The following is a 123,469-nucleotide window of genomic DNA, read 5'->3' on the forward strand; positions in this document are numbered from 1 at the left end:
ATAACTCCCCAGTTTCCAGTTTGGATGACTAGGAAGTCAGGCAATACTGTAGAATGCTCAAAGGTTTGTCACCCACACACACTCATAAATATTTTTATTTCTTCCAAATTTCCTACTCCCTCTTCAGCCCTCTAGACCGACACTGCTATCAATGTCACTTAAGTTAAATTCCCCTTTCTGCCCCACCCACCCAACGACCAGAAAAATCCTCTATAGCTCTGCCTTTCCCTTTAAGAAGAACAGGGTCACAGGGAAATTGCACGCCTAAACCCGCCCTCCGGGGGAGGGGGGGGGGAATTGGTCCCGTCACCACAGCAACGGGAGCAAAAGGGGGCGGACTTTGTCGTCCAGCTTCCTGCCCGCGGCGTGCGCCAGCCGCGATGGTGCGGCAGCGCGGGCTTTGTGGGTATTGCGTGTTCTTCAGCTCCGGGTTGGAGCCGGAGCCGGAGCCGGATTCCGCGCAAACGGCCACGTCAACCTAAACCTGCACCGCCCTCCCCACCCTGCTGCGCCCGCAGATCCTGAGGCGAGTCCTCCCAAGCAGCGTCCTCCACGCCTTTCCCACAATGCCCCGCGCCAGGCCCCGCCCCGCCTCGCCTAGGAGACGGCCGCGCGAGGAGCCGAGCCGAGCCGGCCGCGCTCGTCGCTGCCGGTGCGGCTGCTCGTACCACATAGCGGGCGCCGCGGGCCAGCGGTCAGAGAGTGCGTGCTTCCTTACCGCACGCACAGCTTGTGTTTGGCCGAGTGGGGTCTGCCGCCGGGGATTGAGGATGGGGAAGTAGCTGCAGGAGACGACCTCGCAGCACCGAGGTGGGCATGGGTGGGGAGCCGGGGCTCTGCTGGAGCTGGCGGCGGCCTGGGCCCTCCGGGAAGGGAGGGGCTAAATGCCTGTGCACTGGAATCTCCCCTCCTTTTCGCTCTTGAGGCTGGTTTATTGTGTTCTCGCTTCCAGTCTTCCTCCGTTCTACCTACACCGCCATTCCTCCGCCCAGCAATTCCCCGCTTTTTGCTCCAGTTTCTCACTTTACCCTCAGTTATCCAGGTTCCTTTCTCCCTAATCCGACCTGAGATTTCACACACCAGCAACACTTGACAGTCTCTTTCACCTAGTGTCTCCCTTTCCTCTTTTCCCGCAACGCATCCTGGAGTGGTGGCACCGAGGAGTTAGTGTTGCATTTACCTGCAGCTTCCACCTGTTCTCGCAGCTCGGCGCACAGCCTCAGGCACGCCCACGCTGTCTGAGAACCACCACTAGGCAGGGAACAAACACCGCTTGTCTCAAAGTGGTGTTTGAGAATATATTCTCTACTTTATTCTAAACGTTGTTTTTTAGTCTGGATGTTTATTAATCTCCATCACTCTATTTTACAAAGGGTTTTCTGGTGGCGTGAAAAGGATTAGAAATGAACCAAAACCATTCACAGGTAAGGAAAAAAAATTTTAAATAGGCATTTAGGATTAAATGAAGAAAGGAGGAACTGAGGATGATAGGAAGGTTAGATTTTTCGAAGCATTATGATATGTTTGGAACTATTGATAAAGTATACAAGTTTACATGTGATCTGATTTTATTTTTACCCTACACAGGTGAGCATGTCTAAATAACTGATTCCTTTTCTCCTTTTGTTTCTTTTTCTATTTTTATTATTGCCAAATGTAAACTTTGCAATAAAATTACAGTTAACTTGCAGTTATTAGTCTTCTAGTTTATAAAATAGTAACTACTTAGGTATAAGTAAGCACCTTCTGAGAAAATTCAGGGGAAAAAACGTCCGACTATGTAAGTTGTTACAGCGATATAAATTCACTGCTACTCTTGGACGGTTTATATGAAAAATACAGACCCTTTGGAAGGATCTGGTGCTTCTTTCTAGTACTCCCAAAGGATATTTCCTACAAGTGAAATTTGATTGAAATGAAAACTGAATAGCCTTAAAGGGGTGAAGAAATAACCAAAAAGGAAGCAGATCAAAAGAGGCAAGCTTAAGCTGGGTAGAAGATGGAAGGAAATAGCTCTCCCCCCACCCTCCCGCCTTGTGTTCTGGTGCTGATAGAGCAAGTTGCTGCACTTGTTTGTTTGTAAAGAGTTCTAGGTAGCTGCAACCTCACTAGCTACTTTTTACCTTTATCTGCTACCTTGAGTGATCTCACGAATCTGTCTACCTAGATAACGGAAGCAGTGAAGGGGGCCCCCAAAGAACAGAGCCTGAGGCACTCACCATGATTTGTCATTTACTGGAGATTGTATTGCTGGCCATGTTATTTAGTAAATAGTGTTATTGATGTGTTTGGTTTTTTATTAATGTATTTCAACTACCTGATTTTCTCTCTTTAGATTAACATTTTGGGAAAAAATTCATGATACCTGTTTCACCTTTGGAGTAATGTGGACAGAAGTTCTCAGATTTGCATATTACATCAACCGGAACCAGTGGCATTATCTTAATGTTCACTTGAGTCAGAACTTGTACAAGAAAAACAATGGGAGTCTGGTTAAATAAAGATGACTATCTCAGAGACTTGAAAAGGGTCATGCTCTGTTTTCTAATAGTGTATATGGCCATTTTAGTGGGTACAGATCAGGATTTTTACAGTTTACTTGGTGTATCCAAAACTGCAAGCAGTAGAGAAATAAGACAGGCTTTCAAGAAATTGGCATTGAAGCTACATCCTGATAAAAACCCGGTAGGTAAAAACTTCTTTTTAAACATATCTAATTAATGTGTTTCAGTAAGTTTGGGTATGTATTTAAATTATTTTTAAAATTATTTTAAATAAGTGCTCAAAATGGTTAAGAACAATCACATGTCAAAAATCATAATGCAACTTCTGTACTAAAAACAGAAGAAGCAAAATGTTCTAAGTTCAGAAGAGTGTAAAGGAATGTCTGTACCAAAAATGCAGTTCTCTCTTAATTTGAAAACTAATTTCCAACAGTTACGTTACAGATGTTAATCACAAAGCAGTAGATTTCCTAGTAAAGCAGTTTAAAATCAAGTATTTTAGAACAGTAACAGAAAAATTATTTCCTTAGAACTTAGAGGGTATGTCTTGCTAAAAATGGCAGTAATAGCTAATAATAGTATGCTTCAACTTTAACTATTTTCTCCCATGTGCAAGTCTAAGAACAGAGTCAGAAAGTATTATAAATTAAAACTTGGGAGCAGCCAAATCCAGTTAATTCCAATCATAAATATTGATTATTTATCCTATGATGTAATCCTTCAAAACTGTATTAGTTTTAATTCTTAAGGTATTTTTATAATTTATCTCATTCATTTTTTTCTTACTGAGATTTGATACTCATCAAGGAGAAAGATTTAATTATATCTAGATAGAATTTTTTTTACTGTTCAGTAACTGCAGTTTTTTGGGTTTTTTTTGTTTTTTTTACTATTTTTATTTATTTTTTATTTTTTATGTTTTACTTTTGGCCTCACCACGGATTCAATCACTGACCAGGGATTGAACCCCGGCCACTGCAGTGAAAGCCTAGAATCCTAACCACTAGGTCACCAGGGAAGTCCCTAGATAGAATTTTAAATAGGATTATTTTATTTCGATTACATAAAGCTGAGCAATAGAATCAGTATTTCTCTGAAACACTTGTTAATTGGTAATATTTTCTTGAGATCTACATTGTATTGTGTTTAGGGTTTTCATTATTTCAGATTTTTCTTTAAAATTTCAGAATGTTATTTCTTTTAAGTTTCTACATGAAAGATGGTAGACCACTTACAACTAAGTATTATTTAGATGAAAACATTCTTCAAAAAACAATTCTATGAAACAGTAACAAATGAAACGTATTAATCCAGTTTTGAGTTGTTACTCTGATATTAGTCCTTATGTCATTATCTGATAGATTGGAGTACATAACTTTTTTTTACTTAAAGTACTGGGTTTTGCCTCAAATAGAAAAATAACCTACAAATTTCTTCGTGATTGTTTTAAGGGTAACACATAATATTTACAATATTAAGTGTTTCCAAGGGTTCATTTGTCAGTTTTTTCTGTTGCATCTCTTAGAAGTAATGACTTATATTTGATGACCACCTCTATCAACCTTTTGAAGCATCAATTCTCATTTCTATTACTTTTCGTATTTTTTAAGATTGTAGTTCTTTAAAAATACTTTTTGACTTTTTATTTCAATGCATGAGCACCCATTTCATATTGTACTACTCCTCCTTATCTTGGTATCTGTTCACACAGAAGTCTCAGGATTAAGTTAAATCAATTGATCGTGTATCTGAAACAAATATTATATCTAATATTTTTTAATAGAATAACCCAGATGCACATAGTGATTTTTTGAAAATAAACAGAGCATATGAAGTACTAAAAGATGAAGATCTGCGGAAAAAGTATGACAAATATGGAGAAAAGGGACTTGCAGATAATCAAGGAGGCCAGTATGAAAGCTGGAATTATTATCGTTATGATTTTGGTAAGATGATATGATATTCCTTATGAAATTATTGTTTATTCGAGTAAATTTAGAAAATTTTGTTTCACCACTTAGCTAATGTATAAACTATTACGTAGTTAACATGTGTCCCCTTGACCTTTTTTTTTTAAATTTATTTAATTTATTTTATTTTTGGCTGCATTGGGTCTTTGTTGCTGCACGCGGGCTCTTCTCTGGTTGCGGCGAGCAGAGGCTACTCTTCGTTGTGGTGTGCAGGCTTCTCATTGTGGTGGCTTCTCTTGTTGGGAGCACGGGCTCTAGGTGCGCGGGCTTCAGTAGTTGTGGCACACGGGCTCAGTAGTTGTGGCTCGCGGGCTCTAGAGCACAGACTCAGTAGTTGTGGCGCGTGGGCTTAGTTGTTCCACGGCATGTGGGATCTTCCCGGACCAGGGCTCGAACCCGTGTCTCCTGCATTGGCAGGCAGATTTTTAACCACTGAGCCACCAGGGAAGTCCCCCCTTGACCTTCTTTTTAATATAACATGAGAGTGGAATTCAAAAGGAAAGTCAAGTAGTATGTAGATATCTGTATAAATATGAAGGTGTTTTGGTCATAATCTTGTTAAATACTTTTAAAATAAGGATTGCTATTTAATTTTTTAAAATATGTGTATTAGAAGTTAAATATTGAAGCCTTTCAGTATTTTTAGAGCATCATATTTTCCAAGGAAGACTAAAGTTTCCTTTAATAGTGGTCACTTCAGTAGAAATGCCATTCTTCTTAATTAGTAATGATTAATAATGGTTGAAGGTATTGACAGGAATGAGAAATGAGACAAGAGCAGAGAGAGTAAACAAGCTAAAGAGATTGAGGGAGGGGGAAAGTAAATACAGGTGTCAAGCAAAGAGGGAGCATTCCGATACCCAGTAGTTCTCTTGTGATTGTTATAAGGGTAACACATAATATTTACAATCTCAATTAGCCTCCAATGCAGGCAGAGAACTGAAGTATGCTTTTATCTTAGACTAAATAAAATATTTTCAGTTTGTATCTGGAGTATTTGTTTCTCAAGACTGACTTTTCAAAATAGTATTTTCAGGTATAATCACTATAGCTTAATAGTCTATAACAGGTGTCAGCAATCTATATTTCACAGGCTAAGTCCGGCCTGCCACCTGCTTTTGTAAATAAAGTTTTATTGGAATACAGTTTTGTTCATTTATCTACATATTTTTCACACTTCAGGGGCAGAGTTGAATAGCTGTGACAGAAACCATATGTCCCACAAAATCTAAAATATTTACTAACCCCTGGTATATATCCATCACTAATATTTAGATAATTTATGTAGTAATGAGAAACTTTCTCACATTGGTGTTAATTATTATTATAAATAAAATTTATATTTACTTAAGTTTGCTTCTACCTCTGCAAGTATTCTAATTATATAAGACTTTTAGCAATACAAAATATTTTTAAGCGATAACACATTAAAAAAAAAATGCAGTCTGAAAGTGAATGAGGTCTCTAATCTAGTTAACAGTAATGTACTAGTGCCAATTTCCTGGTTTGGATATTGTACTAAAATTACATAGTATGTCACCATTAGGGGAAGCTGGATGAAAGATAAGTAGGACTCTGAACTGTTTTTACAATTTCCTGCAAGTCTATAATTATTTCAAAATAAAAACTTTTTTTAAAAAACGTATAATAGACATTTTCTGTAGAGATGACATTGTGTGAATATTGGGAATCCCCACCCCCTGCCACACACAGACACACACCCTCATGACAGTCCATATCAGGAAACTAATGTCTTTTGATACTCTTTAAATGTATCACCAATGGTATTATTACTCTTTGCTTTTCTCTTAGTGTGTTGCATATTCTTCCACTTGGAGATTTAGTATAGCAATCTGATTTTTGATGATTGAAACAAAAGTAAGTAACATCTTTTATGTGGTAATTTATTTTTATGATGAAGTTTTAACTATAATTTTATGTATTTTTCTAAATAGGTATTTATGACGATGATCCTGAAATCATTACATTGGATAGAAGAGAGTTTGGTAAGTTTGGGGGTATATGATTTTCTAAAGCTAGTTCAAGACCAGTCTCTTAACTAAAACGCTCAAGGACAAATGCATTTAGAATTTAGAAATTTTAAAAATTTTAGCAAGGTAATATGGTATATACTGTATTTTAAATAATGTTCTATAACCATAGTTGAGGTTTTCACATAGTTTCTTTTATTATCATCATCAACTTTTCTTTCCATTATGTCAGTGAACTTTTATGACATTCTGTGTATTAGCAACAATAATTATTCCTCTCATTTGGCAGTTGAGGAAATGAAACCTTAGAAGTGCTAGCAACATCCTCAACATTCTGTACATGTGTGTTTGTGTATAATTGACACATTTGAAATAATGAACCAGTATTTATTCTTTTTTTCTATATTTTTTCACATTATTAAAAAGTGTTTATATTTAAGAGTAGTTATGTGAAAAAAAAGGCTAATACAAAATTGTATATGCAGTATAATACAAATCATACAAAAGGTATACACATATATGCATAGAGGATAAAAGCTGGATGAGAACAAAATAAAAATATCAGCACTGATAAAAAAGTTCTTAGCAGAATGTGGGGCAGTATACTATTTTTTTTTTTTTTAAAGAATATTTAGCTCCTGTATTTCTTTTTTTTTTTTTTAACTTTGGGTTTATTTATTTATTTATGGCTGTGTTGCGTCTTCGTTTCTGTGCGAGGGCTTTCTCTAATTGCGGCAAGTGGGGGCCACTCTTCATCGCGGTGCGCGGGCCTCTCACTATCGCGGCCTCTCTTGTTGCGGAGCACAGGCTCCAGACGCGCAGGCTCAGTAATTGTGGCTCACGGGCCTAGTTGCTCCGCGGCATGTGGGATCTTCCCAGACCAGGGCTCGAACCCGTGTCCCCTACATTAGCAGGCAGATTCTCAACCACTGCGCCACCAGGGAAGCCCCTACTATTTTTTAAAAAATAATATTTATACAGCAAAATGCATAAGTGTATACTAAATAAAAGAAGTAAAAATAACACATAGCCTCCATATCAGTTCAGGATAGGTTTGTATGCCAGGTGAGCTTCCTGCAAACTTGCAGAAATACTTCTGGTTTTAGAACTTTTATATTTCAGGGTTTTGAATAAGTATGTGGTTATTTTTGGAAGCAGATTTAATTTGATCTGTGATTTGTGTGAAAATGGATATAAAAATATATTTCTACTGTACTTTGCATTGCATTGTAGAAAACCTTAAAGATACTTACATTTTCAAATTTGTACACTTGTAATAAAATATTCTTTTCTACTTCAATATATTTTACCTCAAATCATATTTCAATTTTATTTTGCTGTGTTACAGTCTCATTTAATTTAGAAAACTAAAATAGCATACTAGCTGCAAAATAAATTTATATAATTTCTCATGTTATCATCATAAACAATGTGTTACAGTCACTTGTTTCTGTACAGTTCCTTCTAAGCAAGAATTGCATCGTATTCTTACTTGTATATCATGTTGGCGAGTTCAGGCCTACAAGGTAGCTGTTCAGTACATTATTTTGTTAAAAGTCTTGTAGTGAACACTTGAACAAGCTCTAAGGAAAATGGGTGTCTTTTCTACAGAGGAAATGGAGGAAAATTTGATTCATTTGTATTGTTGGTAGACAGAACTGACACCCATGTCACAAGCTTGCAGAATCATAACTTTTTAGACTGTAGTTATATGAACCTATTGATTTTTCTGTGGTGATTGTCTCTCATCTGCTAGTCAGTCAATAAGTATTTTGTGGTCCTGTGGGGCAGAAAACTTTGGAATTAGAGATAGAGTTAGAGGAACTGAACAAAACCTGCAAGCTGACTAATCCATGAATCCACCCAGAATGAAAGACTTTCCTGATGGTTGTATTGCACATGGGTTCAAACTTTTTCAGATTTGTTATTATAGAGAAAAGGTTAAGAACTGCTAATAATTCATATGGAACTCCAAATAGTAGTTAAGAATTAATAGTCACAAAACCTTAGAGACAGTTTTTCAGAAATAATTAACTGACATTGATAGGTTCGGTGCAAAGTTGCCACTATTCAGTCTGAACTCTAATACTACCCTGTGTATTACTAGGCTAAGACAAGCTGATCCCTAAGTTTTAGCTGAAGAAGCCAAGGGAGGACGATAAATAAGGATGGATAGTAGTATCAACTTGTGCCTATGTAAATATCACATTAGCATACTTGGTTGTGGGTCTCTTTCCATTACCAGTAGTTTCTATTGGTTTGGGTCACTTAATCTGGTCTTTTGTGTAACTAATTATATAAACAATTATGGAGTTATTTTTAAGTTATATATGTTCTCTTGCTCCAGAGAGAAGTTATATTTTCTTCTGACTAGGGTCACTAACAATCTCAGATCAGCTTTATCCAAACAGAGACTGAAATGATTCAAAAGCTGAGCTTTGTACTTGTACAGGACTGGTCTCCTTCCAGTTCATCTTTATTTACAGGACCCTTCTCTACATGTGCCCTGAACTCCATCTTTGTCCCTCTAGTCTCATGAATCTATTGAAAGCTCTGCTCAGTTTCTTGCCTATCAACTACCTCCTGGCAAACATTGGCCCCCTGATTTCTACCTCCTCCCATTCCTGGGCCCTGTAATTCTTCTCTGCATTGGTAACTCTCTGATGCTTTCAACAGTAGTCTTTTGTATTTTCTCCAGTTCTGAAGTTGTAGTGGAAGAGTTAATCCAGATTACATAGTTCACTTTTATCAGGAGTAGAACTCTGAAATGTTCAACTATAGTACAGAAGAAAAAATGTGATTAATAAACTTCACTTTGAAGTTCTTATCCTTCCCATTAAACATGATGCATATTATCTTTTTATATGTCATAGAAAAGTATTATGCAGTTATTAAAACAAGTTCTAGATAGTACCTGTGAAAGCAAAGAACATCTTGCACTTAACAGTAGTCATTTTGAGTAGTACCCACACAATACATTCATCCTTTTGAAGACACGCTCAAGAAATTAAAGAAGAACTCAAAGCACTTCTGCCTTTTTTTACATTTTTCTAGGCTAACAGAAGCTATTAGCTATAATCACATAAATATTAACAGACATTAGCTATAGTTGTATAGTTTAGAAGCTGAAAATCACATTTTGAAATATACTTGTTCTATTCTGAGTCACTGGGTTATGCAAAAACATCCCATTGAGCTTTGATAATACAGTATTAAAAATATTTTTAATAATAGTGGGAACTGGGCAAATAAGTTAGAAGTAGTCTATGAAAACAAAGTACCAAGATGGGAGACATTTTTTTTTCCCACTTTAAATAAGGTTTTGTGTCAAATTAAATGCCATTATTTTTTTCCCTTCCAGTTTTATTGAGATATAACTGACATACAGCACTGTATAAGTTTAAGGTGTACAGCATGATTTGACTTACATCCATCATGAAATGATGATCAAAATAAGCTTAGTAAATATTCATTATCTTATACAGATACAAAATTAAAGAAATAGGAAAAAATGTTTTCTTGTAATGGAACTCTCAGGATTTGCTCTTAACAACTTTTATATATGATATACAGCATTGTTGATTATATTTATGATGTTCTACATTCCATCCCTAGTACTTATTTGTCTCGTAACTAGAAGTTTGTACCTTTTGACCACCTTCATCCAACTCTCCCTCCCCCCGACCCCCGCCTCTGGTAACCACAAACCTGATCTCTTTTTCTGTGAGTTTGTTTCTGAAGTGTAATGATATACAACACTGTGTTAGTTCCTGTTACACAACATAGTGACTTGGTGTTTCTGTACATTTCAAAGTGATCACTACAGTAAGTCTGATTATGATATGTCACCATACAAAGATATTACATAGTCGTTGACTACTCCACACACTGTACGTAGCAGTCTCTGTGTGTGTGCTTATTAACTCATTTTAACAACCCTGCATTTTTACTCCCTCCACCACCACATTTACTGACTTTGACGTCATATTTTACATCTCTTTGTTTTATATATTCCTTAATTATTTATTGAGTATATATTTTACTACTTTTGTCTTTTAACCTTTTTACTAGCTTTATACATGGCTGATTTACTACCTTTATTGTATATTTGACTTTAACAATGAGATTTTTTTTTTTTTTTTGAGATTTTTTTTCCTTCCATAATTTTCATTTTTCTAGTTGTGGCCTTTTCTTTTTCACTTAGGTAAGTCCCTGTAACATTTCTTGTAAAGCTGGTTTCATGGTGATGAACTCTTTTAGCTTTTGCTTCTCTGTAAAACTTTTGATCTGTCCTTCAAATCTTAATGAAAGCCTTGCTGGGTAGAGTCTTCTTGGTTATAGGTTTTTCCCTTTCATCACTTTAAATATATTGTTAAGATGTTCAGAGAATTTGGGAGAAGATTGAATGAACAGAGTGAGAAGTTAGAAGTTTTTGAACAAAGAGTTAGAAAATATAAAGAACAACCAAACAGTTGAAGAATATGATAACTGAAATGAAAAAATACACTAGAAGGAATCAACAGTAGATTAGATGATGCAGAGGAATGGATCAGCAAGCTGGAAGACAGAGTAGTGGAAATCACTGAAGCTGAACAGGAAAATGAAAAAAGAATAGAAAGAAATGAGGACAGTTTAAGAGACCTCTGGGACAACGTCATGTGTACTAACATTTGCGTCATAGAGGTCCCAGAGGAAAGGGGCAGAGAACATAAAAGATTTTACCTAAATTCATACCAGTTGATCTAAGTCAGCATGGCAATTATTTTGGCAACCTAGATAGAGTGGTCTATTTGTCAGACTTTCTAACCTTTGCCAAAGAACAGCTGATAAAATCCTAATGTATACACTTTGCTTGTAATGTATGGCTTAACTGTTTTTCACATAGATCTGTGTGTCTTGTAACTGAAATGTAGGTGAACATTATTGCGCATGTTACTAATTAATCTCAATCAGTTACACATATTTAGAATAGTGTGCATGTTTTGATGTCTTGGTATAATTTATTATAACTTATGAAAATATTTTCTTTAAAAATTACTGACAACTGATTTTCATATGGAATTACATGGAGACTCTAACTAAAAGCAAATTTTCTTAACTTTTTTATCTTGAATGTTAGAGCACATCCTTACAATGATAAAATTTTTAAATGAATAAATTTTGTTTATATCAGGTCCTCTTATAGATTAGATTATAACCTATAAGGTATTGTTGGGTAGATATTATGTAGTGTTCAGATCTGTTAGCAAATATGTATTCATGTTTTGAATTGTTAAAAACTTTGATCTAATATTTCAAATAACACAGTTTTCCAAGGAAAATGTCTTTTTAAGAGCAAAGATTAGATTTAATCCCCACAGTCCTTACTATGTCATGTAGGTCTCTTCATTCTTTCAGAATCTGGAGTAGCTGTCAGAATTGATTGACTGTGTGCTTAACCAGTGCTGCAGATAGTAGAAGAGCTTAAATCTCAGTCTCTCTCATTGTTTCTCTTCATTTCTCTCAACCACACAGACTGTCATGAGGTTTGGCTGTTGCTTCCTTTTGTTGCTTCCTTTCTTTTTACAGCTTCTTGCTGACATTGATCATGCAGTTCAAGGTTGTTTCTTATTCAAGTAGGGCTTGGAAGAGTCAAAAAAAAAAGGTATTGTTAGTTTGACAGTTGAAATAGTATGTTTTCTTCTTATAGAAAAAATTATACAGAAAATGATAAAGGCAGTGTGAGAAATATATGACTTTTTTTCATTCTGATATCAAGGAAACTTCTTAACTAAAATAGGTACAAACCTTTAGTAAATTGGTTGTTTTGGTTGTTCTAAGTTGTTTTGGTTTTATGTACTTTCAGATGCTGCTGTTAATTCTGGAGAACTGTGGTTTGTGAACTTCTACTCCCCAGGGTGTTCACACTGCCATGATTTAGCTCCCACAGTACGTATTTTTTACATCCTGATTATTAAAGTCTTACTGTTTACAACTGACCTGTTATTTGAGTGTTTTTTTAAATTTGAGTGTTATTTGAGGGTTTTTTCTATTAGTAGTAACTATAACAGAAATGACTATAATATTTTTTCACATGTATATGGTTTTATTTCCTGAGCATAATCTCCTTTAAGAAAGTACAGCTTGGGGACTTCCCTGGTGGTGCAGTGGTTAAGAATCCGCCTGCCAATGCAGGGGACACGGGTTCAAGCCCTGGCCCAGTAAGATCCCACATGCCACAGAACAACTAAACCCGTATGCCACAACTACTGAGCCTGTGCTCTAGAGCACGTGAGCCACAACTACTGAAGCCCGCGCGCCTAGAGCCCGTGCTCCGCAACTAGAGAAGCCACTGCAATGAGAAGCCTGCGCACCACAACAAAGTGTAGCCCCCTGTCTCCGCAGCTAGAGAAAGCCTGCGTGCACCAACAAAGAACCAGTGCAGCCAAAAAGAAATAATTAATTAATTAAAAAAAAAAGGAAAGTACAGCTTGAAGAATGTTCAGGGAAAGATAAATGATTGTATAAGAAGAAACTTTTTTTTTCCTCATAGTGGAGAGACTTTGCTAAAGAAGTAGATGGATTGCTTCGAATTGGAGCTGTTAACTGTGGCGATGATAGAATGCTTTGCCGAATGAAAGGAGTGAACAGTTATCCCAGCCTCTTCATTTTTAGGTCTGGAATGGTAAGAGATAAAATTGGCATTTTTTTTTTAATTGGTAGAACATTATAGCAAAGGGAATACTAGAGAAAACACTATGTGAATTTGTAGAATCTTTTGATTTTTAAGTCTTATTTTAGATGCCATCTAACTATACTCTAGTCATAATAAACATTTTTTATTATACTGTGAATACTTTTAGATGCCATTATTTTGTCTTTGTTCTATTTCAAAATTAAATGTTTTCCAATTTCAGTTTCCATCTTAAAGAACATGTTAACCAATATGCATGTTGTACTTTATAATTTACAAAGTATTTTACAGGTGTTTTCTCTCATTGAATGTAAAGTTCTGATTTCCCTTCCTCTCCCCAGTGTTAAGTGATAAAAGTGAAACTAAAAACATAAATAGTGTTATTCAAATGTCTGACATGGAATGTGTGCAATCAAGATTCTTAGCATGTCAGTTAGAAATACACTGTACTATTGAGAGACAGATCTTACTTATTCAGAATAATGGAGAATCAAGGTATTTGGTATGAGTTTTAAAAAGAAAAAGTAAAAGACATTTCTCTTTTTATAAATGAAAAAATAGGCTGCAGTGAAATACCATGGTGACAGATCAAAGGAAAGTTTAGTGAATTTCGCCATGCAGCATGTTAGAAGCACAGTGACAGAATTGTGGACAGGTAATTTTGTTTTCATAATTTGCTTGATTTTCAAGGATACTTTGAATTGGTATTTTAAGCTTTTCAGTGGCAATGTTCTGGTCATAATACTGAAATTTTAAAATATCTTTTCCATGCTTCTTAGAAGGGAATTGTGTCATTTGTTCTGAGCCCTACTAAATAGTAGGCATTTAATAAATTAACTATATTTATACATAAACTAAAACAATTTTGATGTAGGACATGGGTATGAAGTGGGGCTAGGTGAAAAGGCAACTTTGAAAGTGCAACTAAATATTTAGTAAACCAAGTGTTTTATTGCTTTCATAAGTATACTACATCAGGCAGTAAATTCATGCCTGTATTCAGTTTAATTTTGAAGTTTAAAAACTCTTCTAATCTTAGGTTTTGAATTCATCAAGTGACTTTAGGTGGGTTATTTAATTATCTGTACTACCCATGAAATGATAGTATTTACTTCTAAAGGGATGCTGATATCATTCATTGAATACAGTTATGTCTCTGAAACTATGTTAAATACTAGGGCTGTAGTAATAAACTATATAATCCCTGCCTTCCAGGACCCCATTAGTAAACCATTAAAATGCAGTATAGTAACCATTATGATAGAGGTAAGCTTAGGGAAGCATGAAGGATATGAAAGAACTCAGGTGGGGAAAGGAGGAAGGGTTAGGAAACTTCTTGAATGAGGTCAGATATAACCTGTCTTGAAAGTGAAGAGGAAGCCTTAAAAGGTCACTGTATTTGGGAAACTGGTAGTATTTCATGAATCTAACAAAAAGATGGGTAATGGGTAGAGTGGCTTGGAGAAGAATATGGCTGGCTGTATGGGTAGACAAAGCTCAGATCACAAGGGGCCTTACTTGCCAATTTGTTTCTTAATGAAATAATGAATTTAGATTTTATGTGATTAAAAAAAATAAATAGTTGAAGGAATTTGATATGCTCAAGAGGATTTTTAGGAATCCTGAAAACTACTCAGAGTGGATTGGAAATGGGTGACATTAGAAGGGAAAACCCATTTAGAAAACAGTTTCCATTATGGAGTAGTAAATGATCAGAAATTTTCTTTATTTTCTCTTAAGGAAATTTTGTTAACTCCATACAAAATGCGTTTGCTGCTGGTATTGGCTGGCTGATCACTTTTTGTTCCAAAGGAAGAGGTAATATTTGTTATTTTGTTAATGATGAAGAGACCATGACATTTGATTTTTAGGTGACAGTCTTTTTTTTCCCCTAGGTTTATTGAGATATAGTTGACATAGAGCATTCTGTAACTTTAAGGTGTACAATTTGTTGATTTGAAACACATGTTGCAAAATGATGACCACCACCATAACATTAGCTAACACCTCCATCCTGTCACCTATTTACCATTTTTTTCTTGGGGCGAGAACATTTAAGATCTACTCTTTCAGTAGCTTTCAAGTATTTTATACAGTATTGTTAGCTATAATCACTGTATGCTGTACAGTAGATCCCCAGAAGTTATTAATCTTGTAACTGGAAGTATGTACCCTTAGATTAAGTGAAAGTCTTAAGTATGCTTCTATAATTGATTATTTTCAAAATACAATTTGTACCCAGTTATAATTTTTTTATTTAATGAATATTTCTTTTTGATTATATTACACATAGGTTATAAAATTATTAAGTTCCTTTTTTCTTTTGAAGTTGAAGTATATATTTACAATATTGTGTTAGTTTCAGGTGTACAGCATAGTGATTCAGTTTGGTTTTTTTGTGGAATATATTCCAATATATTCCAATAATGGAATATATTCCAATAATGGAATATATTCCATTATAGGTTATTATAAGATACTGGGTATAATTCCCTGTACTATACAGTAAATCCTTGTTGCTTATCTATTTCATGTAAAGTAGCTTGTTTCTGTTAATCCCACACTGTTTGTCCTTTCCTCCCTCTCTCCCCTTTGGTAACCATAAATTTGTTTCCTGTGTCTGTAAGTCTGTTTCTGTTTTGTATTAAATAGATTGAGTTGTATTATTTTTTAGATTCCACATATAAATGATATCATGTATTTGTCTTTCTCTGTCTGACTTACTTCACAAAGTATAATATTCTCTGGGTCCATCCATGTTGCTGCAAATGGCAATATTTCATTATTTTTATGGCTGAGTAATATTCCTTTGTATCCATACCACATCTTAAGCCAGTTGTCTGTTGATGGGCACTTGGGTTGTTTCCATGTCTTGGCTATTGTAAATAGTGCTGCTATGAACATTGGGGTGCATGTATCTTTTCAAATTACAGTTTTTGTGTTTTCCAAATATATACCCAGGAGTGGAATTTCTGGATCATATGATAGCTCTATTTTTAGTTTTTTTTGAGGAACCACCATACTGTTTTCCATAGTGGCTATACCAGTTTACATTCCCACTGACAGTGTAGCAGGGTTCCCTTTTCTCCACATCCTTTCCAGCATTTATTTGTAGACTTTTAGATGATAGCCATACTTACTGGTGTGAGATGATACCTCATGGTTTTTACTTGCATTTCTTTAATAATTAGCCATGTTGAGCATCTTTCATGTGCCTGTTGGCCATCTGTATGTCTTCTTTGGAGAAATCTCTATTTAGGTCTTCTGCCCTTTTTTTTTTTTTTTCCTTTTTGACCATGCAACACAGCATGTGGTATCTTACTTCCCCAACCAGGGACTGAACCTTCTTCCCCTGCATTGGAAGCACAGAGTCTTAACCACTGGACCACCAGGGAAGTTCCTGCCCATTTTTTGATTGGGTTGTTTGTTTTTTTTAATTTGGTCATATGAGCTATTTACATATTTTGGATATTAACCCCATTTCAGTCACATCATTTGCAAATATTTTCTCCCATTCCTTAAGTTGTCTTTTCATTTTGTTGAAGGTTTCTTTGCTGTGCAAAAGCTTGTAAGTTTGATTACGTCCTATTTGTTTATTTTTGGTTTTTATTGCTTTTGCCTTGGGAGATTGATCTAAGAAAATATTTCTACAATTTATGTTCAAGAATGTTTTGCCTGTGTTCGCTCTTAGGAATTTTGTGGTGTCGTGTCTTATATTTAGGTCTTTAAACCTTTTTTTTTTTAATTGAGGTATAGTTGATTTACAGTGTTGTGTTAATTACTGCTGTATAGCAAAGGGATTCAGTTATACATATATTTACATTCTTTTTTTTAATATTCTTTTCCATTATGGTTTATCATAGGATACTGAACATAGTTCTCTGTGCTATACAGTAGGACCTTGTTGTTTATCCATTCTGTATGTAAAAGCTTACATCTGCTAACCCCAACCTCCTATTCCATTCCCCCCCAACCCCCTCCCCCTTGGCAACCACCAGTCTGTTCTCTATATCCATGATTCTGTTTCTGTTTCATAGGTTCATTTGTGTTGTATTTTAGATTCCACATATAAGTGATATCACATGGTATTTGTCTTTCTCTTTGACTTACTTCACTTAGTAGATAGTCTCTAGTTGCATCCATGTTGCTGCAAATGGCATTATTTCATTCTTTTTTATGGCTGAGTAGTATTCCATTGTATATATGTACCACATCTTCTTTATCCATTCATCTATCGATGGACATTTAGGTTGTTTCCATGTCTTGGCTATTGTGAATAGTGCTGCAGTGAACATAGGGGTGCATGTATCTTTTTGGAATGGAGTTTTGTCTGGATATAAGCCCAGGATTGGGATTGCTGGATCATATGGTAATTCTGTTTTTAGTTTTTTGAGGAACCTCTATTCTGTTCTCTATACTGGCTACACCAACTTACATTCCCACCAACAGTGTTGGAGTGTTCTCTTTTCTCCACACCCTCTCCAGCATTTGCTATTTGTAGACTTTTTAATGATGGCCATTTTGACTGGAGGTGGTACCTCACTGTAGTTGTGATTTGCATTTCGCTAATAATTTGTGATGTTGAGCATCTTTTCATGTGCCTACTGGCCATCTGTATTTCTTCTTTGGAGAAATGTCTGTTTATGTCTTCTACCCATTTTTCGATTTGGTTGTTTGGTTTTTTGTTGTTGAGTTGTATGAGCTGTTTGTGTATTTTGGAAATTAAGTCCCTGTTGGTCGCATCATTTGCAAATATTTTCTCCCATTCTGTAGGTTGTCTTTTTCGTTTTGTTTATGGTTTCCTTTGCTGTGCAAAAGCTTTTAAGTTTGATTAGGTCCCATTTGTTTATTTTAGTTTTTATTTTTAATGCCTTGGGAGACTGAGCTAAGAAAACGCTGGTATGATTTATGTCAGAAAATGTTTTGCCTATGATTTCTTCCAGGAGTTTTATGGTGTAATGTCTTATATTTAAGTCTTTAAACCATTTTGAGTTTACTTTTGTGTATGGTGAGAGGGTGTGTTCTAACTTCACTGATTTACATGTGGCTGTCCAACTTTCCCAATACCACATGTTGAAGAGATTGTTTTTTCCCCATTGTATATTCTTGCCTCCTCTGTTGAAGATTAATTGAGTGTAGGTGTGTGGGTTTATTTCTGGGCTCTCTGTTCTGTCGCATTGATCTGTATGTCTGCTTTTGTGCCAGTACCACACTGTTTTTTTTTTTAAATTATTTTTGGCTGTGTTAGGTCTTCGTTGCTGCGCAGGTTTTCTCTAGTTACAGCGAGCGGGGGCTACTCTTTGTTGCAGTGCACGGGCTTCTCATTGCGGTGGCTTTTCCTATTGTGGAGCACAGGCTCTAGGTGCACGGGCTCCAGTAGTTGTGGCGCACGGACTTAGTTGCTCCGCGGCATGTGGGATCTTCCCGGAGCAGGGCTCGAACCCGCATCCCCTGCATTGGCAGGTGGATTCTTAACTACTGCGCCACCAGGGAAGTCCCCACACTGTTTTGATTACTGTAGCTTTGTAGTTGTAGTATTGTCTGAAGTCTGGGAGGGTTATGCCTCCTGCTTTGTTCTTTTTCTTCAGGATTGCTTTGGCAATTCCGTCTCTTTTATGGTTCCGTATGAATTTTAGGATTATTCTAATTCTGTGAAAATGTCATGGGTAATTTGATAGGGATTGCATTAAATCTGTAGATTGCTTTGGGTAGTATGGCCATTTTAACAATATTAATTTTTCCAATCTAGGAGCATGGGTTATCTTTCCATTTTTTTGAATCGTCTACAGTTTCCTTTTTTAATGTTTCATAGTTCTCATCGTATAAGTCTTTCACCTCCTTGGTCAGGTTTATTCCTAAGTAGTTTATTTTGGGGCTGCGATTTTAAAAGGTATTGGTTTTTTACATTCTCTTTCTGATATTTCATTGTTGGTGTGAAGAAATGCAACCGATATCTGTATGTTACTTTAAAAATTTTTTTTATACAGCATGTTCTTATTAGTTATCTGTTTTATACATATTAGTGTACATATGTCAGTGCCAATCTCCCAATTCATCCCACCACCAGCCCCCACCCCTGCTTTCCCCGCTTGGTGTCCATACGTTTGTTCTCTACATCTGTGTCTCTATTTCTGCCTTGCAAACTGGTTCGTCTGTACCATTTTTCTAGATTCCACATATGCACGAATATACGATATTTGTTTTTCTCTTTCTGACTTCATTTTGTATACAGTCTCTTGGTCCATCCATATCTCTACAAATGACCCAATTTCGTTCCTTTTTATGGCTGAGTCATATTCCATTGTATATATGTACCACATCTTCTTTATCCATTCATCTGTCGATGGGCATTTAGGTTGCTTCCATGACCTGCCTATTGTAAATAGTGCTGCAGTGAACATTGGGGTGCATGTGTCTTTTTAAATTACGGTTTTCTCTGGGAATATGCCCAGTAGTGGGATTGCTGGGTCATATGGTAGTTCTATTTTTAGTTTTTTAAGGAGCCTCCATACTGTTCTCCATAGTGGCTGTATCAATTTACATTCCCACCAATAGTGCAAGAGCGTTCCCTTTTCTCCACACCCTGTCCAGCATTTGCTGTTTGTAGATTTTCTGATGATGCCCATTCTAACCAGTATGAGGTGATACCTCACTGTAGTTTTGATTTGGATTTCTCTAATAATTAGTGACGTTGAGCAGCTTTTCATGTGTCTCTTGGCCATCTGTATGTTTTCTTTGGAGAAATGTCTGTTTAGGTCTTCTGCCCACTTTTGGATTGGGTTGTTTGTTTTTTTAATATTGAGCTGCATGAGCTGCTTATATATTGTGGAGATTAATCCTTTGTCCATTGATTTGATTACAAATATTTTCTCCCATTCTGAAGATTGTCTTTTCATCTTGTTTATGGTTTCCTTTGCTGTGCAAAAGTTTTGAAGTTTCATTAGGTCCCATTTGTTTATTTTTGTTTTTATTTCCATTACTCTAGGAGGTAGATCATAAAAGATCTTGCTGTGATTTATGTCAAAGAGTGTTTTTCCTATGTTTTCCTCTAAGAGTTTTATAGTGTCGGCCTTACATTTAGGTCTCGAATCCATTTTGAGTTTATTTTTGTGTATGGTGTTAGGGAGTGTTCTAATTTCATTCTTTTACATGTAGCTGTCCAATTTTCCCAGCACCACTTATTGAAGAGACTGTCTTTTCTCCGTTGTATATCCTTGCCTCCTTTGTCATAGATTAGTTGACCATAGGTGTGTGGGTTTATCTCTGGGCTTTCTATCCTGTTCCATTGATCTATATTTCTGTTTTTGTGCCAGTACCATAGTGTCTTGATGACTGTAGCTTTGTAATATAGTCTGAAGTCAGGGAGTCTGATTCCTCTAGCTCCTTTTTTTTCCCTCAAGATTGCTTTGGCTATTCGGGGTCTTTTGTGTCTCCATATAGATTTTAAGACTTTTTGTTCTAGTTCTGTAAAAAAAAATGCCATTGGTAATTTGATAGGGATTGCATTGAATCTGTAGATTGCTTTGGGTAGTATAGTCATTTTCACAATATTGATTCTTCCAATCCAAGAACATGGTATATCTCTTCATCTGTTTTGTCATCTTTGATTTCTTTCATCACTGTCTTACAGTTTTCTGAGTACAGATCTTTTACCTCCTTAGTAGGTTTATTCCTAGGTATTTTATTCTTTTTGTTACAATGGTGAATGGAATTGTTTCCTTAATTTTTCTTTCTGGTCTTTCGTTGTTAGTGTATAAGAATGCAAGAGATTTCTGTGACTTAATTTTCTATCCTGCAACTTTACCAAATTCATTGATCAGCTCTAGAAGTTTTCTGGTGGCATCTTTAGGATTCTCTATATATAGTATCATGTCATCTGCAAACAGTGACAGTTTTAGTTTTTCTTTTCTGATTTGGATTCCTTTTATTTCTTTTTCTTCTCTGACTGGTGTGGCTAAAACTTCCAAAACTATGTTGAATAATAGTGGTTAGAGTGGGCAACCTTGTCTTGTTCCTGATCTTAGAGGAAATGGTTGCAGTTTTTCACCATTGAGAAAAATGTTGGCTGTGGGTTTGTCATATATGGCCTTTATTATGTTGAGGTAGGTTCCCTGTTTGCCTACTTTCTGGAGAGTTTTTATCATAAATGGGTGTTGAATTTTGTCAAAAGCTTTTTCCACATCTATTGAGATGATCATATTGTTTTTATTCTTCAATTTTTTAGTATGGTGTATCACACTGATTGATTTGCGTATATTGAAGAATCCTTGCATCCCTGGGATAAATCCCACTTGATCCTGGTGTATGATCCTTTTAATGTGTTGTTGGATTCTGTTTGCTATTGTTTTGTTGAGGATTTTTGCATCTATATTCATCAGTGATATTGGTCTATAATTTCCTTTTTTGTAGTATCTTTGTCTGGTTTTGGTATCAGAGTGATGGTGACCTCATAGAATGAGTTTGGGAGTGTTCCTTCCTCTGTAATTTTTTGGAAGTGTTTGAGAACGATGGGTGTTAGCTCTTCTCTATATGTTTGATAGAATTCACCTGTAAAGCCATCTGGTCCTGGACTTTTTGTTTCTTGGAAAATTTTTAGTCACAGTTACTTGTGTAACTTTCATTACTTGTGATTTGGTCTGTTCATATTTTCTATTTCCTCCTGGTTCAGTCTTAGAAGGTTATACCTTTATGAGAATGTGTCCATTTCTGCCAGATTGTCCATTTTATTGGCATGGAGTTGCTTGTAGTAGTCTCTTACGATGCTTTGTATTTCTGCAATGTCCATTGTAACTTCTCCTTTTTCATTTCTAATTTTATTGATTTGAGTCCTCTCCCTCTTTTTCTTGATGAGTTTGGCTAAAGGTTTATGAATTTTGTCTATCTTCTCAAAGAACCAAATTTTAGTTTTATTGATCTTTGCTATTTTCTTTGTTTCTCTTTCATTTATTTCTGCTCTGATCTTTATGAGTTCTTTCCTTCTACTATGGGTTTTGATTGTGCTTCTTTCTCTAGTTCCTTTAGGTGTAAGTTTAGATTGTTTATGTGAGATTTTTCTTATTTCTTGAGGTAGGATTGTATTGCTGTAAACTTCTCTCATTACTGCTTTTGCTGCATCCCATAGGTTTTGGATCATCGTGTTTTTGTTGTCATTTGTCTTTAGGTATTTTTTGATTTCCTCTTTGATTTCTTCAGTGATCTCTTGGTTATTTAGTATCGTATTGTTTAGCCTCCATGTGTTTGTGTTTTTTACTTTTTTTCCCTGTAATTGATTTCTAATCTCATAGCGTTGTGATCGGAAAAGATGCTCGATATGATTTCAGTTTTCTTAAATTTACCAAGGCTTGATTTGTGACCCAAGATGTGATCTATCCAGGAGAATGTTCCGTGAGCACTTGAGAAGAACGTGTAATCTGCTGTTTTTGGATGGAATGTCCTATAAATATCAATTAAATCTATCTGGTCTATTGTGTCATTTAAAGCTTGTGTTTCCTTATTAATTTTCATTTTGGATGATCTGTCCATTGGTGTAAGTGAGGTGTTAAAGTCCCCCACTATTATTGTGTTACTGTCAATTTCCTCTTTTATAACTGTTAGCAGTTGCCTTATGTATTGAGGTGCTCCTATGTTGGGTGCATATATATTTATAATTGTTATATCTTCTTCTTGGATTGATCCCTTGATCATTATGTAGTGTCCTTCCTTGTCTCTTGTAACATTCTTTATTTTAAAGTCTATTTTATCTGATATGAGTATAGCTACTCCAGCTTTCTTTTGATTTCCATTTGCATGGAATATCTTTTTTCCATCCCCTCACTTTCAGTCTGTATGTGTCCCTAGGTCTAAAGTGGGTCTCTTGTAGACAGCATATATATGGGTCTTGTTTTTGTATCCATTCATGCCAGCTTGTGTCTTTTGGTTGGAGCATTTAATCCATTCACATTTAAGGTAATTATTGATATGTATGTTCCTATGACCATTTTCTTAATTGTTTTGGGTTTGTTTTTGTAGGTCCTTTTTTTCTCTTGTGTTTCCCACTTAGAGAAGTTCCTTTAGCATTTGTTGTAGAGCTGGCTTGGTGGTGCTGAATTCTCTTAGCTTTTGCTTGTCTGTAAAGCTTTTGATTTCTCCATCAAATCTAAATGAGATCCTTGCCAGATAGAGTAATCGTGGTTGTAGGTTCTTCCCTTTCATCACTTTAAGTATATCATTGCCACTCCCTTCTGGCTTGTAGAGTTTCTGCTGAGAAATCAGCTGTTAACCTTATGGGAGTTCCCTTGTATGTTATTTGTCGTTTTTCCCTTGCTGCTTTCAATAATTTTTCTTTGTCTTTAATTTTTGCCACTTTGATAACTATGTGTCTCAGTGTGTTTCTCCTTGGGTTTATCCTGTATGGGACTCTCTGCCCTTCCTGGACTTGGGTGGCTATTTGCTTTCCCATGTTACGGAAGTTTTCGACTATAATCTCCTCAAATATTTTCTCTGGTCCTTTCTCTCTCTCTTCTCCTTCTGGGACCCCTATAATGCGAATGTTGTTGCGTTTAATGTTGTCCCGGAGGTCTCTTAGGCTGTCTTCATTTCTTTTCATTCTTTTTTCTTTAGTCTGTTCCGTAGCAGTGAATTCCACCATTCTGTCTTCCAGGTCACTTATCCGTTCTTCTGCCTCAGTTATTCTGCTATTGATTCCTTCTAGTGTAGTTTTCATTTCAGTTATTGTATTGTTCATCTCTGTTTGTTTGTTCTTTAATTCTTCTAGGTCTTTGTTAATCATTTCTTGCATCTTCTCCATCTTTGCCTCCATTCTTTTTCCGAGGTCCTGGATCATCTTCACTATCATTATTCTGAATTCTTTTTCTGGAAGGTTGCCTATCTCCACTTCATTTAGTTGTTTTTCTGGGGGTTTTTCTTGTTCCTTCATCTGGTATATAGCCCTCTGCCTTTTCGTCTTGTCTATCTTTCTGTGAATGTGGTTTTTGGTCCTCAGGCTGCAGGATTGTAGTTTTTCTTGTTTCTGCTGTCTGCCCTCTGGTGGTTGAGGCTATCTAAGAGGCTTGATGGGAGGCTCTGGTGGTGGGTAGAGCTGACTGTTGCTGTGGCTGTCAGAGCTCAGCAAAACTTTAATCCACTTGACTGTTGATGGGTGGGGCTGGGTTCCCTCCCTGTTGGTTGTTTTGCCTGAGGCCACCCAACACTGGAGCCTACCTGGGCTCTTTGGTGGGGCTAATGATAGACTCTGGGCGGGCTCAGGCCAAGGAGTCCTTCCCAGAACTTCTGCTGCCAGTGTCCTTGTCCCTACGGTGAAACAGAGCCACCCCCCGCCTCTGCAGGAGACCTTCCAACACTAGCAGGTAGGTCTGGTTTTGTCTCCCCCGGGGTCACTGCTCCTTCCCCTGGGTCCCGATGCGCACACTATTTTGTGTGCACCCTCTAAGAGTGGGGTCTCTGTTTCCCCGAGTCCTGTCGAAGTCCTGCAGTCAGTTCCCACTAGGCCTCAAAGTTTGATTCTCTATGAATTCCTCCTCCCGTTGCCGGACCCCCAGGTTGGGAAGCCTGACGTGGGGCTCAGAACCTTCACTCCAGTGGGTGGACTTCTGTTGTATAAGTGTTCTCCAGTCTGTGAGTCACCCACCCAGCAGTTATGGGATTTGATTTTACTGTGATTGCGCCCCTCCTACCGTCTCATTGTGGCTTCTCCTTTGTCTTTGGATGTGGGGTATCTTTTTTGGTGAGTTCCAGTGTCTTCCTGTCGATGATTGTCCAGCAGCTAGTTGTGATTCTGGTGTTCTCGCAAGATGGAGTGAGAGCACGTCCTTCTACTCCGCCATCTTGGTTCCTCTATCTCTAGTTGCGTATGTATTAATTAGTATAATATCCTCTTCTTGTGTTGATTTCTTTATCATTATATAATGCCCTTCTTTGTCTTTTTTTTAATGGCCTTTGTTTTAAAGTCTATTTTGTTTGATATGAATATTGCTACCCCCACTTTCTTGTCATTCCCATTTGCCTGAAATATCATTTTCCTTCTCCTCACTTTCAGTCTATGTGTGTCTTTTATCCTGAAGTAAGTCTCTTGTAGACAGCATATTTCAGGTTCTTGTTTTTTTTAATCCAATCAGGCACTCTTTTGATCAAAGCATTTCGTCTGTTGACATTTAAAGTAGTTGATAGGTTTGTACTTATTACCATTTTAATCCTTGTTTTCCAGTTGTTTTTGTAGTTCTTCTTTGTTTATTCTTTTTGTTTTTTCTTTTGGTCTGATGATTTTCTTTTGTTGTATGCGTGACTTCCTTTCTTTTTGCTCTTTGTGAATCTATTTTATGTTTTTGATTTTTGGTTACCGTGGAATTTAGGTATGTTGACCCGTAACTCTATCTACTTGATGTAAACTGATAGTCATTCAATTCAAACACATTCTAAAAGGTGTACATTTTTTACTCCCCTCCCTGATACTTTGCAATTTTGATATCCTATCTTACATGTTTATACTTATCCTTTTATTTTTATTATAGAGTCGCTTTTACAATTTTTTTTTGACTGTTTAGTCTACATACTAGCTTATTTAAGTGATCTTCAATTCTTACTATATATTTGCCTTGCCTATTTTGATTTTCTCTTTCCTATAGTTTCTTGCTCCTTTTCCATTTAGAGAAGACCCTTTTTTTCTTTTTTTTTTTTTTTTTGGGTAAAGATACTTTTTAATGTAATTTTACGTTTTGAATAGGTGATATATTGGTGTGGTTCAAAGATTTAATAACATTAAAAGGTTTACAGTAAGCAGTCTTAATCTCCCCTTATTCCTGTCTACCCTGATTCCCATCTTTTATTTGTTTGTTTGTTTGTTTGTTTGTTTGTTTATTTTTGGCTGCATTGGGTCTGTGTTGCTGCGCGCAAGCTTTCTCTAGTTGCGGCGAGCGGGGGCTACTTGTGGTTGCGGTGCGCGGGCTTCTCACTGTGGTGGCTTAGAGAAGACCCTTTCTTTTAGGGTAGGTTTAGTATTACTGAATCTTTTCAGTTTTTGCTTGTCTGAGAAATTCTTTATCTCTCCTATTCTAAATGATAATCTTGCTGTATAGAGTATCCTAGGTTGCCGGTTTTTTCCTTTCAGAACTTTTAGTATATTATGCCACTCCCTTCTGGCCTGCAAATCAGCTGATAGCCTTATGGGGGTTCCCTTGTGATTAACTCTTTGTTTTTCTCTCGCTGCCTTTAGAATGCTCTTTTTGTCTTTAAGTTTTGCCATCTTAATTATGATATATCTTGTGGGTCTGTTCGGGTTCATCTTGTTTAGGACCCTTTGTGATTCTTGTACCTGGATATCTGTTTCCTTCTTTAGGTTTGGCAAATTTTCAGCCATAGTTTCTTCAGATAAGTTTTTGATCCCCTTCTCTCTCTCTTCTCCTTCTCAAACCCTTATTATGCATAGGTTGGCACATTTTATATTATTTTATAGATCTTGTAAGTTCCTTTCATTTTTGTTTTTTTCACTTGTCTTTGTCTGCTCTTCTGATTTGGTGATTTCTATTATTCTGTCTTCCAGCTTACTTATTCATTCTTCTGTGTCATTTAGTTAGCTGTACATTGCTTCTAGATTTCTTTTTATCTTAGAAATTGAATTAATTATCCATTTTTGATTTGTTCATCTTTATAGTGTCTAGTTCCTTGTTACAGTGATCTGCATTTATATTGATCTTTCTTAATTCATTTAGCGTTTTTATTACCACCTTTTTGAACTTGGGGTCTGGTAGACTGGTGAGCTCTGTTTCATTATTTGTTTCAGTGGATTTTTCTTGCTCTTTTAATTGGGAGTATTTCCTCTGCCTTTTCATTTTACTTAACTGTCTCTGTTTCTGAATTTAGGAGAAACGATTATCTATTATGGTCTTAAAGGGGTGTTTTTATGTGGTAGCATCCCTGTGTAGACTCTGTGTGTACGATGGCCACCAGCCATGTCTTTCTTCGGGGTATGCTGGTTGTTATCACCTATATAGGGGGTTTGGTTGGTTTTGGGGGATCTAAAGACTGTGCAGGGTGTGAGGCAGGACTTCCTCTTTGCTGCCTAGCTGTTGCCGCCCTGCCAGGGACAGGGTCTGCTCCCCAGCTGTTGGAGTAAATGCCCTGAGGGTCTGGCTCAATCAGGTTCCATTCCCCTTGAGTGGTGCCCTGCCCCCAAAGGAGGTGATTGCTGAAGCAAGTGAGGCCCATGTGCTCACAAAGGACCAGTACACCTCCTCTGTAGTCATCCGAGGCTCCAGTCAGAACCAGCCCAAGGTCTCATCCCTTCTTCTGTTTATCCCGGATCTAGTGCAAGGCTGTGGTGTGGAGTGGGTGGGGCTGGGACATTCACTAGGCTGGGGCTGGGGGTTGGGGTGTAGTGGCTGCAGGAATTGAGGCGGCTGTGCTACCACCAGAGCACTGGGCTGACCCCGTGGCAGTCTTCTCCCAGGACCTGTCTGCCCCAGCTCCGAGGCTAAGCTGCTGTGTGGAGTGGGTGGAGCCAGAGCATCGGCTCCACTGGGAGGCAAACTGCGGGGTGCTCCTGCAGCACTACCTGAGCAAGTGCTGACAGTGGCCACCTCCACTCCACCCAGGTCACATCCCAGGACCCCCAGTCTGTCTCTGCATAACTAGACCAAGTCTTCTCCCAGGGCTTGGTTGGCCCAAATCTAGCACCAGGCTGTGGTATGGAGTGAGCGGGGCCGGGATGTTCAACCAGCTCGGATTGGGGAGTGTGGCGAAGTGGCAGCTGCCAGTGCAAAGCTCTCTCCGCCCTGATTTTTGGTAAACCAGCACATGCATACTCCTCATGAGTAGAGTCTAGGCTCCTCTAGCCCTTCTGTCTGTCCCAGCAGTTCTCCCGGCAGCCAAGGGTGCTTGTCTCCTCCTTGCAGGACCCCAGGACTGGAATGCCCAGTCTGTGGCTCAACCCACTTGCTCCCCACATTGAGGGTCTGCCCATGGGGACCTTCTCTTCCTTTCAGATCCCTCTCAGGTGGGGGTCCCAACCCTATGCCTTTTCCATCCTACCTGGTTATATGGAAATCTTTCTTGCAGCCTTGGTTGTATAGGAGTTCTTCTGCCATTTTCCAGTTAGTTTTCCATGAGAATTGTTCCACATGTAGATGTATTTTTGGTATGTTGTCAGGGGAGGTGAGCTCTATGTCTTCCTACTCCACCATCTTGATCTCTCCTCTACAGTTATTAATTTCTTCAAGTATCATGTGGTTTATGTTCAATGGGCAAATTTTTCAGCTTAATTATACATACGGTAAATTATACCATCAGATAGCTACAAATGTTTTTGACACTTCGAAAAAATAATTAGTTGTTGACAGATACAACCCTCACAAAATAATAATTTTTTGCAGTTACTGACTTTCCCTCATATGTATTCATTTAAAAAATGTACATGTTTGCCTCATAAAAGTATATATTTGGGGGACTTCCCTGGTGGTCCAGTGGTTAAGACTCCACACTCCCAATGCAGGGGACACAGGTTCAGTCCCAGGTTGGGGAACTAAGATCGCACATGTCATGTGCTGCGACCTTAAAAAAAAAAAAAAAGTATATATTTGAAGATGATAACTTTCCGTTTCTAGGACCCTTTCCCCTAGTAAATTAAGTTGGAAGTTCAGTACCCTACACAAGCATAAACTGTATTCAAGCAATAAGATTGGTTAAAAATTGGTCCTAGTGTTAGAAAATATCCTAATTAATTAATGCATTTTCATATGTTTAATCCCAACATGGATCTTTTCCCCATACTTCACCTCTCAGCCTTTATGCTGCTATGTTGGAAAGGTATTGCCTTGCAGCAAAAATCACCTAATCACCCTTAAACTTAGTCTGTCATTGAGGGGTTTTCTCTCATTTTGGCCTAATGCACATGTTTCTCTCCATTCCACACATAAGGAAAACTTTTAAAGCTTTCTGACATTATTTTACTTTTACTGTAGGTAGATTGATTTTACCTATCCCCATGAGCTCTGTGATGCTGCATCTCCCTTTCTTCTAAATCTATCTCATTGTATCGTAGCATTCATATTTATAGGACTTACATAAAAATAGTGAAGAAGCTATTCTAAGATTGTATTGTATTTTAAGGATTCTGCACATATTGTTATTTATCAAATAGGCATTACATTTCATTACCCCAAATCATGAGATCCGTTGGATAAAGGGTACTGTTGATAGGAGGAGACATTTGAGAATAAGATCCTAAAGAGGTACTTGAAAGGGAATTCCTTCTTTTTTCTTTAGCTGGAAATCCTGAGAAACTAAGGGGAGAGAATAAAAGACTAAGGAGAGGGAAGGGAGGGGTAGGGAGAGAAAAGGGGACGGGGGGAGGGAGAAGAATGAGACATTGACCTCTATGTCTACCTAGTAAATAAAAGTCTCAGTATTTACCAGCACAGCCCAATTAATTGCCTAAGAATCAACATGATGGTTTGGGGGAACAGCAAATGAAAGTACAGACTTAAGCTGAAATTGCCTCATAAGTTTTTTTTTTCCCCCACCAGATTGTTTGACTTCACAGACACGTCTCAGGTTAAGTGGGATGTTGGTAAGCATCAATTACTTTGTAAAATTGTATCACCATGTTAAGAAACACATTTAAAAACTGATTCCAAATATTTTATTTGGTGGTTTCTTAAACATTTATCTCACTTATTTGTAATCTTGCTTTTCTGATAAATGTATTCATAGCTATAAGTTTCTTTCTAATTAATTAGCTGTGTTCAATACATTTTAACATGTGGTGCTTTCATTATCATTCACTCCTAAGTATTCCATTAGAGTTCCTCTTTAACCAGAAAGTTATATATTAGTGTTTTTGTCATTTCTAAACTTTATTTTTTGTCGTTTTGTTATTTTACTTATTTAGCTCTCATGTTATGGTCAGGGAGTGCCATCTGTGTGTTGTTGATACTTTAACACTATTGAAGCTGCCTTATGGGTTGGGAGTTTGCCGCTTACGAAGATTGTTAATGTTCTGTGTGTGCTTGAAAATGTTTCCTATGTAAGGTGTAATTTTTATATATATTAGATTAAATTTATTAATCATGTTATTCAAATCTGCATCATTTTTTTAGTGTTCTTTTTAAAAGTTTAATTAATAGTAGAAAAGTTGTGTTTTTGCTAAATGTAAATCCTTTTAACTTTTTCTTCCACTTACAACACGATTTTTTGTTTTTTTCCATTTTAGGATGGTCTTGTTAATGTAGGATGGATGGACTGTGCCACCCAGGACAACCTTTGTAAAAGTTTGGACATTACAACAAGTACTACTGCGTATTTTCCTCCTGGAGCCACTTTAAATAACAAAGAGAAAAGTGGTATTTTGGTATGAATCACTTTAATTTCTTTACACACACACGTATTCAAATACATCATTTTGTAAACAATGAGCAAAACAATGAACCAGTTTATATCATCTGATTATAGGACACTTAATTATTTAGAACAAATATTTCTGGGATTCTGTTTAATACTTCAGTTTATAAAGTTAAGCTATAAGGATTATTTTTAAACTGGCATAAACCATTACAGTTTTAAAAACCCAAAGGTATGGAATACATTCTTAGGTTAAATGAATATTTATTGGTTTCCATTAATGTTAAAATATAGATCATTGGTAGGTTTAGATGGAACCTGGTATCTGTTTTTTTAAAGCACCCTGTTTGATTCTGGTGTAAACTCAGTTTGGCAACTGCTGGTGTGGTTCACATTCCTAATTTTATAAATGAGGAAACTGAGGTTCAAGATAGTTGTCAAGGAGCTGAGACAAATACTGGGATATCGGATAGGTCCCTAGAGAACCCACAAAGAAAAAAAGACTGATATAAGACAGACTACCTTTAGTTTTCTTTTCTGTATTTTAATTTTTCCTTTTTTGGTATTGACAAGATTACACATATTCATTACAGAAATTCATATTTGGTATATAAATGTATAAAGAAAGATACAAAGTTCATTAAAATTAAATCACCCATAGGCAAGCACCATCAAATCTTGGTACATACCCTTCCAGGTCTCTACCTATATGTACATACAATTATGACTTCATGCAGACAACTCACCAGTTTTGTCTTTGGCCCAGACATGGATATTCTCCAGCCCATGCAGTATTTCCCCTGGGATATTAATTGATGTCTTGAACTTAGATCTGTAACTAAACTCCTCATATTTCCCCATACGTCTGCTGTACCCAGTTTTTCCCCATCTCAGTTGATGAAAACTTCATCTTTTATCATTAAGGCCAAACACTTTGGGAGTCATTCTTGACCCCTCTTTTTCTCATACCATATAACCTATACCGTATTCATCAGGGAAATCTGTGGCTCTGTCTTTAAAATCTTTCCATAATCCACCTCCATTGCACTTATCCCCTTATAACATACACTGTAATTTACTTATTTATTTACTCTTTCATTATTTTTCTTCTGCAGTAAATTTTAAGTTTGGATTTTCCATTGATGTATCCCAAATGCCTAGAAGAATATCTGGCACATAAGTACTATATATAGTGCCTACTTATGTGCCTTATATTGTGTGTGTGTGTGTGTGTCCCTGAATAGCAGTATATACAATAATTCCTATAAATATACACATCAATCAAAAATACATCAACAATTCCTGAATAGTAATCCATTGACTAAATGTAACATACTGAGTTTAATCAGTCCTCTCTTGATAGATATTTGTTTCTACTTTTTCATGATTGTAAGCAGTGTTGTAATGACTATCTTGTTCACCTTTGTGCGCTTCTTCCGTTACCTGTTCAGAATGAGATGGCTGCAGCAATTTTAAATTCAATTCATATTGCCAGAATGCCCAGAAAAGTTGGGTTTATTTACACTGTGCCATTAGCTCATGAGGATTGCCTGTACCCTGGCCATCACTTAATATAGGCTCCTGCCTTCAGTACTACAATCTCATATTTCAGTGAGGTCTTTGGGCTTTTTGATATAAAACAGCAAGCTCGTATATGATCTTAGGAAACATAAATGAGTGATATTAGAAATGTGACAACACAGAGTGACAAATTAAAAGTCCCTGTCCCTCCTAAAAGCATTCAAGTTTTAAAAAATGTAAAACACTATGCCAGCTAAATATGTCTGGCAGGTGAAATTCAGAGGCTGGACAGTACCCTTCTAGATGTAACTGCCAAATTTTACTCTAAAACAAACAGGTTTATAAGGAGGTTCTACTGGATTTATAACTTACATATTTATATAAGCTGCTATGGGAGTATTTTTAGTAAAATCTTCATGAATGTGACTGAAGTGAATGAGCTTATAGTACTGAGACATGAAAGTCCTCTGTTTTGGCCTTTTAAGCCCTTTGGTAACAAGTTATTTCATAGATTTTTGAGAATATGCTACAGATTTTTTTTTAAGCTGAAAATCTGAGTTTTCTGTTCTTATGTTATAGACATTGTTTCTATTGATTATTCTCATGTCGAACACAATTAAACTGTGAATACAGTGGTAGTTCCTACAAGTTTTTAATGGAGTTTTAGATCTTTCAAGTAATATATGAATTTCAAACAAATAGTTTATTATAATTAAAGATATACAATAAACTGTTTCATCAACCCCTGTATACATTTTCTTGATGTAACTATTGCTGCACTCTTTGTAATAGCAGCTGCTTCCATGAGAATTAGAAGAGCAAAGAGAGTTCTATGAGAAAAATATGCTGAGGATAAAATATGGACAGAAATAAAGAAGGTTTGTTAGAATCGAGATGTGTCTATTTCAGTTGTTTTGTTTTAAATAAGAGACCTAGATCTAAAATATATTTAATTTAAAATATATCTCTTATATATATACATTTTACTCTGTAAAACTCCTAAGTGGTTTGGTTTTGGCACATTATTTCTAAAAATCTCTATAATAAACAAAGTCCATTCCAGTTTTCCAATAATAAGTTTTTCTTATCTTAATTCCTATTAATTATTGATTGGGGTATGAAGCATCTTAGATCACCAAATATTCTAGTGTTTTAACAATTTTTAAAGAATTCGTAAAGCATTGGCATTCTGTAAAACATGTTAGCATTAAAATTAAATTGAACATACCATAGATTTTTCCCAGTGAGCCAGAGGTCACTCCAGGTTATTTTGAGGATTATCATAGAATATGCCACACAGTTAATAGAAAATTCCAGGTAATGAAACACCTAATAATGAAATATATTTTACATCACTATTTTTTAAAGAAACAACCCAGTTTAATAATTGCCACAATATGATATACTGTCCTTTTTTTTTTTTGGAAAAGGACAACATTTAGGATAATTAGCTTAAAAACTGTGTAACTTCTATGATTTTTTTCCCTTAAAAGTTCTTTCTCTGAAAACTGAAAAACTAAGACACTAAAATAAGTGAACGTTGATTAAAAAGATTACAATATGATTCTCTTATTCTAGTTTCTTAATTCATTGGATGCTAAAGAAATATATTTGGAAATAATGCATAACCTTCCAGATTTTGAACTACTTTCGGCAAACACACTAGAGGTAATATTTTTTTTAATAATAAATAGTATTAAATGTTGGTAACATTTCAGATCTTAACATTTTAAAATCAGCATTTGTTTTATTCATTTTGGAGAAGAAGTAGCAGTTTCAAAGGACTTATATATATATCAGTTGGTTCTAGGTTGAACTCTAATGCCAGGGTTGCTGGCGTTGCAGCTTCAGTGTGGATCTGTAGTTTTGGAAACCTAACTAGTCCTGAAGGTAGGCCGCAGGAGGTGCACCAGAAAAGGCAAGATTTTGATCACAAAGCAACTTTGGATCTGATTTGGAACTCTTTGTTCTCGCTTACAGAACTATCTGTATTGTTCACTGAGAATTAAGAAGCAACTTTAGAAATATTCAGTTTGTAGTAGAATCAGTTATTTTTTCTACTTTTTGATCCCAGAGTGTTCTAAGTCTATATCCCTACCAAACTTTTTGTTAAACCTGAAGAAATCTGACTTCCCCGCCTTTCAGCTTTTTGGCTCTGTGTTGTTGAAATGATACTTTTTCCTGGCACAGTCATCGTCTTTAAGATTTTATGATTTAGTGACTCTTTTCTTTGTGTAATATTATATAATTGATTTATATAGCATTATTCCAAATAAACTACAAAATAAGAATATGACTGGGTCTGAATTTTAGACAATATTTTGAAGTAATGGGTAGGATAGTTAAAATTAAGTCAAAGAAATAGAAATTATTGATAGAACTCTTAGGATTTCCCATCTCTGATGTTTCTTTTCCTTTATCACTTTCTTCTTTAATCACTTTTAAGGATCGTTTGGCTCATCATCGGTGGCTCTTATTTTTTCATTTTGGAAAAAATGAAAATTCAAATGATCCTGAGTTGAAGAAACTAAAAACTCTACTTAAAAATGAACATATTCAAGTAAGAAAAGTGTATTCTGCCTAGCCTTCTGCTTATGTGCTTTCTTCTTAATTTAGTACATAAAGTTAATGTTTTAAATAACATAAAAATGTTTATTTGAAATTCTAGGTTAAGAAACCCCTAAATGCCTTTGTTCTTCTGTTGCATTTTCTTTTTTCTATTAAAAGTTAAAATGATATCCGAAAAAGGTTAACCTTCATTTCTCTTGGGTAGTTGTTATGTGATAAATCTGTATGATAGTTTTTCTGGAATGCATACTATAGAATAGGATATCTTTCCCTTTTTTAAATTCTTAATTCTTTATGTAAGTAATTTCATATTCATTATTTTAAATTAAGATATATAAATAAGCACAAAAATGAATTAAAGTAGAATGCCTAAAAATTATCCACATTTTCTCCACTGTTAATAAACCTACTAAGAATTTACTGTTATAATAACCTTTCAAGCTTTTTAAGTGTGGGCATATGTATGTGTGTGCACATATATGCATATTGTAATGGCCATTGTAATAGACACACATGTAAATTTATATGTATGCTTTTTAATCAAATTAGATTCACTAAATTCTCTTTTGTAAAATTTTCCATTTAGTGATATAAATTTTTCCACATACCAGTGTAATATATATGTGGATATGTGTGTATGTATATGTAAATGTATCGGTCATCATCCTAAAGACCAAGCAGTATTTCACTGTATGGTTACATCATTATTGTTTGACAAATCCTCTTTTACTGGTGACTTTGTTTCCATTTTTATATCAAAAAGATATACTGCAAAATTGCAGTATGAGGAATTTTTTGAACCAAGGTTATATATTTTCTTCAAAGTTTTTTATCCTCATTACCAGAGTCTTCCAGGAAGTTTATTTCAGTTTATATTCTTACTGACAGCATGTAAGTGACCATTTCTCTATACCAGTGCCAGCCCTGGTATTATCATTCTTTATAATTAGCACTGTTCTGATAGGCCAAAAGTGATTTGTTAATAATACTCATTTTCATTTATTTGCTTTCTACTTTATTTTCCATGTATGTCTCTGGCCCATTTTCTTTCTCCTGATAGGATGTTCATCTTTTTATTTCTTAATAGATGCTTTGTCTTAAATGCTACAAATATTTTTTTTGTTTTATCATTTGCCCACTGGGTTTTTTTTCCATACCGTATGAAAATGTGAACCTTTTTCTTTATTATTTCTGCTTGTAGGGTCTCTCTTAAGACATTCTCTCTTTCTCCCACCCCAAGATTATATAAATATTCTCTACATTTTTAGAAGGGTGGGTTTCTAAACAACTCAATATTTTCTTGGAAATTTCCTCTCAGGTTTTTGAAATCTCTAGGAGGCATTTTTTTTTATAACTAAATATAGTTTCAGTGTTAAATGTAAATTAATGATTTCTGTCTCTTACTTTCATGGTCCATTAACTTCTGTTTAGAAGCTGTGTTGTTATAGCAATGTCATTTTTGGATTATCCTTATGAATATTTAACTGAATGGGTAAGATTTTATTTTCAACGGATTAAACCTTCTCTTTATACTTTAGGTTGGCAAGTTTGACTGTTCCTCTGCACCAGACATCTGTAGTAATCTCTATGTTTTTCAGCCATGTCTAGCAGTATTTAAAGGACAAGGAACTAAGGAATTTGAAATTCATCACGGTAAGAAGGGAAAAAGTGATAAAAATTTCTCGATTTTCAAATAGTAATTCTTAATTCTACTTTTTATCCTTGTTTTATATGGACATGATTACGAAAAATAACTTTGCTCTCATTTATTAGTAAATTTGTTTCTTGTGGGGAAAGATATTTTGAATTAAATATAGTTGTTTTATCTTCTTTACTCTTTAAAATAAATCCATTTTTTCTCCCCAATATTTTGATCACTGTTTCAGCAAGGGCTCTGATGACTTGTCAGGCTAGTAAGTAATTTCAGGGTTTGTATTGTTGACAAAAATAAGAAACATCTAGTTTCCATTTCAATGTGCCAAATGTAGCATCTCAATCATTATGGGCAATTTCTAGACATTGTTTTGGATTTTTCAAACACTGGATGACCAGATATCTCCATTAACTGCTTTGTTATCTCTCTTGAATTTATATTTCTGCATTTCACCTTGTTTGGGACTTTAGCCCTGCATCATGAAAGTACAGTTCCAATTCCTAGGGTTTGGAACACAACATTGTCCCTGTCCTGAAAAAGGTCAAATGTAGCAAAAGAGAGACATAAACTACTGACTGTAACACAGTCAGTAAATAACAGATATTGATAACTATGCCTGTTAACATGACAAGCACTCTTCTAGGTGTTAGGAATGCAAAATTATAAGACATGGACTCTGCTCTCAAGAAGCTTAAAATATCATCTAGTGGTGGGTGAGAGGAGGGAGAGTTATAAGAAAATATGAAAATCATTGTAATAGTCATTATGTATAAATTATAAGATAAAGAGACTTTTGCATAGTATAGGTCAGGAGGTGATCTTTGAATTAAAATGACATTTGAATACTCAATTTCCCAAAGCAAATAAGAGAAAAACAAGTGAGGCCCTGTAGACTGAAGGAATTCTGTGAGCAAAGACTTGACAAGATAAACTTAACAGTAACTACTGTTTATTCAGTATCTTTTATAAATCAGATGTTTTTCTAAAAGAATTTGCATATTGTGCATATCCATTTTTATCTTCACAACAACCCAGCAAGGGAGAAAACTGAGGCTCAGAAAGATAAAGTAACTTGCCCATGACAACTAGTAATTGGTCAAGGTAGATTTTGTATCCAAATGTGTCTGACTCCAAAGCATAGGCTTATAGCCACGCTAAACTATGCCACCTCCTGAAAGTGCTGGAAATGACCCAAGTTTTAATAATGGAGTTCTGTTCTTTTTCACCTCTGGAATATTTCTCATAGATTCCCCCTCGCTGCCTTATTTCAGGTCCATTATCTCCTTCATCTTCTTTAATATTCTCCAATATAATTGTCTCATAGCATTTTCTCTTTACAATTAATTACTTGTTTTATTTGCAGATTTATTACCCTGGAATACCTAGAACATTCACGTGTCACTTTTTTGCCTTGAATCTCCTGATCTCTTTTAGAATAAACTTCAGATCCTTAGCATAGGAGCAATGACTTTGTCTGTCTTGCTCACCACTGTACTTCCAGCACCTAGGATGCTGGTGCATAGTAGCTCAGTAAATAATTGTTAAATTAATAGGGTACATTCACTATCTGCCTCTGCCTCATCTTCCTCTGCCTCATCTCCTACCTCTACCCCTCCCAATAATCTTAGCTCCGCTACTTGTGGATCACTGAAAATATGTTCTTTCGCTCCTGTGCCTTTACACAAGATTGTTTTCTTCCTCCTGCATTGTAATCATTTCTTCTTGCCCCTCAAAATATTTAGCAAACTCCAAGTCACCCTTCAAAACTTTGCATAAAGCATTTTCTCCCTGTAATATACAGTGAATACCCAAGTACTTCCTTTCGTATGTTGTCACTAACTTTATAGCATAACTTGTATTATTTCTTTGGATTTAAATAGGTATTGAGTATTGGATTTAAATAGGTGTTTATTATGAACATTATGAACTAGTAGAGAAAACAGACAAGTAGATGGGCAACTTTTAAAATGTCTGAAGTGAGGAGTATTATCTATTTCTGAGTAATAAATTACCCCAAAACTTAGCAGCTTAAAACAACAAACATTTATTAACTCACACAGTTTCTGGTGTTGAGGAATCTGAGAACAGCTTAGCTGAGTGGTCTGGCTCAGTTTTTCTCATGAGGTTGCAGTCAGGGTGGGTAAGGACTACAGTCATCTGAAGGTTAGACTGAGGCTGGCAGATTTGGTTCTAAGCTGACTCATGGCATAGTCAGGAGGCCTCAGTTCCTTACCAGGTGGGACTCTCTGTACAGCTACTTACTTCTCTCAGAATGAATTATCAGAGAGAGAGAGAGAGACACACACACACACACACACACACACACACACACACAAACAAAGCAATGATAATCTGATCTCAGATAATATAAACCGTCACATCCACCATATCCTATTGGTCACATACACCAACGCTGGTACAGCAATGGTATGAGAACCTGAGGTAGGGATCATTGGGGGCTATCTTGGAGACTGACTACCATAAGAGATAAGTATGGGTTGCACTTAGGCAGAACATATAGATGGAATAATTTTCTGAGGTTAGAGAAAGCAAGCTCTTCATTGAGATCTAAAGTAGAAGTAGTGGTTATACAAATAAAGAGGTGTTAAACACATTCCAAGCCCAGGAACCAGCAAATGTATTCATGGCCTCTGAAATGAAAGGGTACCTCATTCATTCTTAGAAAGCAAGAATTTCAGGATAACTGGAATGTTGAGTGTGGAAAGGAATGAGACTTGAGGCTTGAGAGGGCACCAGGGGTCCAAATTATGTGTTTCCTCTGTCAGGTAAAGTAACTTGGACTCTATCCTGGAGGCAAAGCAGAGGGATTCATGGATTTAAGCAGAGATACGATTTAACTAGTTCTACATTTTATAAAGGCGACTGGCTGCCTAGAATGGATAGAAACAAAAATTGGATGAAGGGAGAGCAGGTAGAAGTCTGATGCAGTCATTTATGTAAGAGGAGATGGCTACCTTATCTAAATAGTGGTAATGTGGATGAAAAGAAGTGGACAGAGTTTTTAAATACCAAGAATACAAAATCAGTATAACTTGATGATTGTGGGGTTTTTTTTGTTTTTGTGTGTGTGTGTGTGTGTGTTTTTTTTTTTTTGGCTGCATTGGGTCTTCGTTGCTGTGTGCAGGCTTTCTCTAGTTGCGGTGAACGGGGACTACTCTTCATTGCAGTGCGTGGGCTTCTCATTACAGTGGCTTCTCTTGTTGTGGAGCACCGGCTCTAGGGCGTTGCAGGCTTCAGTAGTTGTGGCTCGCGGGCTGTAGAGCACAGGCTCAGTAGTTGTGGCGCACGGGCTTAGTTGCTCCGCAGCATGTGGGATCTTCCTGGACCAGGGATCGAACCTGTGTCCCCTGCATTGGGAGGCGGATTCTCAACCACTGCGCCACCAGGGAAGCCCCAGTGATTGCGTTTAGATGTAGGGGAATAAGAAAAGGAAACCCAGGCTTCTGATGTGGTGAATTAGCAACTGAGTGACTGATTGCACCATTCTGTGAGGAAGAGAACACTGGGGGAGGAGGTGCCATGGAGTAGACACCCCCAGTTCACAGTTGAATATAGGCCTGGTCCTTAGGAGAAGAGTTTGGGCTAAAACTGTAGATACAAATGATCATCATATCAATGGTAATTGAAGCCATGGGTGAGTATGAACTTGTCAAAAGTGCATAGAGAGACAAAATCAGGGCCCTATGGGTCACTTTTAAGGGACTGTCAAAGATAGAATTCTTGAAGCAATTCAAGCAGCAGCAGCTAAAGAGTGAGAAAAAAAGCAGGAGAATGTGGTGTCATTTATCACTCTATTTAAATATTTATGAAAATCTCTCTCTCTCTCTTCTACTGGCCTGTGAACTCCTTAAGGAGAAGGTCTGTATCTTTTTTAATTTTGCATGCACTATGGCATTTAAAACAGGACCTGACACATAATAGGTGCTTGACTTCATATTGACTATCGAGTGAATAAATCAGAGGGCACGTGGGAAAATGGACTATGTGCTGGTCCTAAGAAAGCTATTATTTGCCAAGCCAAGGAGTATATTCTTTAGGCAGTGGTCTTTAAGCAAGGGGACAACATGATCAGATGAATGTTTTTTTAACTTGCCTGTGGTAGCAATGTAGAAAATGAATTAGCTAAGGAAGGCAGAACAGAAAGACCAGCTTGGTTATTTCAGTAGGTCAGACTAAATTTAGGCAGTAGCCTAAATTGGGGTTGGAGATGGTAAGAGATGGAGCTATGATACAAGGGCAAAGAAAGAAGGCAAGAATAACTCTGGGAAATCTTATTTAGGCACCTAGTGGATGATTATGCCATTGCCAAGGTAGGGAAGGTGAGAAAAGGAGCAAGTTTAGGGGAAAATAGCTCAACTTCAATCTGGATATATTTTGTTTAAAATGTTTATATGACATCCAGGTAAATATTTCCACTGGGCAGTTGGTAATACAGGTTTTGAATTCATAAGAGAAGTCTAGGTTGAAGAAACAGATTTAAGAGGCTATAACAGTAGTTCAGGTGAGCAAAAAGAACTCAACACTGCAAGGAAATTATTCTGCCTCTAAGGATGAAGGAACTTTTCAAAGAGATCTTGACATTTTATCTGATCCTCTAAGAAACAGAGTAAAGGAAAGGTTTCTCCTGGCAGAGCAAACCTATGTATATATAGTATACAGAACACTAAAACCTCAACAAAATCTATTTGTTAATAAGTTTATCTTCTCTTTAATATTTCAAGTACAAAAGCTTTGAAATGTTTCTATGGATAAAAAGACAGAATGTAGATTTTAATTTTTCTCTTTCTCTGTTTCAAAGGAAAGAAGATTCTTTATGATATACTTGCCTTTGCCAAAGAAAGTGTTAATTCTCATGTTACCACACTGGGACCTCAAAATTTTCCTGCCAATGACAAAGAACCATGGCTAGTTGATTTTTTTGCCCCTGTAAGTTATGTTTATCTGTCAAATTTCAATATTGTCATTTTCTCTTGTCACAGCAAAAAAACATTTTCTGGGTAACCTTGAACCATGAATATTAGAATCATGTTACTCAGTTTGGCCACTGTCACATATTACTTCTAAGAAAGGCTGATATACTTGCCCCTCCCCTCCAAGGACTGAGAATATAAATGCATAAGATTTGTAACTAAGTATGGTTTGTCTTACTTAGCATTTGCTTGTTGTAAAAATGGTGTGTGTTTTTTTGTTTCATTTGGCTCAGTGCTTACGAATATTTTTTCTTTCATAGTGGTGTCCACCATGTCGAGCTTTATTGCCAGAGTTACGAAAAGCATCAAAGCATCTTTACGGTCAACTTAAGTTTGGTACATTAGATTGTACAGTTCATGAGGGACTCTGTAACATGGTAAGGCAAAGTATAAAAAATTTATTCTAATTAATGTTTTTGTAAAACATTTGTAAAACATGTTTTGGCAGCCTAAGGTTAAAGCAATAAAATAACTTTAAAATGTACATCTAACATTTAGAGTAGTAGCAAATTATTTAAAGGAATAACTTCAACAAAATGATATAAAATTATGATTGGACTAAATGTATATAGATAATATGTGGTTCAATGTAGACAGGGTCTTATTTATGAAACTCAGAAAAATATTTAGTTGACTTGATAAAATACATAATTATTCGATTTTTCAATTATTTTTTTTTAACTTAATATTGCCTTTTGGTGGTCTATAGTTTTTATTCTTTGTCTTTTAAGTGTAGTTAATAGAAATTAAACAAGCTTCTTAACTTTTGTTTACATACAAAATATTTTCTTAGGTTAATAAATACTCTTCAGTTTAGGAAGAACTAGAAATTATAAAATATCCTTGGGGAAAAAAAAAACCTAGATCAAATCAAGCCTCCAGATATCAGTGTATAGGAAATCCAATGACAGAGGAACATGTCAAGTGACACCAGGTACATACAATCTTCAAGTCCCAGCATGTAGAGAACTTTACAGGACAAACACCAGTTTATTGGATATATACATTGAAAGAAGGAAAAAAGAGATGAAAAAGACTTGCAAGACATATCATTCAAATGCAGTGTCTAGGCCTTGTTTTGATGTAGTTCAAATAAACTAACTCCAGAAAAAAAAAATAGAGATAATTGGGGAAACTTGAACACTGGATATCTGATGATTTTCAGTAATTATTATGATGAAGATATACAGATGGCCAACAGGCATATGAAAAGATGCTCAACTTACTAATTATTAGAGAAATGCAAATTAAAACTATAATGAGGTATAACCTCATACCAGTCAAAATGGCTGTCATCAAAAAGTATACAAACAATAATAAATGCTGGAGAGGGTGTGGAGGAAAGGAAACCCTCGTACACTGTTGGTGAGAATATAAATTGGTGCAGCCACTATGGAAAACAGTATGAAGTTTCCTTAAAAAACTAAAAATAGAGCTGTCATATGATCCAGCAATCCCACTCCTGGATATATATCCAGAAAAAGCAAAAACTAATTTGAGGAGATATGTGCACCCTGGTGTTCACAGCAGCACTATTTACAATAGCCAAAACATGGAAACAACCCAAGTGCCCATCAACAGACAGTTGGCTTAAGAAGATATGTGTGTGTGTATAATGAAATATTACTCAGCCATTAAAAAGAATGAAATATTGCCATTTTCAGCAACATGGATGGACCTAGAGAGTATTATACTTAGTGAAGTCAGTCAGACAGAGAAAGCCAAATATTACATGAAATCACTTACATGTGGAATCTAAAAATATACGAATGTATATACACAAAACAGAAACAGGCTCACAGAAACTTACCGTTACCAAAGCTTGTGAGGGGGACAGATGGGGTACAGGATTAACAGATACACACTACTATACATAAAACAGATAAGCAACAAAGACTTACTGTATAGCACAGGGAATTATATTCAATATCTTGTAATAAGCTCTAGTGGAAAATCTGAAATACATATATATAAAACTGAATCATTTTGCTGTACAATTGAAATTAAAACAATATTGTAAATCAACTATACCTCAATTTTTTTAAAAAAAGAATGTGTTTTAAAAACATAATAGAAGTAAATGTAGGGTGAAATCTTTATGCATCTGTGTGAGGAACAATTTCATTCCACATAGACATACATGCCTATGTAGGCACACATACACTAAGGATAAAAATTATGAATGGGAATGAATTTGGCTACATTAAATGTTAAAACTATTGCCAAAGAAAGAGACATTATAAAGTCAAAGCAAACAACAGACTGAGGAAATATTTGCAGCACATATAACTGACAAAACCTTACTGTCCAGAATATTTAAAGACTACAAATCAATTTTTTTTAAATAGAAGAAAAATGAGAAAGTGTACAGACATTTTGTAATGGAGGAAATTCAATAAATATGGAAAATGTTTGACTTCACTAGTCATCAAGAAAGTACAAATTATAGCAATAGTCATACACCCTCCCCATCCATCAAGTTTTTTTTAAATTTAGCTGACAATAGCAAGTATATGAATAAATACATTATCCAGTCACAGAGTGGAATAACCATAGAGGACTTAAAACTAGATCTGTCTTTACCAGCATGGGTAAATCTCAAGAATATAATGAAAAAAGCAGGTTGCAGAATCGTATAGAGTATGATGAAATTATAGAAAGTTTATTTATAAGTGCTGAAACATTACAATATACTGCTTAGGGATACATATGCATGTAGCCAAAGTGTAAAACATCAATGGATTGGATACATGCTCTTTCCTGGTGTCAGGGAGGAAAGGAAATGGGATCAAGAAAGAACTTTCAACAGTCTGCCAGAATGGCAGAAAAGTTAATCATCCTTAAATGTAGCAGAGGTATACGTGAGTGTTTGTTAGATTATTCTCTTTTCATTATGTTTGAAATTTCATTAAAATAAATTTTAAAAATGAAATAAATAAGGCCTTTCTTTGGTTTTGAATGCCTTGTATGCGACTTTAAAAAGGTGTTAAGCAAAGATAAAAAATTGTGATAAACTAATTAATTTGAATTCCTGTAGTTTTTCTACTTTTAATCTCAACTTTTAAACATCCTATAGATAATTAAGCAAAGTTTAAAGATTTAAAACTATTGCATCAAATTCACCTGGAATAGAGGTCAGGATTCACTACTCACTAATTGGTTAACTTGACCAAGTCACTTAGCCTCTCAGTACCTCAGTTTCCTCATCTATAAAGTTGACTTAGTAATTTTAGCTTCTGAATAGAATTGTTGTGAGGAACAGATGAGAAACTCCACGTGTCAGTGCTAAAAAGGTGCTCAGCACATAATAAGGACTTGTCAAATGTTAGATAAAATTATTGTTTTGTTCATCTAATGGGTTATTTGTGCTCATTTATGAAAGTTTGATAAATGTTTCCATTGTTTTTTCTAAAACTATTTTTGAATCCTAGTCAAAGATTCCAATTTGCTAATGAGTGCTTTTCAACTTTGAGGATGCAAAGTTCAGCTACCGCAAATCCACAGATAGGGATCTCTTTATAACTTTTTAAAAAAATAAGAAGAAAAACTTTAGAGAAGTGCTTTCTGGATTAGTGTTCATACTAATTCTGAGGAGGAAATTATAGTATTTTTTACCATAAAAGCTGACTTGAACAAAGAATAAAAAGTGACCTCATTTTTAGGGCATGATTCGTAATTCTTTAACCTAAAATATGGTTCTATACACATGAATTATTAATTTATTTCCCTATTCTTGCTATTTTTATTTCCTTGATTTTTTTTTCTACTTCTAAACAAATTGGAGTGTTTATTATGGTATTAAAAAAAAAAACACTCAAGCTAGAGATTAGTCTGCTGTTTACATCCTCATCCACCTTGGTTCAGGAGAGCAGAAGAGGACCAAGCTAATAATTACCCATCCTCACTTCTCAGTGTTTCGGTGCCTGTGGATTTTATGGCTAATGGAGTAACTATAAATAAGGATCAGATACTCAGGAGTACAACAATAAATCTATTTCCTTTGCTAAATCTGGCCAGGCTAAAATTTTTCAGTCACCGGCAGTTTAGCAATGAGTTTTTAAAATCTTGTTGTTGTTACTTAAATAAAGGCAAGCTGGTTATTTATGAATTTGAAACAATTGGGTAAAGTGTATAAAATCTTTGTTTAATTTGTATTCTCATTCCTAACAGTATAACATTCAGGCTTATCCAACAACAGTGGTATTCAACCAGTCCAACATTCATGAATATGAAGGACATCACTCTGCTGAACAGATCTTGGAGTTCGTAGAGGTATTTTAAGTTATAGCCTGTGGCTATAAATCCTTCCATGTATGTTTACACTTTGTATGAATATTTGATAGTGTTTAATAATAGGATTTGTTCTTTTTATGCCAAAACATTTCCTGACAACATTAATTTGTTAAATTTTCTACTCTTTTAAATATTATAGACTTATTCCCAGAGTTTATAGCAAGTATATGTTTTGTTTGTTACCTAGTATAGTGCTTTGTACTTATGGACACAATTATTTATTACCACATGAAATTGTAACTTTTACATAAAGCCTTGTCACCCCCTTTCCCTGTTTTCTCAGGTAGAATTACCACAGATTATTTCTTTTCGGTCCCATATAGATGAGATAAGCAGTGAGCCCCATTCTTGGATAATTCCAAGAAATATGTGGCTAAGGACAGTCTTACCCCAACCGCCAACGGAGGGCTTCTTCAAGCCCAGGCAGCTTATGCCGAGCCTGCTGTGTTATTAGCCCAGAAGTGCTCTGCATCTACAGCATCTCCTTTTTTCTCACTAATAGTCTTAATTGACTAAAATAGTTACAGGGGAACTCCTAAGAAAGAAATGAACAATTCTAGCTTATTATCCGTGCAGTGACCATTCTACTTTCTGTCCTGCTCATCTCTCCCTCCTCCTCCAAAGTAGTAGTTTCTTGTTTTGTGTTGTTTTTGATTGTTTCCCCAGGGAAGCAAACATCTTCATTAGTATTACCCAATCATGATAGACTGAAGCTCTGTTAAAACAGCATTTGGAGCAAGTGATCTGAGGTTGTGCAGTATCTCAAGTCGGAATGTCAGAAAAATAGAATAGTAGGCTTTCCATAAATAATTAAAGGGTCATTTCCAAACCAATTATTGGTTCCAAAAAGAACTATATGGCCTGTGTAGACATCTGGGCAGCTCTTGGAACTCTTGCCTCATCTACCTCTAACCTTAATTAAAGTTGCCTCTTTTCTCTACCTAAGATGATTTTAGTGATGTATAGAAATAAGAAAATATACCTTGATTTAATGAGACTGATGGGCAAAATCCAAACTTAAAAAATAAATTAAGGATCATTTCTTACTTTTTAAAATAATTCACTATAGATTCTCTTTATATATCCTAATGTATCTTTTGATTATTCAGAAACAGGAACCTTACTAAATGACATATACCAACAATTTGCTAAGAATATATGAACTACTCCTTTTTATGTCTGTTACAATGAACGCTGTATTCTCTTTAGGATCTTATGAATCCTTCAGTGATCTCATTGACACCCACCACTTTCAATGAACTAGTTAAACAAAGAAAACATGACGAAGTCTGGATGGTTGATTTCTATTCTCCATGGTGTCATCCGTGTCAAGTCTTAATGCCAGAATGGAAAAGAATGGCCCGGGTGTAGTAAAATAGTTTATTGTAAATCTTAACATTTACTAAGAATGTTTATTTAACAATTATTTTGAAACTGAGATGAGTGAACCCACCTCTAGATTATCACTTAATAAAAGTTCTGATCACTTTTTATATACCAATTAGATTTCAACTCTGCTTCTGTCTGGTATATGCATAGTATAGAATAATTACCCTTTTTTCTATGTCATTTGGTGTATATTTGACCAAATTTCTGCCAGCATCAACACAAAGATCTCCTTTATTTCCTATTAACATTTTTTCTACTTCTTCATTTTTAGAGCTTAAAGATACAGTTTCTTCACAATATTGTGAGACTTTAAAGTAAGAAAAAAATAGCCTTGATCAATAAAACAGATTTTTAAATTTCCTACAGAGCGGTATAAATCATGAAGGATCGGAAACAAATTATTTAAATACCAGAATGGAAAATGAAATTACTATTTTGTATTTATTTCTAAGATAAATAATAAACAAACCTAAGAGTTAAGATTATTTCTGGTATCTTAAATTCATAATAATATAATTTTCTGCTCTTTTCAATAAAATTTTTAAATTTGGGCGTGACTCAGTATGCTATCTGTGACCCATGGCTGCATTTGACAAAGTAACTCTGAAATACCATTGCAAAGAACTTCATTAGTTCTTGGTTTCTAACACTTTGAATTTTATAACTGCACAATTTTCCCCATGCCATAGATGAACAAAATCAATTATTTAATCTGCAATAATTGTAATAAGTTCTTGACTACAAAATTAGATTTCCAGTGCATTACTATAAATGTTCTATTATGTTTTAAGCCCTTACCCATTTTTATTTGGTGAAAATCACTGACAAATAATATAATAATCATCTCACAATGACTATTTCTCTATTGTAAACATATATAAAATAGTTATAGTAATTTTATTCTAATTACTTTGATCTTTTTTTCTTTTGTAGACATTAACTGGACTGATCAATGTGGGCAGTATAGACTGCCAACAATATCATTCTTTTTGTTCCCAGGAAAATGTTCGGAGATACCCTGAGATAAGATTTTTTCCCCCAAAATCAAATAAAGCTTATCAATATCAGTAAGTGTTCTCTAAAATTTGAAGATGTTTATATAATCATTTATTTATACAGTTAAAATTTTAAAGTTATCCTAACTAAATAAAAGTTAAACCACCAGTATTTTTGGGAGCCCACCATGTTTAAGATAGTGTGCTAATGAGAAATTTACAAGATGAAAAGTGAATTGAATAGTCCCACTGATCATGAAGCTGACAATCTAGTAAAGAAAATGAGGAGAGGAAGAACATTTATTAAGCCCCTGTTTGGTTTCAGGTATTCTACCAGAGGGTTTTTGCTCACATTATTTCCACTAGTTCTCATGGGTCTTAAAAAGTGGGTAGGAATTTGACAGACAGTAATAACTGGAATAAAGGTTCAGAAAGTAAAGCCTTGGAGATTTTGAGTTTTGCCATTACCACAGATATATAGGAGATGTCCAGCAGGCAGCTAAACATTCAGGTCTGTCCAGAGTACAAAAAGACATCGAGACTAGAGAAAAATATATTTGGAAAGCCGCCATGTAAGCAGTATTTGCAGCTAGGTATATCTGAGAAAAGAGATGCTAGATGAAGTCAGTCAACTAAACTTATCTTTTAAATTGCTACAAAGAGATTGTTTCCTGAACATGTCCAATAATAGAAAATAACTGTCTACAACTTACATATTTTTTCTTCTTTCAGTAGTTACAATGGTTGGAATAGAGATGCTTATTCCCTAAGAATCTGGGGTCTAGGGTGAGTAATTAAAATATGTATCATTGTTTAAATTATATTCAATGCTATTTACCTTCCTCTCATGTCTAGCTAAATTTACTAAGTTGTTTAAGGGTTCTAGCATTTTAAAGTACTTAGTAAAGAATTATAATTTACCAAGATAAGGTTGTGCTTTATTACATTATTACATTGTCATTGTTTGAAGTCATTTAACTTAGAAAGATTTGCAATATTCTATTTTAGATGTTTGCTTTGGTTTTGTATAATGAAAAATAATTTTCATCCCTTGTCACAGATTTTTACCTCAAGCATCTATAGATCTAACACCTCAGACTTTCAATGAAAAAGTTTTACAAGGGAAAAACCATTGGGTGGTTGATTTCTATGCTCCTTGGTGTGGACCTTGCCAAAACTTTGCTCCAGAGTTTGAGCTCTTGGCTAGGGTAAGTCATGTCTATCTACTTAAATAAGTTGTGGTCACTGGCATGTTTTAATAATTAGATAAGACATAGCAAATATAATTTTATTTCTTCAAAGTTTCCTCTGAATTTAAAAAACTCTGTTCCATTTCTGTGATTATTATCTTTGCAGTAGATTTCTTCCTTCTTTATTAAAGCTTTTAGCTAACATCCTTATCTTGGTTGACATTGTCTTCTTAACCAAAATAGCCAGAAACCTCACTTCTTCTGCTTGTTCCTTATTTTCTTCCTGTCACCATTACTCTGCTGCCATCCAGGCAGTCACTAGATCCTATCAGTTCTATCTCCTAAATGCCTTTCAAATCTGTCGTCTCCTATCATCTCCTCTGCTAGCCTTTTGTTCAAGCCTTCGTCATCTCTCATCTAGACTCAATCATATGTGCCTCTTAACAAGTCTCATATTGCCAGTCTACCTTCTTCAGTTCCACCCTGATGATCTTTCTGAAATATCGCCTTCTGTGGCTTCCTGTTAACCACATTACTTGACCTGCATCCTTGACTACAAATCTCTGATGTGACCCTTCTGACCTCTTCAGCTTTATCTCTCTCCCTGACCTCACACCTTACACTCCAGGCACAACAAAGTACTCCAGGTTCTCTGAACAAGTACCCTTAGGTACATGCTGTTTCCTCTCTAAAATGCCTTTTCCTTACCTTGGTCATCTGGATTTTTTTTCTCCCTATCATACAAAACCCAGCTCCAATGGCATTATGTATTCTCTAACCTTCCCACTTAAGCAGTGTCACCTGGATATCATGTACTCCGTCAGTGTGCTTATACAATGCATGTTAACTATATATTTAGATATCTTTCTCCTCTATAAAACTATGAGCTTTTGAGGACAAGATACATGTCTCATCTATCTGTAAATCCCCTGTGTCTTAACTCAGTAAACGCTTATAAAATTAAACTAAATGCAGTCTGTTTTGGTGTTTCTGTCATAACAGTCCTGTCAGTGGCCTCATCCAGACTGATAGCTTCCTCACCTCTTTACTGAAGGAACTTTGCCTTTGGCTCTGAAGTATTCATTAGAATGAGAAAGTCAGTACCAGTTCCACCAGTCTAAAACAAAAGGTGAACAACATCCCAAGCCGGGGGAATTTTTTAGCAAAAGGATTTCAAAGTCCTATGGAGCCATAAAACATTGTTTTAGTTATTGACTGGTCTTTGAAATAAGAGGTTATTCATTTTTTTCTACTTATATCTTCGTTTCCTCTTATGCTTCCTTTTTCTCCAATAAGTCTAACAAAAATGTTTTGTTCCCTTATCCCTTAAAAACTTAGTTATATATTTTGCAATGCAGCAATATCTTGCATATAGCAGAAAATTATTAAAAAGGTCATTCAGCAAATCCTAAGCACCAAGTAGCATTATGCCAAATATTAGGGCTAAAAAAATGGAAAGACAAAAATTCCATGTCTTTAACAAGATTTTAATCTAGTGGGAAGATAAAATGCAAATAAATATATATAAATCAATAGGATCATTACTATAGTGAAATTAGAGTGAAACAAGAGTATGGGAAGAAGAAAGTCAGAGTCATGCCAGGAGGAGACAAAAGGCTCCACAGAAAAGTTAGTATTTGAGATGAGAATTACAACATGACTAGGAGTGTGGCGCTTTGAAAGGGTTGGCTAGAGAGTACTCTAAACAGAGAAGACAGAATTTGCAAAGATACAGGGACACAAGCCAGTGGAGCATGTTCAGGCTTCTCCACTATTGGTCCAGGATTACCAGAAGATAACGACAGAAGGGGAGTGGCAAAAACTGAGGCTCTTAAATAGGCAAGAAGGAGATGGTTTGGTCTGCTTGCCTACACTATTCACATTGTACACTCTTCCTCACTGTTTTCAGACTGTTCGGAATGTATTCTGTATAAGCATTGGAAGAGAACTGTTGGATATGTCAGGATCCATTTTATATTTTAGAAGGATCACATTGAATGGACTGAACATGGGCCATCAAGATCAGAGAAAGATCAGAGCACCAAAAACAATATGGTGTCCTTCTGTAACCTAAAGTACAAGTCAACTAGATGTTTCTGACCTTCACTATGAGTGTGTGTGTGTGTGTGTGTGTGTGTGCATGCGTGCATACATGCTTCTGCATGCATTTTTGCTGGTGCCCTAGCACAAGTTAGTCCACCTGTTGAGTACCCCAGCCTTGGGGACAAAATTAGAGGTAGCAAAGATATTTTAATTGTCCTGAAGTGAGAGGTGATAACCTGAACCAGGATTATGGCTGTGGTGATAGAAAGAATGGAACACGTGTAAGAGAGATATAAGAATGACTAGGATTTGGTATTTGTTTATGATAAGTGTAGTAGAAAAAGGAGTCTAGGATGGCCCTAGTTTCTGGCCTGAACTGAGTGAATAGTTGGACAGAAGGAGTAGTGGGCTAAGGCGAAAGGATTCATTTTAGAAATAGTATGTTTAAGGTGCTTATTTAAGTGAAACAGGCCAGTACCTAGTTGACTGAAATCAAGGGGAATAATAGGGTTCAGCAGCAGATAGGTCTATAAAATCTCCCTGGGAGATTTTTCACAGTGAAAAAAATTGTTGATGAGAGATAGAACTGTGATTGGACATTTTAATTTGAGGGGCGGGTGTAGGAGGAGGTCCCCATGCTAGAAATGAGGAAGAATAGCCAGAGGAGTAGAGTAGCCAAGAGAATAGTGATAAGCCAAGAAAGAAAAGAGGAAAGAAAGGTGTGGTCCGTAGTGACAGATACCCATAAAGGAGACTGAAAATTGTCCATTCAGTTTGGCCAAATAGAAGTCATGGGTGAACTTCTCGTGGTTTCAGTGGAGGGAGCAGTAAGAACAGAAGCTAGTTAAAATGTGTTGATAATAAGTAGATGATGAGGAAGTGGTCAAAGAATAAACTGCTCAAAAAGAGAAAGAGGGGCTTCCCTGGTGGCGCAGTGGTTGAGAATCTGCCTGCCAATGCAGGGGACACGGGTTCGAGCCCTGGTCTGGGAAGATCCCACATGCCACGGAGCAGCTAGGCCCGTGAGCCATAATTACTGAGCCTCTGCGTCTGGAGCCTGTGCTCCGCAACAAGAGAGGCAACGATAGTGAAAGGCCCGTGCACCGCGATGAAGAGTGGCCCCCGCTTGCCACAACTAGAGAAAGCCCTCGCACGGAAACGAAGACCCAACACAAGCCATACATTTTAAAAAATAAATAAATAAAAATTTAAAATAAAAAAAAAAAGAGAGAAAGAAAGAAGCAGGGTGGTAGCTAGAGGAACCAGGGCAATTAAGGAAGGAATTCTTTTTTGGTCATGTGTGTATATACTGAAGAGTGAGAAAGAGCTCTGAGAGAGAGGGACCAGAGAATGTAGACATAGTCAGCCTTCCACGAGAGGAAGGGTGCTGCCTCAGCAGATGAGACCAGAGACCTGAGGGAGGTGGAGGACAGAATCTGAGACGTTTCTGGTGTGACAGACACACTGTGGGTAACAGGAGGAAGGCGAAGAAGTAGTTCAGGATAAAACTTCTCAATTTTCTTGATAAGGCAAAGGAGAGTTTATTTGCTATTGGCAGGGCTGTGCTAGGTAAATAAGAGTTCAGAGCTAGTAAGAATTTGGAAGCAATCTTGTTTGAATGGAAATGATTAAAACTTTTTTTTAAGTAACAAATCCTTAGATTTATATATATTTAAAATTTTTAGTATCATATTGCTTTGTGGTTGCCAGAATAGTATATGCCAAAGAGAATAGCAAAGCATATTTTTCTCTTTTCAGATGATTAAAGGAAAAGTGAAAGCTGGAAAAGTAGACTGTCAAGCTTATGCTCAAACCTGCCAGAAAGCTGGTATCAGAGCCTATCCAACTGTTAAATTTTATCCTTATGAAAGGGCAAAGGTATGTACATGCCTTCTTCTGTGTGCCTTTCCTTTAGCAGGTAACGCTTTTTTCTAGTTTCATTCCCTTTGTCATTTTTAATTTCACTGCATGTCACTGAAACAAGCTTCTTTTCACATACACACCAAGGGATTTCCAAAGATTTTTCTGCCTCACAGTTGATAAGATCTCCATTGCCTTAAAATTTTTATACTCCTGAATAGGGAACTACTAAATAGACACACCAAAATACTAATAGTAGTTTTCTGTGGGTGGTAGAATTCAAGGTAATTATTTTCTGTGAAGTTTTGTATTTCCTACTTTTATAGAATTAACATATATTATCTTTATAATTAGTTTTTCTAGGAAAGAAAGAGAAAATTAAGAGAATACTGTCAATACTTTTGAAATAGCCTTAGTACCTGAGCATTTATCTTGAGGAATACTTATTAATGGCTTAGACTATAAAATAAAAGTTAGGGTTCCATGGTTCATTCATAATTTGTTTTTTGGGCCACTGACAATATGCTTTTTTTTTTTTTTAAACAAGAAAACTTGGCATTTATTACCAGTGGGTCTCTATGGTCATTGATACAAAAGCATATATCTTTCAGCCAGTATAATTGCTAACTGAAAGGACTCATGACCTTTGCTGTCTTCCCAAGTAAAAGAATAAGACATTTTTGACAGTAGAACTGTGATAAAAATAAATATCTGCCATGCATTCATGTTTTCTCGTAAAACATTGAAATAATTTCAAATGTTTTAATATATACTTTTTAAGAATATCAGTTTAAGATCTTGTGTTATTTACTTTTGATTATAATACATTTTGAAATAGAGCTAAAGAAATTAGATGATGAATTTCAGAAATGTAGATTTGTCAGACATCTAGATTTTTCAGTGAAGGATTTTGATTTATGAGGAAGCTATCTCTGTCTTAAGAACAGTCTGGGGTAAGCAGAACTCAGTGATAGTAAAGGAGCTTTATACCAGAGCCTGAATCTTAATTCCTTTGGAATCACTAGCTTCCCAATTCTCAGAACACCTGAGAATTAGGTGACATAAATAGGCGTCTTATTCAGGTAGAATGATGTTAGGGAAGTATCAGTATAATGAGCAGTCGCAGAATTAACCAGGCCATACAGGGAGCTGTTTGAAAACATGATGTTACCATGTGTCCAGAGGATAAGATGAGGACCCAAAATATCCCTGTCCAAATGGAAAGGCAGGGGTAGAATCCAGAAGTCCAGCAGACAAGGCCAAAGCAGAATGGTGATTGAAGTGAGAAATTCAAACCAGGTGAGCAGCTATACACAGAAACAAAATCCTAGCATACAGTTTGGAGTTCCCACCAGGAAGAAGGAAACAGGTGGCTCCAGATCCAAAATAAGCGGGCCTGGGTGTATTGACCTGTCCTCTCCCCTGCTTTTTAGCCACCTTCCTGCTGTGGGCAGATGAGAACCAGGAAATATACATTGCTTTGCACTGTTGTAGTTGGTCAAGGTTTTTGTCTATGCCAATGACTTTAGATTAGAATGCTTTGAGTCCTCTGGGGACATCTTAAACAATTTAGATGTTTTGAGGCATTTGGAGTTAGCAATGCATTTTTTAATCAAGGTATTAATTTACATGTTTCCATAAAAGTATTGTTAGTATTTATTTCAGGTAAATTATTGGTTAACTGCTTTTGCAGCAGCATTTCCTTGAAGAAATTGAAGTTTTAAACACTTGGAACTTTAAGGAATATTTAATCAAGTTTCTTAGATGGAAATGTCATGTTTTGATTAGATACTTAAAAGGTTATAAGAAGAATGTTTTCAATTTTAGAGAAATACTTGGGGAGAGCAAATAGATTCCAGAGATGCAAAAGAGATTACTACCTTAATATATGAAAAATTGGAAAACCTCCAAAATCATGGAAAGAGAAATAAGGTAAGGACTAAATCTAGAGCTGACTTTGGCAAACAGTATTTAAATTTATTCTTACTATATAGTATATGTATCAATAAACAGTAAAATGAAGCTTTAAAAATTAATAAGGTAGTTAGAAATTTCTTCTTTGGAAAATATGACAAATTTAGCCTCTGGACACTTAAATGCTTAGAAATTGGGACAAGTAAAACCATTTAACAGAAAAATAGTGACTATGGTCATAAGTTATTAAAATTTGCTCAAATGTAAACACATTGATTTGAGCCTCATAACACTTTGGAGAGCAAGTTTTCTTTTGTTCTTGGTATAGTCAGGATGTATTAAAACCTGTATTCATCTTGCCCCGCACCCTTGAATTATTAATCTATCAAGAAGCATTGCAGCCTCTTTCCTGCTATTCTTCAGAGAGCTATTCATGTTTTCCTTTTTTAAATCAGTATCATTCTAGGACATATTTAGAAACAGGCCAAAGAGTTTACAAATGCTAGAGTGCTTTCTGAATGGAATTTAATACAGTCACACATGAGGTTTCTTCGATTCTTTCCCTATAAGGTGAAAAGACGAAAGAACAGCACAGCCTCTGAAGAGGGCTAGAGATGTCTGGCTTTATAGATCCATATTAGAACTACAGACCCTGGTATAGGAAGCTTTACAACCTACCTCAAGAATTATGTTTTATCCAAATCTAAAAGATAGAAAAGAGTTAGTTATGAAACTTTATTTTTTTTGTTTCAGTGAACAAAAATGTTTTTCTGATATTTTGGCTATGTTTGTTTTCTCAAGATGCTTTATTTTTAAAATTGTGACTTATCTCAAGTGAAACATTTGAAATCGAAAACATGAGTCATAAAGTAGAATATGCTAACTGAAATTAAGTTACAGAGCACATCAAAGTATGACTTTGAAAGTGTGGTAAGTTATAATTGGTATTATCTGCCGTGGGCAGGTGAGAATTGTGAGATACCCTTTTTCCATTGTTATAACAGGCGAGGTATACTTCATCTGATCTATTAAATAAGAATATTGAGTAATTATTTTTGAAAAGGTAAAACTTAGGTCAGTTTATTATTTTTAACTTCTTTTTAACATTAGATGTTGAAAGAGAAAGGAATTCAATCACTTTTACATTATTATTGTAGGATGAACTTTAATGATGTTGAAAATGAAGAAAAAAATTGAAAAGAAATTGACAGATGACGTCAGAAGCCACCTTTTCAGAATGTTACTATGTTCTGGATGGGAATAAATGAACATTACCTTGGACTTGTAATTGCACTGCTTGAATTCTGTACAACATTAATATAAATGAAGGGTCTGCAGACTTTTTCTGTAAAGGGCCAGATTGTAAATACTTCAGGCTTTGTAGACCATAGATGGTTCTTTGTCACATATTCTCTGTTTTTATTTTGTTTACAACCCTTTAAAACATGTAAAAACCATTCTTAGTCTCAAGGCTATACACAAATAGGCCACAAGCCACATTCAGCCCGTGGGTCACAGATTGCTGACCCACAGAAAGATGTTTAGGCTGGCTGGCTCAAACATGAGCCTGCTCTATGATCTACGTACATGCTAAGTTATACAAAGTGTACTTTATCAATTCAAGTTTTGTGGCTGGCCTGAAAAGAGAACTTGGTTTTCAGTCACCTGTTCTCCTAAAAAAATCTCTGAAATTATCTGACCATGTATTTCATTTAAAAAACATACTCAAAATGTGGGAAAGTAAACAGATACCCTATTTTCATGCTGTATTATAGTGAAGGGATTCATTTTCTTTCCTTTTCTAAAGGTTGAAGAATTGGTTTTAATTTTTCACATATGAGAAAAAATTTTTATAACAGAAAGTAAACAAATCCTATTGATTTCTATAGTATTCATATATACCTGAGGGGAAAAAAATATTTATAGCAATTAACTGGGCATTGTAGAGTATCCCAAATATTTCTATATTTTAAAGATATGTGTTCATTTATTTTCTGAATTGCTTTCATAATGTTTTCCCTGTGATGGTTATTGATTTTTGAAGCATCTTTCTAATATTTGTTTTTGACTTCTGGACTTTGTTTTGATGCATATCCTTTATTTACATTTGCCTTTTTTCCTTCATGGTTTTGGTTTTTCACTCTTGTCCAATCTTTTATTATTCAAGAAGGAAAAATTAACTTTGTAGATTTGTTTCCCTAAAGCTCATAATGATGCTGTGTTTATTCCAATTATTTACTGTTGGAGGCTGCCATTTTCAGATAAATATTGGCCTAACAACTGAAGTTAATTTTGTAAGAAAATCAAGTATAAAAATTTAAGGATGGGATCTTTTAGTTTCTTAATTGTTCAGGCTCAAAGAATCCAAATTTTTTTTCCTTGCACGTTAACAAAACATTGTAACATGTAGTTATTTAGTTATAATTCAGAGTGTATGGAATGGTAAAAATCCCAATTGATCAAAAGAGGTCAACAGGTTTTTTTCAAAACTTAAGTTTTCCCAAAAACCTATTTGAATCATGCTTTATTATGTTGGGAGAATTTTGGTTTTTTGTTTGTTTTGTTTTTACCCCATTCCCCAGAATTTTCTCATAAAGGTTAATTTATAACTGCAATTTATCCAAAAAGTACTCTATTTTTTTTTTCATTTTCAAGTCTAACCCTATTCTTCATATTCTCTCCCATATTGTTTCTTGTGTATCTTTTAACTTCTTATCTTGAATTCCACTTTACACATGTGGGCACACACAGAAGAGTCACCACTTCTAACCTTAATTTTATACCACCTTTTTTACTTATGATCAGTAATGGCAAGTGCCTTTCATTTATTAAATTTTCAAAGCCTAGAAGATTTTCAAAATTGGCTTGTTTCTACAAGAATTCCAAAATGGAATGCCTGAAGAAGTTTTGGTAAATATTTACTGAACTTGTACCAGTTATGAGAGTACCGCTATGCTGGACACAGAGAAGTGTGCAAAAGTAAACTAAACCCAAGGCTTAGTCCCTGTCTCCCTAGTGTCTGTAAATTCACAATTCTGACATGGGACCCATAAACAAGCTTATAGATACCTGCACTATTGCCTATAAATAGAATGCCAAACTTACTGGTTGAGAAATATCTTAGGCAGTAAATGAAATAGTAATTATGTATCCTGTAACTGGGCCAAGGTATGTGCCTGTAGAGTCAGCTCAAAAGCCAGGGTGACCTGGGAGACATGTTAAGTAACATGTAGCATAAAAGTAACGTGCATCAGAATTTTTCGCAATCATGTCAGTATCATTGGGTATTTAAAAACTGCTGACAGGATTAAAGGTTCTAACGGCCACATTAGTGCAGTAGAGCACCTCTAGAGTGCCAGGTAAAACACGGCATTTTTCTCAGCAACACCATTTTTGTGTGCAGCTAGCCTTGGGTAACACAGCACCATTTCTCACAGACCAGAGTGCATTCTATCAGGCAGCTAGACTTGAAAATTAGATGTTTAATGTGGTTATGTGAAACTGTTGGGAATGTGTGTTTGGGGCATTAATGATGCTTGCCTGTTCTAGTTTCCCAAATTTTATTTAATGTCTTTCATATCTTTTTCATTTTAAGGATATGGTTAAGATTTTAAAATAAAATAACTATTTCAAAATAACTATTTTAATATTTTAAAGGTTTTCTTTAAATTTGTCCTTGTTTTCTAATAGTATTCAAAGCAGGAATTTTCTTTGACGTGTACAGTTATTAGAAAAGCATTACTATGTTGTTTCCTATGGGACACATTTTACAAAGATACTTATATAAGAAAGTTTTTAATGAAGAGGTAGTGTTTTTAATCCATTTAAACAATTTTTGTGTAATAGTCTAATTTCTTAGGTCTACCAACAAACTCAAATGTCTCATATTCAGTCCATCATGACTATTTAAGAAATAGTACAAAGTTTAAATTAACAAAATGCATTTAAAATTTTCTGTAATGATACTTGCAGGATAAAATTGATTCTGAAGATGAGAAGGAAATAACCTTTCTGGTAGTATACCACTTTATATAAACCAACACTTTAAATGTACCCAACGGGAATTCCCTGGTGGTCCTGTGGTTAGGACTAGGCGCTTTCACTACCATGGCCCAGGGTCAATCCCTGGTCGGGGAACTAAGACCCCACAAGCCATGCTGCGCAGCCAAAAATAAAATAAATAAATGTACCCAAATTCTTCTGGTGAATAATCTTGTTTTTAGTAAGAGTAATAAGAAAATTTAGGTCAACCACCAAGCAAAGTATAAATGTATTACTGATCATATATGAAGATGTTAGTGATTTACTGGCTTGAGTCTTTTTTTTTTTTTTTTTTTAACACTAGATTTGCGTTTAGGTTCTTGTACAAATGACCCACAGGTTTGAACTGTGCAGTTTCACTTACATGAAGATTTTTTTTCAATGAATAGGTTCTACAGTACTACCTGATCCATGGTTGGTTGAATCCACAGATGCAGAATTATTATTACATAGGGCCTATTATTACATAGGGCCAACTCTAAAGTTACACATGAGTTTTTGACTGTGCTGGGGGTTGGCAACCCTAACCCACACATTGTTCAAGGGTCAACTCTACTGTCACCCAATCCCCTTGTTAGCGGCTGGATATATTTTATGAGCAGAAACTAGCCAGAATAACAGATAGAGGCTGATGCCAAACTGTCCCATATCAATATTAAATCCAGGAATGTGGTATCTTGACCACTTGATTGCATTATCTTGTCAACTTGAGTGAATTATTTAGTAGCCTGATGTCCTGAAAATTAGTAATCATATGCGAAAAGGTCTGTGCTGCTCTAAATTAGGGTTTGCTTAAGATTCAAAAGTGGGTAAGTAAAATAGATCAGTAGAAAAAAGTCCAACAGAAGGGTCCCAGCATGTGGAGAAACTTGGTCCATCAAGGGCTCCTGAGACAAACCATACACTTAACAGTACCTGAGATTGGTCCTCATGACCAGACACAGTAGGAAAGAGGAAAACCCAGAAATGTGTTATTCATCAGTCTGCCCTCTGGTCTAACAAGTGATAGACAATTCTTCATTGAACTACTGCTATTCCAAACATCTTGAGGAGGTAAAATATTTTTTTTTAAATAATCAATAGGTTCCAGTACAAGATGACTCCCAAACTCACCTCCTCCCATGGACAAATTGAATATACAGCTGCATACAGAACAATTCCCTCTGAAAGAAATCTAGAATCTAGCTGAGCAGCTCTTACACATCAGGTGAATGAGAAAAAACCCACACTGGAATGGGTAGGAGAGGCTGAGATGCTATCTCACCATAAACCCCACCTGGCACAATGACACGACCAAGAGGGAACTCAGGACTACCAGTTCCTCCCTGAGGATCAAAAGGTTCAGACCCCACAGCTGCTGCTCCAACTTTTAAGACTTGGACCCAAGAGATGGGCCCCCAAAGCATGTAGCTTTGAAAGCCAGCAGGGCTTGCCTCCCTGAGACCCACAAGGCTAGTGCAACCTGAGAAGCAGTTCCTTACAGGATTGTATGGATTCACCGTGGCTAATCCCCCAAGGCCTAGCACAGAGGGAACATACTGAAACTGCCCAGTCTTTACATGGAACAGGCCTATTTGCTTATCTTAAATGCTTTAGCCTGAACGGCAGTCTTCTACTTTAACACACTCCTAGGGAGTCACTGCATTACTACTCTACAGAGACCATGGAGGCTGGCAGGCACCATCTTTGTGTGCTCCCTCTGCCTCACACCAGATCACCAGCACCTCCAGAGAAGGAGTTTGTGCAAACATCTGGCACCCCAGCTATTATGGCTACCACCCAGGGGACATCCCTTGAACACCTGGTTCTGGTGGCCAGCAGTGCTTGTGGATCCCATAGGACTGTAGCAAACTAGCAGTTCCCCACAAGCCTCAGTGCAAAGAGAGCAGACAGAAATGCCATCTCCCAGTCTTCCTCAAGAGGTGTATTTGCATACTTTAAAAGCTGCTGCCTGAGAATACAGTTTCCAATCAGCCTGCATCTAAGTGTGGGACTGAGATCCATACCCTTTGGGACACTGACAGGTCTTGGTACACTCTCCACTACTGAGACCCACTAAGAACAAAGAAGTCTGCTTGGAAGATCACAAAGATGTGAGAGCCAAGAGCTAGGGCATGGTTAAATGATAAGGTTCATCTACACAAGACCACTCTTTCAAAACTGGGAGAGGTGGTTTTACCTAATGCATAGAAACCAACACAGAGTCAAGGAAAATGAAGAAACAGAGGACTATGTTCCAAACAAAGAACTAGATAAAACCTCAGAAAAAGACCTTAATGAAATGGAGGTAGTGATTTATCTAATAAAGTTTCAAAATATAGTCATAAAGATGTTCACTGAGGTCAGGAGAATGATGCATGAACAAAGTGAGAATTTCAATGCAGAAAATATAAGAAAGAATGTAGCAAGTAAAAATTACAGAGCTGAAGAATACAATAACTGAACTGAAAAATTCAGTAGAGGGGCCAACAGTACACTAAATGAAGTAGAAAAAGTATCAGTGAAGTCAAAGACAAAACAGTGGAATTCATCCAATCAGAGCAGCGTAAAGTGAAAGAATGAAAAAGAGTAAAGATAGCTTGTAGGACACCATCAAGCAACCCAGTATTTGCATTACAGGGGTCCCAGAAAGGGCAGAAAAATTTGAAGAAAAAATGGCTATAAGCTTCCCAAACCTGGGAAAAGACACAGACACCCAGATCCAGGAAGCTCAGAGTTCTAAATGTGATGATCTAAAGAGACCCACACTAAGACAAGTTATAACTAAATTGCAAAAGACAGAATACTAAAAGCAGTAAGAAAAAAAAAAAAAAAAACTTGTTTCATACAAGGGAACCCCCATAAGATTATAAGCAGATTTTTTAGCAGAAACTTTGCAGACCAGGAGGGAGTAGCATGGTGTATTCAACATGCTGAAAGAAACAAAAAACTGCCAACTAAGAATAGTCTACCTGGCAAAGTTGTCCTTCAGAATTGAAGAAGAGTTTTCCAGAAAAGCAAAAGCTGAAAGACTTCATCACCACTAGACATGGCTTACAACAAATGTTAAAGGGGATTCTTTAAGCTGAACTGAAATGACACTAGTTAGTAACAGGAAAACATATGAAAATATAAATCTCACTGGTAGAGGTAAATATATAATTAGATTCAGAATACTCTAATGCTGGTGAGTTAATCACTTACAAATCTAGTTACAAAGGTTAAAAGACAAGTAACAAAAATAATGAATTACAATAATTTCTTAATGGATACACGAGAAAAAATGATGTAAATTGTAACATCAAATACATAAGGGGGGAAGTAAAAGGGTAGAGTTTTTGTAGGTTACTGAAGTTAAATTGTTATAGCATAAAACAGACTGTTACATATAAAAGATTATCTATGTAAGTCTCATAGTAACCACAAAGCAAAAACCTACAGTAGAGTCACAAGAGATAAAGAGAAGAGAATCAAGCATATCATTACAGATCATCATCAATTCACAGATGAAGGCAACAGAGAAGAAGAACAAAGGAACTACAAAATAGCCAGAAAACAATTAAGAGATGTTATTAGTAAGGTCTCACCAACCTATAATTAATCTAAATGTAAATGAATTTAATCTCCAATCAAAACACATAGAATGGCTGGATGGATTAAAAAAAAAAAAAACCAACTATATGCTACTGACAAGAGACTCACTTCAGCTTTAAGGACACAGATAGTCTCAAAGTGAAGGGATAGGAAAAGATTTCATGCAGATGGAAACCAAAAGAAAGCTGGGATAGCCATACTCATACCAGAGAAAATAGACTTTAGCACAAAGCAAGTAATAGTGACAAAGAAGGTCATTATATAATAATGGTGTCAGTCCAACAAGCAAATGTAACATTTGTAAATATTTATGCACCCAACATAGGAGTACCTAAATATATAGAGTAATTATTAACAGATTTAAAGGGAAAAATTGACAGCAATACAATAATAGTAAAGGACTTCAATATCCCACTTTTATCAATGGATAGATCTTCCAGACAGAAAATCAATAAGGAATCATTGGACTTTTAAACAACACGTTTGGCCAGATGGACTTAACAGACATTTACAGAACATTTCATCCAAAAGCAGAAAAATACACATTCTTTTCAAATGTACATGGAACATTATTCAGGATAGATCATATGTTAGGCCACAAAACAAGTCTTAATTTAAGAAGTTTGAAATCATATCAAGCATATCCTCTGACCACAATGGTGTGAAACTAGAGCACAATTATAAAAGGAAGACTGGAAAATTTTCAGATATGCAGAGATTAAACAATATGCTCCTGAACAGCAAATGGGTCAAAGAAGAAATCAAAAGGGAAATCAAAAAATAACTTGAGACAAATGAAAATGGAAATACAAAATACCAAAAGATATGGGATGCTGCATTTCTAAGAAGCAAACAGCAATAAAAAGCCTACCTCAAGAAACAAGAAAAGTGTCAAATAGCCTAACTTTACTCCTAGAGGAACTAGAAAAACAAGAACAAACAAAGCCCAACGGTAGTAGAAGGAAGGAAATAAATATCAGAGCAGAAATAAATGAAACAGAGACTAAAAAGTAAACAGAAAAGATCAATGAAACTAAGAGTTGGTTTCTTGGAAAGATAAAATTGACAAAACTTTAAATTGGATAAATGAGAAGAAATGGATAATTCCTAGAACATACAGCCTACCAAGACTGAATTATAAAGAAATAGAAAATCTGAACAGACCCATTACTAGTAAGGAGGTTGAATTAGTAATCAGAAACTTTCCAACAAACAAAAGTCTAAGACCAGATGGCAACCTTTCTCAAACTCTTCCAAAAAATAGAAGAGGGAAATTTCCAAACTCATTTTAGGAGGCAAGCATTACCTCAATACCAAGACCAGTCAAGGAAACTATAAGAAAGGAAAATTACAGGCCAACATCCCTAATGAGCAATGATGCAAAAATCCTCAACAAATTATCATCAAACCTAATTCAAAAATACAGTGAAAGGATGAAACCCCATGATTAAGTGGGATTTATTCTAGAGGTGCAAGATGGTTCAACATCTGCAAATCATCTACTAATCACATTTTAAAAATGAAAGATAAAAATCATATGATGATCTCAATAGATGCTGGAACGTCATTTGACAAAATTCAACATCTATTCATAATAAAAACTCTCAGGAAATTAGGTATTGAAGGAATCGTACCTCAACATAATAAAGGCAATGTGTGACAAGCTAACAGCATACTCAATGGTGCAAAGTTGAAAGCTTTTTCTCTAAGATCAAGAACATGATAAGGATGTCCACCCTTGCCACTTTTATTTAGCATAGTACTACTGGAAGCCCTAGCCAGAGCAATTAGGCAAGAAAAAGAAATAAATGGCATCCAAATCTGAAGGGAAGAAGTAAAACAGTTTCTACTTGCAGATGACATGATATTATATATAGAAAACCCTGAAGACTCTACCAAAAAACTGTTAGAACTAATAAATTAGTAAAGTTGCAGGATACAAAATGAATACACAAAAATCAGTTGCATTTCTATAAACTAATAAACTGTCAGAGAAGTCAAGAAAACAATTCCATTTACAATTGCATCAAAAAGGATATCTAGGAATAAATTTAACCAAGGAGGTCAAAGACCTGTACACTAAAAACTATAAGACATTGATGAAAGAAATTGAAAAGACTCACATAAATGGAAAGACATTCCATACTCATGGATTGGAAGAATATTGTTAAGATCTCCATACTACACAAAGCAATCTGTAGGTTCAATGCAACATCTATCGAAATTCCAATGGGGACTTCCCTGGTGGCACAGTGGTTAAGAATCCGCCTGCCAATGCAGGGGACACAGGTTCGATCCCTGGTCTGGGAAGATCCCATATGCCGCAGAGCAACGAAGCCCGTGCACCACTACTACTGAGCCTGCGCTCTAGAGCCCATGTGCCACAACTACTGAAGCCCACACACCTAGAGCCCGTGCTCTGCAACAAGAGAAGCCACTGCAATGAGAAGCCCGCACACTACAATAAAGAGTAGCCCCTGCTCACTACAACTAGAGAAAGCCTGTGCACAGCAACAAAGGCCCAACACAGCCAAAAATTCCAATGGCATTTTTCACAAAACTACAACAAACGATCTTAAAATTTGTACAGAACCACAAAAGACCCCCAAATAGCCAAAGCAATCTTGAGAAAGATTATATTTCAAAGTTACAGTAATTGAAATAGTATTACTGTATTTTTGAGTAAATTTAAATTGACTTACCCTAACTAGTCACTAACCTTTCTTTTCTTAGTTCTGCATTTTTTCTTTTACTTTCTATGTTGCTAAACAAGTGAAAAAAAAAAGTTTAATGATTTATAAAAGTGATATGTGTATTTATATAATAAATTTTTCAGGCTTGGAATAGCAATGTTTCATATGGTTTACTATAAAAACTGAGGTTATTGCTAGATCAACTGCATTGTGATTTTTAAAACTACCTCAGCAATTCATTCTCTCCCAAAAAACAGTCACCAAAGAACACAAGACTCAATAATATGACATATCAAAAGGCCTTAATCTAAATCACTATATAAGGGGTTAGGAAAGCTAATTTAATCTGTTTTAACTATGATGATAAATTCAAAATGCAAAAAACATACCTATTTTACTACAGAGATTAAATTACTTTTAGAATTCATTTTGTTGATGTGTTTTGCATAAACTTAGAAAAAGCCTAAATGAGAAATTTTTCTACCTCCTCCCTCCGATATTTACAATTATCTTCTCTTAGGATCAAAGCCATGGCTTTCTTATATTCTGCTCTGTTTTCAGAACCCAGCGCATGTATGTATAATATATACTCTAATTAACAACCAGCAGTATCATTCTACATTGTTATATTTGTTAAAATTAATTTGCCAGTAATTCAACTGTGATAAGAATTGTTGGCTAGAAGTTATACTCATATTTTTTCTTTTTTATATTCTTTTATTGTTATTATTTTGAGGTGTACAACGTAATGATTCGACATTTGTATACATTGTGAAGTGATCACGGTAAATTTAGTTACCATTGAACACATGTTTAGTTGACAGTGCAACCAAGGGCACTGAATCAACAAATATCAAACTTAGCATGTCCAAAACTGAACTTATATTTCTCTTTCAAATGTGTTCTTCCTTAGAATTTACACTTTGTTAAGGGAGTTATTCTAAGGGTTCAACTAAAAATTTGGAGTCATCATAATTCCCTCTTCATTGTCCCTAAGCCATCAATCAGTCATTTCATCTACATATTCTACCTCATCTTTATATCTAGATTCTGTGCTCTTCACAGATCTCTACTGTATTATTTCAGCCCTTTATCATTTCTGACCTGCTATTTTACAGCAATCCTTCAGTCTCTTTGCTTACATTTAAATATAATTTTAATTTTACTCTATAGAAGTTATACTCATTTTATGCCTCAAAATTTGTAGCAGATGATCTATAAGTTTAATTAGCAGATTTTGTAATGCTTAGAGGGTATTATAATAGATATGGAAATTTTTAGAAGTTAGTAATTTTCATTGTACACTTAAGGTAGCTTTACTTATCAAGAAAGCACCTAGTCCTTTGAAAGGAACTTTCTCAGAGAATTTTTATGACTTCATAATTTCTTTTTTCTCCATTCAGTCCCTATGACAGACTTCCCCCGAAAGATCTTAATCAGAAATAACATCAGGCACCAGTAGATGGCAGTGAAAAATAAGCAGAGACGTAGAAGGTATTTCATTACTCAGAAAATGCTGTTTCTACTTCAGTACTGAATGAGAATTCACACAGCCCAGTTTGCCTTTGTTTTTCACCAAAAATCCTGAATATCAGTCCCATACATTTGACTATGAGAAACTGCAGAGAAACTAACACTGTACTTTGCATCCAAAAGTTTATAATCTAGCATAGCAACTAAGACAAAGAAATACTCAAGCGTGTGAATGATACGAAAGAATAAATTTAAGACAGTCATATAGGCATATATACTACTGCAGACAAGTAAACATATATACATATATTGAGGCTCAGTGATTCCCATTCATGACAAATGCTGCCTAGATAACAGTGTACATGGATTTCTTTTAAGAAATTATAAAACATTAAACTGTACTAATAATATTTTAATTTTTTTATTCAAAGGCTCCTCAGGATTTTTGGTGTTTTAATACTGCTTTAATTAATGAAATAAGAGGTTCAGTGTTTGGGTAAAAAGAGCTGAGCCCTGGTTTAAGAAATGTGTTTCCTGGATTCTAGTTTTGGCCCAACTACTTATTAACTCCAAGTTTGGACAAACCACTTTATCTCTCTGTACCCTGATCAACTCCTTTGCTCAGTGGTAAAACTATCTCTTCTTTCTACTTCATCGGGTAGTTATGTAGACAAAATGAGATAACGTGTTTAAAAAAAGAAAAAAAGAAACATATGCAGGCAACAGAAATCAAGAAAGTGAGAAATTTTGTAGGACAGATGACATAGTTTCTTTAAAAAAAGATAGCAAGAAAAAAATACAGACGGAAGGGTAATCTATAGATTAAAAGAGAGATTAGAGAGAGGGGCTTTTGAGTTATATTAGCTAAAGGCAATGTATGGACTTTATTAAGATTTTGATTTGAACAAACAGACTGCAAAAAATTTTATGAAACAGTTGGGGATATTTAGAACACTAAGTGTATATTTGATATTAAACAAGTATTCAATGAAGGGGAATTTTTTTCAGGTATGTTAATGGTATCAACAAAATGAAATGTCTGGGATTTGCTTGAAAGTAATTCAGTGACTAGGATGTGGAGGAAAACGAAATAAAACATAACCAAAAAAGGGAAAAAATAATAATCTAGGGGCTGGAAGTGGTTGTTAATGAAATAAGACTGTGATATCTTATTAACTATTGGAGCTGAATAAAATGGACAAATTAGGGTTTGGTATAGTATTCAACTTTTTCTATTTCAAAATTTCCAGAATAAAGTTTTTAAATAACTAAGTTTAATTTTTAAAAAGCAACATATTGCCTTTATAACGAAGATATTACCGAACTTTTATGCAGAACACCAAATGACAAATTTGTAATCATCTCTTTGCCAGGTATAAATCCGTTTGCTGAATTAGGAAAGGTAGGAAAATTACTACAGGATAAAGATGGAATTGGTTGGCACTAAGTAGGACTCTTTTGGAAGAGAATATGTGCAATTCATTTCCCTTTCATTCCTCCCTCCCAGCTTGGAACCTGAGAGCCATTTCACTGTTTAGAGCCTGTGTAATTGGCCCGAGCTGTCAGAATGCTTGAAAATTATGATGCTGTTTCCTCACTCAGGTCATAAGACTGAATTCTCACACAGAAAGAATTGACTAGAGATTGTCTAGTCGAACCAGACTAATAAAACTAAAGACTGATGGTACACAGAAGTCTCACCATCTTCTGCAAGAGTGACCTGAGGGGCAGGGTACATCATCTCCCTAAAGTGACCTTCTCTGCTGTTCCTAAGGGCCATTTCCTTGCCTGGCAGCGCCTAGCCCATGCCCTTGATGGATACCGCAGCTTTGAATTGCCAGCCGTCAGTGCCTGCTACTCTCAGGGATGCTCTTTCCTGAACTGAATCTCTCTTTCCAGCCCTGGATCAATTGATCTCTTTCTCTCTCTGCAGCCCAGCAGTTTGCTGTTATTCTCTCAGTACTGCTTCTATACAAAAACTTGTGTGTATGAGAAACTAGACTTTTTCCCTATAAACAGCACTGTAAGAGAGTTTTGTGCATTGTGCAGCATCTATTCGAAAAGACGATTCTGAACACCTTTGAATAATAGTATTCATTTCAGAAACATGGTATACAGTAAACTGTTGTATAATTAATGTATGAAATGGACTCACATGGATTCTAGTCTGGGATATATTCAATACAACCCCCGTCCCCTCAGCTCCTTCCTTCTGTGTTCTAAGGCAGAGCACAGGCTTCCCCTTGGCTTCGGATGTGCTTCCATAGTCCTCGGAGTCACAGTTTTTCTTACCCTTGCCCTGTCTTCTTGAGTAGCGTCCATCATTCCTTCTGATGTTACATGAATTTAGTTCTCGAGGGAACCTAAGAGCAACTCTCAAGATTCTTTGCATGTCCCAGCCATGAGGTACACATGCACACATACAAATTGGGCCCAGAAACATTCTTAGGTAAGCCATCATGCCCCAAGTTGGAGGCACAAATTCAGTCCTACTGAGTCTAGTAGCTTTTAAAAAGGAGATTCCCTTGGTTTGAGAGGAGAAAATTGGGAAGGATTCAAGCACCTACATTTTTGCTGTAATATTATTTTCAGATTTCACAACAGTCTATGAATAATTATTTTTAAAGACTATGAAGAGAAAGTGCTGCTCATATCAGGAGGTGAAAACTCCAGTGGAAGTAGTGGGGATAAAGGGGTCAGAATGCGTAGGATCTCTGCAACAGAGACCAGTGATTTGGAAGTCTGTTTGAAGGAATTAGTGATAGTGGTAATTTGATAATGATCACCTGTTTCCTCTTGCAATACAAAAGATTAAACTGGGGTGCTGCTTAATAGGTAACACCAACATGGTAAAGTTCAATTTGAAACAAAATTATCTCCAAAAATCTCTTATGCATTGAAAAAAATATTGGCTGGGATCAGCTAAGGAACAGATTCACCTAAGCACAGTCTTAGTGTTTCCTACAACCGCAGTCCTATATCCAAATCAGTTGCAGCCCCACTGGTCACATGAACACCAGAGGGGATGATGCATAGTCACCGTGTTACCACTTTCCGTATTCAGTCCAGCTCCAGCAAGGGACACATCACCCACTAGTTTTGGGGGCTTCTGCTTCTTAAGGCTCTAGAAATTGGGAAAGGAAATATCTGCTTTATCTACTGTTGACCTGGTGTTTTGATTTCCAAATAGTTTACAAGTTCTGCTGTTCAAGAAGTTCAGGCAAACCTATGAACTACTACCAAACAGTCCGTGAGTTAGAACAAAAATGTGCTTGTCAAAGCAACAGACTCTAGATTTATGTCTTTCTATGCAAGACCACTACTGAAGGCCTACATGCTTGGTCTTGCCAATTGAAAAGTCAAAGAAATCTAATTTAGTCTAAATGGGTATAGGAATGAAGGTAGTCACTTGAGATTTAATAGGCAAAGATTATCTCAGGAGTTAGATGCCTCTTAGTTGAACTAATGATTAGTAGAAAACTAAGACATACTCCTTCACTATAATCTCAGGTGTAAGTGTAACAAATATTTTAAAGGGCCACTATTTAGCGAACATGAGAGAAAACTAGAGTAAAAATAAGAAAGGATAAATAAGAAGTATTAAAAGTTGAAAATTACCTAGAAAGTAAGGATGGAGAGTTGAAATATTATCTCAGAAGGAAAAATGTTCGCAATGGGTAGTAGTTCTAAGTTCTCCACCTTTTAGAGATTGTTTAATGCTGCTATGAATATGGGTGTACAAATATGTCTGACACTCTGCTTTCAGTTCTTTTGGATATTTACCTAGAAGTGGAATTTCTGGATCATATGGTAATTCTATTTTTAATTTTTTGAGGAATCCCATAATGTTTTCCATAGTGGCTGCACCGTTTTACATTCCCATCAACAGTTCACAAGGGTTCGAATTTCTCTAACTCCTCACCAACCCTTGCTATTTTCTCTTTGATAATAGCCATCCTAATGAATGTGAGGTGATACCTTTTGGTTTTGATTTGCGCTTTGAGTTTTTTAATTATTACATTTTCCATACAAAAATATTTTGTGGAAGTTGGCTAATTTATATTTTCATACTTCATTTCATAGTATTTTCCCACCTGGATTCATCCTTCAAACTCAAACTCTGTCTTCCTCTATGAAGCTTTTGCTGACTTCTTTACTCCACATTGATTTCTAAATTTCTAAAAATATCTCACTCTCTACCACATAATTTAGCATTTGTTTAGAAGAAAGCATAAGCTTTCATTCAGCACTTTACTATTCTCCAATTATTCTATATGTTGTCTTCCAAAGTAGATTGTTAGATCTTCAGGAGCAAAAGAAATTTGTTTTTTACTTATGACCCTCAAGAGTCACTAACGTACTTTAGGGGGCTAAATGCTTGGTATTCATTTAGTTTGCATGACTTTCTACATGTGAAATTTGAGAAGTTTGTAAAGTAAGTATTTTGGCCTTATAGAACTGAACAATACTTAGATGTATTTAAATCTGCTATATAAAATGTCAAATGTATAAACAACAAGGTCCTATTGTATAGCACAGGGAACTATATTCAATATCCTGTAACAAACCATAATGGAAAAGTATATGAAAAAGAATACACACACACACACAAACGCAAATATATATCTGAACCACTTTGCTCTACACCAGAAACTAACATGTAAATCAACTATACTTCAGTAAAAAATAAAATAAAATAAAATGTCAAATGTAAAAGCCATTATCTAATGAAGCATGGTTTCCCTTTTTTTAAAAATAAATTACAGGGCTTCCCAGGTGGCGCAGTGGTTGAGGATCTGCCCCCCAATGCGGGGGACATGGGTTCGAGCCCTGGTCTGGGAGGATCCCACATGCCACGGAGCGGCTAGGCCCGTGAGCCACAACTACTGAGCCTGCGCATCTGGAGCCTGTGCTCCGCAGCCGGAGAGGCCGCGATAGTGAGGGGCCCGCGCACCGCGATGAGGAGTGGCCCCCACTTGCCGCAACTGGAGAAAGCCCTCGCACAGCAACGAAGACCCAACACAGCAAAAATAAGTAAATAAATAAATAAATTAATTAATTAATTAAAAAAATAGTGCTCCTTTAAAAAAAAAAATAAAATAAAATAAAATAAATTACAACAGTATAATCATGCCTTCTAGCAACAAGAATCAAATAACTTTAGTTGCTCAATATATCAATTACATAATAACCTTAGCTGCTTAATGTATCAGTTATATTGCCTGCTATGCTGAGTCGTTTTTTACATTGCCTTTGCTTTATTCTCTATCTTACTTCTTCCAAGTAACTGTATCCCTTCTCCCCTTCTGTCCAACTATCCTTAGTCTTTCTCTCTTGTTCACTTTTTAAATTTTATGACTATTTTTTTTATTACTTTTAAATTTTATTACTATTTTCTAGTAAATATTTTTTAATATTCTTCATTTGGGATAAAATATACACTACATAAATTCAGTGGATAAATACCCACACACAGATTTACCCTACATGAAATGTGTTCCCTCAGAAGTGGGCCAATTCATCCATTATGGGATCAAGCCATAAAAACTGAATCCAAGCAGTAATTCTCAATTTAAAAAAAGAAAGTCCAGAGCCTCATTTTCAGTCCTCCTTAATCATAACTAGTTGGCAACAAACGTTGGCATTTCTTGGTGTGAATAAGCCTTAACATAAAAACTCCTCACAGTCTCAAGAGTTAGAATTTAAGGGAGAAATGTATTCAGGTGGCCATTTATACACAGTATTTTAAATACCATTTTGGCCAAATGAATATCAAGTGAGTTGCTGTCAAGTGAAATTTTAAAAGCACATAAATATCTTGAAATTTAAAAGTTCAGCCCGGGGACTTCCCTGGTGGTCCAGTGGTAAGGAATCCACCTTACAATGCAGGGGACGTGGGTTCCATCCCTGATGGGGGAACTAGGATCCCACATGCCGCAGGGCAGCTAAGCCTGCACACCACAACTACTGAGCTCACGTACCTCAACTAGAGAGCCCACGTGCCGCAAACTACAGAGCCCACATGCCCTGGAGCCTGCGTGCCACAACTAGAGAAGAGAAAATCTGTACAACACAGCTAGAGAGAAGCCCACGCTCCACAACAAAAGATCCCGCATGCCTCAACGAAGATCCCACATGCCACAACTAAGACCAGACACAGCCAAAAATAAATAAATTTTTTTTAAAAAATGGTGTGATGAATTGGGAGATTGGGATTGACATGTATACACTGATATGTATAAAATGGGTGACTAATAAGAACCTGCTGTATAAAAAAAATAAATAAAATTTAAAACTAAAAAAAAAAAAAAATTTCAGCCCAGCTAGAGGTCATTATGTGTCCTGACACTATGCAGGGGAAAATAGATTTGTCCATGATGATTATATAGCTATTAACAGAATATTGGCCCAAACTACTCCAATTCCATGTCTCATCTTGAAGATACTCTTCAAACTGGCCTCTTCTGTGAAATTTTCCTTGACATGTGAAACCTGGCTCCATTAACGACTACTATATTCTGCCTCTCACTTCTTTTCTGCTTAATAAATCCAGCATCCAGGCATACATATTATACACAGTGTTTTGAGACACTCAAATATAATGTGGATAAGACACTTCAAAAACAGGAACATAGTCATTATGAGATGCAATAAGACTTCTAGTCAGAATTTATAGAATCATGTTTTAATTAATTGCAACATGGGTATAAAATAGATGTTTAAAAGTCCAAAGTGCATCTCACATTTCAACAATGGATGTTTAAAGTGTTTGTAAATTATATTTTGCATTTGACTAAGTACTGAAAATGTGAATTTTAAATTAAATTCTAAACAGTATTCTAGAGAATCAGAAAATTGGATTCTAACACTCACTGTGTAAGTTTAGGCCTGTCCACTTATCTGTTTTCTTGATCTAGACTGCATGAACCTTGAAGGCTAGGACTGTATCAGCATTCAACACATTTTTGGAGAATAAATGAATGAAAGAAAAAATAGGTATGCAAGTCCACTTATAAGCAATTCTCACAAATGTATATAAACCATCAATGAACAATTGTTCTTTAAACTCTATGCTGTGATCTTTCCGTTTTCATTAGAATTAACTGCATCAGCTGAAGTATGTGTTTTATTGAATTAACTAAGTTTACACTACTGTAGTTGGTTATCTTCGTGAGAGGGGTTTGAGGGTATGGAACAGGATAATATTTTGAAGTCCAAAAATAATGTAAAAGACATATTCTTTTTTTCCCCCAAAGTTTTTCATTACCAACCCTGGTAGAATTGGTTGGCTTCTTTTACAGCTTCATGTTTGGTCCCTCAAATTAATGTCCAAAAAAAGTTCCATCCATGGATTTGGTGTTTAACATATCCCATTTTTTGAAAGAACAACTCTTTGCACCCCACAAACTACAGAACTATTGACTTAAATCAGTCCATCTGAAATGCAAGCCGGTTTCTTTCTTGATAAATTACAAGACTGTAATCTCTAAGTGAGTACAGGTTAGGTTCAACTCTTCCACTCATGGAACACTGTGATCCTCTTTGTCATCCTTCCTTTGGCCTGCCTGAATAGGAATCATTTATGAGCTAGCTGTATGAGTTCAACATAACCAATATCATTCAACAAAAATTTATTGAGCACTTATAATGTACAAGGCTTTGATCTAGGCATTTAAGATAAAGTATATTTCTTCATCTCATGAAGATTTGATTCTCTCAGTGAGAGACAGACAATAAACACTTAGCATAAGTAAGTGTTATAGTATGTTACAAGTATGTTATAGAATAGAGAAAAAGGTAGAACAAGGTAAGAGGGATTGAGAGTACAGGGGCAGCAGCAGGAGGGTTGCAGTATTAAATAAGATAGGCAGGGAGAGTCTGCCTTTGAAGGAGACTATCTGTGGGTGGAGCATATCAGTAGTGAGAATAGCTAAAGAGCAGGCTCCAACACATGCTAGGCAAGTTCAAGGAACAGTAGGGAGGCTACTGTGGCTGGAGAGGAGTAAGCTACTGGAGAGTAGTAAGGTTTGAGGAGAAACTGAGAATTGGGAGCCAGACCATAGAGGGCCTTGCAGGTCATTATAAGCACTTTAACTTTTACTCAGCATGAAACTGTTAAATTCCAGAACCAAACAGAAGGCCCTAAAACCTTCCAGACAAGAAACACACATACACATACACAAAAACACACGCACTAAGTTACCTACAGAAGAACAAGCACCAGACTGTAACTGGAACTCTGGATATGTTGGAAAACTGTGAAGGAAAGACTTTCAAGTTCTGAGAGGAAAATATTTTTAACCTAGGCTTCTATACACACCTACCCAGACACAAATAGCAGGCAGGTAATAAAGATGTTTTCTCGGGAATTCCTTGGTTAGGACTCCACGCTTCAGGGGGTTCGATCCCTGGTCAGGGAACTAAGATCCCGCGAATCATGTGGCATGGCCAAAAAGTTTGCTTAAAAAATAAATAAATATTTTTTTCTCTTAGGCAGTTAGCTGATGGTGTGCCTCCACTAAATGAAAGCATTAAAAAAAATGCGTGAGATCCAAGAAACAAGAGAGCAGTGAAGCAAAATCACAAGACAACAACTGAGCAAGAAGATTAAAGATGACCAGGTCAGATTGGAGCCAGAAAGTGAGGCCCTGGGAAAGAAAGCTCTGAGGAGGGAGGGGGAAGTATAAGGGCACATTCATGTCTGGGAAAAACTAGAATATATAGGAAGTAATTGGTGGGGTGTAGAAATGAAGAATGCACTCAGACTCTCTCCTTTGAGTAATCATAGCATTAAAACTAGAGTAAGGGGACTTCCCTGGTGGTGCAGTGGTTAAGAATCCTCCTGCCAGTGCAGCGGACACCAGTTCGATCCCTGGTCCGAGAAGATGACACATGCCGCGGAGCACCTGAGCCCGTGCACCACAACTACTGAGGCTGCGCTCTAGAGCCTGTGAACCATGACTACTGAGCCCACGTGCCACAACTACTGAAGCCTGGGTGCCTAGAGCCCGTGCTCCGCAACAAGAGAAGCCACTGAAATGAGAAGTCCACGCACTGCAATGAAAAGTCCATGCACTGCAATGAAGAGTAGACACTGCTCACTGCAACTAGAGAAAGCCTGCACACAGCAACAAAGACCCGACACAGCCAAAAATAAATAAATTAATTAACTAATTTCTTTTTTAAAAAAGAAAAAACTAGAGTAAGAAATATAAGTCTAGCCCACCACTTGGCTTTTCAGTGAGCTATTTTTTTATTTTTTATTTTTATAAATTTATTTATTTATTTTTGGCTGTGTTGGGTCTTTGTTGCTGCACGCGGGCTTTCTCTAGTTGCGGTGAGCAGGGGCTACTCTTCGTTGCAGTGTGAGGGCTTCTCATTGCGGTGGCTTCTCTTGTTGCAGAGCATGGGCTCTAGGCGCATGGGCTTCAGTAGTTGCGGCATGCAGGCTCAGTAGTTGTGGCTTGCAGGCTCTAGAGAGCAGGCTCAGTAGTCGTGGTGCACAGACATCGTTGCTCTGTGGCATGTGGGATCATCCCGGACCAGGGCTCGAACCCGTGTCCCCTGCATTGGCAGGTGGATTCTTAACCACTGCACCACTGGGGAAGTCCAGTTAGCTAATTTTTTTAATAAAACATAGAAATAAAATTAATTAGTCATGAAAATGCAAATACTGTCATTGATTTTCAGATTAACAACAGAAGAATAAATATACACTGATCCAAATAAAGGGAAGGGTAGGAGCACTAATGTCCTTATCTCCCAGAGAGAAGATAGACTCTGTAGTTCAGGGATTGCAAACTCACATAGCCCAGTAGGCAAAGTAAATGAGGGCAGTTAGAACATGCCCTATCTAAATGGGGCAGCAGCAGCTCCTTAGCTCCAAAGGATTGTTGACATGAAGAAACAGAGACCCAGAGATTCCAATGTACCAAGAAAAGCCTAGATTTTTATGAAAAATCTTTTAATGTTGACAGCTACTTTAAAACATTTTGAAATATTAATAGGGCCAAACAATGCCAGATCCAGCCCAGGGTTTCCAGCTTATGACATTGCTATAGCAGATGGACAAGAAAATGAAGGAAGGTGTTTGAAGGTACAGAGTTAACCAATGGAGAAGCTGAGCTGGTAGCAGCAGCTTTAAAACATGGGAGGTCACTCTTGCCATTTCTATATAACACGGTATTGGAAGTCCTAGCCATAGTAATCAGACAAAAAGAAAAAGAAATTAAAAGCCTCCAGATTGGAAGGGAAGAAGTAAAACTGCCACTATTTGCAGATGCCATGATATTACATATAGAAAATTCTAAAGTCTCCACCAAAAAACTATTAGACCTATGAATGAATTTAGTAAAGTTGCAGGATACAAGATTAATATACAGAACTCTGTTGCTTTTCTATACACTAAAAATTAACTATCAGAGAATTCAAGAAAAAAATCACATTTACAATTATATCAAAAATAATAAAATACCTAGGAATAAACTTAACCAAGGAGGTAAAATACATATATGCTGAAAACTGTATAACATTGATAAAGGAAAGCAAAGAGGACTCAAAGAAATGGAAAGATATTCTGTGCTCTTGGATTGGAAGAATTAATACTATTAAAATGGTATACTGGGGCTTCCCTGGTGGCGCAGTGGTTGAGAATCCGCCTGCCAATGCAGGGGACACGGGTTCGAGCCCTGGTCTGGGAAGATCCCACATGCCGCGGAGCAACTAGACCCGTGAGCCACAACTACTGAGCCTGTGCGTCTGGAGCCTGTGCTGCGCAACAAGAGAGGCCACGACAGTGAGAGGCCCACGCACCGCGATGAAGAGTGGCCCCCGCTTGCCGCAACTAGAGAAAGCCCTCACACAGAAACGAAGACCCAATACAGCCAAAAATAATAAATAAATAAATAAATAAAATGGTATACTACTCAAAGCAATTTGCAGATTTAATGCAATCTCTATCAAAATACAAAGGACATTTTTCACAGAAATAGAACAAATAATCCTAAACTTTATATGGAACTGCAAAAGACCCTGAATAGCCAAAGCAATCTTGAGAAAAAAGAACAAAGCTGGAGGTATCATCCCCCAAGACTTTAGACTATACTACAAACCTACAATCATCAAAAGAGTATAGTACAGGCACAAAAACAGACACATAGGTCAATGCAAGAAAATAGAGAGCCCAGAAATAAACACATGCACTTATGGTCAATCTATGACAACAGAGGCAAAAAGATACAATGGAGAATAGACAGTCTTTTCAATAAGTGGTACTGGGAAAACTTGACAGCTACGTGTAAAAGAATAAAATAAGAACATTTTCTCCACCATATACAAAAATAAACTCAAAATGAATTAAAGACCTAAATGTAAGACTGGAAACCATAAAACTCATAGAAGGAGACATAGGCAGAACACTCTTTGACATAAACTGTAGCAATATTTTTTTGGATCTTTTTTTTAGGCAAAGGAAACAAAAGCAAAAATAAACAAATGGGACCTAATCAAACTTAAAAGCTTTTGCACAGCAAAGGAAACCATTGACAAAACAAAAAGACAGCCTACTGAATGGGAGAAAATATTTGCAAATGATATGACTGATAAGGAGGTAATATCAAAAATACATAAACAGGAGCCAGGAAACAAGATGGCAGAGTAGAAGGACATGCTCTCACCCACTCTTGCGAGAACACCAGAATCACAACTAGCTGCTGGACAATCATCGACAGGAAGACACTGGAACTCACCAAAAAAGATACCCCACATCCAAAGACAAAGGAGAAGCCACAATGAAACAGTAGGAGGGGTGCAATCACAGTAAAACCAAATCCCATAACTGCTGGGTGGGTGACTCACAGACTGGAGAACACTTATACCACAGAAGTCCACCCATTGGAGTGAAGGTTCTGAAACCCACGTCAGGCTTCCGAACCTGGGGGTCCGGCAACGGGAGGAGGAATTCCTAGAAAATCAGACTTTGAAGGCTAGTGGGATTTGATTGCAGGACTTCGACAGGACTGGGGGAAACAGAGACTCCACTCTTGGAGGGCACACACAAAGCAGTGTGTGCATGGGGACCCAAGGGAAGGAGCAGGGACCCCAGGGGAGACTGAACCAGACCTACCTGCTAGTGTTGGAACATCTCCTGCAGAGGCGGGGGGTGGCTGTGGCTCACCGTGAGGACAAGGAAATAGGCAGCAGAGGCTCTGGGAAGTACTCCTTGACGTGAGCCCTCCCAGAGTCTGCCATTAGCCCACCAAAGAGCCCAGGTAGGCTCCAGTGTTGGGTTGCCTCAGGCCAAACAACCAACAGGGAAGGAACACAGCCCCACCCATTGGCACGAAAGCACATTAAAGTTTTACTGAGCTCTGCCCACCAGAGCAACAGCCAGCTCTACCCACCACCAGTCTCTCCCATCAGGGAACTTGCACAAGCCTCTTAGATAGCCTCATCCACCAGAGGGCAGACAGCGAAAGCAAGAAGAACTACAATCCTGCAGCCTGTGGAACAAAAACCACATTCACAGAAAGATAGACAAGATGAAAAGGCAGAGGGCTAAGTACCAGATGAAGGAACAAGATAAAACCCCAGAAAAACAACCAAGTGAAGTGGAGATAGGCAACCTTCCAGAAAAAGAATTCAGAATAATGATAGTGAAGATGATCCAGGACCTCGGAAAAAGAATGGAGGCAAAGATTGAGAAGATGCAAGAAATGTTTAACAAAGACCTAGAAGAATTAAAGAACAAACAAACAAACAGAGATGAACAATACAATAACTGAAATGAAAACTACATTAGAAGGAATCAATAGCAGAATAACTGAGGCAGAAGAACGGATAAGTGACCTGGAAGACAGAATGGTGGAATTCACTGCTGCGAAACAGAATAAAGAAAAATAGAATGAAAAGAAATGAAGACAGACTAAGAGACCTCTGGGACAATATTAAACGCAACAACATTTGCATTATAGGGGTCACAGAAGGAGAAGAGAGACAGAAAGGACATGAGAAAATATTTGAAGAGATTATAGTTGAAAACTTCCCTAACATGGGAAAAGAAAGAGCCACCCAAGTCCAGGAAGTGCAGAGAGTCCCATACAGGATAAACCCAAGGAGAAACACATGGAGACACATAGTAATCAAATTGGCAAAAGTTAAAGACAAAGATAATTACTGAAAGCAGCAAGGGAAAAATGACACATAACATACAAGGGAACTCCCATAAGGTTAACAGCTGATTTCTCAGCAGAAACTCTACAAACCAGAAAGCAGTGGCATGATATACTTAAAGTGATGAAAGGGAAGAAGCTACAACCAAGATTACTTTACCTGGCAAGGATCTCATTCAGATTCGATGGAGAAATCAAAAGCTTTACAGACAAGCAAAAACTAAGAGAATTCAGCACCACCAGACCAGCTCTACAACAAATGCTAAAGGAACTTCTCTAAGTGGGAAACACAAGAGAAGAAAAGGACCTACAAAAACAAACCCAAAACAATTAAGAAAATGGTCATAGGAACATACATATCGATAATTACCTTAAATGTGAATGGATTAAATGCTCCAACCAAAAGTCACAGGCTTGCTGAATGGATACGAAAACAAGACCCATATATACGCTGTCTACAAGAGACCCACTTCAAACCTAGGGACACATACAGGCTGAAAGTGAGGGGATGGAAAAAGATATTCCATGCAAATGGAAATCAAAAGAAAGCTGGAGGGCTTCCGTGGTGGCGCAGTGGTTGAGAATCTGCCTGCCAATGCAGGGGACATGGGTTCGAGCCCTGGCCTGGGAAGATCCCACATGCTGCGGAGCAACTGGGCCCATGAGCCACAACTACTGAGCCTGAGCGTCTGAAGCCTGTGTTCCGCAACAACAGAGGCCGTGACAGTGAGATGTCCGCGCACCGCGATGAAGAGTGGCTCCCGCTCGCTGCAACTAGAGAAAGCCCTCACACAGAAACAAAGACCCAACACAGCCAAAATAAATAAATTAATTAATTAATTAAAAAAAAAAAGAAAGCTGGAGTAGCAATGCTCATATCAGATAAAACAGACTTTAAAATAAAGAATGTTACAAGAGACAAGGAAGGACACTACATAATGATCAAGGGATCAATCCAAGAAGAAGATATAACAATTATAAATATATATGCACCCAACATAGGAGCACCTCAATACATAAGGCAACTGCTAACAGCTATAAAAGAGGAAATTGACAGTAACACAATAATAGTGGGGGACTTTAACACCTCACTTACACCAATGGACAGATCATCCAAAATGAAAATAAATAAGGAAACAGAAGCTTTAAATGACACAATAGACCAGATAGATTTAATTGATATTTATAGGACATTCCATCCAAAAACAGCAGATTACACTTTCTTCTCAAGTGCGCAAGGAACATTCTCCAGGATAGCTCACATCTTGCATCACAAATCAAGACTCAGTATATTTAAGAAAACTGAAATAATATCAAGCATCTTTTCTGACCACAACGCTATGAGATTAGAAATGAATTACAGGGAAAAAAACGTACAAAACACAAACACATGGAGGCTAAACAATATGTTACTAAATAACCAAGAGATCACTGAAGAAATCAAAGAGGAAATCAAAAAATACCTAGAGACAAATGACAATGAAAACACAATGATCCAAAACCTATGGGATGCAGCAAAAGCAGTTCTAAGAGGGAAGTTTATACCTATACAAGCCTACCTCAAGAAACAAGAAAAATCTCAAATAAACAATCTAACCTTACACCTAAAAGAACTAGAGGAAGAAGAACAAACAAAACCCAAAGTTAGCAGAAGGAAAGAAATCATAAATTTCAGAGGAGAAATAAGTGAAATAGAAACAAAGAAAGCAATAGCAAAGATGAATAAAAATAAAAGCTGGTTCTTTGAGAAGATAAACAAAATTGATAAACCATTAGCCAGACTCATCAAGAAAAAGAGGGAGAGGACTCAAATCAATAAAATTAGAAATGAAAAAGGAGAAGTTACAACAGATACTGCAGAAATAAAGAGCACCCTAAGAGACTACTACAAGCAACTCTATGCCAATAAAATGGACAACCTGGAAGAAATGGACAAATTGTTAGAAAGGTATAAGCTTCCAAGACTGAACCAGGAAGAAACAGAAAATATGAACAGACCAATCACAGGTAATGAAATTGAAACTGATTAAAAATCTTCCAACAGGGCTTCCCTGGTGGGGCAGTGGTTAACAATCCACCTGCCAATGCAGGGAACACGGGTTCAAGCCCTGGTCCAGGAAGATCCCACATGCCACGGAGCAACTAAGCCTGTGCGCCACAACTACTGAGCCTGCGCTCTAGAGCCCACGAGCCACAATTACTGAGCCTGCATGCCACAGCTCTTCAGCCTGCATGCCACAACTACTGAGCCCATGTGCCTAGAGCCTGTGCTCCACAACAAGAGAAGCCACCTCAATGAGAAGCCCGCGCACTGCAATGAAGAGCAGCCCCTGCTCACCGCAACTAGAGAAAGCCCGCGCGCAGCAACGAAGACCCAACACAGCCAAAAATAAACAAACAAAAAAAATCTTCCAACAAACAAAAGTCCAGGACCAGACGGCTTCACAGGTGAATTCTATCAAACATTTAGAGAAGAGCTAACACCCATCCTTCTCAAACTCTTCCAAAAAATTGCAGAGGAAGGAACACTCCCAAACTAATTCTATGAGGCCACCAACACCCTGATACCAAAACCAGACAAAGATACTACAAAAAAAGAAAATTACAAACCAATATCACTGATGAATATAGATGCAAAAATCCTCAACAAAATACTAGCAAACAGAATCCAACAATACATTTAAAGAATCATACACCATGATGAAGTGGGATTTATCCCAGGGATGCAAGGATTCTTCAATATACGGAAATCAATCAATGTGATACACCATATTAACAAATTGAAGAATAAAAACCATATGATCATCTCAATAGATGCAGAAAAAGCTTTTGACAAAATTCAACACCCATTTATGATAAAAACTCTCCAGACAGTGGGCATAGAGGGAACCTACCTCAACATAATAAAGGCCATATACAACAAACCCACAGCAAACATCATTCTCAATGGTGAAAAACTGAAAGCATTTCCTCTAAGATCAGGAACAAGACAAGGATGTCCACTCTCACCACTATTATTCAACATAGCTTTGGAAGTCCTAGCCACAGCAATCAGAGAAGAAAAAGAAATAAAAGGAATCCAAATTGGAAAAGAAGAAGTAAAACTGTCGCAGTTTGCAGATGACATGATACTATACATAGAGAATCCTAAACATGCTCCCAGAAAACTACGAGAGCTAATCAATGAATCTGGTAAAATTCCAGGATACAAAATTAATGCACAGAAATCTCTTGCATTCCTATACACTAATGATGAAAAATCTGAAAGAGAAATTAAGGAAACACTCCCATTTACCATTGCAACAAAAAGAATACAATACCTAGGAATAAACTTACCTAGGGAGCCAAAAGACCTGTATGCAGAAAACCATAAGACACTGATGAAAGAAATTAAAGATGATACCAACAGATGGAGAGATATACCATGCTCTTGGATTGGAAGAATCAATATTGTGAAAATGACTATACTACCCAAAGCAATCTACAGATTCAGTGCAATCCCTATCAAATTACCAATGGCATTTTTTACGGAACTAGAACAAAACTCTTAAAATCTGTATGTAGACACAAAAGACCCCAAATAGCCAAAGCCGTCTTGAGGGGAAAAAATGGAGCTGGACGAATAAGACTCCCTGACTTCAGACTATACTATAAAGCTACAGTAATCAAGACAATATGGTACTGGCACAAAAACAGAAACATAGATCAATGGAACAAGATAGAAAGCCCAGAGAAAAACCCACGCACCTATGGTCAACTAATCTATGACAAATGAGGCAAGGATATACAGTAGAGAAAAGACAGTCTCTTCAATAAGTGGTGCTGGGAAAACTGGACAACTACATGTAAAAGAACGAAATTAGAACACTCCCTAACACCATACACAAAAATAAACTTAAAATGGTTTAGAGACATAAATGTAAGATCAGACACTATAAAACTCTTAGAGGAAAACATAGGAAGAACAGTCTGACATAAATCACAGCAAGATCATTTTTGATCCACCTCCTAGAGTAATGGAAATAAAAACAAAAATAAACAAATGGGACCTATTGAACCTTCAAAGCTTTTGCACAGCAAAGGAAACCATAAACAAGACGAAAAGACAACCCTCAGAATGGGAGAAAAGATTTGCAAACGAATCAACGGACAAAGGATTAATCTCCAAAATATGTAAACAGCTCATGCAGCTCAATATTAAAAAAACCAACAACCCAGTCCAAAAATGGGCAGAAGACCTAAATAGACATTTCTCCAAAGAAGACATACAGATGACCAAGAAGCACATGAAAAGCTGCTCAACATCACTAATTATTAGGGAAATGCAATTCAAAACTACAATGAGGTATCACCTCACACCAGTCAGAATGGTCATCATCAAAAACTCTACAAACAATAAATGTTGGAGAGAGTGTGGAGAAAAGGGAACCCTCTTGCACTGTTGGTGGGAATGTAAATTGATACAGCCACTATGGAGAACAGTATGGAGGTTCCTTAAAAAACTAAAAATAGAACTACCATACGACCCAGCAATCCCACCACTGGCCAAATACCCTGAGAAAACCGTAATTCAAAAGGACACATGTACCCCAATGTTCATTGCAGTACTATTTACAATAGCCAGGTCATGGAAGCAACCTAAATGCCCATCGACAGACGAAAGGATAAAGAAGAAGATGTGGTGCATATATACAATGGAATATTACTCAGCCATAAAAAGGAATGAAACTGGGTCATTTGTTGAGACGCGGATGGATCTAGAGACCATCATACAGAGTGAAGTAAGTCAGAAAGAGAAAAACAAATATCGTATATTAACGCATATATGTGGAACCTAGAAAAATGGTACAGATGAACCGGTTTGCAGGGCAGACATTGAGACACAGATGTAGAGAACAAACATATGGACACCAAGGTGGGAAAGCCGCTGGGGTGAGGGTGGGTGGTGTGATGAACTGGGTGATTGGGATTGACATGTATACCCTGATGGGGATAAAAATGATGACTAATAAGAACCTGTTGTATAAAAAAATAAAATAAAATTCAAAAATTCAAAAACAAAACAAAACAAAACAAAAAGAGTCATGTACCACAATGTTCATTGCAGCTCTATGTACAATAGCCAGGACATGGAAGCAACCTAAGTGTCCATCAACAGCTGAATGGATATAGAAGATGTGGCACATATATACAATGGAATATTACTCAGCCATCAAAAGAAATGAAATTGAGTTATTTGTACTGAGGAGGATGGACCTAGAGTCTGTCATACAGAGTGAAGTAAGTCAGAAAGAGAAAAACAAATACCCTGTGCTAATACATATATATGGAAAAAAAAAAAAAAAAAAAAAGGTTCTGAAGAACCTAGGGGCAGGACAGGAATAAAGACACAGACATGGAGAGTGGACTTAAGGACACAGGGAGGGGAAGTGTAAGCTGGGGCGAAGTGAGAGAATAGCATGGACATATATACACTACCAAATGTAAAATAGCTAGCTAGTGGGAAGCAGCCGCATAGCACAGGGAGATCAGCTCGGTGCTTTGTGACCACCTAGAGGGGTGGGATAGGGACGTTGGGAGGGAGATGCAAGAGGGAAGGGGTATGGGGATATAAGTATAGGTATAGCTGATTCACTTTTTTATACAGCAGAAACTAACACAACCGTGTAAAACAATTATACTCCAATAAAGATGTTTTAAAAAAAATACATAAACAGTTCATACAACTCAATATAAAAAAAAATTTTTAATGAGCAGAAAACTTGAATATACATTTTCTATAGAAGACATACAAATGGCCAACAAGTACATGAAAAGGTGCTCTACATCGCTAATAATCAGAGAAATGCAAGTGAAAACCACAATGAGATATCACCTCACACCTGTCAGAATGGCCATCATAAAAAGACCACAAATAACAAACGTTGGCAAGAATATGGACCAAAGGAAACCTAGTAAACTGTTGGTGGAAATGTAAATTGGTGCAGAAAAAAAGTATGGAAGCTCCTCAAAAAACTAAAACTAGAACTACTATATCATCCAGCAATTCTGCTCCTGGGTGTATATCCGAAGAAAACAAAACACTAACCCAAAAAGATATATGTTCCCTTATGTTCTTGGCAGCGTTATTTAAAATAGCCAAGATATAGAAACAACCTAAGTGTCCACCAAAAGATGAATGGATAAAAAAGACGTTTTTTATATATATATATACACAATGGAATATTTCTCAGCGATAAAAAAAACAATAAAATTCTGCCACTTGCAACAACATGGATGGAACTAGAGGGTATTATGTTTAGTGAAATAATTCAGACAGAAAAAGACAAATACTGTATGTTATTACTTATATGCAGAATCTAAAAAACAAAATGAAAGAATATAACAGAATACAAACAGACTCACAGATATAGAGAACAAACTAGTGGTTACCAGCAGGGAGGGAGAGAAAGGAGGGACAAGATAGGGGTAGGGAATTAAGAGGTACAAACTACTATGGCTAAATTAAATGAGCTACAAGAATTTATTGTACAATACAGGGAAATATAGCCATTATTTTATAATACCTTTAAATGAAGTATAATCTATAAAAATATTGAATTACTGTGTTGTATACCTGAAACTAAATATAACACTGTAAATCAACTATGCTTCAATTAGAAAGAAAAAATTAAAAAATTTTAAAAAACAGGAGGGCCATCAATTAAAGTCAAGCTAGGGGACTTATATTAAAGCTACTTTGGCATTGCAAGCACACTTCTTGTGTTTATTTCAGAAAAGGGCTAGCAGAAATTACGGAAGCTAACGTTCCTAAGTGCCAACGTGGAGAACAGTGATAAAACCATTGGGAAGAAGGAGGAAGAGATAAGGTATAAGTGTGCAAGTCCCCAGCAACGAAGACCCAATGCAGCCAAAAAAATAAATAAGTAAATAAAATAAATAATAATGACCTTTTGGAAGCTCAGAGGTTGAAGAGGAAGTTGTTGACAGCCAGCAGGAGTAAAGGCAATACCAGATGGATGGATCCACAGTAAGACTTCTGACCCCAGCACCCCTTAGATTTTCTCTAAGAAATCTCCAAAGGAGACCCATGAAAGAAAGATAACCTTCTCTGAACTCAACCTGGAGTGGCCCCAAAATGTCTGCTGAGAATAATTGGATTAAGAAATATAATGAACCAGACACTCCTCCTCCACTGCACGCATCTAGCAGATCTGAGCTGAATGAGGGGAGAAGCATTAATTGGATGAGAGCAGGGGTTTTGATACTGTATGGGAATGGGGACATGTGATGAATAGTCTGGAATAGACTAAAGTCTCTTGTAATCTAACAGTTAACAGAAAAACTATGGAAATTTTCTAATGTTTTCATTTAAGAACTAGGAGGAAAAATGAATGTACAAATCAAATCTGAAATTACAAAAGGAGAAAGAACAAAATAAATAAATAAATAAGTGTGCAAGTCCCCACCTATCATAATAGGAAATCAAATGCCAATGTCTAAATTAATATATTTTTAAAGGCACTATAAACATGTTACTTAAATACTTGAGGAAGAATTAAAAAAGAGAAGTAAATTTAAAAAATGGTCGTTGCCACATATAACAGAACTACTTCTACATTTATCTTTTCTCCAGCAACCCTACTTCTAGGAAGTCTACACTGAAGATATACCTCAACAGTATGAAAATAAATGGGCACAAAATTTGTCACTGTAGCATTATTTGTAATTTCAAAATACTATGAACAACTTAAATGCTCATATGTAGGAGATTGGTTTTATAAACTATAGAATGCAGTCTCAATAGAGTAATAGGTAGCGGTGAAAAATTTTTTTAAGTTTATTTCTTGAGAGGAAGCTCATATAAACAGATATGGAGTGAGTTCTAGATATACTGTTAAGTGAACAATGCAAAGTTCAAAAGAACATCTGTAGTATGGTATCTTTGTATCTTTGTCTAAGAAAGAAGGGGAAATATGAAATACATGTGTTTGCTTATTTTTGCAAAAAGAAACACAGAAAGGATAAATAAGAGATTAATGCAATCAACACAGTATGGTACTGGCACAAAAACAGAAATATAGATCAATGGAACAGGATAGAAAGCCCAGAGATAAACCCATGCACATATGGTCACCTTATTTTTGATAAAGGAGGTAAGAATATACGATGGAGAAAAGACAGCCTCTTCAATAAGTGGTGCTGGGAAAACTGGACAGCTACATGTAAAAGAATGAAATTAGAACACTCCTTAACACCATACACAAAAATAAACTCAAAATGGATTAAAGACCTAAATGTAAGGCCAGACAGTATAAAACTCTTAGAGGAAAACATAGACAGAACACTCTATGACATAAATCACAGCAAGATCCTTTTGACCCACCTCCTAGAGAAGTGGAAATAAAAACAAAAATAAGCAAATGGGACCTAATGAAACTTCAAAGCTTTTGCACAGCAAAGGAAACCATAAACAAGACGAAAAGACACCCTCAGAAGAGGAGAAAATATTTGCAAACAAAGCAACTGACAAAGGATTAATCTCCAAACTTTACAAGCAGCTCATGCAGCTCAATACCAAAAAAACAAACAACCCAATCCAAAAATGGGCAGAAGACCTAAATAGACATTTCTCCAAAGAAGATATAGAGATTGCCAACAAACACATGAAAAGATGCTCAACATTACTAATCATTAGAGAAATGCAAATCAAAACTACAATGAGATATCACCTCACACCAGTCAGAATGGCCATCATCAAAAACTCTACAAACAATAAATGTTGGAGAGAGTGTGGAGAAAAGGGAACCCTCTTGCACTGTTGGTGGGAATGTAAATTGATACAGCCACTATGGAGAACAGTATGGAGGTTCCTTAAAAAACTAAAAATAGAACTACCATACGACCCAGCAATCCCACTACTGGGCATATACCCTGAGAAAACTGTAATTCAAAAAGAGTCATGTACCACAATATTCATTGCAGCTCTATTTACAATAGCCAGGATATGGAAACAACCTAAGTGTCCACTGACAGATGAACGGATAAAGAAGATGTGGCACATATATACAATGGAATATTACTCAGCCATCAAAAGAAATGAAATTGAGTTATTTGTAGTGAGGTGGATGGACCTAGAGTCTGTCATACAGAGTGAAGTAAGTCAGAAAGAAAAAAACAAATACCCGTATGCTGACACATATATATGGAATGTAAAAAAAAAAAAAAAATGGTTCTGAAGAACCTACGGGCAGGACAGGAATAAAGACGCAGACGTAGAGAATGGATTTGAGGACATGGGGAGGGGGAAGGGTAAGCTGGGACAAAGTGAGAGAGTGGCATGGACATATATACACTACCAAATGTAAAACAGGTAGCTAGTGGGAAGCAGCTGCATAGCACAGGGAGATCAGCTCAGTGCTTTGTGACCACCTAGAGGGCTGGGATAGGGAGGGTGGGAGGGAGATGCAAGAGGGAGGGGATATGGGGATATATGTATACGTATAGCTGATTCACTTTGTTATAAAGCAGAAACTAACACATCATTGTAAAGCAATTATACTCCAATAAAGATGTTAAAAAAAATTGAATTTACATGCAGCCACTTTTCCTAAAAAAAAAAAAGAAATTAATGCAATTGGAGACCTACAAGAGGTGTGGTAAATGGGGTAGAAGGGATAGAAGAGAGAGCAACACTTCTTTAAAAAAACCTTTTTGTACTTTTGGAACTATGTGATGTTCTACATATTCAAAAAATATAATTAAGCCAACAAAGATGAGAGTAAAAACCCAAAACTGAATGCAAACAAATATAAATGAACCCAACTATACTTCAAATGAACGACATAACCAAACTGAAATGGAATGGGGGTGACTAACCCAAGGAATTTTTAAACCTGATTTGACCACATGCCTGCAGTCTAGGGGAAATGCAAATAAATCTTGAACTCTTTTTAACTGTTTTGTTTTCAGTAGTGATATAGGTGTAGTAATTCTTAAACAATTATTTGTATATTATAGGAATAAACAAATGAGTTAACATGTTAGTGTTGTTGAGAGCTGGGATTGTCACTATAGAAGAAGGGAGGATAAAATATGAAATGAGTGACGTCAAGGAAGAAGCCTGAGGGGTTGGATTGAATTAGAGGAATAGGTAAGTAGGTAGGTGGAGAGATGGACAGATAGATAGATGAGCTAGCTAGATTAGCTAGGGTAGATGAGCTAGATTAGTTAGATTAGCTAGCTAATTCTATTGGCTCATGAGAGCTAATTGTGCATTTCTTTCCAGAGATGCATTCAGTGACTTCATAATGGTAGCTTGAAACCATCTATAGTGGGGGTATTTACACCATGGAAATTGGCAAATGCTAAAAATCAGGGTTTCCCACCTCTCCCAGCCTTGCCCGTACTAGCTAGTTGTTAAATTTTTACAGTTCCTAGATAGCCAGCTAGCTAGCTAGGTAGATTTCCCTGGTCAGGGAACTAAGATCTCGCAAGCCAAGCAGCACGGCCAAAAAAAGGCGGGGGAGGGAGGGAGAGAGAGGTCAAGTGGGCTCTCTCTTACAGTAGCATGTGAACTGATAAATATAGGAGTGCTTAAATTATAAAATCAATACGTTGCAACAATACTAGTAAAGATTGGTTCAGGACGTCATCATCAAGTGATACTAAATCCAGGAGGAAATTTGATGAGGAGCAGGAGCATTTCCATGGTCTCAAAATCTCTCTCCTCAAATTGCTTATTAGTTGAAAGAGGGGAAAAAGTAACTATGGGGAAGGAAGGCTGGGCCACACATTGACCAGGGGATTATATTACCAACATGGAGCAGAGAGATAAAGTGTGTCTCCAGATAAAATGCTCTGAGAAGGAAATATTATGTTTATGTTATTCCAGTTGGGTATGCACAGCCTAAATCTAGTAACAGGGAAACATCAGGCAAACCCAAATTGAGAAACATTCAAAAGTCTCAATATCAAGGAAAAATTTTGAAAAGACACTTCACCAAAGAAGATATACGTATGACAAATACACCCAACGTGCTCAACATCATTAGTCATTAGGGAAATGCTTAAAACCACAATGAGACACTTCTACACATTTAGTAGAATCACTAAAATTAAAAAGGCTGACATTCGAAGTGTTCGCTAGAAATTGGAGGATCTGAAACTCTCCTACACTGCTATAAGAATATAAAATAGTAAAACCACTTGAAAAGTTTGGCAGTTTCTTAAGAAATCAAACATGGGCCTACCATATAATCCACATATTTCCTTATAGGTCTATCTAGAAGGTAAATATGTCCATACAAGATTTGTACATGAATGTTCATAGCTTCATACGTAATTGCCAAAAACTGTAAATGACCCAAATGCCCATCAACAGGTGAATGAGTAAACAATCCATAGTGTATCCATACAAAGTAATACTTCAACAATAAAAAAGAATGGAATATTGATGGATGCATCAACATGGATGAATCTCAAAATAACTATGCTGAAAAAAATAGTACACGCTTTATCATTCCACTTACATGACTCTAAAAATATAAACTAATCTAGTAATAGAAAGCAAATCAGTGGTTGTATGGGGAATGAGGGAGATGGGGTGGCTGGAGAGAGAAATTACAAAGGGACATGTGGAAACTTGTATACATACTTCAAAACCTATCAAATTGCACAATTTATATACAGTTTACTGTGTGGCAATTTTATCTCAAAGTTTTTAAAAATTAAAAATGTAAAAATAAGTGTTAATGTTGTAAAAGACAGAGAAAGGCCGAGGAATCATTTCAGAATAAAGGAGATTAAGAGGAGTGACAAATCAATACTTAATCCTGAACCAAATCTTGCACTTACAGAGAACAAATGCTCTAAAGGACGTTATTGAGACAATTGAAGAAGCTGCAATATGAACTATAGATAAGATAAAATATTGAGCCAATGTTAAGCTTCCTGAATTTGAGAGTTGTACTGTGGTTTTTTTTTAGAGAATATATTGTACTTAGGAAATACATACTGAAGTTTCTAAGGGTAAAGGGCCATGATGTATTCAAACTACTCTCCAATGGTCAAAAAAATTAATCATATGTCTATCTATCTATATCTATCTCTATATATGTATATAGACTGAGAGGATGATAAAGCAAATGTGGCAGAATATTTTTAAAAATTATAAATCTGGGTAAAATGTAAAAACAACAACAGAAAATTTAAGTGGTAGCCTTTGGCGAGTGAAACAGGAAGGGAGAGGGCTGTTGTAAAGGATGATTGCTTTTTTGGTTAAGATTCTTTATACTATTTTATTTTTTAAATTATGTTTATATTTTTATTACTTTGGTTTTATTTTTAAGTTTAAAAATGTTAGGAGTCCATTACTGAGATTTGTTTTTAATCACTGAGGTATGTATTTGGTTATACCTGCTTTCAGAAGTCCATACTGAAATTGTCTGTGGGGAACTTTTTGATCCCCACAGAGTCATTTTGGCTCCATATATTTTGGGGGTGGTCAAGGCCCCAGATTCTGTCCCATTGAATGTGGTCCTATACAGACTGGGTGGCCCTCTATTCAAAGAGTCTCCTTGCATTTCCTCAGCTTTTACAAGAAAATCTGTCCTTCACCCAACTCAGTCAGCTGCTAAAGCGAAAGCTCTGTACTTAACCAATAGCACAGAAAAGCTGCACTCCAGGTACTGGTCAGGAAATAACCTCAAACTCGCTACCACTCAGAGTTTTACAAAAGCTCAATTGAGAGGAATAATAATTACGGACAGCGGCCTGTGAAATCTACAGTCCATTCTTCCCTCTAAATAGCTTAAAATGTTTTCCTAAATTAAGCCAGACCAGCAGAGATCCACAAACCTGACCACATCTTCAGAAATCAACACCCTTGCAGAATTGCCTTTTACTGAACTTGGCTTTGGTGTCGGTTATACATTATGACACAGTGAAGAATGTAAAAAAACAGACCTATGAAAACCTGACAGCCTAACCGGAGAATAGTGTCCACTTCATCCCATAGTGACTTCTTTGTGAGAATTTACAAGAGAATTTTCTTCCTGGTCTCCCAACTAGAAATAATTATGCTACTCTTGAGCAACTAGCTTGTTTTTTATCTCCTAAACACTGTGAATCCTGTAACTGATCGTTTTTCCTTCTTGATTTTGTCTGCCAAAAATCTTAGAGGTAAACTTGTGGTCTGCCTCTAGCAGGACGGCGGGACCTTACAATTTCTACTTTGTGTATTAATCTTATTTCCAGCTTCATTGTTGAATCAGTAAAGCATGATGGAGCCAGAGTGCTGAGCTTTGAGCCCCAGAGCTCTACCCCTTACTATTTGTATGGTCACAATCACTTCTCCACGCCTGTTACCTCATCTGTAAAATGATGAGAATAACAGCACTAATCTTGTAGGGATGTTGTCAAGATAAAATGAGTTCCTATATGCAAAGTGCTTAGAACAGTGCCTACCTCTCCCCAGCAAATGGTATATGTTTAGGCATTATTATTCTTATCTCACCTTGCCTATTCTCACTTTTCCATTATATTGATTTCCTCTTCACCAATTTTTAATGTAATCTTTTTTCTTATTGTATATGTGCGTGTGTATATATATATGTGTGTGTGTGTGTGTGTGTGTATTTGTAAGCCACTTTAAATGGTTCCTGGACCAAGACTGGGTGTAAAAAAAAAAAAAAGCAAATGAACACAAAAATATCAAAATGTATAAAGCAGTTGAGAATAAATTAGAAATAACCAATGTGAAAATTTGATTAAGTTTTACAAAAATAAACTTACACAATAGCCACAATATGGATTATCATCTAGATAGACTTTAATCCGGCACTTGCACCTTTCAGAAGCCGCCAGAAGTCTGATCATGCTCTGATTTGCTCCTAATTACAATTTGTCATGATGGTGGGTTTCCGTGAGAAAAGGCTCACCCTTTATACCACATAACTGTTCAAAGTTTGCCATTAGGAAGCTACACGAAGCTCTTAATCAATAGACAAGCCTGCAGGAGAGGGATTCCTCTGCCTTATCCTTGATTCAATGAGGGTCTGGGTCTCTAAAGAGGCATCCCTCTGATTGCTCCCCTAACAAGGCAAGGCCTCCTTTCCATGTATATATATATGTGTGTGTGTGTGTGTGTGTGTGTGTGTGTGTGTGTGTGTGTGTGTGTGTGTGTGTGTGTGTGTGTGTGAAAAGCATTTTTTTTTTAGATAAAATGAAAGTCAGATACCTGACATAAAGAAAGATGTAGGACAGAAAAAGATGTTGTCTAAAAGCACTGAAAGGTTTTACTTCTGATATTGAATATATTTCAGTTAAAATAAAATCCTGTTTTATTTCTTCACAATTTAAACCTACTACTGATGTACAGAATACAAAGTCTGTTTCTCATCCACTTTTCTTTTCTCACTGTCTCTGATGACCGCTGTTGGGAGGGCTGGCCTTGGACATAGGGTCAGAGATCATCAAAAAGGACCCCTTGCTGGGAAGAAATAATTTCTTCAAATTATTAGCTGCAATGAATTAGAGCTTTGTTCCTTTGGCTAATTCACAGTAACGTTTCTCCTATTGTAATGAAAGTAACCCCTAGGAGATATGTTAAGCCTTCTCAACCACCTTGAGATAACACTATTGAATTTTAACTAAAAGCAAATTTTAATAAAGGAAGGGAGTTAGTCAACAAATATTTACTCAGTACCCACTTTGGGCTCAACAGGCATTGGAGGCACACTAACACAGTATTCCCTCATGGAGCATCTTAATGGAGGGAGACCAGGAATAAACAATGTGCCAGGTAATAAGGTCAAAAAGAAATCGAAGCTGGAGAAAGGCATTATGTGATGGGGGTTGGGGTGGGGGCAGATGGAGGGATACTATTTAGTGGTCCAGGTGGTCCGGGAAGGCCTCACAGATGAGAGAAGAGATCTCACAAAAGGCTTATGGTGAGGGGATGGGTTATGACTAAGATGTGAAAGGAAAACCACCCAGAGAAGGCAGCGAAGGGTCCTGGAGTTACTTTGCTGGTTGCTGAACAGCAGTCAAGTTCTGAGTCCTAATCTTGGCTCTGTTGACTCCCTGCCCTGCCTCACCTCATCTTTCAGATGAGGGTAATAATGTTTGCCCTGTCTGTACCTTGGAGCTACTGATGTTTGAGTTAATGTTTAGAGAATATTTTGAGCCCCACAGGCAAGAAACATTAGGAAAGTACAAGGTACAATTATGTTGTTTTCCCTGTATTTTTCTCCTACTTCTTTCAACTCTGGCTGGGTGTTTTTTTGTTTTTAATTAAGACAAACAAACAAATAAACAGAGCTGGTGGTCTATTCCTCCCTCTCTGTGAGCCAACGTCATAGGCCAGTTTATAAATTCTTCATCTATCAAGGGCAGTCCTGAAATCATCCTGTATACTCTAGGGTCAAAGTCAACAAGAAACTAAAAAAGAAAGTGTTTCTTCCCTTCAAGGTAAACAAACTCTCTCAGCCAATCACTGCTAGACACAGTGTATAGGGGTTAACCCTTACTAGGAAGGCTCCCTTAGAGAATTTATTCTCAGAAAAGCAAAAAAGCAGAGGATGTCACAGAGTCCTTGAGGTAAGAAGGAGAGCTGTGTAAATAAAGTCCCTGGCAACAGCTTGTTTGTTTAATGTGTTGATTGTTCTAGAGAGGTGGACAGACCCTGCAAGACATAATTTACTTTTTCGGGGTCTGTAAAATTCAATTAAACTCTTTTCAAAGCCCTCAGATTGTATTCTAACTTCCATTTTCTTTTACCTACAACAGTAGAATGGGGTAAACCTGGAGGAAACAGGATGATAGAGGGAGGAAAAAAATTAGGAAAATTTTGAGTCAAGTACTAAAATTGGGAGCAGCAAACATTCATGAAAATATTTGGAATTAAAGTCTTTAAATACTTAGAATGGGATTTTGAAAACAACTTTTTATTATGGAAACCCCAAACATTTACAAAAATAGAGAAAATAGTTTAATGAGCAGCTAATTGCAGCTTCACCAATTTTCAACTCATCAATGTGTTTCATCTATGTCCCAACCCAATTCCCTGTGCCTCCGTGAATTATTTTTAAGCAAACCCCAGATCGCTCCATCACTTCATCAGTAAATACAGTCAATTCTCATTTTTCTGGGTATCTATGTTCTATAAATTTATCACAAACACTGAATTAGCAAACACTGAACCACTGCTCATGGTAGAAAAACAGGGTTAGGTTCCTGCAAGCCTCTGGTCACCTTGTGGACAACTGGTCAATACACAGCCTCGTCTTATGTGTGCCTGTTTAAAGACACATGATATATAATGTTGATTTATTAACATTGAACTCACAGTCAGCAACACCATAACCCGTAACGGAAAGAGGTTTACCTAATGCATGGTTTTTCTCTGTAATGTACATCATAGCCTTCCTATAGTTAGGAAAACTACGCTGCACTTCAGCACTACGCTTGGAGGCCATTTTAAACAGCAAAATAACCCAGAAGAAGCGCAAAAATGTGATCATTAAGTAGATTATGAAGTCACTTGTTTACAGTACGAGGACTGAAACAAGAAGGCTGAGAGTCACCTTGTTCAACCTCAGCTGGGAACGTGTGTGCATTGGGCCACTCCAATTTTGTGCTGCTCTGAACGTGTCTGCAAATGACCATACAAACATCACAAGTGTTGATTTAGGGGTTACAGATACATTTCAGTGAGTAGGTAAGTTCACAAATCCATAAATAATGAGGATCAATTATATTTTGACATGTATCTCATGTAAAGATTTCTTTTTATTCACATAACCACAATACCATTGTTTAACTTCATATTAGCAATAAAAATGGGTATTTTAAAATAATATTTGTCATTCATTAGTGACATTCAATGATGCCACTCATTCAATCATGACAATTAAATAATATCACTCATTAAGTCAAACATTTGTTAAGTGCCTACTGCATGCTTTAATATTGGATGAGACAAAGATAGAACAACAATTACCTAGTGTCCCATCTCAAATATTATAGTAATTTCAAATACATCACATCAAGGTTTTTTTTTTTAATTTTCTAATGTATTTTTTAGGGCAAGATTCCCTGCCATCATGAGGCTCCATCCACTATAGTAATATAATATTATTAGAAAAGCATACTTTAATTCTTCACATCCTTAGCAACCCAGCCACTATACTGTTCACTTTTATACTTCTGTCTTTTGTATTGCTATATAAAAACCACATTAATGAAACTTTTTAGTTGTTTAATGTCTGCTTAGTAAATGTCCATTTGTAATGTGACTGAGATCCTGACTTATAATGGCAATTATAGTTTTCAAAGGCGGCAAAATACAAGAGTTCCAGCAACATGATTTATCCAGGATAATTACCTAAGATATGGCAGTAAAGTACTTTAAAATGTGAAGAAGTGGGGGCGATGAACTGGGAGTTTGGGGTTAGCAGATGAAAACTATTACATGTAGACTGGATAAACAACAAGGTCCTACTGTATAGCACAGGGAATTATATTCCATATCCTGGGATAAACCATAATGGAAAAGAATATTGAAAAGAATGTATGTATGTGTATAACTGAGTCACTTTGCTGTACAGCAGAAATTAACACGTAAATCAACTATACTTCAATTAAAAATAAATTAAAAAAAGAAAAAATAAAATATGAGGAAAGAAAGTTTTCTATTGACAATCTTGATGGCACTCCTCTTAAAGTACCCTGAATCCAATTTTTAGGTTATCAGTATATGAATGGCTAGATCTACAGACAATAGGAAACATGTTAAGTGGTACACACACCAAGACTGTTTCATTTTTTTTTCTATTTTCAAATAAATTTCCTTTAAGCCTATTATTGCCAGAAACACATTAACAGTATCATGGAACAATCATCCTTTTTTGATGCTTCAAGTACCGGAAACCAAAAACATTCCTTTCTAAACAGTGAAAATTAAAGTCCTCAATCTAAACTCTCAGTTTTAAATAACAATGACTATTGTAATGAAAAATGCATAATTTCAAGTAATTGCATTTGGCCTATTATTCCTATTTCATCATAGGAAAACTGTGCTGTGGGACTGCCATATTTGAGCATGTTAGTGTTTTTGTGTTCTAGACTCAACAGTACTAGAGATTTGAAAATTGAGCAAGCCAGGAAATTAATGTTCAGATGTGAATAATTCAAAGCTAAAACAATAGTTATGAGATTGCTAATAAAACTTTAATAATATTTCCCTAGTATGAACAGCGGATTTTTCCTTGTATTCTTAGCTGCAATACATATTTCAGAAGAACCATTTCAATTGGCTTAAGATATAATAAAATCTTAAGCCCCAGACTCACTCAAAGCTCTTAGTTAAATAGAAAATTCTTGCTTTTAACCTTTATTCTAAAAAATTAAATGAGGTTAAGTGGTTTCCAGTCTGGCATGTAAGATGCTCAGAAGTCACTGCTTCATCCTAACAATAAAGAAAAAGCTGAACAAACTGAAAAATCAACAATTCAGGGTCAGAAGTTGGGAATGAATGGGTGGAGCACAGAAGATTTTTATGCAGTGAAAATACTCTGTATGATATTGTAATGATGGGATGGATACATGTCATTATACATTTGTCCGAATCCATAAATGTACAACACCAAGAGTGAACCCTAATGTAAACTATGGTTTTTGGAGAGTTATGATTTGTCAACGCAGGTCACCATTTATAACAAATATATCACTTTGGTGGGGAATGTTGACAATGGGGGGAGTCTATATATATGTAGGGGCAGGGAGTATATAGGAAATCTCTATATCCTCCTCTCAATTTTGCTATGAACCTAAAACTTCTCTTTAAAAATTATCTTTAAAAAAAATCAACAACTCAGGGAATTCCCTTGCAGTCCAGTGGTTAGGACTCTGTGCTTTCACTGCCAAGGGTGTGGGTTCAATCCCTGGTTGGGGAACTAAGATCCTGCAAGCCATGCGGTGTGGCCAAAAAAAAAAATCAACTCTTCTTAGATCCATAATGGAAGTGAGGTCACAGGGTCAACCACTGTTTCCCCACCTCCAAATTGGAGAGACCAACAGGTGAATGAAGAGAATCAACAACTTACCAGAGCATAAACCTATAAACAAAACCTCCATGGGAACCCATGCAGGAGTAGCTGAATCTGAACTATAATGGATGAATTGCTAGAGGCTAACTATGGACAAGTCAGAGAGAAAAACTCCTAGGGGATTCAGTCGTTAGGGGCCCTCACACTCCTGTGTTTTACCTGCTGAAACTCTACCAAATTCTCACAGTGACTATCAGAGAAAAATCTCCTCATGCTTTCAGCAGGGGGAGAAAAAAAGAACCATTCTGAAATATAGTAGAGCATCCTGTTCTTAACAAGACCTGCCCTCAGGAGAAACAATATAACCAGAGCCTAACCTGCTGAAGTTTTGTCAGAACCGAACTGACTTGGGGGAAGGGAAATAGCCAACTCCAACCACAAAAGGCAGAAAAAGAGCAGGAGACAAAAATAAGAACAAAGAACAAGGGCAACAGATAGAAAACAGTAACATAGTAGATATTAACCAACTATATCAATAAAACTTTTTGCCTTTTTTCTGATTTTTTTCCAATTTTATTAAGAAATAATTGACATATCACTGTATAAGTTTAAGGCATGCAGCATGACGATTTGATATACATATATTGTGAAATTATTACAACAATAGTTTCAGTTAACATTGATCTTCTCATATATATACAAGGAAAAACAAGAAGAAAAAATTAAAAAAAATTTTTCTCCTTGTGGTGAGAACTCTTAGGATTTACTCTCTTAACTTTTCTGTATAACATACAGCAGTGTTAGCTGTAGTCACTTTGATGTCAATGGTCTAAATTCACCAATTAAAAGATACAGATTGTCAGAGTGGATCAAAAATCAAGACCCAACCATATGTTGTCTACAAGAAATCAAGGGTTTTTTTTTCTTTTTGAGATAGTGATTTTATTTCCTTTGGAAATATACCCAGAAGTGGGATTTCTGGGTCATATGGTAGTTCTATTTTTAATTTTTGGAGGAACCTCCATACTGTTTTTCCATAGTGGCTGCACCAATTTACATTCCCACCAACAGAGTACAGGGCTCCCTTTTTCTCCATATCCCCACCAACATCTGTTACCTTTTGACTTTTTTTCTTTCAGTTTTATTGAGATATAGTTGACATACCATACTGCATAATCTTAAGGTGTACAGCATAATGACTTGACTTATAAGAAACCCACTTTAAATATAAAGTCTACATAGATCGAAAGTAAAGGGATGAAGAAAAATATATCATTCTAATACCAATCAAAATAATTCAGGAGTAGCTATATTAATTTTGGACAAGCAGACTTCAGAGCAAGGAACGTTAGCAGGGATAAAGAAGGGCATTGCATAATGTTAAAGGGGTCAATTCTCCAATAAAATATGACAATCTTTCACATATATGCACCTAACAATGGAGCATCAAAACACATATGGCAAAAAAAATGGTAAAACTGGAAAGGGAAATAAACAAATCTGCTATTGTAGTTGGAGACTTCAACACTCCCCCTATCAGAAATGGACAGATCCAGCAGGCAGAACATCAGTAAGAACATAGTTGGACTTAATACCACACATCAGTCAACTAGATATAATGAACGTCTATAGACTATTTCATCCAATAACAGCAGAATACACATTCTTCTCAAGCTCACATGGAACATTCATCAAGATAGAACACATTCTGGGCCATAACACACACCTTAACAAATTTAGAACAATACAAATCACACAATGTATGCTCTCAGACCACAGTAGAATTATACTAGAAATCAGTAACAGAAAGATAACTGGAAGATCCTTAAATATGTGGAAATTAAACAACACACTTCTAAATAACACATGCGTCAAAAAAGAAATTAAGAAAAAAGTTTTAATATTTTGAACTAAATGAAAATGCAAACACAAATCATAAAAATTTGTGGGATACAGTGAAAGCAGTACTTTGAAGGAAGTTTATAGCATTGAATGTATACATAGTTGACCCTTGAACAACACTGGTTTGAACTGCACTTATATGCAGATTTTTAAAATTAATTTTTATTGGAATATAGTTGCTTTGCAATGTTGTGTTAGCCTCCACTGCACAACAAAATGAATCAGCCATACACATACAGATATCTCCTCCCTTTTGGACTTCCCTCCCACTTAGGTTACCCCAGTGCATTAGGTAGAGTTCCCTGTACTATACAGTATGTTCCCATCATTTGTCTATTTTATACATAGTATTAATATATGCAGATTTTTAAATACATACTGTGGTACTAAATGATCCACAGTTGATTGAATCCATAGATGCAGAACTGCATGTAAGGAAAAGAGGGCCAACTATAAAATTATACCAGATTTTCAACTGCTTGGAGGGTTGGCGCCTCTAATCCCCACATTGTTCAAGGGTCAACTGTGTTAGAAAAGATGATCTAAAATCAATCACCTAAGATTCTGCCTTAGAAAACTAGAAAAAGAAGAGCAAATTAAATCCAAAGTAAGAAGAAAATAATAAAAATTAGAGCAGAAATCACTGAAAAAAGGAAATAGAGGGGAAAAAAAAAAGCTGGTTCTTTAAAACAATCAGTAAAATCTCTAAGCACCTAGCAAGGCTAACTAAGAAAAAAAGAGAAGACACAAATTAATAATATCAGAAATAAAAGAGGGGACATCACTACAGATCCTGCAGACATAGAAAGGTTAATAAAAGAATACTGTGTACAACTCTATGCCCACAAATGTGATAACCTATATGAAGTGAACCATTCCTTGAAAGACACAATTTGACAAAACTTACAAAGAGAAAATAGACAACCTGAATAGGCCTATACCTATTAAAGAAATTAATTCAATAATTAATAACCTTATAAAACAGAAAGCACCAGGCCCAGAGAGGTTCGCTGGTGAATTCTATCAAACATTTAAGGAAGAAATTATACCAATTCTCTACAATCTCTCTCAGAAAATAGAAGAAGAGAAAATTAACTAACTCATTCTATGAAGCCAGCATTACCATAATACAAAAAACCACACAAAGACATTATAAGAAAAATACAGACCAACATTTCTCATGAACATAAATATAAAAGTCTTCAATAAAATATTAGAAAACCAAATTCAATAATGTATAAGAAGAATTATATATTATAACCAAGTGTGATTTATCCCAGGTAGGTTGGTTCAACATTTAAAATCAAATAAATAAAGGTAAAAAGTATAAGTAAGAGTGAAGAGTACAAAGTAGAAGTAAGAAGTAAAAGGTGAAAGTAAAAGTGTAAAGTAAGGTGAAAATTAAAAGGTGAAAACAAAAGTAAAAATAAAAGTGGAAAGAGTAAAAATTAAAAGTAAGAGTGAAAGGTTAGAAGTAAAAGTAAAAAGTAAAAATAAAAAGTAAAAGGTGAAAGTAAAAAGCAAAAGTAGAATCAGGTGAAAAGAAAGTGAAATGTTAAAAATAAAAGTGAAAAGTAGGAGTAAAAGTAAAATGTGAAAGTGGACGTTTAAAGTGAAAAGTGAAAGTAAAAAGAAAAAGGAGAAAATACAAGTGAAAAGTGAAAAATAAAAGTTGAAAGCAAATGTTAAAAGTACATGCAGACTCCCCTGGTGGTCTGGTGGTTAAGACTCCACCCTTCCGCTGCAGTGGGTTCCATCCCTGGTCAGGGAAGTTCTGCATGCCAGGAGGTGCAACCAAAAAAAAAAAAAAAGTGAAAGCAAAAAGTAAAAGCTCCTTAGAAGTAAAAAGCTACCTAGAAATAAAAAGTTAGAAGTAAAAAATGTGATCCATCACATCAATAGGCTAAAGAAAAATCACATGATCATGTCAATAAATGGTGAAAAATATTTTTTTAATATCCACATCCATAATGATAAAAATTCTCAGTAAGCTAAGAATAGAGGTGAACTTCCTCAATTTGATAAATATATACATATACACAAAAAACCGTATGGCTAACATCACATTTAATGATGAGAAACTTGAAGCTTTCCTATTGAGATCAGGAGCAAGGCAAGGATGTTCCCTCTCACCACTGCTTTTCAACCCTGTAGCGGAAGTCCTAGCTAATGCAGTAAGAAAAGGATATAAAAGGCACACAGACTGGGAAGGGAGAAATAAAACTGTTTTTGTTCGTAGGTGACATGAATCATCTGTGCGGAAAATTCTAAGGAATCAACAATAACAAAAAATCCTTATAAGAAAATGCCTATAAACAATTATCATAAGGTTGCAGGATACAAAGTTAATATACAAAAGTCAATCACTTTCCCACACAGGTACACCTCGTTTCATTGCACTTTGCAGATATCATATTTTTAAATTGAAAGTTTGTGGTATTAAAAATACTTTATTGCTAAAGACATGGCAATTTCTTTAGAATATTGCATAAACTTAGTTGATAAAGCAGCAACAGGGTTTGAGAGGATTGATTCCAATTTTGAAAGTTCTACTGTGGGTAAAAAGCTAACAAACAGCACTGCGTGCTACAGAGAAACCATTTGTGAAAAAAGGAAGTCAATCGATGCAGCAAGCTTTACTCTTGTTTTCTTTTAAGAAATTTTCACAGCCACCCCAACCTTCAGCAACCACCACTCTAGTCAATCAGCAGCCATCAACTCTGAGGCAAGACCCCCCACCAGCAAAAGGATTACAACTCACTGAAGAGCTCAGCTGATGGTTAGAAATTTTTTAGCAAAAAAATATTTTTAGCTAAGGTATATGTACATTTTTAAAGATATAATGCTATTACACACTTAATAGAGTATAAGTATACAGTATACTACAGTACAGTATAAACATAACCTTTATATGCACTTGGAAACCAAACAACTCATGTAGGCTTCCCTGGTGGCGCAGTGGTTAAGAATCTGCCTGCCAATGCAGGGGACACGGGTTCGAGCCCTGGTCTGGGAAGATCCCACATGCCGCGGAGCAACCAAGCCCGTGAGCCACAACTACTGAGCCTGCGCATCTGGAGCTTGTGCTCCGCAACGGGAGAGGTCACGACAGTGAGAGGCCCGCGCACCGCGATGAAGAGAGGCCCCCGCTCTCCGCAACTGGAGAAAGCCCTCGCACAGAAATGAAGACCCAACACAGCCAAAAAAAAATAAATAAAAAAAAAAATAAAATAAAAAAAAAAAAACAACAACAACTCATGTGACTCACTTTGTTGCATATTTACTTTATTGCAGTGGTCTGCAATTGAACCTGTAATATCTCTGATGTATGCCTGTGTACCAGTAATGAACAAGTGGAATTTGAAATAATAAAACACAACACCACTTACATTAGCACCCTTCCAAATGAAATACTTATGTAGAAATCTAACAAAATATGTATAAGGCCTATAAGAGGAAAATGACAAAACTCTGAAAAACTACAAAACTGTAAAACTTTACTCTTTTCTATCTGCCCTGTCTACCTGTCCAACTTTACCTTCACTCTTTTTGATCCTTTCCACCTTCATTCTCACCCACATACTATACACTCTGACCATATGCAACTAATGCAACTGAAAAGTCGTACCATTTGTTATGTCTCTATGCCTTTGCACACACTATTCTAATAAGCTCTCACCAACAGTGACTGTTATTATCTATTATAAAGGACTATAGAAATATTAATATGCCCACTTAATGAAGAATAAAAACACAGAAGCTTAATGAAGATAATACAAGAAGTAAAGTATGTCAGGTTGATCTGAAGCACTCACAAAGGCAGGACCCTCTTCATCTTGAAACTGCTCTTGTCAGGGTCATCGACAGACTCTATCCTAAGGTCCCTTTTCTGCCCTCCATTTGCTTGGCCTCTCAGTAGCACTGAACACTGTCCAGCTTCAATGACACTACATTCTCCTGGTCTTCCCCTTCCTCACTGGTCTGCCTAACTAATCTGCTTGCTTCTCTCCTACTTGACCTCTAAACATTAGTGTAACACAGGACTCCATTCTCAGCCCTCTTGTCCTCTGCTTTTCTCCACCTATGTTCACTTGTTGGACAATCTTATGTGTTCCCATGGTTTCAGATACCATCTGTCAATGACTCCCACATTTGGGTCACCAGCTCTTTCTCTTCTAGGCTCCAGATTCACTTATCCAACTGCCTATTTGACGTTTTCTTTTGGAGATATTAAAGGCATTTCAAACTTTCCATAATCAGAACAAAGCTTTCTGTCTATCTGCCCCCCCCCGCAAAAAATTTCTGTTCCTTCCATATCTTTTCATCTCAGTAAAATGGCCTCACAGTTGCTTATACCAAAAACCTAGGAATAGTCTTTAATGCCTTTGTTTGCCTCCCCTTCTATATCCAATTCATCAGGAAGTCTTATTGATACTACTTCCCAAACATATCCTGACTTCTCCTCCTTCAGCTCCCCTGGTACTACCCTATTTCCAACTTTTAGCATCTCCTGCCTAGATAGCCAAGCAGCCTCCTAGCTGGACGCCTTGTCTATACTCTTGCTCTTCCACAATTTGTTATTCATTGAGTAGTAGAAGTGATCTTTACAAAGTGTAAATTAAATGTCACTCTCTGGCTGAAGAATCCCTCAATCGCACCCCATTTCACTTAGAATAAAATGAAACCCTTCCCATGATCTACAACAATCTTGGTGATGTAACCCCTGCCAATTTCTCAAGCTCATCTGGCACTGCCCTCCCTCTTGCCCCCTACCCTCCAGCCACACTGGTCTTCTTTCTGTTCTATGAACTCCTCAAAATCATTCTCCACCTTTAGGCCTTTGCACTTTGTTCCCTCTACCAAGAATACTGTCCCCCAGATATCTGTGTGATTGGCTCCCTCTTGCCATTTAAATCTCAATTTGAATATCACCTATAAAAGCCATTTCTTAAAAATCTTGCTGCGCTTATTTACAACAAGTCTTGTTTAAGTGATTGTGTGTGTGGTGATTCTATAAAATAAAACAGGGAACACCTGAGGAGGACACAGTTTTGGAGAAAATGAGTTCAATTCAGAACCTGTTGAGTTTGAGATAGAATGCCACCAGGCATTTGAATGGATGGGAAAGAGATATGATTGAACATGTAGTTACCAGTGCAGAGGGGGCAGCAGAAGGCATGATAACAGGCAGGTTTGCCTCAGGAAATTAGAAAAGTTATAAAAGGACTGGTGGTAGAACACTATGAAATGATACCCATTCATTGATGAATATAGGAAATGGTTCCAAAGGGGCCTAGGGGATAAGAAGGAATAAGAAAACCAGTGAAGAATGGGTACACAAGGCAAAGGAGAAAGAAGTTTCCAGAAGAATGAAGTGATAAACTCCTATAAGAAATTGAAAGTGTAAATAAAAACAAAAAGCGTTCAATGCTTTTGGAAATGATTGATCATTGATGGCCTGGGCTAGAGCTTCAAGCTGAATTGCAATAGGTTAGAGAGAAAGAGTGTAGGCGATGATACTAGCCTGCTTCTTTTATCAAATGTCGCCTTCACCAGACTTTAAGCCCCATGAGGGTAGAGCCCAATCTTTCCAGTATAGCCATGTTTTCCAGAACTCACTACAGTGTGAGGCACATAGGATACACTGCTATTCTCAAAAGCACTTACCCAGTGAATGAATGAAAGGAAGCAGCTGGGGGAGGAGCAGGGATAAGGAGAAGAAAGGAGAGAGAAATTGAGAAAGGAAGGGAAAAGAGAGAAAGAGAAAGCCAAACAAGGAAAGATGCAGCAGTGGGTAGATGGAATCTAATTGTTTTCAAGATTAGAACATATTGAGCATATTTATATGTGGAGGCAAAAATAACCCAATAGGGAGAGTTTTCAGACACAGGAATGAGAAAGACAAATAGAAAGAGAAGCCTCAGTGAGAGGGTAGGAGATGGGCTCAGAAACCAGAGGAAGGATGAATTTTATATTGATAATACAATGAAAATTAAGCTTCAGTAAGACCGGCAGAATGCCACTGATAAGTAAAGGGTGATTTTTAATTATTTCATAATACTAGTTTCCTACTGATTTAATCATGCAATTATGAGAAATAGCAAATATTTATATCCAATTTTAAATTCCTGATGAAATTCTTAATAACCCAGTTATCATTTATACTTGTTCCATCAGAATTTTAATTTTTAGAAAAACTTCCTACTTTAGCCATAAAACATATAAGACCAAGAATAAAGAACAAATATGCTTAATTTTCACATAAAATAAATGGTTGAATCTCAAATTAAGAAAAAAAAAATTGTTCTGATTTGCCAGTTTCAGAACCAATAGAGGGAGACAGAAGAAACTGAGAAATAAGGTTCGTTGTTTGTTACAAAAAAGATTCCAGTCTAAGTCTCATCTATTTTCGTCCATGTCTTTTGAGGAATGTAAACTTCTCCCCACCTCCAGAAAAAAAAAGAAAGAAAGAAAAGAAACTGAACAGTTAGTAAACTCTACTTCAGCATTGTGCTAATACAGCCAAATTTCTTGTTTACCAAAATTGAACTGTCCTAACATTTGTCCTGTATGTTCCTACCTAAAGGACAAGGCCCTACTGATTTCTTTGTGTTTTCTAAAACCTTATTTTGGCCTCACCCCTAACCCAAGGAAACAAATCTGAGTTTTACCTAATTTGAATCTTAGTTAAAGACAGGCAAGAAATACAAATTTATTTTATGCTTTAAAAACTTGGTGCCTGGGGCTTCCCTGGTGGCACAGTGGTTAAGAATCCACCTGCCAATGCAGGGGACATGGGTTTGAGCACTGGTCTGGGAAGATCCCACATGCCGTGGAGCAACTAAGCCCGTGCACCACAACTACTGAGCCTGCACTCTAGAGCCCGCGAGCCACAACTACTGAAGCCCGCGTGCATAGAGCCCGTGCTCCGCAACGAGAGAAGCCACCGCAATGAGAAGCCCTCGCACCGCAACAAAGAGTAGCCCCCCACTTGCGGCAGCTAGAGAAAGCCCGCATGCAGCAACGAAGACCCAACGCAGCCAAAAATAAATAAATAAATAAATTTTTAAAAAGATAAAATAAAAAAATAAAAACATGGTGCCTAACTAGGACCTAACATCAGATTCTTCATCTCTGTTTCACAGGGTATTTGTCAGGGCTGACCTTAGAGTTCCCCCTTTTGTAAGAAGATAGTGAGGCTCAGGAAGTCAGTGACTTGACCACATGCCACTAGTTATCAACAAAATTAGGACTATCTCAGGTGTTCTGACTCCTCGCACCCTTCATTTCCCACTACCTGTGGGTGCTCTTTTAAAGTACTTGCAAATATATGTGGCTAAAAAATTGTGTTTCCAAGGAATAGTGTATCCCATCAGGTTCTTCTAAAATAAATTTTGAATTCCATTTTTTATTCATCTCAATCGCACCTACTTTCACTCATTCAGAAGGTAGCATCCTGTTTGTTGATAACCAGAGCCCGTGTTCCCATTTTGCCTCCTGGGCACCTCTTCAATCCCACCCCCAACCCCCCAAACACACACATAACTGAAGTGCGGGGGCTTTCACACTCCAGGATCTCTTTTGACCAATGGGAGCCACTGGATACACTTTTCCACCTTTTGCTCCACACCCATAATAGCCCTGAACATAGTCTCTCTTAGACTCAAGCAAATTTCTTTTTCCTTAAGCTCCAGGAATAGTCTCTTGCATCTTTGAAACCATCGTTCCTTCCAATTTTTGTTTCTTTACAGAGTTGAAGTTAGGTTGCTGTGGTTCTCCTAGAGAGGAGAATGAAGAAGGGAAAAAAAGCAGGGAATGTACTGCTTATAAAAGCCTGACACGCGTGGTCCATCCCAGAGAGATGGGGCAGTGACCAGATGTGACACAACAAAAAACCATCCTTTACTTACATTTCTCACCACACTGAGGGAAAAATAGAGACTTTGACAACACTTCTTTAAAATTTTGTTTAAATCCTCTTACATCCATTAGAACTTTCCCTGGTCTTCTCTCCTCAAACTACTTTGGTGAAACTTCTCTGCCCAGCTGGACTTATAAAGTTCAAACCTTCTCCCTCTTCAATTTCGATAACACTCTTATCTTAACTTTTTTTCTTAAAGTCCCTTCCCTCCACTTCCTGCCCTTTTGGCACTAACTCTGTGCCCCTTCTCCGAATCTCCCCCATAAACAATAACAATTTCAGAAGTTTTCTAGGAGTGAAAGTACCTTAGGATACACAGAATGAGTCAGGATCCGTATTAGTGCAGTGGTTCTCAAAGTGTTGTCCCTGGGGCAGCATCAACGAGCACTGGAATTTGACAGAGACAGAAATGCTCAGGTCCCAACCGAGACCTACTTAGAAATGCTGGGGGTAGGGCCCAGCAAGCTCTTTTCACAAGCCCTCCAGGTGTTTCTGATGTGAGCTAAATTTTGAGGGTATAATAAGTCATCATGGTCTCCTGGTACTCATTCAACACAATGAGTATAGATCAGAACCCCCATGGAGCATTTAAGACCAACCCCCCAGAGACCAGTTTCAATTGGACTATGATGGGGCCCAGAGTTTCTAGGTGATTTTACTGTTTGGCCAGGGTGCTGAAACATTGCAGTATCCTCAAATAAGAACTAACTAGGGAAACAATTTTTTTCAATTGTGGAGGGTTTCAGGAGTGGGGGAGAAAAGGGATGGTGCTGGTTTCCTGGTTTAAGTTCAAAATATTTAGCTATCTTTATAACCTTAATTCTAAAGTTGTCATTAACATGAGTATGGAGCAAGACTGCATGTCCAATTTTTAAAATCTTGCTTCAATAAAATATATAAACGATCATTAGAATTTCTGAGCACATGTGATAGAACTGCTTAAAGTAAGCAAAACTATTCCGAGCATCGTGGACACCTAGATTGGCAACAGAGCACTTGTGGTTCATTGATGGCTGGCTGGGTGCCCTCTCCCTTAACAAATTTAGCAACCCTTCAGGTCAGTGCCCTGGCCAACTGGCCTTCTCACACCCTCCTCTCAGCCCCCAATCCTTTGGAACACAACTACAATTCTGCTAATGTCTTCAGACAAAGGCATCATTTTATTCAACTTTTATTAATAGCAGCAAGTGTTAGAGACTTTGTAGACTGAACCCCGTGGGGAAAAAAGTTAGAGACCGGGTGTGGATTTAAGCATTATGCCACCTCATCAGGCCATTTTTCCACTTTCTTTTCATAAGGACCAAAATAGACAATGTAAAAAATACCAATTGCAATATTCCAAATGGAAATGAGACACTGCTTTGGGAGTTCACTAGTGAAGTTTATGTTTAGATAAGATAACAAAGAACCACACAAATCTCTACCTTTTCTGGCTTAATCTGCCTCCATTACTGCCAGCTGATTTGATTTTGGGATTTTTTTTTTTTTTTCTTTCAATTTAAGTAATCACCTGGCATGTAGTTAGAAATAGTATAAACTTTTTGTTTCAAGAAACTTAAAAGTTGACCCATGGGGGTGGGATAGGGAGGGTGGGAGGGAGGGAGATGCAAGAGGGAAGAGATATGGGAAAATATGTATATGTATAACTGATTCACTTTGTTATAAAGCAGAAAGTAACACACCATTGTAAAGCAATTATACTCCAATAAAGATGTTAAAAAAAAAAAAGTTGACCCATGTATTCAAGTTTTAGTATTTTTATCTTGGTTGCATGAACTACCCTGATTAGAAAATCAATTGCAACACAATTAGCCAAAAATCCAGTGTGTTATCTGGTTACCCCATGAACAATGGCCAAGCTGCAGTTCAGGGAAAATCACCAAAAGCATGTGGTATTTATAGGGAATTTGAGCACCAGCTTGTCTCTATGCACAACGACAATAAAACACTTTAAATATCTATTCTGCGCTTCCAGTAGGTTAAATGAGCATGAAGGAAATACATAAGAGGAGCACTGTGTCTATCCTCCAAGAGAAAGCACATCTGTTCTTTTGCTCACAATAAACAGTGCCGGGAATGGATACTCACCACAAAAAACCACCTGCTGAGAATTCCATAAAATCTTGAACCTTGTCTTTGAAGTTATTTGCAAAACTCAGGGAAAACAGAAGTTGGGAGAAACACCGTAGGGAGATGGAACTTGAACTCTCCCCCCTGCAAACTATTGATGTGCAGAGCATGAAAGTAGCTGGGCAAGACATGGGCAAATTTGCATGAGGCGATACCAGCCCCCTTCTGAACTTCCAAGTGATTGACAACTGTCAGAGAACCCAGAAGGACTTAACCAAAGAAAGGCCCAGCGGCAGGAAATAAAAACACACTGTGGTAGCAGAGAGACCAGCCAGGGAGCACGGCCGCTGCAACTAGTGGATCACCAGAGGGAGAGAGAGCTTCTAGGCCATGGTGGTGGCAGATGCCAGTCCTCAACCCGCCCAGGCGAGGCGCCCTCTTGGCTGAGGCGGCCCCAAGGCAGGGATCGCCATTAGACCTGTAAAGTTAAAGCAGCAAAGTCCGCTCCAGCCACGTTTCTGAGGCTCGGCCAAAGGGCCTGCAAACCCTAAGATAATGTTTTTTTGGTTTCTTAGACTAGACCAAATGTACACAGAAAACTCCAAGATCGAGTGACTCCTCCTCCCCTTTGAGTCGTTATTACTAATAAAATTCTAATTCTAAGGAACTACAAAAGAGTAAAAATTGGAATTTAAAATATGACGGGCTTTTAAAGAACCTCTGCTGAAGGCAGATAACACCGTCAGCCCCGGAAGGCGAAACATGACTTCTTCCTTAACGCTTAGCTGTTTTCCAAGGAGTCTGCTGATTCGACAGCTATATTGAGCCAAAGTTAAAACTGGACTTTCTCTGCTTAAAATTACATGATTTTTGAATACAGCAAAGATGATTATCTAAATCTTGGTAGAATTTAAGGGTCAAAAGCAGGATACAGAGGAGGCAATGCTGAAGTGAATCTTGGAAGACGTACGTAAACTAGTCACATTATCAAAGGGCAGGATTGCTGGACCCAGAGAGGCAGCCAAAGGTAAAACCCTGAAACTTCAGCAGAGAAAAGTAAAAATATTTTGTAGCCACAAAAAGACCTTAAGATGCTGATTATATATCGTATCATAAAAATAAAACCTACAGATTGTAGTTGATAATCTGATAATTTGTAGTGAAAAATACAAATATAGACAATTAAAAACTCACAAAAATAGGCAACACTTACAAACTTCACCAGTAGCCAGGCAGCACATTCACTGTTTTCTGGGTATCATCTCACTTGAATGTTTAGTAGTCCCATAGGGTAGGTAATGGTATTACTCCCCCTTTAGAGATGAAAAAGCTGAAATCTGACAGAGCTCACCCTCCTGACCATGACATGATTATGTGGCCTCATCGTTATAAACTCCTCCAAGGATAACCAGTGATTTGAGATCCCCAAAGATGTTTATCACCAAAGCACATGTAGTATGAGAATTAATTTCTTGGCACAAGTTGTAAAAGTGAATGCTTGGGCTCTCAGATCCCTCTATTTTTCACCACTTTTTTCTGGTACTTTACAATTTTTGATGCTTTTAATGCATTATTTTTTCCTCTGCATCTTTCTCAAATCATTTGCAGACTGCCAACTATACTTTTTGAATCAGTACATTTGGCTTAACAGAAATGGGAACCAGAAAAAAAGATGTTTTGATGTTCTAGCATTTTTTTAACCTCAGATTTTTTTTTTTTTTGAGCAACTGTAATCATTATACGGTAACTTTGAGTCCTGCTTTATTCATTTAAATTATAAGAATTTCTTGCATTATTAAACACTCTTACAAAAACATTTGAATAGTTGATAGTATTCTCTCAATTAACTAAATCATAGGCCTTTTAACCAATCCTCTGTCACGTGAGAGACATAAAGCTAAATTTGAAGTATAAAATTTACCTTAGCTCTAGAGATCTAGAAACTAATCAGTGGGTACTGCTGTCAGAGTTGGTACCTAAAAGGCTATTGCAATCAGTAAATTATATAGCCTGTCACACTTGATCAATTTTTACCATATTAACAGTGATTACACGTTTCTCGTGTTTCACTGGGAAAGCAAATCATTGACTACAGCTGGCAATATTTTATTTTACATGGAACACTGCAGCTGGAGGAACGCCAGGCTAGCCTTGAAGAGGGCTTTAATTGATGCAAACATTTAGGGGCAATATCTTGTGCTGGCTGAATTTCTTTCTTTGCTAACCTTGTACTTGGTGTCTGAATATTTTCAGAAGTACACACAGGAGTTACATACCCTTCACCGAGGCCCAAGGAGAACCCAGGAGCCCAACAAGCTTTACCCCAAGAATGCAAAACAACCCTCTGACCATCCAGGATACGTCATAGGTACTTCTTAACAGCGTGTTTAGAAACTCATTTGAGCCCCTCAAGTTTTACAGCTGTTTCAAATCAATAAGTAAGGACAGTAACTTCAGAGAACATATTTTGAATGCCAGTAATTCTTGCTGCAGGATTTTTATAAGCAAGAATGAAACAAAAATGAGAAGAGGAAAAGAGAAATAAAAACTTTTCCTACCACTTTGGTTTATAAACTCTTCCTGATATGCACCATGTTTTACCTGAATCAATTGATTAAACAAAGAAAGGTTTATGTGTGAGTGAGATGCAGATTTATCAATATCATGTTTATTCATTCAGCAGAAATATTAACATGTAGTTGCAGTTGTTTTGTTGTTAGAAAGAAATATCAAATCCATTCTACCCACATAATCCACAAAATTTGAATCAACATGTTGTATAATTTAGACTGTAATTTTCCTAAAGTTGATTCGTTTTCATTGGGCACTGTAAGAAAACGAAAAAAAAAAGATCATAGGAAACATTCTCTAGGACATATCCTTGATTTACTAAAGATAGAGACAGATGCAAAGAACCCAATCTTACTACAGCTGCTTTTTACTTCACACAACAAAGAAGGCTGCTGTCTACAGTAAAGGCACTTGAAAAAACAAAAATAGTCTTTAAAAAATTAAGTTACTACAATATGTCATACTTGAATCTTTAAAACATAATTGAGGATCAATTGGAATCAGCTGATGAAAATATTTTTATTCTAATAAATAGCCATATACATACCCATTTACACACACACATACATATACACTTCTCACAAGTCTAGCCTTCTATGTTAATTTAAAAACTTTGATGTCAGCATTTTAATGCTTGTATATATTTTCCCTATATGCATGTCAACATAAGAATGATTGTAGGGGAAACACTGTCGCTCTCTGGAAAGAAGCTGAGGGTGGTCAGGAAGGCCTCTTTGAAGAGGAGTCACTTGAACAAAGATCTCAATGAAGTGAGGAGGCCAACCACAAGGAAATCTATGGAAGAATATTCCAGGCAGGCAAAACCTTTGCAACTGACATCTTCATCCCCATTTTATAGAGGAGAAAATTAAGACTCAGAGAAGTTGAGTAACTCATTAATACATGGCAAAGTTGGAACTCAAAGCCATATCTTGGAAGTCTAAATTTTATGCTCTTTTTGTATGACCACAAAAGATTCATATTTTAAAATTTTCACCTGATGGAAGAATAACCCAATACGTATATGTGGACTTTGAATTTAAACATGTACCTTATCGAGAGGAGCTTCAAGATGGCAGAAGAGTAAGATGCGGAGATCACCTTCCTCCCCACAAATACATCAGAAATACATCTACATGTGGAACAGCTCCTACAGAACACCTACTGAACTCTGGCAGAAGACCTCAGACCTCCCAAAAGGCAAGAAACTCCCCACGTACCTGGGTAGGGCAAAAGAAAAAAGAAAAAACAGAGCAAAGAATAGGGACGGGACCTGCACCAGTGGGAGGGAGCCATGAAGGAGGAAAGGTTTCCACACACTAGGAAGCCCCTTTGCGGGCGGAGACTGCAGGTGGCGGAGTGGGGAAGCTTCGGAGCCACGGAGGAGAGCGCAGCCACAGGGGTGCGGAGGGCAAAGCGGAGAGATTCCCGCACAGAGGCTCGGCGCCGAGCAGCACTCACCAGCCCGAGAGGCTTGTCTGCTCCCCCGCCGGGGCGGGCGGGGCTGGGAGCTGAGGCTCGGGCTTCGGTCGGATCGCAGGGAGAGGACTGGGGTTGGCGGCGTGAACACAGCCTGAAGGGGGCTAGTGCGCCACAGCTGGCCGGGAGGGAGTCCGGGAAAAAGTCTGCAGCTGCCGAAGAGGCAAGAGGCTTTTTCTTGCCTCTTTGTTTCCTGGGGCGCGAGGAGAGGGGATTCAGAGTGCCACTTAAAGGAGCTCCAGAGACGGGCGCGAGCCGCAGCTATCAGTGCGGACCCCAGAGACGGGCATGAGACGCTAAGGCTGCTGCTGCCGCCACCAAGAAGCCTGTGTGCGAGCACAGGTCACTCTCCACACCGCCCCTCCCGGGAGCCGGTGCAGCCCGCCACTGCCAGCGTCCCGTGATCTGGGGACAACTTCCCCGGGAGAACACACTGCGCGCCTCAGGCTGGTGCAACGTCAGGACGCCTCTGCCGTCGCAGGCTCGCCCTGCCTCCTCTGTACCCCTCCCTCCCCACGTCCTGAGTGAGCCAGAGCCCCCGAAGCAGCTGCTCCTTTAACCCCGTTCTGTCTGGGCGGGGAACAGACACCCTCAGGCGACCTACACACAGAGGTGGGGCCAAATCCAAAGCTGAACCCCAGGAGCTGTACGAACAAAGAAGAGAAAGGGAAATTTCTCCAAGCAGCCTCAGGAGCAGTGGATTTAATCTCCACAATCAACTCGATGTACCCTGCATCTGTGGAATACCTGAATAGACAACAAATCATCCCAAATTCAGGAGGTGGACTTTGGGAGGAAAGATATACATATTTTTTCCCTTTTTCTCTTTTTGTGAGTGTGTATGTGTATGCTTCTGTGTGTGATTTTGTCTGTATAGCTTTGCTTTTACCATTTGTCCTAGGGTTCTGTCTGTCCGTTTTTTTGTTTTTACTAAAACTTTTTTTTTCTTAATAATTATTTTTTATTTTAATAACTTCTTATTTTATTTTATCTTCTTTCTTGCTTTCTTCCTTCCTTCCTTCCTTCCTTTCTTTATTTCTTTATTTTTTCTCCCTTTTATTCTGAGCCGTGTGGATGAAAGGCTCTTGGTGCTCCAGCCAGGCATCAGGGCTGTGCCTCTGAGGTGGGAGAGCCAACTTCAGTACACTGGTCCACAAGAGACCTCCCAGCTCCATGTAATATCAAATGGCTAAAATCTCCCAGAGATCTCCATCTCAACACCAAGACCCAGCTTCACTCAACGACCAGCAAACTACAGTGCTGGACACCCCATGCCAAACAACTAGCAAGACAGGAACACAACCTAATCCATTAGCAGAGAGGCTGCCTAAAATCATAATAAGGTCACAGACACCCCAAAACACACCACCAGACGTGGACGTGCCCACCAGAAAGACAAGATCCAGCCTCATCCACCAGAACACAGGGACTAGTCCCCTCCACTAGGAAGCCTACAAAACCCACTGAACCAACCTTAGCCACTGGGGACAGATACCAAAAACAACAGGGACTACGAACATGCAGCCTGCGAAAAGGAGACCCCAAACACAGTAAGTTAAGCAAAATGAGAAGACAGAGAAACACACAGCAGATGAAGGAGCAAGGCAAAAACCCACCAGACCTAACAAATGAAGAGGAAATAGGCAGTCTACCTGAAAAGAATTCAAAATAATGATAGTAAAGATGATCCAGGGGCTTCCCTGGTGGCGCAGTGGTTGAGAATCTGCCTGCCAATGCAGGGGACACGGGTTCGAGCCCTGGTCTGGGAAGATCCCACATGCCGCGGAGCAACTAGGCCCGTGAGCCACAGCTACTGAGCCTGCGCGTCTGGAGCCTGTGCTCCGCAACAAGAGAGGCCGCGATAGTGAGAGGCCCGCGCACTGCGATGAAGAGTGGCCCCCGCTCGCCGCAACTAGAGAAAGCCCTCATACAGAAACGAAGACCCAACACAGCCAGAAATAAATAAATAAATAAAAACATGTTAATTCATTAAAAAAAAAAAAGAACTGCAAGGTTTGAACATGTGTAAAAACAGATTGTTTTTTTTTAAAAAAAAAAGATGATCCAAAATCTTGGAAATAGAATGGAGAAAATACAAGAAATGTTTAACAAGGACCTAGAAGAACTAAAGAGCAAACAAACAGAGATGAACAACACAATAAATGAAATTTAAAATTCTCTAGAAGGAATCAATAGCAGAATAACTGAGGCAGAAGAACGGATAAGTGACCTAGAAGATAAAATAGTGGAAATAACTACTGCAGAGCAGAATAAAGAAAAAAGAATGAAAAGAACTGAGGACAGTCTCAGAGACCTCTGGGACAACATTAAACGCACCAACATTTGAATTATAGGGGTCCCAGAAGAAAAAGAGGAAAAGAAAGGACTGAGAAAATATTTGAAGAGTTCATAGTTGAAAACTTCCTTAATGTGGGAAAGGAAATAGTTAATCAAGTCCAGGAAGCACAGAGAGTCCCATACAGGATAAATCTAAGGAGAAACACACCAAGACACATATTAATCAAACTATCAAAAATTAAATACAAAGAAAAAATATTAAAAGCAGCAAAGGAAAAACAACATATAACACACAAGGGAATCCCCATAAGGTTAACAGCTGATCTTTCAGCAGAAACTCTGCAAGCCAGAAGGGAGTGGCAGGACATATTTAAAGTGATGAAGGAGAAACACCTACAACCAAGATTACTCTACCCAGCAAGGATCTCATTCAGATTTGATGGAGAAATTAAAACCTTTACAGACAAGCAAAAGCTAAGAGAATTCAGCACCACCAAACCAGCTTTACAACAAATGCTAAAGGAACTTCTCTAGGCAGGAAACACAAGAGAAGGAAAAGACCTAAATAACAAACCCAAAACAATTAAGAAAATGGTAATAGGAACATACATATCGATAATTACCTTAAATGTAAGTGGATTAAATGCTCCAACCAAAAGACATAGACTGGCTGAATGGATACAAAAACAAGACCCATATATATGTTGTCTACAAGAGACCCACTTCAGACCTAGGGACACATACAGATTGAAAGTGAGGGGATGGAAAAATATATTCCATGCAAATGGAAATCAAAAGAAAGCTGGAGTAGCAATTCTCATATCAGACAAAATAGACTTTAAAATAGAGTATTACAAGAGACGAAGGACACTACATAATGATCAAGGGATTGGCCCAAGAAGAAGATATAACAATTGTACCTATTTTTGCACCCAACATAGGAGCACCTCAATACATAAGGTAAATACTAACAGCCATAAAAGGGGAAATCGACAGTAACACAATCATAGTAGGGGACTTTAACACCCCACTTTCACCAATGGACAGATCATCCAAAATGAAAATAAATAAGGAAACACAAGCTTTAAATGATACATGAAACAAGATGGACTGAATTGATATTTATAGGACATTCCATCCAAGAACAACAGAATACACATTCTTCTCAAGTACTCATGGAACATTCTCCAGGATAGATCATATCTTGGGTCACAAATCAAACCTTGGTAAATTTAAGAAAATTGAAATCGTATCAAGTATCTTTTCCGAGAACAACGCTATGAGACTAGATATCAATTACAGGAAAAAATCTGTAAAAAATACAAGCACATGGAGGCTAAACAATACACTACTGAATAACCAAGAGGGGCTTCCCTGGTAGCGCAGTGGTTAGGAATCCACCTGCCAGTGCGGGGGGCACAGGTTTGAGCCCTGGTCTGGGAAGATCCCACATGCCACAGAGCAACTAAGCCTGTGCGCCACGACTACTGAGCCTACGCTCTAGAACCCATGTGCCACAACTACTGAAACCTGCATGCCTAGAGCCTGTGCTCCACAATAAGAGAAGCCACCACACCGCAATGAAGAGTAGTCCCCCGCTCAAAGCAACTGGAGAAAGCCTGCAAGCAGCAACGAAGACCCAACGCAGCCAAAAATAAAAATATAAAATAAATTTATAAAAAATAAATAAATAAAATAACCAAGAGATCACTGAAGAAATCAAATAGGAAATCAAAAAATACCTAGAAACAAATGACAATGAAAACACAACGACCCAAAACCTATGGGATGCAGCAAAAGCATTTCTAAGAGGGAAGTTTATAGCAATACAATCCTACCTTAAGAAACAAGAAACATCTCAAATAAACAACCTAATCTTACACTTAAATCAATTAGAGAAAGAAGAATAAAAAAAAACCCCAAAGTTAGCAGAAGGAAAGAAAACATAAAGATAAGATCAGAAATAAATGAAAAAGAAATGAATGAAACGATAGCAAAGATCAATAAAACTAAAAGCTGGTTCTTTGAGAAGATAAACAAAATTGATAAACCATTAGCTAGACTCATCAAGAAAAAAAGGGAGAAGACTCAAATCAATAGAATTAATTAGAAATGAAAAGGAGACGTAACAACTGACACTGCAAAAATACAAAGGATCATGAGAGATTACTACAAGCAACTATATGCCAATAAAATGGGCAACCTGGAAGAAATGGACAAATTCTTAGAAATGCACAAACTTCCGAGACTGAACCAGGAAGAAAGAGAAAATATGAACAGACCAATCAGAAGCACTGAAATTGAAACTGTGATTAAAAACCTTCCAACAAACAAAAGTCCAGGACCAGATGGCTTCACAAGCAAATTCTATCAAACATTTAGAGAAGAGCTAACACCTATCCTTCTCAAACTGTTCCCAAATATAGCAGAGGGAGGAATACTCCCAAACTCATTCTACAAGGCCACCATCACCCTGATACCAAAACCAGACAAAGATGTCACAAAGAAAGAAAACTACAGGCCAATATCACTGATGAACATAGATGCAAAAATCCTCAACAAAATACTAGCAAACAGAATCCAACAGCACATTAAAAGGATCATACACCATGATCAAGTGGGGTTTATCCCAGGAATGCAAGGATTCTTCAATATATGCAAATCAATCAGTGTGATACACCATATTAACAAATTGAAGGAGAAAAATCATATGATCATCTCAATCGATGCAGAGAAAGCTTTCGACAAAATTCAACACCCATTTATGATAAAAACCCTGCAGAAAGTAGGCATAGAGAGAGCTTACCTCAACATAATAAAGGCCATATATGACAAACCCACAGCCAACATCGTCCTCAATGGTGAAAAACTGAAACCATTTCCACTAAGATCAGGAACAAGACAAGGTTGCCCACTCTCACCACTATTATTCAACATAGTTTTGGAAGTGTTAGCCACAGCAATCAGAGAAGACAAAGAAATAAAAGGAATCCAAATCGGAAAAGAAGAAGTAAAGCTGTCACTGTTTGCAGATGACATGATACTATACACAGAGAATCCTAAAGATGCTACCAGAAAACTCCTAGAGCTAATCAATGAATTTGGTAACGTAGCAGGATACAAAATTAATGCACAGAAATCTCTAGCATTCCTATACACTAATGATGAAAAATCTGAAAGTGAAATTAAGAAAACATTCCCATTTACCATTGCAACAAAAAGAATAAAATATCTAGGAATAAACCTACCTAAGGAGACAAAAGACCTGTATGCAGAAAATTATAAGACACTGGTGAAAGAAATTAAAGATGATACAAATAGATGGAGAGATATACCACGTTCTTGGATTGGAAGAATCAACATTGTGAAAATGACTCTACTACCCAAAGCAATCTACAGATTCAATGCAATCCCTTTCAAACTACCACTGGCATTTTTCACACAACTAGAACAAAAAATTTCACAATTTGTATGGAAACACAAAAGACCCCGAATAGCCAAAACAATCTTGAGAAAGAAAAACGGAGCTGGAGGAATCAGGCTCCCTTACTTCAGACTCTACTACAAAGCTACAGTAATCAAGACGGTATGGTACTGGCACAAAAACAGAAATACAGATCAATAGAACAGGATAGAAAGCCCAGAGATAAACCCATGCACATATGGTCACCTTATCTTTGATAAAGGAGGCAAGAATATACAGTGGAGAAAAGACAGCCTCTTCAATAAGTGGTGCTGGGAAAACTGGACAGCTACATGTAAAAGTACGAAATTAGAACACTCCCTAACACTATACACAAAAATAAACTCAAAATGTATTAAAGACCTAAATGTAAGACCAGACACTATCAAACTCTTAGAGGAAAACATAGGCAGAACACTCTATGACATAAAGGACAGCAAGATCCTTTTTGACCCAGCTCCTAGAGAAATGGAAATAAAAACAAAAATAAACAAATGGGACCTAATGAAACTTCAAAGCTTTTGCACAGCAAAGGAAACCATAAACAAGACCAAAAGACAACCCTCAGAATGGGAGAAAATATTTGCCAATGAAGCAACTGACAAAGGATTAATCTCCAAAATGTACAAGTAGCTCATGCAGCTCAATATCAAAAAAACAAACAACCCAATCCAAAAATGGGCAGAAGACCTAAATAGACATTTCTCCAAAGAAGACCTACAGATTGCCAACAAACACATGAAAGAATGCTCAACATCATTAATCATTAGAGAAATGCAAATCAAAACTACAATGAGATATCATCTCACACCGGTCAGAATGGCCATCATCAAAAAATCTACAAACAATAAATGCTGGAGAGGGTGTGGAGAAAAGGGAACCCTCTTGCAATGTTGATGGGAATGTAAATTGATACAGCCACTATGGAGAACAGTATGGAGGTTCCTTAAAGAACTAAAAATAGAACTACCATACGACCCAGGAATCCCACTACTGGACATATACCCTGAGAAAACCATAATTCAAAAAGAGTCATGTACCACAATGTTCATTGCAGCTCTATTTACAATAGCCAGGACATGGAAGCAACCTAAGTGTCCATCAACAGATGAATGGATAAAGAAGATATGGCACATATGTACAATGGAATATTACTCAGCCATCAAAAGAAACGAAATTGAGTTATTTGTAGTGAGGTGGATGGACCTAGAGTCTGTCATACAGAGTGAAGTAAGTCAGAAAGAGAAAAACAAATACCATATGCTAACACATATATATGGAATTTAAGACAGAAAAAAAAAAGTCATGAAAAACCTAGGGGCAAGACTCGAATAAAGACACAGACCTACTAGAGAATGGACTTGAGGATATGCGGAGGGGGGAGGGTAAGCTGTGACAAAGTGAGAGAGTGGCATGGACATATATACACCACCAAACTTAAAATAGATAGCTAGTGGGAAGCAGCCGCATAGCACAGGGAGATCAGCTCAGTGCTTTGTGACCACCTAGAGGGGTGGGATAGGGAGGGTGGGAGGGAGACGCAAGAGGGAGGGGATATGGGGATAAATGTATATGTATAACTGATTGACTTTGTTATAAAGCAGAAACTAACACACCATTGTAAAACAATTATACTCCAATAAAGATGTTAAAAAAAAAGAATGATTGATTGTAAATTACTTACTTTCAATTTTAAATGTAGTGGTTAAAATGTCTTTTAATGAGGAAAAATTTTTAAACTGTTCTATTTTTAGCAACTTTCAAGGTTTTACTTTCAGTATTTTCAAAATCTTACATTTAAGAAAATGTTGACTGGCATCTTTAAATATGCCTCCAGATCCTATAGGCCATTTTTCATGGTCTCTCCTGGGTTATCCAGGTTAATAGGTACCCCTCGCTGTTACACACACTACACCACCCGGGAACAGCTTTAGGGGTAAAATAAGTCTCATAGAAATTTTATTCCAGGGATTATTTCAATAACACTTCAAACCGAGATGTCTTAGGAGTTTAGAACAGTTTATAAATAACTTTAAGTAATAAAATATATGCCAAAATGTAACCTATTAGTAACAAGAGAATGACTTCACACAATTTTAAAAACCGGTAACTTAAATTTATGTTACCATGGCACATCTACTTGCCAGCAAATGCAAACTGTATTTTATTAATTTATTTTTTAACTCAGCCTATAAACCTGCAGTCCCTGCTTCCATGGGTGTCAAATGGAGCTGTTGTGTTCGTACAGTGTCTTTTGTACCATCACGTGTGGGAATTTAGTAACCTTTTCACCACCGCAATTAGAAATAACAAAGAGGTAAGTATTCATTCAGTATAAATTCTGAGCATTAGCAGCTGGCCCAGGACTGGTAAAGTTATTAGACTGTTTCATATCTGGTTCACTGTGTTTCCCCCTTGGTAAAATATGCGTTGAGCTAGGGTTCTCATGCTTGAGGCTAGGCACCAGTTTATAGGGCAAAAGGCAAAGGGACAATTTAACTTTTAGTTAAGTGTTTTTCCATTAATTGGGCCACACATTCTTACAAGCACCATTGCACACAGTTTGGTTGTGAGAAGATTTGCAAGCGTTTTGTGTGTCTTTTGTTAGTTCCGACATACAGTTTATCCTTGATTTAGCAGACTACAGTTACACAAGACTTTTCTTAATTGCTTTTCATGCACAGTTGGGAGAAACAGCAGGCAGCCTGTAAGTGAAGGTTTTGTGGCCCCGAAATGGTAGCTTGAAGGGCCTCCTTTCCTGTGTTTATTATTGACAATTCAATTAGCATGCCAAAGCAGCTGTGGGCTGCAGAAGGTGGGGTCAACGGAGTTGCACAACAACTAATTTTATTAATATGCAAAGCAGAGGGGCAAAATTGGCTG

General features: G+C 36.9%; 1 protein-coding gene across 2 annotated transcripts; it reads left to right on the forward strand.

Moving 5' to 3' along the window:
• Positions 1–586: 586 nt before the first annotated feature.
• On the forward strand, positions 587–56,165 carry DNAJC10 (DnaJ heat shock protein family (Hsp40) member C10). 2 transcript variants are annotated; one of them, XM_036858012.1, is made up of 24 exons: positions 587–810; positions 1,374–1,424; positions 2,336–2,685; positions 4,288–4,450; positions 6,430–6,480; positions 12,311–12,393; positions 12,998–13,129; positions 13,700–13,793; positions 14,879–14,956; positions 29,653–29,696; positions 30,339–30,476; positions 33,566–33,655; positions 34,434–34,547; positions 36,094–36,208; positions 41,029–41,156; positions 41,461–41,577; positions 45,371–45,472; positions 46,703–46,858; positions 47,816–47,949; positions 48,610–48,663; positions 48,938–49,085; positions 52,869–52,988; positions 54,798–54,902; positions 56,042–56,165. In XM_036858012.1, exons 3-24 carry the CDS (start codon positions 2,482–2,484, stop codon positions 56,051–56,053), a joined length of 2,382 nt encoding a protein of 793 aa, XP_036713907.1. In that variant the 5' UTR covers positions 587–810; positions 1,374–1,424; positions 2,336–2,481; the 3' UTR covers positions 56,054–56,165. The 2 variants fall into 2 exon arrangements, with proteins under 2 accessions (XP_036713907.1, XP_036713908.1); XM_036858013.1 differs by lacking the exon at positions 1,374–1,424.
• Positions 56,166–123,469: the final 67,304 nt, after the last annotated feature.

Source organism: Balaenoptera musculus, chromosome 7 (assembly GCF_009873245.2).
Source record: "Balaenoptera musculus isolate JJ_BM4_2016_0621 chromosome 7, mBalMus1.pri.v3, whole genome shotgun sequence".
Classification (NCBI taxonomy): Eukaryota; Metazoa; Chordata; class Mammalia; order Artiodactyla; family Balaenopteridae; genus Balaenoptera; species Balaenoptera musculus.

Coding starts and splice junctions, on each gene's coding strand:
- DNAJC10 (XM_036858012.1), top strand. CDS start 2,482: ATGGGAGTCTGGTTAAATAAAGATGACTATCTCAGAGACTTGAAAAGG. Junction 14,957..29,652: donor TTTTTGTTCCAAAGGAAGAG/GTAATATTTGTT, acceptor TTCCCCCACCAG/ATTGTTTGACTTCACAGACA. Junction 49,086..52,868: donor AGTTTGAGCTCTTGGCTAGG/GTAAGTCATGTC, acceptor TTCTCTTTTCAG/ATGATTAAAGGAAAAGTGAA.